At 46.6% G+C, this 120948-nt stretch overlaps 1 protein-coding gene and 1 long non-coding RNA gene across 2 annotated transcripts; both read left to right on the forward strand.

Moving 5' to 3' along the window:
* The first annotated feature begins 19296 nt into the window (after positions 1 to 19296).
* Positions 19297 to 102265, forward strand: LOC140716726 (zinc-binding protein A33-like). The gene is made up of 7 exons (XM_073029537.1): positions 19297 to 19336; positions 90509 to 90663; positions 91354 to 91449; positions 91860 to 92093; positions 93333 to 93355; positions 93443 to 93561; positions 99809 to 102265. The coding sequence occupies exons 1-7, from the start codon at positions 19297 to 19299 to the stop codon at positions 100360 to 100362; spliced, it is 1221 nt and encodes a 406-aa protein (XP_072885638.1). The 3' UTR covers positions 100363 to 102265.
* A 5174-nt stretch (positions 102266 to 107439) lies between these two features.
* Positions 107440 to 114877, forward strand: LOC140716704 (uncharacterized). Its single transcript, XR_012096361.1, has 2 exons — positions 107440 to 107544; positions 114527 to 114877. It is a non-coding gene; the product is annotated as an uncharacterized lncRNA (long non-coding RNA).
* Positions 114878 to 120948: the final 6071 nt, after the last annotated feature.

Below are 120948 nucleotides of genomic sequence, written 5' to 3' on the forward strand. Positions count from 1 at the left end.
AGTATAAATTATATTAATAAATTTTCTAATGTTAAAAGATGAATCACAGTTTTTAATAAATCCGGTCTGATCTTCAGAGATAATTTGAGGTAATACATTTTCTAATCTAGTGGGCAAAATTCTGGTAAAAATCTTAGAATCCACATTCAGCAACGATATTGGCCGATAGGATGCTCATTCAGTGGGGTCTTTATCTTTTTTAAGAATTGGAGAAATGGAGGCATCATAAAAAGATTGTGGTTATTTACCTACGGTTAACGCATCTTTAAAAATTTTACAAAGCCAAGGAGAGAGTATAGAAGAAAAGGATTTAAAAAAATTTATATGCAACCTCTCGGGCAGGGACAGGGAGTGGGTTCCCCTTTCCAGACCCCGCCCGGGGACTTGTGCCACTCCTCAGGGTTATATAGGAAACCTCTCGGGCAGGGACAGGGAGTGGGTTCCCCTTTCCAGACCCTGCCTGGGGACGTGCCACTCCTCAGGGTTATATATGGAACCTCTCAGACAGGGACAGGGAGTGGGTTCCCCTTTCCAGACCCTGCCCGGGGACATGTGCCACTCCCCAGGGTTATATATGGAACCTCTCGGGCACGGACAGGGAGTGGGTTCCCCTTTCCAGACCCTGCCCGGGGACTTGTGCCAGTCCTCAGTGTTATATATGGAACCTCTCGGACAGGGACAGGGAGTGTGTTCCCCTTTCCAGACCCTGCCCGGGGACTTGTGCCACTCCTCAGGGTTATATATGGAACCTCTCGGATCGGGACAGAGAGTGGGTTCCCCTTTCCCAGGCAGACGCCCGAAGGTGATCGGGAGCCACCAGAGGGGCTGATGTAATACAAGCCATGGCACGGTGGGTCGCTGAGGTAAGGTAACCCATTTGAATGACAGCACGACTGCATGCGGATTTTGGTGAATTTACCCGATAACTACAGAAAAAAGCAGAATCCCTTGCGTACTTTATAGCTCCTTTTAAGGATACGTGAGAGTCCAATGCCGGCAAATCCCTGGACAGATCAGTATGTCCAGTTGGCAGTGCAGACTTTTCTAAACTGTCTCAGACACAATCCTGCCCACTCGTTTAAGTTAACTAATCTCAATTCGCTGTGTCAGACCTGGCCCCGGGTGACATAAATTCTGATGAATATGGAGCGCAATTGACTCTTTAAAGGGACTGGGGGTAGTGAGGAGATGGAGTACGGGTCCTGACAAAGAACCCAGATCGGGTGGCAGGATCGTGCGGATGGTGCAGATGAAGAGGACACTTGGCTAAGGACAGAAATGGGGTTTCTGGAAAGAGGGAACATTGGGCCAGAGATTGTCGCATTGCAATCACAGACAAGAATAATAAGAGGCAGGAATAGAGACTGGATGATAGTGATACTCGACAGAGTACCACATTTACTCTCCACAATCCCTTTGGTCCCGGATAGGGCAGGCCAGAGGGGACGGATCACAGTGATACTCGACAGAGTACCACATTTACTCTCCACAATCCCTTTGGTCCCGGATAGGGCAGGCCAGAGGGGACGGATCACAGTGATACTCGACAGAGTACCACATTTACTCTCCAGAATCCATTTGGTCCTGAATAGGGCAGGCCAGAGGGGACGGATCGCAGTGATACTCGACAGAGTACCACATTTACTCTCCACAATCCCTTTGGTTCCGGATAGGGCAGGCCAGAGAGGACGGATCACAGTGATACTCGACAGAGTACCACATTTACTCTCCACAATCCCTTTGGTCCCGGATAGGGCAGGCCAGAGGGGACGGATCACAGTGATATTTGACAGAGTACCACATTTACTCTCCACAATCCCTTTGGTCCCGGATAGGGCAGGCCAGAGGGGACGGATCACAGTGATACTCGATAGAGTACCACATTTACTCTCCACAATCCCTTTGGTTCCGGATAGGGCAGGCCAGAGGGGACGGATCACAGTGATACTCGACAGAGTACCACATTTACTCTCCACAATCCCTTTGGTCCCGGATAGGGCAGGCCAGAGGGGACGGATCACAGTGATATTTGACAGAGAACCACATTTACTCTCCACAATCCCTTTGGTCCCGGATAGGGCAGGCCAGAGGGGACGGATCTCAGTGATACTCGACAGAGTACCACATTTACTCTCCACAATCCCTTTGGTCCCCGATAGGGCAGGCCAGAGGGGACGGTGCCACAGGCGGCTGTGATCAGGCTCACCACACAGGCAGGCTCTTTTCTCACTGCCGTAATCAGGTAGATGGTACACGTGCCTCAGGACTCGCCCCACCAGGGTCAGGAACAGTTACTACCCCTCAGCCATCAGTCTGTGGAACAATACAGGATAACTGCACTCACTTGCTATCCATAGGGATGCTCCCATAACAAATCATCGTACTGGGACTGTCTCAAAATGAGTGAAATAAGAGGTGCTTTGACTGAGACAGATCACATTCCTGTCTCAGAATTAGAGAAATTCAATCTCACAGGATATTTACAGTGGAAGTGCTGGAATGATGTTTCCCAGAAGGTGTGGAACCAGCGCTCACAGACTCAAAATCCGAGGACAACTCAGCATGTCTGAGATGAGGAGAAATTTCTTCACTCAGAGTGCAGTGAATCATTGCAATTATCTCCACAAGGTTTCTAAATTGAATAGACATATCCTGGGGCTCAGCAGTGATGGGAAGTTGCAGGAAAGTGGTGCTGAGGTCAAAAGTCAAGCATGTTCTGAGTGAAGGGCAGAAGAAGCGCAAGGGGCCGAATGGCCACACCTTCTCTATTTCTGATTTTCTGAAACACGAGTTTACCTTTGTGCCTCACTGTTTCTCGTCCTGTCAGATTGAACAGGGGAGCGCTGAGAGCACCGGACATCTATCGGCAGCCGCTGCGGTTATTTCATGTTCTCGTTGTTTATTTGCATTGGCGAAGTTTGTTGTCTTCTGCACTCTGGTTGATCTTTCAGTGATCCAGGTATAGTTACCGTTCTGTAGCTTTGCGCTGTATGTTTGTAGGAGTTGTAAGTGGCGACTTATATGTACTCTGTTAGTTTTTGGAATAGTCGCTTGGGGAATCTGAGGTGGAGCAGTATTTGGGGCTTATTTAAAATTAGACATAGATATTATCCAAACAGTGTTTATTTGACAAGGGTTAATTCTGATATTGAAACTAACTGTTCTTTTTGTGGTTTATATCCAGATAATTTATTTCATCTGTTTTGGGATTGTGAATATGTTGAAACATTTTGGGTTGATGTTGGTCAATTTATAGATCAATATATTAATGTGGATTTTACTTTTTTTTCAAAATGTCTTATTTGGGTTTACTAATAACACCAAATCTCATAGGGATCATCTCTTTATCTTTTGTTAATTTACAGCAAATTTTATATCCATAAATGCAATCACAGCAATAAGAAACCTTCATTTATATTTTGATGTCAGACTTCAAACTATACGTTTATCCTCTGAAAACTTCCCATCGCCAGAAGGCTGTAAAGACTGTACAAATCTGTCAACGTTTTGGGTTATCTCTGTAAATGTTCCTGTTTTGTGACTCCTCTTAGATATAGTTCCTTCTGTCCAACAGTATTTAGAGTGGATTTCCTTGTTTATTTGTATATTTAAAGTTAATAGTTATATATTTGTTGCTGCTTTTGTGTGACTCCCTGGCTTTGTTAGCATATGTTTAGTGTTTCTGTTTTTGATTGTGTTTAATAAAAGTTTAAAAAATTTAAAAATAAATAATAAAATTTACTTTGAACTTTGAGCCTCGGGGAACTTGCTTTGATTCTGAGAACAAACTGTGACTGACATCTCCGTCTCCCGGCAGCAGCCCGCCCTGGGATACACTCACAGCCAATCGGAGAACACCACTGTGAGACTCTTGCCTCCATTGGCTGAGGAGTGTCAGTGGGCGGGACGCTGAGCGGACCGAAGTTTGGAACCGGGAACGAGTGGACCCGGTGAGAGACCCGAGATTGGGAGTAGCTCCCCGGGTAAAGGCTGCAACATCGGCCGGAGTTTTGAATCCTTCCGATGGCGGAGGTGAAGATTCGGGCGGAGATTCCGTGAGATGTTAAAGCCACACAGAGGGTGCCCGGTCTTTCCCCGCCGAGGATCGGGGCCTATTGTCTGGAGTTGTCTCCCAGACCCGTCCCTTCCTGCTGGGAGACGGGAGCTGCCCCGCAGCGGCTGCCGGTGGATCACCGGAGCTCTCACCGGTCCCCTGTGCAATCCGAACGGCTGAAAACCAAGGGAGAACAAGGCGCAAAGGTAAACTCGTGCTTTAGAAAATAAGTAACAGGAGCATGCCTGGCCACTCGGCCCGTTGCGCCTATTCCACCCTTTCCTCAGAATAGTCCTTTTTAAAATCTTTTTATTGATTTTAAACAAACATAAATGAAACATGAATACAAAGAGCTTGAGAGTACATAATTAATAGGTTAAGGTATAAATATAAATAGATGATAATAACCTCCCAAACTCATAGTGGTTACAAAAAAGGGAGAAAATAAGAAACACTCCCCCCCAAAAAAATGAAAAAAATCCTAACCGACATGGGCCATTGCATTATATCAATTATACACAGTAGCGTCAGTAACTCAGCACCTCCATCCAAATAATTAAGGACAATAAAAGTAAGGTTTAGGAAAAGTCAGTTTAGCTTATATGAAAATGTTGAATAAATGGTCTCCAAGTTTCTTCAAATTTAACTGAAGGGTCAAAGACAACACTTGTAATTTTTTCTAAACTCAAATAAGAAATAGTTTGAGAAAACCACTGAAATATAGTTGGAGAATTCTTTCCAATTCAATAGGATAGATCTTCTAGCCATTAATGTAACAAATGCAATCATCCACCGGGCTGAGGGGGGATAAACGACTGTCATCCACCATTGGTAAACCGAAAATTGCAGTAATAGGATGCGGTAGCAATTTGATATTCAGAACTGTTGAAATAATACCAAAAAGATCTTTCCAATAATTTTGCAAACAGGAGCAGGACCAGAACATGTGGGTCAATGAAGCGACTTCAGAATGACATCTGTCACAGGTTGGATTAACATAAGAATAAAATCGAGCGAGTTTATCCTTGGACATGTGAGCCCTATGAACAACCTTAAATTGTATTAGGCATGTTTAGCACAAATAGAAGAAGAATTGACTAATTGTAAAATTTTCTCCCACTGCTCTGTGGGTATAAGACAGTGAAGTTCTTTTTCCCATTCCTTCTTAATTATTTCTGATACTCCTGGCTGTATTTTCATGATCATATGATAAATGATGGCTACTTAACCCTTATGGCAAGGAATCAGAGCTAGAATTTTTTCTGTAATGTCCATTGGACATAATTTCAGAAAATACTAACATTCTAGAAATTTCTAACTTGCAAGTATCTAAAAAAATATGAGTTTTATGTTGGATAGCTGTTCAAAGGACATAAAACTGTTATCTAAAAATAGATGACGAAAACATGTTATACCTTTTGTTTTCCATAACACAAAGGCTTGGTCCATAAAAGAGGGCTGGAAAAAGAAGTTAGATATAATAGGGCTTGATTATTCAAGCCAAATAATTTACGAAATTGAAACCATATTCTTAATGTATGTTTAACTATAGGATTAGTTATTTGTTTATTCGGTTTCGATTAAGCAAAAGGAAGTGAAGATCCTAAAATAGAAAACAATGAGAAGTCTTGCACAGATTTACACTCCAAATTTACCCATTGTGGGCACGGTACTATGACCGATTCTTGTGTCCAAAATATTAAATATTGAATATTAACTGCCCAATAGTAAAATCTCAGGTTTGGCAAAGCAAAACCACCTTCCTTCTTAGGCTTCTGTAAATATTTTTTACTTAATCTAGGATTTTTATTCTGCCACACATACAAGGATATTTTGGAGTCAATAATATCAAAAAAAGATTTAGGAATAAAAATTGGTAATGCTTGGAATAAATATAAAAATTTGGGTAATACTATCATCTTGATAGTATTAATTCGACCAACCGATGACACTGATAATGGGGACCACCTGGTAACAAGTTGCTTGATTTGTTCAATTAAAGGTAAAAAATTAACTTTAAATAAACCCTTATGTTTCTTGGTAATTTTAATACCCAAATAAGTAAAATGATCTGTGACAACTTTAAATGGTAAGTGTTTATAAATAGGAACCTGCATATTTAATGGAAATAATTCACTCTTATTAAAATTCAGCTTGTAGCCAGAAAAGCTACTAAACTGAGCAAGCAAGGATGAAATAGCAGGAATAGATCTCTCAGGGTCAGATATGTATAGTAACAAATCGTCAGCATATAATGATAACTTATAAGTCCCTTACCCACCTAATATATAAATTCTGCAGCGTATTAAATAAATATAGCCATTCAACTCTATCGAACACTTTTTCAGCATCTAAGGAAATGACATTCTGGTATTTTAGATGAAGAATTATAAATTATATTAATTAAGTTTCTAATATTAAAAGATGAATAACAGTTATTAATAAATCCAGTCTGATATTCAGAGATAATTTGAGGTAATACATTTTCTAATCTAGTGGCCAAAATTTTGGTAAAAATCTTAGAATCCGTATTCAGCAAGGATATTGGCCGATAGGATGCACATTCAGTGGGGTCTTTATCTTTTTTAAGAAATGGAGAAATGGAGGCATCATAAAAAGATTGTGCTTATTTACTACAGTTAACGCATCTTTAAAAATTTTACAAAGCTGAGGAGCGAGAATAAAAGAAAAGGATTTAAAATATTCAGCAGTATAACCGTCCAGACCAGGGGCTTTACCTGAATTTATTGAAAAAGGGAGTGGGTTCCCCTTTCCAGACCCTGACCGGGGACTTGTGCCAGTCCTCAGGGTTATATATGGAACCTCTCGGGCAGGGACAGGGAGTGGGTTCCCCTTTCCAGGCCCTGCCCGGGGACTTGTGCCACTCCTCAGGGTTATATATATGGAACCCCTTGGACAGGGACAGGTAGAGGGTTCCCCTTTCCAGACCCTGCCCGGGGACTTGCCTGCACTCCTCAGGGTTATATATGGAACCTCTTGGACTGGGACAGGGAGTGGGTTCCCCTTTCCAGACCCTGCCCGGGGACTTGTGCCACTCCTCAGGGTTATATATGGAACCTCTCGGGCAGGGACAGGGAGTGGGTTCCCCTTTCCAGACCCTGCCCGGGGACTTGTGCCACTCCTCAGGGTTATATATGGAACCTCTCGGACTGGGACAGGGAGTGGGTTCCCCTTTCCAGACCCTGCCCGGGGACTTGTGCCACTCCTCAGGGATATATATGGAACCTCTCGGACAGGGATAGGGAGTGGGTTCCCCTTTCCAGACCCTGCCCGGGGACTTGCCTGCACTCCTCAGGGTTATATATGGCACCGCTCGGACAGGGACAGGGAGTGGGTTCCCCTTTCCAGACCCTGCCCGGGGACTTGCCTGCACTCCTCAGGGTTATATATGGAACCTCTCGGACAGGGACAGGGAGTGGGTTCCCCTTTCCAGACCCTGCCCGGGGACTTGCCTGCACTCCTCAGGGTTATATATGGAACCTCTCGGACAGGGACAGGGAGTGGGTTCCCCTTTCCAGACACTGCCCGGGGACTTGTGCCACTCCTCAGGGATATATATGGAACCTCTCGGACAGGGACAGGGAGTGGGTTCCCCTTTCCAGACCCTGCCCGGGGACTTGTGCCACTCCTCAGGGTTATATATGGAACCTCTCGGACAGGGACAGGGTGTGGGTTCCCCTTTCCAGACACTGCCCGGTGACTTGTGCCACTCCTCAGGGTTATATATGGAACCTCTCGGACAGGGACAGGGAGTGGGTTCCCCTTTCCAGACCCTGCCCGGGGACTTGTGCCAATCCTCAGGGTTAAATGTGGAACCTCTCGGACAGGGACAGGGAGTGGGTTCCCCTTTCCAGACCCTGCCCGGGGACTTGTGCCACTCCTCAGGGTTATATATGGAACCACACGGTCAGGGACAGGGAGTGGGTTCCCCTTTCCAGACCCTGCCCGGGGACTTGTGCCACTCCTCAGGGTTATATATGGAAGCTCTCGGAGAGGGACAGGGAGTGGGTTCCCATTTCCAGACCCTGCCCGGGGACGTGCCACTCCTCAGGGTTATATATGGAACCTCTCGGACAGGGACAAGGAGTGGGTTCCCCTTTCCAGACCCTGCCGGGGACGTGCCACTCCTCAGGGTTATTTATGGAACCTCTCGGACAGGGACAGGGAGTGGGTTCCCCTTTCCAGACCATGCCCGGGGACTTGTGCCACTCCTCAGGGTTATATATGGAACCTCTCGGACAGGTACAGGGAGTGGGTTCCCCTTTCCAGACCCTGCCCGGGGACTTGTGCCACTCCTCAGGGTTATATATGGAACCTCTCGGGCAGGGACAGGGAGTGGGTTCCCCTTTCCAGACCCTGCCCGGGGACTTGTGCCACTCCTCAGGGTTATATATGGAACCTCTCGGGCAGGGACAGGGAGTGGGTTCCCCTTTCCAGACCCTGCCCGGGGACTTGTGCCACTCCTCAGGGTTATATATGGAACCTCTCGGACAGGGACAGGGAGCGGGTTCCCCTTTCCAGACCCTGCCCGGGGACTTGTGCCACTCCTCAGGGTTATATATGGAACCTCTCGGACAGGGACAGGGAGCGGGTTCCCCTTTCCAGACCCTGCCCGGGGACTTGTGCCACTCCTCAGGGTTATATATGGAACCTCTCGGACAGGGACAGGGAGCGGGTTCCCCTTTCCAGACCCTGCCCGGGGACTTCTGCCACTCCTCAGGGTTATATATGGAACCTCTCGGACAGGGACAGGGAGCGGGTTCCCCTTTCCAGACCCTGCCCGGGGACTTCTGCCACTCCTCAGGGTTATATATGGAACCTCTCGGACAGGGACAGGGAGCGGGTTCCCCTTTCCAGACCCTGCCCGGGGACTTCTCCTTCTCCTCAGGGTTATATATGGAACCTCTCGGGCAGGGACAGGGAGTGGGTTCCCCTTTCCAGACCCTGCCCGGGGACTTGTGCCACTCACGGTTATATAAGGAACCTCTCAGACAGGGACAGGGAGTGGGTTCCCCTTTCCAGACCCTGCCTGGGGACTTGTGCCACTCCTCGGGGTTATATATGGAACCTCTCAGACAGGGACAGGGAGTGGGTTCCCCTTTCCCAGGCAGATGCCCGAAGGTGACCGGGAACCACCAGAGGGGCTGATGTAATACAAGCCATGGCACGGTGGGTCACTGAGGTAAGGGAACCCAATTGAATGACAGCCCGACTGCACGCGGATTTTGGTGAATTTACCCGATAAGTACAGAAAAAAGGAGAATCCCTTGCGTACTTTATAGCTCGTTTTAAGGATATGTGAGAGTCCAATGCCGGCAAACCCCTGGACAGATCAATTTGTCCAGCTGGCAGTGCAGACTTTTCTAAACTGTCTCTGACCCAAGCCTGCCCACTCCTTTAAGTTAACTAATCTCAATTCGCTGTGTCAGACCTGGCCCCAGGTGACATACATTCTGATGAATATGGAGCGCAATTAAATCTTTAAAGGGACTGGGGGAAAGCGAGCCTGTGCACATAGAACCGGTAGTGAGGAGATGGAGTTCGGGTCCCGACGAAGAACCCAGAACGGGTGGCAGGATCGTGCGGACGGTGCAGATGAAGAGGATTCTTGGCTAAGGACAGAAACGGGGTTGGTAGAAAGAGGGGACATTGGGCCAGAGATTGTCGCACTGCAATCACAGACAAGAATAATAAGTGGCAGGAAGAGAGCCCAGATCACAGTAATATTCGACAGAGTACCACATTTACTCTCCACACTCCCTTTGGTCCCGGATAGGGCAGGCCAGAGGGGGCGGATTACAGTGATACTCAACAATTTACCACATTTACTCTCCACAATCCCTTTGGTCCCGGATAGGGCAGGCCAGAGTGGACGGATCACAGTGATACTCGACAGAGTACGACATTTACTCTCCACAATCCCTTTGGTCCCGGATAGGGCAGGCCAGAGGGGACGGATAACAGTGATACTCGACAAAGTACCACATTTACCCTCCAGAATCCCTTAGGTCCTGGATAGGGCAGGCCAGAGGGGACGGATCACAGTGATAATGGACAGAGTTCCACATTTACTCTCCACAGTCCCTTTTGTCCCGGATAGGGCAGGCCAGAGGGGACGGATCACAGTGATACTCGACAGAGTACCACATTTACTCTCCACAATCCCTCTGGTCCCAGATAGGGCAGGCCAGAGGGGAAGGATCACAGTGATACTCGACAGAGTACCACATTTACTCTCCACAATTCTTTTGGTCCTGGATAGGGCAGGCCAGAGGGGACGGATCACAGTGATACTCGACAGAGTACCACGTTTAATCTCCACAATCCCTTTGGTCCCGGATAGGAGAGGCCAGAGGGGACGGATCACAGTGATGCTCGAGAGAGTACCACATTTACTCTCCACAATCCCTTTGGTTCCGGATAGGGCAGGCCAGAGGGGACGGATCACAGTGATACTCGACAGTGTACCACATTTACTCTCCACAATCCATTTGGTCCCGGATAGGGCAGGCCAGAGGGGACGGTGATTCAGGCGGCTGTGATCAGGCTCACCACACAGGCAGGCTCTTTTCTCACTGCTGCAATCAGGTAGAAGGTACAAGAGCCTCAGGACTCGCCCCACCAGGGTCAGGAACAGTTACTACCCCTCAACCATCAGGCTGTGGAACAACACAGGATAACTGCACTCACCTGCTGTCCATAGAGTTGCTCCCACAACAAATCATCGTACTGGGACTGTCTCAAAATGAGTGAAATAAGAGGTGGTTTGACTGAGACAGATCACATTCCTCTCTCAAAATCAGAGAAATACAATCTCACAGGATATTTACAGCGGAAGGGCTGGAATAATGTTTCCCAGAAGGTGTGGATACCCCACAAGGTTTCTAAATTGAATAGACATATCCAGGGGCTCAGCGGTGATGGAAGTTGCAGGGAAGTGGTGCTGAGGTCAAAAGTCAAGCATGTTCTGAGTGAAGGGCAGAATATGCACAAGGGGCCGAATGGCCACGCCTTCTCTATTTCTTATTTTCTGAAACACGAGTTTACCTTTGCGCCTCACTGTTTCTTGTCCTGTCAGATTGAACAGGTGAGCGCTGAGTGCACCGGACATCTATCGGCAGCTGCTGCGGTTATTTCATGTTCTCGTTGTTTTTTTGCATTGGCGAAGTTTGTTGTCTTCTGCACTCTGGTTGATCTTTCAGTGATCCAGATATAGTTACCATTCTGTAGCTTTGCTCTGTATGTTTGTAGGAGTTGTATGTGGCGACTTATATGTACTCCGATAATAAAATTTACTTTGAACTTTGAGCCTCGGGGAACTTGCTTTGATTCTGAGAACAAACAGTGACTGACATCTCCAGCTCCCGGCAGCAGCCCGCGCTCGGATACACTCACAGCCAATCAGAGAACACCGCTGGGAGAGTCTTGCCTCCATTGGCTGAGTGGTGTCAGTGGGCGGGACGCTGATCGGACCGAAGTTTGGAATCAGGAACGAGTGGACCAGGTGAGAGACCCGAGAATGTGAGCAGCTCCCCGGGTAAAGGCTGCAACAGCGGCCGGAGTTTTGAACCCTTCCGATGGCAGAGGTGAAGATTCGGGCGGAGATTCCGTGAGATGTTTCAGCCACACAGAGGGAGCCCGGTCTTTCCCCGCCGTGGATCGGGGCCTATTGTCCGGAGTTTCCCCCCAGTCCTGTCTCCTGCTGCTGGGATACGGGAGCTGGCCCGCAGCGGCTGCCGATGGAACTCCGGTGCTGTGAGCGCTCCCCTGTGCAAAAGGACAGGCTGAAGGTCAACGGAGAACCAGGCGCAAAGGTAAACTCAGACTTTAGAAAAAGGAAACAGGAGCAGGTCATTCGGCCCTTTGCGTCTGTTCTGCCTTTCGCTCAGAACATACCTGATCTCTGACCTCAGCGCCACTTTCGCGCGACGTCCCCAGCATCGCAGAGCCCCAAAATTTGTCCTTCGAATTTAGAAGCCTTGTGGAGATAATTCCAAAGGTCCGCTGCCCTCTGGGTGAGGAAATTTCTCCTCATCTCAGTCCTGCTGAGGTGAACTCGGATTTTATGACCCCCATTCCTCACCACAGTCAGACAACCTTTTATTTCTCTAATTTTGAGACAGGCCAGGTCAGTATAATCTCTCCGAGGACACTACCTCACCTCCTAAATCAATCTGGGAAATCTCTTCATTCCCTTCATCCCACAGGCTGACTCCGGGAGGGAGACCAGACCTGTGCACAGTGTTCCATGTACGCTCTCACCAGGACCCCATATACCTTCAGAGGAGATCTTTATTCTTCTATTCAAACCTTCCTTCCCATTCAATGCTCTTCATTTAATATCGAACTCAAACAGTGAACAGACACAACACAGCCTCAGCCATGAATTTAAAGGGCAGGTGTTGCAACAGTTTGAGCTTCATACCGGGGGCCACGGACCTGTACTGGCCCATACCCTTGCTATACATGTAGTCATCCAAACCTCTCATCAATGATGAAATTGATCTTCTGCTGGCAGCACATTCCACACACACCACTCGCACTGAAAAAGTTCCTTTAAATTTTTCACATTTCACCCTTAATCTATCATCTCTAATATTGAATTTTTTGAGGATGTGACAAAGTGTATTGAAGTTAGAGCAGTGGATGGGTGTATTCAGAGAGTCAGGAGGCATGGGATACAGAGAGACAAGGCTGTGTGGATACAGAATTAGCTTGTCTCCCAGAATTAACTTATAGAAGGCAGATGGTAGGTGCATATAGAGGGTATTTTGCCTCGAGGTCAGGGACATGTGGTGTTCTGCAGGGATCTGAGCAGAACAATTGTTCTTTGCGATTTTATAACAGTCAAATGCACACAAAATGCTGAAGGAACTCATCAGATCAGACAGCATCTATGGAGATGAATAATAAATCTACGGTTCAGGTCGAGACCCTTCTTACGGACTGGAAAGGAAGGAGGCAGAAGGGAGAATGAGAATGGTTTGGGAGGGGAAGGAATACAAGCAGACAGGTAATAGATAAGTGGGTGAAGGAAGAGAAATGAAGTAAGAAGATGGGAGGTGATAGGGAGAAGAGATAAACATCTGAAGAAGGAATCTGAGAGGAGAGGAGTGCAGACAATTGCAGAACCGTAAGGAGGAGAGGTATCTGAGGAAGGTGCTGAAGATGTGAGGAGAAGACAGGAGGCGAAAGGAAAGCCAAACTGGAGGAGGGGAGAATTTTCTGTAAGTTGGGGAAATCAATATTCATGCTGTAATGTAGGCAGCCGGAGTATGATGTTGCTCCTCCAACCGGGGAGTAGGGTCATCGTGGCAGAAGGGTCGGCCATGGACAGGCATGTTGGAATGGGAATGGGGTGTGGAATTACAATGGGTAGCCAACAGGAGATGCTGTTCATCAGACCGCATGACATAGGAGCAGCGTTAGGTCATTCAGTCCATCGAGGCTGCTCCGCCAGTCCTTCATGGCTGATCCCAAATCCCAATCAACTAAAATACGCCTGCTTGCTTGTCATATCCTTCGAGGTCCTGACTAGTCTGGAAATATCAATTTCCGCTTGAAATGTACCCATGGACTTGGTCTCCACCACATTCCACAGATTCATTACTTTGACTGAAAAGAAACAAATCTTCCTTCCCTCTGTTCTAAACGGTCTCCCCTCAATTTTGAAGCTCAGCCCTTTAGTTCGGGATACCCCCACCACATGAAACATCTCTCCGCATCCACCACGTTTCAACATTCGGTACGTTTCAGTGAGATACCCTGAATTCTTCTAAATTCCAGTGGACACAAGCCCAAAGCTGCCAAACGCTCCCTCATGCGTATATCCGCTAATCATCTCCGTGAACCCGGAATCATAGGCCATGGTGAATATAGCAAAGTTACTGAACAAAATATTCCCAGTAGGTATCAGGTCTGGTCACTGCAGAGGAGACTGGAAAGAGACCCCGTCCCCAACAATCTCACAGGTGAAGGGTCACCTCTCCTGGGGGATACTGTTTCTGACCTTGAATATTGGTGTGTGAGTAGGTGAATAGGCATTTGTAGCACTTGCTGAGATCTGACGTTGTTTATAAGCAGAGTTTGGCCAAACATGTTGTTTTCTCTGGAGTTGTGGAGGCTGAAGGGAGATTTAACAAATCTTTGTACGATCACAGAGTTATAGAATAGACAACTGGCGTAGTTGTCCCAGGACTGAAATATCACAGACTAGCAGGCATGCATTTACACTGAGGGGAGTTAATCTGAATGGAAATATGCCGGGCAAGTTTTTGTTCACATATTTTGGTGGGTGCATGAAATGCCCTTCCAGGGCTGATACTCGAGGCAAGTATGACAGAGGCGATAAAGTCCCTTTTAAACAGGTGTTTGAATGAGCAGGGAATGGACAAGTGAGGGTATTATATCAGCCGATGGCATTAGTTTAGTGGGGCATTAAATGGTACTTTAATGATATGTTTCTGGACTGCATTGCTCAGTGTTCGATGTTGATCGGAATGTTGTTCCACCCTGGGACTGGATACAGCAAATCCGGCTGATTATATCAGTTCTTGTGAAATCTTCATCACCATCCACACCCTCATAGCAATAAATCAAACCTACATACTTTCTTGACAGTTCCACGCAAATTTATTATCAAAATCCGCATACATTACCACATACCTCATGGGCAGATTCCATTTCTTGCAGCTGCATAGAAGAAAAATAAACACAACAGGATTTAATAAACACTACGCAGGGAGAGTCAAAGATGGGGAAACAACCAACGTACAGGGAAAATAAATTTGCAAATAAAAAAAAAATGATGATGACATTGAGTTGTGAACTCCTTGAATGTGAGTCTGTAGGTTGTGGAACGAGTTGAGATTTGTTGGTGATTTAAGTTAGCCACAGTGGTTCAGGAGCCTGATGGTTGTAGGGGAACAACTGGTCCTGAACCTGGTGGCGTCGGACCATAAGGGTCCAGTATCCCTCTCCCAGATGTAGTGACGAGAAGAGGGCATGTCCTGAATAGTGGGCTTTTGTCAGTGAATGTATACAATGGTGTGGACGGGTTTGTCTGTGATGGACTGGGCTGTATCCACCCCTTTCTCTACACTTTCTCTTCACTAGATCGCTTTAGTAAACATGACAGGAGGTCGTCCAGGAATGTGATACCTCACATCTGCGGTAGTTAGTCATAAATATTCATTCTGACCTGTCGGGGTATTAAAAGCTGCCTTCCACTCATCTCCTTTATGAATGCGAATTCAGTCAGAAGGGTTCCTCTGGTTCAGTTTTGTGACGATAGTTGGAATAGTCCTGGTAAATTTCCCGGGATCATCATAGGTCAAAAACCTGGGAATGTCAGAGGCAGACTCGGAAACAGGGATTACAGTCTCGGGAACTCGGTGAGCTTCTGGGAGTCAGCCCAGGATGCTGCCATTGGACCTAACGGGACCATGCTATGAAAACCACGGATACCGTCAGGTAAGATTGTCCTTAGGGGAAGAGATAAGGAGAGGTCTATCGGTAACCTCAGGGTCCATCAAATATGACACACGTTTCCTGGTTCAAGATGTTGCTTGTCAGGAGCAGAGGCTCTCAAAGGGTAGCCGAACTTAAAGGTTGGTACTCCTACTGGTCGGGTCACCCGCAGATCTAAAAAAATACCTGTGGAAACAAAGTCTATAAACGGCCGGAAGGGCCAGTTCCTTGGTTTCCAAGGCCAGGTTCCCCAAAGACTGTGGGATGAGGAGGTATCTTCGAAACTGTCTCTATACTCCCTTTACCAACCAGTACACCTTTGGACTGTGGGAGGAGATCGGAGCAACTGGAGGAACCCACAGGGACACAGGGAGATTGTACAAACCCATTAAAGGCAGCGTCCTATCTGAAACACTGTACTGTAAAGCATTGTCACCACTACGCTACCGTGCTATCTCGTAAACCGGAGTAGGGTCGAATGACAATTATACTTCAAAATGAACTTGAGGATTATCGACTGCAGCACTATCACTTGGAAGGGGGTGTGCTTCCACTGTGTGATGCACCATCAATAACTCTCCAAGACGTGAGGTGAGATATTGGCTTTTATTGACTGGAAGAAAGAATAAGCAGCAATTAACCACCATACTATATCCAGGAGACTGAGGGCCGGGCTCAGGCCTCAATCGCCTTTATACCGGGGTCTGTGGGAGGAGCCACGGCCAGTTGGAGGAGCCACAGGAGCAGTCAGCAGGGGGGCGTGTCCAGACAGGTATATGTAGTTCACCACACTGTGTCTATTCTGTCCCTGAATCTCTCCGTCTACTCACACACACGTCCCAGTGGGATTTTGACCCGCTCGGTAAAATCAGAAAACATTCTTCTAAACGACCAACGAATCTGGAGCAGATTGTAAAGAATGAATCTCTGTTGGAGCGTGTTTAATGCACTGTTCACTTTCTGACACAGGGGGTCCTGAAACAAAATCAATATTAAGATTCCGCCTCACCAACACCCGATCCAATTGTATTTCTAAACCCGAACCCCTTGCATACATTGAGCGGAATAAACAAACACACAGGCCGGTATCCCAGCAACAGTAAGGACTTGCAGCCGAAGCAGACAAACAGGTTTGGTAAAACAATGCCGAGACCTGAGGGGGGGGGGGTTGGGCAGAATACTCCGGGAGGTGGGGGGAGGCACAGAAGCTCATGTTTACACGGAGTCCACCTGAGGGGGGTTGGGCAGAACACTCCGGGGGGGGGGGGAGGCACAGAAGCTCATGTTTACACGGAGCCCACCTGAGGGGGGGTTGGGCAGAACACTCCGGGGGTGGGGGGAGACACAGAGGCTCATGTTTACACGGAGCCCACCTGAGGGGGGTTGGGCAGAACACTCCGGGAGGTGGGGGGGAGGCACAGAATCACATGTTTACACGGAGCCCACCTGAGGGGGGGTTGGGCAGAACACTCCGGGAGGTGGGGGGAGACAGAGAAGCTCATGTTTACACGGAGCCCACCTGAGGCGGGGTTGGGCAGAACACTCCGGGGTGGGGGGCGGGGAGGCACAGAAGCTCATGTTTACACGGAGCCCGTCTGAGGGGCGAAGAGCAGATTTCCTTGACAGTGTGTAACTGTGGGGGCTCTCCTAGTCCACGAGAAATAACCCCATACTGAGCATACACGTAACTTTAAACATTAAAATGGGTTTAACGAGGTGGAAGATCCCAATAAAAACACGTGGGATGCCTGGATAATGAAGACGTGAGCCAATTCAAAGTGGCAGGGTGAAGGGATACGGTTTATCCACTAGCAGGTCACAAACAAGGGGGATATTTCCCCGCTGCCGCATCGTCACATCCTTACCATGAAGCTGGTGGTGTGTTTCAGAATGCGTATGGTGTGTTGGACATCAGTCGTGGCATTTATCTCAAGAACCATGTTGCAGCTCTCCAAAAGTCTGGTTAGACAACACTGAGAATTTTGTGTCGGGTCTCGTCTCCTCCTGATAAGAAAGACGTGGATGTCTTTCGAGAGGCATAGGAATTTTACCAGGGCATGTTTAGTTTTCGCTGTGTTTTGGTAAACGGCTGAATCACGATAAGCTGGAACTTGAACCTGAAGCGGTCGGGGAAAGGCTGCTGGAATGTAAACATCCCTCACTGTAAACCAGCCAGCTCTACATTAACCCTCCTTCTCCCGCGGCAGATTCCTACACTTCTGAATGTTAAGACATTTGAGGATTCTGTACAAAACCGGGCCCCAATGATTACGCTGTGGATAAAATCTTCTGGAATGATGAGCTGGATTGTTGTTACCTGTGAGACTGGCGTGTGGCCAGTCTGGAAGGCTGATCATCAGCAGACATCCTACCATCGTGATGTAGGAGCCACACAACATGTTTAAATGACAAAAACACAAAGTAAAAAGCAAATTAAAATATATCTGAATCGGTGCTGCATGTCGGTTACTGGTTCATATCCGCTTTACCTTGGGAAAATCACCGTGAGAGGGCAGAAATGCGGGATCCACTGTCAGAGAGCCGCTGCTGACCGTGATGAACATAGAATCATAGAACTGAAACAGAACATTCGGCCCATCCAACTGGTGCCGAACTACCATGCTGCCTAGACCCATCGACCCGGTACCCCTCTTATCCATGTACATATCCAAATTAATCTTAAATGTTGAAATCAAACCCGTTTCCACCACTTGCGCTGGCAGCTCGTTCCACACTCTTACTACCTGAGTGAAGTCTCCCCATCTCACCTTCCCGTTAAACATTTCGACAAAAAATGGCTGAAATCGCTTCTCACCTTTATTCAAAAGCTCTTGCATAAACAGAATTATCTGTCTGTATCCAGTATACAAACGACATGTACACATTTACCCATCCCCATCACCAGAGACAGTAAATATTCCACCGTGTATGTAGGGAAACGCACCACAAAGCCAGCCCGAGCGTTTCCCCTCTGTTTAAAACCCTTTTATGAACACATTGAATTGAGTACATTCAGCCGAACGACAGCAGAACGGCGAGTGTGTAAGGAGTGTGTTTACCGAACGCTCTCTGTCACAAACTAAGTGGCCAAGTCCTGCTCCTATATATTATGGTCTATGGTCAGAGATCCCTCAAAGTAGCTGGTGAAGTTGGTAGACAAAAGATCATGTTACAAAGGATTAGGCCATTCGGCCCATCGAATCTGTCCTATCGTTCTGTCATGATTGATTTCTTCTCCTGTCGGATCTCTCTTCAATTTCTCATCCTACTGTTCTACAGTGAGTCAAACATAACGTGTGACCTTATTTTAAAGATTTTAGCTTGTCTAAGAGAACAAGCACAGAAATAGTAAAGAAACCATATACAGAGCTGAGGAACGATGCTAATGCTAAGAACTGTAAGGCAAAGAAATAAAAGCTGGTGCTTCTTAAGTCTATTATTTTGATAATAAAAGAATATTCACAAGATACCAATTAATTAACTAATAGGCTACTAAACTCTTCCAGGGCTTCCAGCCGGGTGCGGGTATCGATTCTAACGATATTCCGATGACAACCTCTGCCATCTTCATCAGGGATGATGCAGGGACATATCTAGTCCAATGATGCCCAGGCATCATCATCTGGAATCATTTCAACTCGCCTGCAGTGGCTGGCGTCTATCCACATACTTTTAACTTCTACCTGAACTGCTGAATTGGTAATCAACCGTACTTGGTAAGGAGCTTCCCGCCGAGCTTCCAGGGGTTCCTTATGCGGTTACCTGACCAGGACCCAGTCGCCATGGATCAAGGTGTGTCCTCCTCCTATTGGACCACTTCAAGCAGCAGAAACCGGCTGAGAATCAGACTGAACAGATCTGTCAGTTTGGCAAAATTGTCTACTAAACTATCTGACAGAACATGTCTATCAGCCTCTCTGAGATCGACAGCTTCCTGTAGTGACAGAGGTCGTCCCATCACCACTTCTAATTGCCTACATTTCGTTCTCATTGTTGGGGCTGCCCTGATGCTCCATTTCATCAAACGGGGGCCATGGTACATCTTCCTTGTCAGAGTTGGTCAGCCATTGTTTGATGATGCCCATTTATTCCATCAACTTGTCTTGATCACTGTGGTGGATGTGGACAGTGAAAGGCCATTCAATATTCATCATTCAACATAATTATTGAGAAATCTTTCCAGTGAGATGTGCCTCTGGTTTAAAGTCAATGGGCCACCGCCATCCCATCGAGGAATATATTCCTGAATGAGGGTTCTGGCTGTGTGTGTGACAGTTGGTTTTCTTGCTGGGATGGCTTCTACCCATCCTGTAAATGTGTCCACTGCTGATAGATATGAATATCCTTGGCTCGTTGGTGAAGTGACATCATCCACTTGCAGATGTAAAAATGCATCAGGTGGGCAGCTGAGCTTGGTTGAGGTGGCTTCCCCGGTGATCCAGGTCTGTTTACTGTTTCATACATCTCTCGGCTGTCAGTCGGGCTTGCATCATGAACTATGGATTTCACCTCCATTGGAAAAATCTGTCTGTCAATTACCTTCTGCACTCGAGTGTGTCCTCGGGAGTGGATTAGCCGAGCGAGATAAGGAAGCAGTTCAGCTGGCGCTACCAGACTATGAGTATTACCCCAAACTCAAACCCCATCGTCATTTAATAACCCACCTTTTCCCATCCAGTACCGCTGTTTTTGAATATCTCACACAGTCGTCACTTACCGGGTTTTCTTCCATTTCTACGATTTTCTTTAATCCTTCTCTTGCAGCCCTTTTTGCAGTTTTGTCTGCAAATGCATTTCCACAGCTTTCCTCAGTGGTTATTTTAGAGTTACCTTTACTTTTTAACACTCAGACTTCTGACGATAGTTGCATGACTTCGATAAGTTATCGTGTCCGTTCAACACTCTTGATTGGAATTCCTACAGCTCTAAGAAATCCTCTTTATCTCCATGAATTTCCAAAGTCATGAATCACTTGGAAAGCATATCGAGAATCCGTGTAAATATTTGATTATTTCCTTCTGCTAGCTTACAGGCTTCAACTAAAGCTTTCAGCTCTGCCTGTTGTGTCCTGATGGCATTACTTTTCTGTGACAACAGGCCAACCAGCCATTCAAATTCCTCTCTCAATGGTAGAGGCACTATTAGTGTACAGAATCTGATCTGGATTCAACAAAGGCACTTCCTTCTCATAATTAGCACCTTCCTGGCATGTTATTGTTCTTATACAGTCATGATCTTCATATTCTGCAATATTCACTGACAACAGTGTTTATATTCTAAATTCCCTTCAGCCCAAGTCTTTAAGCTTCCTGTTTTACGATGTGGCACTTGCTTGGATCACTTGTCATTTTTCCCAAGGTCTGATGGTTGATGAAAAAAAAAATCTCCTGTTTCCTTTCATAATCTCCATCATCAGTCTTGTGTGTCTTCACTCTACCAGACCAATTACTTCATTACTGTCATCACCGCTTCAGCCACTAGGGGTCTCTGTTCAACCAGTATCACTTCGTGAGGTCCCAAAGGAAGGCGATGGAGTTGTGAAGAGAAGACAGTCGGTGAGACGGGAGCCAAAATGTGTGTGCCAAATTTGCGGAAGATGGGGAAGTCAGTGGTCATGCTGTAAGTTTGGAGGCAAGGCAGCCGGATAATGATGTTACTCCCCAAACCAGGGAGTAGTCTCATCGAAGCAGTAGAAAAGGGCATGGACAGGAATGTTGGAATGGGAATGGGGAGTGGTATTACAATGATAGATAGATAGATAGATTCTTTATTCATCCCCATGGAGAAATTCAACATTTTTTCCAATGTCCCATACACTTGTTGTAGCAAAACTAATTACATACAATACTTAACTCAGTAAAAATATGATATGCATCTAAATCACTCTCTCAAAAAGCATTAATAATAGCTTTTAAAAAGTTCTTAAGTAGTTTACTTAAGTACATTGAGTCCTAACCCCGGCACTTTAACATATCTTACTCCTGGCGGTTGAATTGTAAAGCCGAATGGCATTGGGGAGTATTGATCTCTTCATCCTGTCTGAGGAGCATTGCATCGATAGCAACCTGTCGCTGAAACTGCTTCTCTGTCTCTGGATGGTGCTATGTAAAGGATGTTCAGGGTTTTCCATAATTGACCAACTGGAAATCCTGTCCATAAGACGACAAGCCATTGGAGCAGAATTAGGCCATTCAGCCCATTGAGGCTTCTCTGGGATTCCTGCGTGGTTGATCCCACTCAACTCCGTACACTGCCTTCTCACCATACCCTTTTGATGCCCTGACGAATCAAGAGACTATCAATTTCTGCTTTGAATCTACCCACGGGCTTCCGCAGATTCACTACTCTCGGCTAAAAAAAACCCTCCTTAACTCTGTTCTAAAAGACATCCCCTCAATTTTGAGACTCTGCCCTTTAGTTCTGGATACCACCCACCACAGAAAACAGCCTCTCCACATGAACCTTATTTACTCTTTCAACATTTGGTAGGTTTCAATGAGATCCCCAGCATTCTTCTAAATTCCAGTGAGCGCAGGCTCAAAGCTGCCAAACGTTCCTCTCATGTTAACCCCTTCATTCCCGGAATTACCTGTTGTAGTGGATAGAGCAAGACTACCTAACAAAGCAGCTCCCCAATGGGTATCAGGCCTGGTCACTGCATAGGAGACTGGAAACAGTCGGTGACCCCGAAACACGAACAGGCGAAGTGTCACTTCTCCTGGGGGTGACTGTTCGGGACCTTGAATATTGCTATGTGAGTACATGAATAACCAGGTGTAGCACCTGTTGAGATCAGACGTAGATTGGAAGCAGAGATTGGACAAACCTGTGCTGTTTTCTTTCGAGCTGCGGCACCTGAAGGGAGATCTAACCAATGTTTGCAGGATAGACTGGACACAGGACTGAACAATCACAGACTAGGTGGCATGCGATTACACTGGGTGGGGTGAAGGTGGAAGTAGATGTGTGGGGCAAGTTTTTGTTGGCACTTTGTGGTGGTGCAGGAAATGCCCTTCCAGGGGTGATACTCGAGGTAAATACGACAGAGGGAATCAAAAGTCTCTTAACTAGATACATGAATATGCAAGGAATGGATAAGTGGGGACATTATATTGGCTGATGGCGTTAGTATAGTGGGGCATTAGATGATGAATTAATGGCATGTTTCTGGACAGTTTTTTAAAGAGTTCGATGTTGATAAGAATGTTGTTCCACCCTTGGACTGGATACAGTAAATCCGGCTGATTACATCAGTTCTTCTGCAATCTCCATCACTATTCTCACCCTTATAGCAATAAATCAAACCTACAATCCTTGCTTGACAGTTCCATGTAAATTTATTGTCAATTCCCGCATGTTACCACTCACTTCATGTAGATTAAATTTCTTGTTGCTGCTTAGGTGAAAACAGGCTTTACAGAATTTATTGAAAACTGCTCAGGAAGAGACAAAGACGGAGAAACAACCAATGTGCAGGAAAAATAAAGTTTGAAAAGAAAAAAAAAACGACATCTTTGAGTAGTAGACTCCTTGAAAGTAAGTCTGTAAGTTGTGGAATCAGCTGAGATTTTTTTGGAGATTTAGGTTATCCACACTGGTTCGGTAGCCTGATGGATGGTTGTAGGGTAACAGCCTCTCCCATTAAGATCCCTAAATGTACATAGAATCTTTGGACACTACCTCACTTACTTTAACCCAGGCAATCTGTTCATATTCTATACCTTCACAGTTTGTTCCGGGTCAATTTTGACCCGGCCCGAGAATCCCCTCATAACAAGTGTCTGTAGCAAATTTTGAACCAAAAATCTCTTTAGAATGTATAAATGGCCTGTCTGACAGTAATAAATTGCTGATTAATCCTTAATTAATGTCTCAGAAATCTAAATTCCATTTCAATAGATAATGGTCAAATTTGACCCGGAACAACCTCAGTATAGAAAAAATTGTAACACGTGTACAAAAGTATAACATTTTAAATAGTTCCATTTGGCGCATTTCCGGTCACTTTAGGAAAAGTCATAAAATTTCGGCCGGAAATGGCATTTAGGGAGTTTTTTTTTCCTGTTGTTAAATGTCAAAACGGGTCAAATTTGATCTGAATGGTACGTAAGGGTTAATATACAGTGTTTGTTTTTTTTTAATCTATCCAGTATACGTATACCATAAATTTCTTACTTATTTATTAGTATCATTTCAAATGTTATTTATTATTATTACTATTATTATTCAAATTGTTACAATTATTATTATTATTATTATTATTATTATTATTATTATTATTATTATTATTCCTGTGATTCTGATTCCTGTATCCGCCTCCCAGATTTTGTGGAGAGAAGAGGGCATATCCTGAATGGTGGTTGTTTTGATGAAGTTGCTATTTCTTGTGTCAGTGGTCCATGTGAATGTGCTCAGTGGTGTGGTGATGAAGAGGACATATCGAGAAGAGGGCATATCCTGAATGGTGGTTGTTTTGATGACAGTTGCTATTTCCTGTGGCAGTGGTCCATGTGAATGTGCTCAGTGGTGTGGAGATGAAGAGGACATATCGAGAAGAGGGCATATCCTGAATGGTGGTTGTTTTGTTGACGGTTGCTATTTCCTGCGGCACTGGTCCATGTGAATGTGCTCAGTGGTGTGGTGATGAAGAGGACATATCGAGAAGAGTGCATATCCTGAATGGTGGTTGTTTTGATGATGTTGCTATTTCTTGTGGCAGTGGTCTATGTGAATGTGCTCAGTGGTGTGGAGATGAAGAGGACATATCGAGAAGAGGGCATATCCTGAATGGTGGTTGTTTTGATGACGTTTGCTATTTCCTGTGGCAGTGGTCCATGTGAATGTGCTCAGTGGTGTGGAGATGAAGAGGACATATCGAGAAGAGGGCATATCCTGAATGGTGGTTGTTTTGATGACGGTTGCTGTTTCCTGTGTCAGTGGTCCATGTGAATGTGCTCAGTGGTGTGGAGATGAAGAAGACATATCGAGAAGAGGGCATATCCGGAATGCTGGATGTTTTGCTGACGGTTGCTATTTCTTGTGGCAGTGGTCCATGTGAATGTGCTCACTGGTGTGGAGATGAAGAGGACATATCGAGAAGAGGGCATATCCTGAATGGTGGTTGTTTTGCTGATGTTGCTATTTCTTGTGACAGTGGTCCATGTGAATGTGCTCAGTGGTGTGGAGATGTTTTCTTGTGACGGACTGGGCTGTATCAACCCCTTTCTCTGCACTGCCTCTTCACTCAGTTATTTAAGTAAACATGACAGGACGTTTTCCAGGAATGAATAACGTGGAGCAAATTGAACAATTAGATATGCAAAGGCAGTTGGTGGTAGATTTGTCCGGACATCTCAAATTGCAAATGTCATACACTCTTCCAGAGCTCTGTGGTTGGGAAGATGTCGGAGTCCATTAGTAGGGATGAGGTTTCGGGGTACTCGGAGGAACATGAGAAAATAGGGCAAACTTTCCTTCATGGAAAATCTTGCCTGACAAATCTATTGGAATTTGTTGAGAAAATAAAAATAGCAAGATGGACAATGTAGTATTGGTATATGTTATGTACTTGGATTTTCAGAAGGCCTTTGACAAGGTGAGGTTGCTAAACAAGATAAGAGTGCAGGATATGACAGGAACAATATTAGCATGGATAAAGCATTTGCTGATGGGCAGCAGGCAAAGAGTGGGAGTAACGGAGCCTTTCCTGTCGGTGACTAGTGAGGTTCCACACTGGTCAGTGTTGGGACAGTCTTTTTGATGTTACATGTGTATGATTTCAGTGATGGGTTTAATACTTTAGTGGCCCAGATTGTGGACATCACGAGGTAGGTGGAGGGGCGTGAAGTGCTGTGGAAGCAGGGCATTGGATAGATCAGGAGAACAGCCAAAGCAGTCTCAGATGGAATACAGTGTCGGAAAGTGTATGGTCATGCATTTTGGTAGCAGGAATAATAGTGTACACTATTCTTCTAATCAGTGACAACATTCAGATTTCCATGGTGCGAAAAGACCTGTGTGTCCTTGTGCAAGATTCCCAAAATGTTAATTTGTAGCTTGAGTCATTCGTGAGGAAGTTGTTTGAGGCGTTTTCAGCATTCAATCCGAGAGAACGAGAAGATAAAAGCAAGGATGTAATACTGAGGGTTTATAAGCCGATGGTGAGGCCTCACTTGGAGTATTATATGTAGTTTTGGGTCCGTTATATTGGAAAGGATGTGCTGACATTGGGGATGGTTCATAAAGAAGGTTGACAAAACTGATTCAGGAATGAAAGGCTTATATGAAAAGCGATTGACGGCGCTGGGCCTGGATTCACTGGAATTTAGAAAAAGGAGGGAGTACTAATTGAATCCTACTGAGTATTAAAAGGCCTAAAGTGGATGTAAAGACGATACTTGCAGTGTGGCAGCCTACGACAAGCCTCAGAATACAGGGCCATTCCTTTGGACTGGAAATGAGGAGGAATTTCTTAACCAAGTGTGGTGAATCTATGGAATTCTTTCACACAGTGGTCTTTGGTGGCCTCGTCTTTGGATGTATTTAATGTAAGCAAGTGAAGAAGGAATTTGATAGGAGAGGAGAACGGGAAGGAGAAGGGGTAACATAGAAAGGTGATGGAGATGTGATGATTATTATGGGGATTATTAAATTTGATTTATGAACATATAGGATTGCATCGGCCCTTCAGGCTCTTCCAGCTGCGCTGCCCAGCTAACCCCCAATTTAATCCTAGTGCAATCACCGGACAATTTACAATGACCACTTAACCAACCAACCTGCACAGTCACGGGAAATCAGTGGATATTGCATTTTCCAGGCCTTAGACAAGGTGTCAGGCTGCCTGGCAAGACAACATCCCGTTGTAATTACAGGAAAGATACCTGTCTGGATAGGGCGTCAACAGATCAGTAGGAGGCAAAAAGTGAGAATAAAAGGAATCTTTGCTGATTGGCTGCCGGTGGGTGACCAGTGCTGTTTTCCAGGGGTGAGTGTTGCGACTGGTCTTTTTATATTATTTGTCAATGATTTCGATGCTTGAATTGATGGCTTTGTGACCAGGTTTGCAGATGATATGAAAATGGACGGAAGGGCACACAGAACTGAGGAATCAGGATTCAGCCCCTGTAATAATGATCAGGGAGGCCGAGAGAGAATCTGTAATTACTGACCGGTACCTTTATTGACTCAATGAAAGAACCCGTGAATTTACATAACCAAATAGCTTTGAGCTCACCAACTAAGTTTTCTGCTGTTCCATGAGCAGTTAAAGAGCAGAAAATATAATACCAGTGAAAAATGAGTTTCTGGTGCTGGCTGCATGTTCCCCGTAGTCCCGATTCGAATATCCTCGTGTCCGTCGGGCACCTCGCATTCACCACGGTTGCTCTCCCTGTCTCCACACTTGAAGCGTCTCCTTTTGTATTAATTTCTTACCAATTCAAACATCCCATTAAAGTGACATTGACCGTAGGTCGCGGAGGCCAGTCCCACATGGCACGCAGCTTTTCAGGGTCCATAAGAAGATTTCCAATTGTATTTCTAAACCCGAACCCCTTACAATACATCGGGAGGACTAAACAAACACACAGGCCGGTATCCTAGCAACAGTCAGGACTTGCAGCCGAAGCAGACAAACAGGTTTGGTAAAACAATGCCAAGACCTGTTGGGGGTTGGGCAGAACACTCCGGGAGGGGGAGGCACAGAATCCTAACTTTAAACGGAGCCCGTCTGAGGGGCGAACAGCAGATTCCCTTGAGAAAGCCTCAGGACAGGGCAAAACTGCAGTCTCTCCCAGTCCCTAAGTGATACCCCCACCCACCTGAACAGACAGATAACTTTTAACTTTAAAATGGGTTTAACGAGGAGGCAGGTCCCAATAAAGGCAAGTGGGCGGCCCGGATAATGAGGACGTGTGCCAAATCAAAGTGGCAGGCTGAAGGGATACGGTATATCCACTAGGTGGTCGACAAACCTAGAGGGATATTTTCCTCGCCTCCCGCATCATCACATTCTTACAATGAAGCTGATGGTGTTTAAGAACACTTATGTTGAGTTGCCTCCATTAGCCGGGGTTGTATTTCAAGACCAATATTGCGGGTCTCTGAAAGTCTAATTCGATGGCACTGAGAATGTTGTTCACTTCTGGTCTCCTCCTGATAGGGAAGACGTGAATGTTTTCCGAGAGGGTGCATGGGAAATTTACCCAGGACATTGTTTTATTTTAGCTGTGTGCTGGTGTACGGCTGAATCACGATAAGCTGGAACTTGAACTTGAAGCGGTCGGGGAAAGGCTGTTGGAATGTAAACATCCCTCACCCTAGACAGGCCAGCTCTACATTAACCCTCCCCATCCCTCGGCAGATTCCAGCATTTCTGAATGTGAAGACATTGGAGGATTCTGTACCGTGGCGCCGTGTCCGGATAGTGACGCTGTGGACAAAAGCTTCTGGGATAATGAGCTCGATTGTAGTTACCTGTGAGACTGGCCACACTCAGAAATGTTGGAATCTGCCGAGGGAGAGGAAGGGTTAATGTTGAGCTGGCTCGTCTACAGTGAGGGATGTTTACAGTCCAGCATCCTGTCCGCGCTTCAAGTTCAAGTTCCAGTTTACCAGTATTCAGCCGTACACCAGCAAACAGCTAAAGAAATTTCCTAGTAAATTTCCTATGCATCCCTTCTAAAATTTCTACGACTTTCCAATCAGGAGGAGAACCAGAACTGAACAACATTCCCAGTGTCGTCTAACTGGAATTTCCGAGAGCTGCAACATGGCTCCTGAGATAAATGCCACAACTAATTAAGGCCTACAGACCGTACGTATTCTTAAACACCCTACCTGCTTCATTGTGAAGTGTTATGATGCGGACAGCGGGGAAAATATCCCTCTAAGTCTGCCGACCTACCGGTGGATATAACATATCCCTTCAACCTGCCACTCTCAATTGGCACACATCCTCGTTATCCAGGCCTCCCACTTGTCTTAATTGGGATCTTCCTGCTCGTTAAACCCATTTTAACGTTTAAAGGTACCGCTATGTTCCGGTGGTGGGATTATTACTCATGAACTGGTAGAAACAACACACTTTCGCCCTGTCCTGAAGCTTTCTTAAGGGAATCTGCTTTTAGGTCCTCAGGCGGGCTCCGTTTAAAGTTGGGATTTACAACTGTTACAACGTAACAAATTAGTCAACAACCAAGAACTAGACACACACAACACTAAGCACAGCTATAAGCTAGATCCCAAATGGACAGTACAAGAGTATCTCAACTGGGGACTCACTAACACTTCACTCACACGCCTACAACTCTATCAGAATTATATGGCTCTCAAAGAACACACAGAAGGCACACAGTTAGCACACAACCACAACACATCTCGGAACTCAAGTCCAAGGTCCTGGACTTGACTCACGCTGAAGATTCTGACTCAGACCTCTAATGGAACAGTTACCCCCAGATCCAAAAGATCACATTTCAGCACAAGATGTTGCTGAATCACTACTAGATGACATTGGCATAGGAGGTCTATTCTCCGGCCTCTCTAAAAAGAAAGATGAAGGGCCCCCCATTGATTGGGAGCCATACCCCCACACTAAAATCTTATCAGCAGAAGAAGATGATCAGGGGGTAACTGTCCCAACAACATCAGATTTGGATGCAATCCCTTCACTAAGTTTTAAGTGTGGGGGTCTGACTGGGTAACAGTGTTCCGTTAAGGATTCTGTCCAACCCCTAACAGTCCTCGACCTGTTTGTCTACTTTGGCTGCAAGTCCTGACTGTTGCTAGGATACCGACCTGCTGTACTTATTTAGTCCGCTCGAGGTATGCAAGGGTTTAGGGTATTCAAATCCAATTGGACACGGTGTTAGTGAGCATGAATCTCAATATCAATAATGGTTCAGGACCCCCGTTTAGGAAAGTATACAGTACATTAACATTGAATACGGTCAATGAATACGGACAGGGATTCATTCTTCACAAACAAAAACAACTACAACAGTTAGCTCCATATTCTTTATGTCGTTTAGAAGAATAGTTGCCGATTTTACCGACCCGTACATAGTCCCACTGGGACGTGAGTGTGAGTGGACAGAGAGACATCATATCCCAGCTGCCTACCTACCTTACAGCATGGACATTGATTTCCCAACTTCCAGGAATTGGACAATATGTGAAAATTATGGGGAGAAGGCAGGAGGATGTGGTTCAGAGGGTTAATAAATCAGCCATGATGGAACGGCTGAGCAGAGGTAATGGAGCAAATTACCTAATTCTGCTCCTATGTCTTATGGTCTAGTGCTCTCAGTGATTTTGGAAAACAATTATCTAACCGACTTTACTTGAGACACAGGCACGGGGAACTGGAATTGCAGACACTGTAAGGAATGGTGTTGGTGGAAAACAGGAAGCTTGTGAAGTACTCTGGGAATGGGACAGGTCCCTCATGCAGACCATAGCATAACAGGACAACAGTGAAAACTGATCTACCCGAATATGAAGTTGGTATAGCTTTTACATTCCCATTTGATAAAATTACCAGTAAAGCTCCATTTTGATAAAGTTATCAGGGCCTACACTATTAATTCATGAATTGTTTTGGTTATCAAAATGGAGCTTTGCTGGTAATTTACTGGTAAACCCTCTGAACCACATCCTCCTGCCTTCTCCCCATAATTTTCACAGATTGACAAAACCAGAAACGATCAGCCTTTGCCTTAAATACACCGAGTGATGAGTTCTCCACCGCCGTCTGTGAAGAGAAATTTCATAGATTCACCACACTCTTCATAAATAAATTCCTCCCCATTTCCATTCAAAGGGAATGTCCCTCTATTCTGAACCTGTGTCCTCTGGTCGTAGGCTGCAACACTACAAATGTCCACTCTACATCGACTTTAGGCCTTTTTAATATTCAGTAGGTTTCAATTAGTACCCCTCATTCTTCTACATTCCAGTGAATACAGGCCCAGTGTGCTCAGACACAGTTCATACAAGTTTTTGATTTCTGAATCAGTATTGTGAACCTCCACTGATCTTCTCCATCGTTTCCTATATTATGGACCTAAAACTACTTACAATTGTGTACTGATTCCTCATTTTACTAATCTATCTCATTTCTTGCTTCCTCAAAACGACCTGCACCCCACGCCCACTTCCTGCCCTCATATTGTCTGGAAACTGGGCCACCAATCCATCATTCAAATCATTGAGATGCAATATGAAAATAAACGGCCCCAACACAGACCCATGTGGCAGCGAACCAGGAAGGGCTCCCACTATTCCCACTCTCTGTCTGCTGCCAGTCAGCCAATACTTTATCCATGCTGGTATCGTTCCTGTAATACCCTGCACTCTTACCTTGTTTAGCAGCCTCACCTTGTCAAATCCCTTCTGAGAACTGTTGGGCTTGAAATTCTGCCCTGTGTTCATTTAGGAAGAGAGACAACCAACACCGGAATATTACAAAACTTGAGTTTATTGCAGAATTCGTAACTGGCACAGCGAATCGACGGAGTTGCTGGAGAAGGCGCGTTCTGTTTTCCCCTTACAATCTGCTCTTATTTATACCCCTTTTCCCCCCAGCACACCCCCCGCTACATATTAGGTAATATCGGGCACTTGTGTCCATCTTATTGGCCCGAAGCCATACACTCACGAGTTACCTGTTTCTTTTGTTTACTGAATCGTGTGACACTGGTAGTTTCGGTGTAGCGGGGTCCCCAGTTTTGCTCCCCCCTCCCTCGCATTCCGGTCTCCTAATATTACGTGAGCCACTCCTGACCTGTAATGGCAGTCTCGAATTAACCCTAACATTAACCCCAACACTCCCTCCCTTGGCCTCCCAGAGGCCACACCCCTTACAAGCTTTTCCACGGCTGCCGGGATCAGGCAGGGAGGTGAGCGTCCCCCGGCACTCTTTGGCGTGTCCTCCCTATTTGCTTATCCTAATTTGTCCGACCTAGGGTCACAAAATATGGGTAGGGGTTCCCTAAACATCCGCAATTTTTACAAGTAGCATGCAACATTTCAGAAAACTTATTCAATAACAAATTCACAATCCCCCCCCTTGCCATGGTCCATTTCAGTCCGTGTCCTCCCATAGCGCGTCCGCTTTCCGGGAGGGCCGTGTCCTCCCCTTCCACCGGGAACAAGGGTGCCTGGTACGCCGGTGGAGGTCCATCCTTTCCGGTCAAGGCTCGATCTATAGTACCGCAACAACAACCACACGTAATAAAGATAGCAATTGAAATAGATAGTCCTAGAGCCGACTGTCCCAGAAACGCTCTCCACTTACCAAAGGCCTTATTCAGCCAGTAGAAAATGATGCCAGTTATTGTCCCCCTCCCTTCTTACCTTTTAATGCCCTGTTGGAGACCTTGGTGACAGGGTATGGACCATGCCACCGTTTTCCGTTCCAGGTGAGCTTCCCCGGGCCTCGGAGGAACACTTCCACTCCTACCTTGATGGTGTCCGACCCCTGCGGCTGCTCACTGTTAGATTATTGAGCTCGCACAGTTATCAATTTTACCATATTTCTAAAAACTCTCATATACTCTGTCATTCAACACACAAATGTCTGAGTTTTGGTAACTCGAAATTGAAGTGCTCCATGGCTCCCTAGTACACAGAGAGGATCAAATGTGGGACGGTCGCCTTTCAAAACCTGACCTTCGCGTGGGAGATTTCTCCTCTTAACAACCAGTCTAAGGTAGGCACCGTCAGTATCCCTGTGTACTACGGTGTACCGCGACACTTTTCTCCTCTCCTCCTCACTCTTGAGACTTTTATGCCCTTCGTGGGCGGCGGGTACCCTCACTCAGAAGACTTTTCCACGGGCGGAGGATCTTCCTAAAAACAGATAAGAGTTAGTACTTACCAGTCACGATTCTGCACCGGGAATGATCTCTCCCAGGGTAATTTGGGGTTGGTGAGGATCCGTCAGCAGACAAGATCTAACTCAGTGATTTAACTATCTAGTGGAAGTCTTCGATATAACAGGCACTTCCTGACCTTAGTCGAGCTTGCGGCCGCAAGTTGTCTGTTGTCGGACCCGCCAGCCTGTGTTGTCTCTCCCTCCCCACGTCGGGGTCACCAAATGTTGGGCTTGAAATTCTGCCCTGTGTTCGTTTAGGAAGAGAGACAACCAACACCGGAATATTACAAAACTTGAGTTTATTGCAGAATTTGTAACTGGCACAGCGAATTGACGGAGTCGCTGGAGAAGGCGCGTTCCGTTTTCCCCTTACAATCTGCTCTTATTTATACCCCTTTTCCCCCCCAGCACACCCCCCGCTACATATTAGGTAATATCGGGCACTTGTGTCCATCTTATTGGCCCGAAGCCATACACTCACGAGTTACCTGTTTCTTTTGTTTACTGAATCGCGTGACACTGGTAGTTTCGGTGTAGCGGGGTCCCCAGTTTCGCTCCCCCCTCCCTCGCATTCCGGTCTCCTAATATTACGTGAGCCACTCCTGACCTGTAATGGCAGTCTCGAATTAACCCTAACATTAACCCCAACACTCCCTCCCTTGGCCTCCCAGAGGCCACACCCCTTACAAGCTTTTCCACGGCTGCCGGGATCAGGCAGGGAGGTGAGCGTCCCCCGGCACTCTTTGGCGTGTCCTCCCTATTTGCTTATCCTAATTTGTCCGACCTAGGGTCACAAAATATGGGTAGGGGTTCCCTAAACATCCGCAATTTTTACAAGTAGCATGCAACATTTCAGAAAACTTATTCAATAACAAATTCACAATCCCCCCCCTTGCCATGGTCCATTTCAGTCCGTGTCCTCCCATAGCGCGTCCGCTTTCCGGGAGGGCCGTGTCCTCCCCTTCCACCGGGAACAAGGGTGCCTGGTACGCCGGTGGAGGTCCATCCTTTCCGGTCAAGGCTCGATCTATAGTACCGCAACAACAACCACACGTAATAAAGATAGCAATTGAAATAGATAGTCCTAGAGCCGACTGTCCCAGAAACGCTCTCCACTTACCAAAGGTCTTATTCAGCCAGTAGAAAATGATGCCAGTTATTGTCCCCCTCCCTTCTTACCTTTTAATGCCCTGTTGGAGACCTCGGTGACAGGGTATGGACCATGCCACCGTTTTCCGTTCCAGGTGAGCTTCCCCGGGCCTCGGAGGAACACTTCCACTCCTACCTTGATGGTGTCCGACCCCTGCGGCTGCTCACTGTTAGATTATTGAACTCGCACAGTTATCAATTTTACCATATTTCTAAAAACTCTCATATACTCTGTCATTCAACACACAAATGTCTGAGTTTTGGTAACTCGAAATTGAAGTGCTCCATGGCTCCCTAGTACACAGAGAGGATCAAATGTGGGACGGTCGCCTTTCAAAACCTGACCTTCGCGTGGGAGATTTCTCCTCTTAACAACCAGTCTAAGGTAGGCACCGTCAGTATCCCTGTGTACTACGGTGTACCGCGACACTTTTCTCCTCTCCTCCTCACTCTTGAGACTTTTATGCCCTTCGTGGGCGGCGGGTACCCTCACTCAGAAGACTTTTCCACGGGCGGAGGATCTTCCTAAAAACAGATAAGAGTTAGTACTTACCAGTCACGATTCTGCACCGGGAATGATCTCTCCCAGGGTAATTTGGGGTTGGTGAGGATCCGTCAGCAGACAAGATCTAACTCAGTGATTTAACTATCTAGTGGAAGTCTTCGATATAACAGGCACTTCCTGACCTTAGTCGAGCTTGCGGCCGCAAGTTGTCTGTTGTCGGACCCGCCAGCCTGTGTTGTCTCTCCCTCCCCACGTCGGGGTCACCAAATGTTGGGCTTGAAATTCTGCCCTGTGTTCGTTTAGGAAGAGAGACAACCAACACCGGAATATTACAAAACTTGAGTTTATTGCAGAATTTGTAACTGGCACAGCGAATTGACGGAGTCGCTGGAGAAGGCGCGTTCCGTTTTCCCCTTACAATCTGCTCTTATTTATACCCCTTTTCCCCCCCAGCACACCCCCCGCTACATATTAGGTAATATCGGGCACTTGTGTCCATCTTATTGGCCCGAAGCCATACACTCACGAGTTACCTGTTTCTTTTGTTTACTGAATCGCGTGACACTGGTAGTTTCGGTGTAGCGGGGTCCCCAGTTTCGCTCCCCCCTCCCTCGCATTCCGGTCTCCTAATATTACGTGAGCCACTCCTGACCTGTAATGGCAGTCTCGAATTAACCCTAACATTAACCCCAACACTCCCTCCCTTGGCCTCCCAGAGGCCACACCCCTTACAAGCTTTTCCACGGCTGCCGGGATCAGGCAGGGAGGTGAGCGTCCCCCGGCACTCTTTGGCGTGTCCTCCCTATTTGCTTATCCTAATTTGTCCGACCTAGGGTCACAAAATATGGGTAGGGGTTCCCTAAACATCCGCAATTTTTACAAGTAGCATGCAACATTTCAGAAAACTTATTCAATAACAAATTCACAATCCCCCCCCTTGCCATGGTCCATTTCAGTCCGTGTCCTCCCATAGCGCGTCCGCTTTCCGGGAGGGCCGTGTCCTCCCCTTCCACCGGGAACAAGGGTGCCTGGTACGCCGGTGGAGGTCCATCCTTTCCGGTCAAGGCTCGATCTATAGTACCGCAACAACAACCACACGTAATAAAGATAGCAATTGAAATAGATAGTCCTAGAGCCGACTGTCCCAGAAACGCTCTCCACTTACCAAAGGTCTTATTCAGCCAGTAGAAAATGATGCCAGTTATTGTCCCCCTCCCTTCTTACCTTTTAATGCCCTGTTGGAGACCTCGGTGACAGGGTATGGACCATGCCACCGTTTTCCGTTCCAGGTGAGCTTCCCCGGGCCTCGGAGGAACACTTCCACTCCTACCTTGATGGTGTCCGACCCCTGCGGCTGCTCACTGTTAGATTATTGAACTCGCACAGTTATCAATTTTACCATATTTCTAAAAACTCTCATATACTCTGTCATTCAACACACAAATGTCTGAGTTTTGGTAACTCGAAATTGAAGTGCTCCATGGCTCCCTAGTACACAGAGAGGATCAAATGTGGGACGGTCGCCTTTCAAAACCTGACCTTCGCGTGGGAGATTTCTCCTCTTAACAACCAGTCTAAGGTAGGCACCGTCAGTATCCCTGTGTACTACGGTGTACCGCGACACTTTTCTCCTCTCCTCCTCACTCTTGAGACTTTTATGCCCTTCGTGGGCGGCGGGTACCCTCACTCAGAAGACTTTTCCACGGGCGGAGGATCTTCCTAAAAACAGATAAGAGTTAGTACTTACCAGTCACGATTCTGCACCGGGAATGATCTCTCCCAGGGTAATTTGGGGTTGGTGAGGATCCGTCAGCAGACAAGATCTAACTCAGTGATTTAACTATCTAGTGGAAGTCTTCGATATAACAGGCACTTCCTGACCTTAGTCGAGCTTGCGGCCGCAAGTTGTCTGTTGTCGGACCCGCCAGCCTGTGTTGTCTCTCCCTCCCCACGTCGGGGTCACCAAATGTTGGGCTTGAAATTCTGCCCTGTGTTCGTTTAGGAAGAGAGACAACCAACACCGGAATATTACAAAACTTGAGTTTATTGCAGAATTTGTAACTGGCACAGCGAATTGACGGAGTCGCTGGAGAAGGCGCGTTCCGTTTTCCCCTTACAATCTGCTCTTATTTATACCCCTTTTCCCCCCCAGCACACCCCCCGCTACATATTAGGTAATATCGGGCACTTGTGTCCATCTTATTGGCCCGAAGCCATACACTCACGAGTTACCTGTTTCTTTTGTTTACTGAATCGCGTGACACTGGTAGTTTCGGTGTAGCGGGGTCCCCAGTTTCGCTCCCCCCTCCCTCGCATTCCGGTCTCCTAATATTACGTGAGCCACTCCTGACCTGTAATGGCAGTCTCGAATTAACCCTAACATTAACCCCAACACTCCCTCCCTTGGCCTCCCAGAGGCCACACCCCTTACAAGCTTTTCCACGGCTGCCGGGATCAGGCAGGGAGGTGAGCGTCCCCCGGCACTCTTTGGCGTGTCCTCCCTATTTGCTTATCCTAATTTGTCCGACCTAGGGTCACAAAATATGGGTAGGGGTTCCCTAAACATCCGCAATTTTTACAAGTAGCATGCAACATTTCAGAAAACTTATTCAATAACAAATTCACAATCCCCCCCCTTGCCATGGTCCATTTCAGTCCGTGTCCTCCCATAGCGCGTCCGCTTTCCGGGAGGGCCGTGTCCTCCCCTTCCACCGGGAACAAGGGTGCCTGGTACGCCGGTGGAGGTCCATCCTTTCCGGTCAAGGCTCGATCTATAGTACCGCAACAACAACCACACGTAATAAAGATAGCAATTGAAATAGATAGTCCTAGAGCCGACTGTCCCAGAAACGCTCTCCACTTACCAAAGGTCTTATTCAGCCAGTAGAAAATGATGCCAGTTATTGTCCCCCTCCCTTCTTACCTTTTAATGCCCTGTTGGAGACCTCGGTGACAGGGTATGGACCATGCCACCGTTTTCCGTTCCAGGTGAGCTTCCCCGGGCCTCGGAGGAACACTTCCACTCCTACCTTGATGGTGTCCGACCCCTGCGGCTGCTCACTGTTAGATTATTGAACTCGCACAGTTATCAATTTTACCATATTTCTAAAAACTCTCATATACTCTGTCATTCAACACACAAATGTCTGAGTTTTGGTAACTCGAAATTGAAGTGCTCCATGGCTCCCTAGTACACAGAGAGGATCAAATGTGGGACGGTCGCCTTTCAAAACCTGACCTTCGCGTGGGAGATTTCTCCTCTTAACAACCAGTCTAAGGTAGGCACCGTCAGTATCCCTGTGTACTACGGTGTACCGCGACACTTTTCTCCTCTCCTCCTCACTCTTGAGACTTTTATGCCCTTCGTGGGCGGCGGGTACCCTCACTCAGAAGACTTTTCCACGGGCGGAGGATCTTCCTAAAAACAGATAAGAGTTAGTACTTACCAGTCACGATTCTGCACCGGGAATGATCTCTCCCAGGGTAATTTGGGGTTGGTGAGGATCCGTCAGCAGACAAGATCTAACTCAGTGATTTAACTATCTAGTGGAAGTCTTCGATATAACAGGCACTTCCTGACCTTAGTCGAGCTTGCGGCCGCAAGTTGTCTGTTGTCGGACCCGCCAGCCTGTGTTGTCTCTCCCTCCCCACGTCGGGGTCACCAAATGTTGGGCTTGAAATTCTGCCCTGTGTTCGTTTAGGAAGAGAGACAACCAACACCGGAATATTACAAAACTTGAGTTTATTGCAGAATTTGTAACTGGCACAGCGAATTGACGGAGTCGCTGGAGAAGGCGCGTTCCGTTTTCCCCTTACAATCTGCTCTTATTTATACCCCTTTTCCCCCCCAGCACACCCCCCGCTACATATTAGGTAATATCGGGCACTTGTGTCCATCTTATTGGCCCGAAGCCATACACTCACGAGTTACCTGTTTCTTTTGTTTACTGAATCGCGTGACACTGGTAGTTTCGGTGTAGCGGGGTCCCCAGTTTCGCTCCCCCCTCCCTCGCATTCCGGTCTCCTAATATTACGTGAGCCACTCCTGACCTGTAATGGCAGTCTCGAATTAACCCTAACATTAACCCCAACACTCCCTCCCTTGGCCTCCCAGAGGCCACACCCCTTACAAGCTTTTCCACGGCTGCCGGGATCAGGCAGGGAGGTGAGCGTCCCCCGGCACTCTTTGGCGTGTCCTCCCTATTTGCTTATCCTAATTTGTCCGACCTAGGGTCACAAAATATGGGTAGGGGTTCCCTAAACATCCGCAATTTTTACAAGTAGCATGCAACATTTCAGAAAACTTATTCAATAACAAATTCACAATCCCCCCCCTTGCCATGGTCCATTTCAGTCCGTGTCCTCCCATAGCGCGTCCGCTTTCCGGGAGGGCCGTGTCCTCCCCTTCCACCGGGAACAAGGGTGCCTGGTACGCCGGTGGAGGTCCATCCTTTCCGGTCAAGGCTCGATCTATAGTACCGCAACAACAACCACACGTAATAAAGATAGCAATTGAAATAGATAGTCCTAGAGCCGACTGTCCCAGAAACGCTCTCCACTTACCAAAGGTCTTATTCAGCCAGTAGAAAATGATGCCAGTTATTGTCCCCCTCCCTTCTTACCTTTTAATGCCCTGTTGGAGACCTCGGTGACAGGGTATGGACCATGCCACCGTTTTCCGTTCCAGGTGAGCTTCCCCGGGCCTCGGAGGAACACTTCCACTCCTACCTTGATGGTGTCCGACCCCTGCGGCTGCTCACTGTTAGATTATTGAACTCGCACAGTTATCAATTTTACCATATTTCTAAAAACTCTCATATACTCTGTCATTCAACACACAAATGTCTGAGTTTTGGTAACTCGAAATTGAAGTGCTCCATGGCTCCCTAGTACACAGAGAGGATCAAATGTGGGACGGTCGCCTTTCAAAACCTGACCTTCGCGTGGGAGATTTCTCCTCTTAACAACCAGTCTAAGGTAGGCACCGTCAGTATCCCTGTGTACTACGGTGTACCGCGACACTTTTCTCCTCTCCTCCTCACTCTTGAGACTTTTATGCCCTTCGTGGGCGGCGGGTACCCTCACTCAGAAGACTTTTCCACGGGCGGAGGATCTTCCTAAAAACAGATAAGAGTTAGTACTTACCAGTCACGATTCTGCACCGGGAATGATCTCTCCCAGGGTAATTTGGGGTTGGTGAGGATCCGTCAGCAGACAAGATCTAACTCAGTGATTTAACTATCTAGTGGAAGTCTTCGATATAACAGGCACTTCCTGACCTTAGTCGAGCTTGCGGCCGCAAGTTGTCTGTTGTCGGACCCGCCAGCCTGTGTTGTCTCTCCCTCCCCACGTCGGGGTCACCAAATGTTGGGCTTGAAATTCTGCCCTGTGTTCGTTTAGGAAGAGAGACAACCAACACCGGAATATTACAAAACTTGAGTTTATTGCAGAATTTGTAACTGGCACAGCGAATTGACGGAGTCGCTGGAGAAGGCGCGTTCCGTTTTCCCCTTACAATCTGCTCTTATTTATACCCCTTTTCCCCCCCAGCACACCCCCCGCTACATATTAGGTAATATCGGGCACTTGTGTCCATCTTATTGGCCCGAAGCCATACACTCACGAGTTACCTGTTTCTTTTGTTTACTGAATCGCGTGACACTGGTAGTTTCGGTGTAGCGGGGTCCCCAGTTTCGCTCCCCCCTCCCTCGCATTCCGGTCTCCTAATATTACGTGAGCCACTCCTGACCTGTAATGGCAGTCTCGAATTAACCCTAACATTAACCCCAACACTCCCTCCCTTGGCCTCCCAGAGGCCACACCCCTTACAAGCTTTTCCACGGCTGCCGGGATCAGGCAGGGAGGTGAGCGTCCCCCGGCACTCTTTGGCGTGTCCTCCCTATTTGCTTATCCTAATTTGTCCGACCTAGGGTCACAAAATATGGGTAGGGGTTCCCTAAACATCCGCAATTTTTACAAGTAGCATGCAACATTTCAGAAAACTTATTCAATAACAAATTCACAATCCCCCCCCTTGCCATGGTCCATTTCAGTCCGTGTCCTCCCATAGCGCGTCCGCTTTCCGGGAGGGCCGTGTCCTCCCCTTCCACCGGGAACAAGGGTGCCTGGTACGCCGGTGGAGGTCCATCCTTTCCGGTCAAGGCTCGATCTATAGTACCGCAACAACAACCACACGTAATAAAGATAGCAATTGAAATAGATAGTCCTAGAGCCGACTGTCCCAGAAACGCTCTCCACTTACCAAAGGTCTTATTCAGCCAGTAGAAAATGATGCCAGTTATTGTCCCCCTCCCTTCTTACCTTTTAATGCCCTGTTGGAGACCTCGGTGACAGGGTATGGACCATGCCACCGTTTTCCGTTCCAGGTGAGCTTCCCCGGGCCTCGGAGGAACACTTCCACTCCTACCTTGATGGTGTCCGACCCCTGCGGCTGCTCACTGTTAGATTATTGAACTCGCACAGTTATCAATTTTACCATATTTCTAAAAACTCTCATATACTCTGTCATTCAACACACAAATGTCTGAGTTTTGGTAACTCGAAATTGAAGTGCTCCATGGCTCCCTAGTACACAGAGAGGATCAAATGTGGGACGGTCGCCTTTCAAAACCTGACCTTCGCGTGGGAGATTTCTCCTCTTAACAACCAGTCTAAGGTAGGCACCGTCAGTATCCCTGTGTACTACGGTGTACCGCGACACTTTTCTCCTCTCCTCCTCACTCTTGAGACTTTTATGCCCTTCGTGGGCGGCGGGTACCCTCACTCAGAAGACTTTTCCACGGGCGGAGGATCTTCCTAAAAACAGATAAGAGTTAGTACTTACCAGTCACGATTCTGCACCGGGAATGATCTCTCCCAGGGTAATTTGGGGTTGGTGAGGATCCGTCAGCAGACAAGATCTAACTCAGTGATTTAACTATCTAGTGGAAGTCTTCGATATAACAGGCACTTCCTGACCTTAGTCGAGCTTGCGGCCGCAAGTTGTCTGTTGTCGGACCCGCCAGCCTGTGTTGTCTCTCCCTCCCCACGTCGGGGTCACCAAATGTTGGGCTTGAAATTCTGCCCTGTGTTCGTTTAGGAAGAGAGACAACCAACACCGGAATATTACAAAACTTGAGTTTATTGCAGAATTTGTAACTGGCACAGCGAATTGACGGAGTCGCTGGAGAAGGCGCGTTCCGTTTTCCCCCTTACAATCTGCTCTTATTTATACCCCTTTTCCCCCCCAGCACACCCCCCGCTACATATTAGGTAATATCGGGCACTTGTGTCCATCTTATTGGCCCGAAGCCATACACTCACGAGTTACCTGTTTCTTTTGTTTACTGAATCGCGTGACACTGGTAGTTTCGGTGTAGCGGGGTCCCCAGTTTCGCTCCCCCCTCCCTCGCATTCCGGTCTCCTAATATTACGTGAGCCACTCCTGACCTGTAATGGCAGTCTCGAATTAACCCTAACATTAACCCCAACACTCCCTCCCTTGGCCTCCCAGAGGCCACACCCCTTACAAGCTTTTCCACGGCTGCCGGGATCAGGCAGGGAGGTGAGCGTCCCCCGGCACTCTTTGGCGTGTCCTCCCTATTTGCTTATCCTAATTTGTCCGACCTAGGGTCACAAAATATGGGTAGGGGTTCCCTAAACATCCGCAATTTTTACAAGTAGCATGCAACATTTCAGAAAACTTATTCAATAACAAATTCACAATCCCCCCCCTTGCCATGGTCCATTTCAGTCCGTGTCCTCCCATAGCGCGTCCGCTTTCCGGGAGGGCCGTGTCCTCCCCTTCCACCGGGAACAAGGGTGCCTGGTACGCCGGTGGAGGTCCATCCTTTCCGGTCAAGGCTCGATCTATAGTACCGCAACAACAACCACACGTAATAAAGATAGCAATTGAAATAGATAGTCCTAGAGCCGACTGTCCCAGAAACGCTCTCCACTTACCAAAGGTCTTATTCAGCCAGTAGAAAATGATGCCAGTTATTGTCCCCCTCCCTTCTTACCTTTTAATGCCCTGTTGGAGACCTCGGTGACAGGGTATGGACCATGCCACCGTTTTCCGTTCCAGGTGAGCTTCCCCGGGCCTCGGAGGAACACTTCCACTCCTACCTTGATGGTGTCCGACCCCTGCGGCTGCTCACTGTTAGATTATTGAACTCGCACAGTTATCAATTTTACCATATTTCTAAAAACTCTCATATACTCTGTCATTCAACACACAAATGTCTGAGTTTTGGTAACTCGAAATTGAAGTGCTCCATGGCTCCCTAGTACACAGAGAGGATCAAATGTGGGACGGTCGCCTTTCAAAACCTGACCTTCGCGTGGGAGATTTCTCCTCTTAACAACCAGTCTAAGGTAGGCACCGTCAGTATCCCTGTGTACTACGGTGTACCGCGACACTTTTCTCCTCTCCTCCTCACTCTTGAGACTTTTATGCCCTTCGTGGGCGGCGGGTACCCTCACTCAGAAGACTTTTCCACGGGCGGAGGATCTTCCTAAAAACAGATAAGAGTTAGTACTTACCAGTCACGATTCTGCACCGGGAATGATCTCTCCCAGGGTAATTTGGGGTTGGTGAGGATCCGTCAGCAGACAAGATCTAACTCAGTGATTTAACTATCTAGTGGAAGTCTTCGATATAACAGGCACTTCCTGACCTTAGTCGAGCTTGCGGCCGCAAGTTGTCTGTTGTCGGACCCGCCAGCCTGTGTTGTCTCTCCCTCCCCACGTCGGGGTCACCAAATGTTGGGCTTGAAATTCTGCCCTGTGTTCGTTTAGGAAGAGAGACAACCAACACCGGAATATTACAAAACTTGAGTTTATTGCAGAATTTGTAACTGGCACAGCGAATTGACGGAGTCGCTGGAGAAGGCGCGTTCCGTTTTCCCCTTACAATCTGCTCTTATTTATACCCCTTTTCCCCCCCAGCACACCCCCCGCTACATATTAGGTAATATCGGGCACTTGTGTCCATCTTATTGGCCCGAAGCCATACACTCACGAGTTACCTGTTTCTTTTGTTTACTGAATCGCGTGACACTGGTAGTTTCGGTGTAGCGGGGTCCCCAGTTTCGCTCCCCCCTCCCTCGCATTCCGGTCTCCTAATATTACGTGAGCCACTCCTGACCTGTAATGGCAGTCTCGAATTAACCCTAACATTAACCCCAACACTCCCTCCCTTGGCCTCCCAGAGGCCACACCCCTTACAAGCTTTTCCACGGCTGCCGGGATCAGGCAGGGAGGTGAGCGTCCCCCGGCACTCTTTGGCGTGTCCTCCCTATTTGCTTATCCTAATTTGTCCGACCTAGGGTCACAAAATATGGGTAGGGGTTCCCTAAACATCCGCAATTTTTACAAGTAGCATGCAACATTTCAGAAAACTTATTCAATAACAAATTCACAATCCCCCCCCTTGCCATGGTCCATTTCAGTCCGTGTCCTCCCATAGCGCGTCCGCTTTCCGGGAGGGCCGTGTCCTCCCCTTCCACCGGGAACAAGGGTGCCTGGTACGCCGGTGGAGGTCCATCCTTTCCGGTCAAGGCTCGATCTATAGTACCGCAACAACAACCACACGTAATAAAGATAGCAATTGAAATAGATAGTCCTAGAGCCGACTGTCCCAGAAACGCTCTCCACTTACCAAAGGTCTTATTCAGCCAGTAGAAAATGATGCCAGTTATTGTCCCCCTCCCTTCTTACCTTTTAATGCCCTGTTGGAGACCTCGGTGACAGGGTATGGACCATGCCACCGTTTTCCGTTCCAGGTGAGCTTCCCCGGGCCTCGGAGGAACACTTCCACTCCTACCTTGATGGTGTCCGACCCCTGCGGCTGCTCACTGTTAGATTATTGAACTCGCACAGTTATCAATTTTACCATATTTCTAAAAACTCTCATATACTCTGTCATTCAACACACAAATGTCTGAGTTTTGGTAACTCGAAATTGAAGTGCTCCATGGCTCCCTAGTACACAGAGAGGATCAAATGTGGGACGGTCGCCTTTCAAAACCTGACCTTCGCGTGGGAGATTTCTCCTCTTAACAACCAGTCTAAGGTAGGCACCGTCAGTATCCCTGTGTACTACGGTGTACCGCGACACTTTTCTCCTCTCCTCCTCACTCTTGAGACTTTTATGCCCTTCGTGGGCGGCGGGTACCCTCACTCAGAAGACTTTTCCACGGGCGGAGGATCTTCCTAAAAACAGATAAGAGTTAGTACTTACCAGTCACGATTCTGCACCGGGAATGATCTCTCCCAGGGTAATTTGGGGTTGGTGAGGATCCGTCAGCAGACAAGATCTAACTCAGTGATTTAACTATCTAGTGGAAGTCTTCGATATAACAGGCACTTCCTGACCTTAGTCGAGCTTGCGGCCGCAAGTTGTCTGTTGTCGGACCCGCCAGCCTGTGTTGTCTCTCCCTCCCCACGTCGGGGTCACCAAATGTTGGGCTTGAAATTCTGCCCTGTGTTCGTTTAGGAAGAGAGACAACCAACACCGGAATATTACAAAACTTGAGTTTATTGCAGAATTTGTAACTGGCACAGCGAATTGACGGAGTCGCTGGAGAAGGCGCGTTCCGTTTTCCCCTTACAATCTGCTCTTATTTATACCCCTTTTCCCCCCCAGCACACCCCCCGCTACATATTAGGTAATATCGGGCACTTGTGTCCATCTTATTGGCCCGAAGCCATACACTCACGAGTTACCTGTTTCTTTTGTTTACTGAATCGCGTGACACTGGTAGTTTCGGTGTAGCGGGGTCCCCAGTTTCGCTCCCCCCTCCCTCGCATTCCGGTCTCCTAATATTACGTGAGCCACTCCTGACCTGTAATGGCAGTCTCGAATTAACCCTAACATTAACCCCAACACTCCCTCCCTTGGCCTCCCAGAGGCCACACCCCTTACAAGCTTTTCCACGGCTGCCGGGATCAGGCAGGGAGGTGAGCGTCCCCCGGCACTCTTTGGCGTGTCCTCCCTATTTGCTTATCCTAATTTGTCCGACCTAGGGTCACAAAATATGGGTAGGGGTTCCCTAAACATCCGCAATTTTTACAAGTAGCATGCAACATTTCAGAAAACTTATTCAATAACAAATTCACAATCCCCCCCCTTGCCATGGTCCATTTCAGTCCGTGTCCTCCCATAGCGCGTCCGCTTTCCGGGAGGGCCGTGTCCTCCCCTTCCACCGGGAACAAGGGTGCCTGGTACGCCGGTGGAGGTCCATCCTTTCCGGTCAAGGCTCGATCTATAGTACCGCAACAACAACCACACGTAATAAAGATAGCAATTGAAATAGATAGTCCTAGAGCCGACTGTCCCAGAAACGCTCTCCACTTACCAAAGGTCTTATTCAGCCAGTAGAAAATGATGCCAGTTATTGTCCCCCTCCCTTCTTACCTTTTAATGCCCTGTTGGAGACCTCGGTGACAGGGTATGGACCATGCCACCGTTTTCCGTTCCAGGTGAGCTTCCCCGGGCCTCGGAGGAACACTTCCACTCCTACCTTGATGGTGTCCGACCCCTGCGGCTGCTCACTGTTAGATTATTGAACTCGCACAGTTATCAATTTTACCATATTTCTAAAAACTCTCATATACTCTGTCATTCAACACACAAATGTCTGAGTTTTGGTAACTCGAAATTGAAGTGCTCCATGGCTCCCTAGTACACAGAGAGGATCAAATGTGGGACGGTCGCCTTTCAAAACCTGACCTTCGCGTGGGAGATTTCTCCTCTTAACAACCAGTCTAAGGTAGGCACCGTCAGTATCCCTGTGTACTACGGTGTACCGCGACACTTTTCTCCTCTCCTCCTCACTCTTGAGACTTTTATGCCCTTCGTGGGCGGCGGGTACCCTCACTCAGAAGACTTTTCCACGGGCGGAGGATCTTCCTAAAAACAGATAAGAGTTAGTACTTACCAGTCACGATTCTGCACCGGGAATGATCTCTCCCAGGGTAATTTGGGGTTGGTGAGGATCCGTCAGCAGACAAGATCTAACTCAGTGATTTAACTATCTAGTGGAAGTCTTCGATATAACAGGCACTTCCTGACCTTAGTCGAGCTTGCGGCCGCAAGTTGTCTGTTGTCGGACCCGCCAGCCTGTGTTGTCTCTCCCTCCCCACGTCGGGGTCACCAAATGTTGGGCTTGAAATTCTGCCCTGTGTTCGTTTAGGAAGAGAGACAACCAACACCGGAATATTACAAAACTTGAGTTTATTGCAGAATTTGTAACTGGCACAGCGAATTGACGGAGTCGCTGGAGAAGGCGCGTTCCGTTTTCCCCTTACAATCTGCTCTTATTTATACCCCTTTTCCCCCCCAGCACACCCCCCCGCTACATATTAGGTAATATCGGGCACTTGTGTCCATCTTATTGGCCCGAAGCCATACACTCACGAGTTACCTGTTTCTTTTGTTTACTGAATCGCGTGACACTGGTAGTTTCGGTGTAGCGGGGTCCCCAGTTTCGCTCCCCCCTCCCTCGCATTCCGGTCTCCTAATATTACGTGAGCCACTCCTGACCTGTAATGGCAGTCTCGAATTAACCCTAACATTAACCCCAACACTCCCTCCCTTGGCCTCCCAGAGGCCACACCCCTTACAAGCTTTTCCACGGCTGCCGGGATCAGGCAGGGAGGTGAGCGTCCCCCGGCACTCTTTGGCGTGTCCTCCCTATTTGCTTATCCTAATTTGTCCGACCTAGGGTCACAAAATATGGGTAGGGGTTCCCTAAACATCCGCAATTTTTACAAGTAGCATGCAACATTTCAGAAAACTTATTCAATAACAAATTCACAATCCCCCCCCTTGCCATGGTCCATTTCAGTCCGTGTCCTCCCATAGCGCGTCCGCTTTCCGGGAGGGCCGTGTCCTCCCCTTCCACCGGGAACAAGGGTGCCTGGTACGCCGGTGGAGGTCCATCCTTTCCGGTCAAGGCTCGATCTATAGTACCGCAACAACAACCACACGTAATAAAGATAGCAATTGAAATAGATAGTCCTAGAGCCGACTGTCCCAGAAACGCTCTCCACTTACCAAAGGTCTTATTCAGCCAGTAGAAAATGATGCCAGTTATTGTCCCCCTCCCTTCTTACCTTTTAATGCCCTGTTGGAGACCTCGGTGACAGGGTATGGACCATGCCACCGTTTTCCGTTCCAGGTGAGCTTCCCCGGGCCTCGGAGGAACACTTCCACTCCTACCTTGATGGTGTCCGACCCCTGCGGCTGCTCACTGTTAGATTATTGAACTCGCACAGTTATCAATTTTACCATATTTCTAAAAACTCTCATATACTCTGTCATTCAACACACAAATGTCTGAGTTTTGGTAACTCGAAATTGAAGTGCTCCATGGCTCCCTAGTACACAGAGAGGATCAAATGTGGGACGGTCGCCTTTCAAAACCTGACCTTCGCGTGGGAGATTTCTCCTCTTAACAACCAGTCTAAGGTAGGCACCGTCAGTATCCCTGTGTACTACGGTGTACCGCGACACTTTTCTCCTCTCCTCCTCACTCTTGAGACTTTTATGCCCTTCGTGGGCGGCGGGTACCCTCACTCAGAAGACTTTTCCACGGGCGGAGGATCTTCCTAAAAACAGATAAGAGTTAGTACTTACCAGTCACGATTCTGCACCGGGAATGATCTCTCCCAGGGTAATTTGGGGTTGGTGAGGATCCGTCAGCAGACAAGATCTAACTCAGTGATTTAACTATCTAGTGGAAGTCTTCGATATAACAGGCACTTCCTGACCTTAGTCGAGCTTGCGGCCGCAAGTTGTCTGTTGTCGGACCCGCCAGCCTGTGTTGTCTCTCCCTCCCCACGTCGGGGTCACCAAATGTTGGGCTTGAAATTCTGCCCTGTGTTCGTTTAGGAAGAGAGACAACCAACACCGGAATATTACAAAACTTGAGTTTATTGCAGAATTTGTAACTGGCACAGCGAATTGACGGAGTCGCTGGAGAAGGCGCGTTCCGTTTTCCCCTTACAATCTGCTCTTATTTATACCCCTTTTCCCCCCCAGCACACCCCCCGCTACATATTAGGTAATATCGGGCACTTGTGTCCATCTTATTGGCCCGAAGCCATACACTCACGAGTTACCTGTTTCTTTTGTTTACTGAATCGCGTGACACTGGTAGTTTCGGTGTAGCGGGGTCCCCAGTTTCGCTCCCCCCTCCCTCGCATTCCGGTCTCCTAATATTACGTGAGCCACTCCTGACCTGTAATGGCAGTCTCGAATTAACCCTAACATTAACCCCAACACTCCCTCCCTTGGCCTCCCAGAGGCCACACCCCTTACAAGCTTTTCCACGGCTGCCGGGATCAGGCAGGGAGGTGAGCGTCCCCCGGCACTCTTTGGCGTGTCCTCCCTATTTGCTTATCCTAATTTGTCCGACCTAGGGTCACAAAATATGGGTAGGGGTTCCCTAAACATCCGCAATTTTTACAAGTAGCATGCAACATTTCAGAAAACTTATTCAATAACAAATTCACAATCCCCCCCCTTGCCATGGTCCATTTCAGTCCGTGTCCTCCCATAGCGCGTCCGCTTTCCGGGAGGGCCGTGTCCTCCCCTTCCACCGGGAACAAGGGTGCCTGGTACGCCGGTGGAGGTCCATCCTTTCCGGTCAAGGCTCGATCTATAGTACCGCAACAACAACCACACGTAATAAAGATAGCAATTGAAATAGATAGTCCTAGAGCCGACTGTCCCAGAAACGCTCTCCACTTACCAAAGGTCTTATTCAGCCAGTAGAAAATGATGCCAGTTATTGTCCCCCTCCCTTCTTACCTTTTAATGCCCTGTTGGAGACCTCGGTGACAGGGTATGGACCATGCCACCGTTTTCCGTTCCAGGTGAGCTTCCCCGGGCCTCGGAGGAACACTTCCACTCCTACCTTGATGGTGTCCGACCCCTGCGGCTGCTCACTGTTAGATTATTGAACTCGCACAGTTATCAATTTTACCATATTTCTAAAAACTCTCATATACTCTGTCATTCAACACACAAATGTCTGAGTTTTGGTAACTCGAAATTGAAGTGCTCCATGGCTCCCTAGTACACAGAGAGGATCAAATGTGGGACGGTCGCCTTTCAAAACCTGACCTTCGCGTGGGAGATTTCTCCTCTTAACAACCAGTCTAAGGTAGGCACCGTCAGTATCCCTGTGTACTACGGTGTACCGCGACACTTTTCTCCTCTCCTCCTCACTCTTGAGACTTTTATGCCCTTCGTGGGCGGCGGGTACCCTCACTCAGAAGACTTTTCCACGGGCGGAGGATCTTCCTAAAAACAGATAAGAGTTAGTACTTACCAGTCACGATTCTGCACCGGGAATGATCTCTCCCAGGGTAATTTGGGGTTGGTGAGGATCCGTCAGCAGACAAGATCTAACTCAGTGATTTAACTATCTAGTGGAAGTCTTCGATATAACAGGCACTTCCTGACCTTAGTCGAGCTTGCGGCCGCAAGTTGTCTGTTGTCGGACCCGCCAGCCTGTGTTGTCTCTCCCTCCCCACGTCGGGGTCACCAAATGTTGGGCTTGAAATTCTGCCCTGTGTTCGTTTAGGAAGAGAGACAACCAACACCGGAATATTACAAAACTTGAGTTTATTGCAGAATTTGTAACTGGCACAGCGAATTGACGGAGTCGCTGGAGAAGGCGCGTTCCGTTTTCCCCTTACAATCTGCTCTTATTTATACCCCTTTTCCCCCCCAGCACACCCCCCGCTACATATTAGGTAATATCGGGCACTTGTGTCCATCTTATTGGCCCGAAGCCATACACTCACGAGTTACCTGTTTCTTTTGTTTACTGAATCGCGTGACACTGGTAGTTTCGGTGTAGCGGGGTCCCCAGTTTCGCTCCCCCCTCCCTCGCATTCCGGTCTCCTAATATTACGTGAGCCACTCCTGACCTGTAATGGCAGTCTCGAATTAACCCTAACATTAACCCCAACACTCCCTCCCTTGGCCTCCCAGAGGCCACACCCCTTACAAGCTTTTCCACGGCTGCCGGGATCAGGCAGGGAGGTGAGCGTCCCCCGGCACTCTTTGGCGTGTCCTCCCTATTTGCTTATCCTAATTTGTCCGACCTAGGGTCACAAAATATGGGTAGGGGTTCCCTAAACATCCGCAATTTTTACAAGTAGCATGCAACATTTCAGAAAACTTATTCAATAACAAATTCACAATCCCCCCCATTGCCATGGTCCATTTCAGTCCGTGTCCTCCCATAGCGCGTCCGCTTTCCGGGAGGGCCGTGTCCTCCCCTTCCACCGGGAACAAGGGTGCCTGGTACGCCGGTGGAGGTCCATCCTTTCCGGTCAAGGCTCGATCTATAGTACCGCAACAACAACCACACGTAATAAAGATAGCAATTGAAATAGATAGTCCTAGAGCCGACTGTCCCAGAAACGCTCTCCACTTACCAAAGGTCTTATTCAGCCAGTAGAAAATGATGCCAGTTATTGTCCCCCTCCCTTCTTACCTTTTAATGCCCTGTTGGAGACCTCGGTGACAGGGTATGGACCATGCCACCGTTTTCCGTTCCAGGTGAGCTTCCCCGGGCCTCGGAGGAACACTTCCACTCCTACCTTGATGGTGTCCGACCCCTGCGGCTGCTCACTGTTAGATTATTGAACTCGCACAGTTATCAATTTTACCATATTTCTAAAAACTCTCATATACTCTGTCATTCAACACACAAATGTCTGAGTTTTGGTAACTCGAAATTGAAGTGCTCCATGGCTCCCTAGTACACAGAGAGGATCAAATGTGGGACGGTCGCCTTTCAAAACCTGACCTTCGCGTGGGAGATTTCTCCTCTTAACAACCAGTCTAAGGTAGGCACCGTCAGTATCCCTGTGTACTACGGTGTACCGCGACACTTTTCTCCTCTCCTCCTCACTCTTGAGACTTTTATGCCCTTCGTGGGCGGCGGGTACCCTCACTCAGAAGACTTTTCCACGGGCGGAGGATCTTCCTAAAAACAGATAAGAGTTAGTACTTACCAGTCACGATTCTGCACCGGGAATGATCTCTCCCAGGGTAATTTGGGGTTGGTGAGGATCCGTCAGCAGACAAGATCTAACTCAGTGATTTAACTATCTAGTGGAAGTCTTCGATATAACAGGCACTTCCTGACCTTAGTCGAGCTTGCGGCCGCAAGTTGTCTGTTGTCGGACCCGCCAGCCTGTGTTGTCTCTCCCTCCCCACGTCGGGGTCACCAAATGTTGGGCTTGAAATTCTGCCCTGTGTTCGTTTAGGAAGAGAGACAACCAACACCGGAATATTACAAAACTTGAGTTTATTGCAGAATTTGTAACTGGCACAGCGAATTGACGGAGTCGCTGGAGAAGGCGCGTTCCGTTTTCCCCTTACAATCTGCTCTTATTTATACCCCTTTTCCCCCCCAGCACACCCCCCGCTACATATTAGGTAATATCGGGCACTTGTGTCCATCTTATTGGCCCGAAGCCATACACTCACGAGTTACCTGTTTCTTTTGTTTACTGAATCGCGTGACACTGGTAGTTTCGGTGTAGCGGGGTCCCCAGTTTCGCTCCCCCCTCCCTCGCATTCCGGTCTCCTAATATTACGTGAGCCACTCCTGACCTGTAATGGCAGTCTCGAATTAACCCTAACATTAACCCCAACACTCCCTCCCTTGGCCTCCCAGAGGCCACACCCCTTACAAGCTTTTCCACGGCTGCCGGGATCAGGCAGGGAGGTGAGCGTCCCCCGGCACTCTTTGGCGTGTCCTCCCTATTTGCTTATCCTAATTTGTCCGACCTAGGGTCACAAAATATGGGTAGGGGTTCCCTAAACATCCGCAATTTTTACAAGTAGCATGCAACATTTCAGAAAACTTATTCAATAACAAATTCACAATCCCCCCCCTTGCCATGGTCCATTTCAGTCCGTGTCCTCCCATAGCGCGTCCGCTTTCCGGGAGGGCCGTGTCCTCCCCTTCCACCGGGAACAAGGGTGCCTGGTACGCCGGTGGAGGTCCATCCTTTCCGGTCAAGGCTCGATCTATAGTACCGCAACAACAACCACACGTAATAAAGATAGCAATTGAAATAGATAGTCCTAGAGCCGACTGTCCCAGAAACGCTCTCCACTTACCAAAGGTCTTATTCAGCCAGTAGAAAATGATGCCAGTTATTGTCCCCCTCCCTTCTTACCTTTTAATGCCCTGTTGGAGACCTCGGTGACAGGGTATGGACCATGCCACCGTTTTCCGTTCCAGGTGAGCTTCCCCGGGCCTCGGAGGAACACTTCCACTCCTACCTTGATGGTGTCCGACCCCTGCGGCTGCTCACTGTTAGATTATTGAACTCGCACAGTTATCAATTTTACCATATTTCTAAAAACTCTCATATACTCTGTCATTCAACACACAAATGTCTGAGTTTTGGTAACTCGAAATTGAAGTGCTCCATGGCTCCCTAGTACACAGAGAGGATCAAATGTGGGACGGTCGCCTTTCAAAACCTGACCTTCGCGTGGGAGATTTCTCCTCTTAACAACCAGTCTAAGGTAGGCACCGTCAGTATCCCTGTGTACTACGGTGTACCGCGACACTTTTCTCCTCTCCTCCTCACTCTTGAGACTTTTATGCCCTTCGTGGGCGGCGGGTACCCTCACTCAGAAGACTTTTCCACGGGCGGAGGATCTTCCTAAAAACAGATAAGAGTTAGTACTTACCAGTCACGATTCTGCACCGGGAATGATCTCTCCCAGAACCCAAATACACAACATCCACAGATACTACTTTGCCCACCTTGCTTGTTGTTGGCTCAACGAATTCCGATAGATAACCAGGCAGGAATGTCCCTTACTCAAACTGTGCAGCTATTGACCTATTTTATAATGGGGCTCCATGTACCCCGAAACCTTTTCGTTATTAATCGACTCCAACACCTTCCCAACCACTGAGCTCAGTGTATTGGCTCCATTGCTTTTTGAAGAGTGGAGTAACATTTGCAATTTCACACTTTCAGACTTTTGATCAACTCCCAACTAACTTTGCACATCTGATTCATCAATTTGTTCCACATTCTGATATTCAGGGACAGCCTACAGTCATGTTTACTTCAGGAACCTGGTGAAGACAGAGGCCAGTCCAAAGCAGCATCCATCATCAAGGACGCCCAGCATTCAGGATATGCCCTCTTATCACCACTACATATGGAGACCTTTCGGTCTGACACCACCAGGTTCAGGAACAGTCGTTATCTTACAGCAATCAGGCTCCTGAAGCAGTGTGGATAATATAAATCACCAACAAATCTCAACTGATTCCACAACCTACAGACTCACTTTCACAGAGTCTACAACTGATTCCACAACCGACAGACTCACTTTCACAGAGTCTACAACTGATTCCACAACCGACAGACTCACTTTCACAGAGTCTACAACTGATTCCACAACCTACAGACTCACTTTCACAGAGTCTACAACTGATTCCACAACCGACAGACTCACTTTCACACAGTCTACAACTGATTCCACAACCGACAGACTCACTTTCACAGAGTCTACAACTGATTCCACAACCGACAGACTCACTTTCACAGAGTCTACAACTGATTCCACAACCGACAGACTCACTTTCACACAGTCTACAACTGATTCCACAACCGACAGACTCACTTTCACAGAGTCTACAACTGATTCCACAACCTACAGACTCACTTTCACAGAGTCTACAACTGATTCCACAACCGACAGACTCACTTTCACACAGTCTACAACTGATTCCACAACCTACAGACTCACTTTCACCGAGTCTACAACTGATTCCACAACCTACAGACTCACTTTCACAGAGTCTACAACTGATTCCACAACCTACAGACTCACTTTCACAGTCTAAAACTGATTCCACAACCGACAGATTCACATTCACAGAGTCTACAACTGATTCCACAACCGACAGACTCACTTTCACAGAGTCTACAACTGATTCCACAACCGACAGACTCACTTTCACACAGTCTACAACTGATTCCACAACCTACAGACTCACTTTCACCGAGTCTACAACTGATTCCACAACCGACAGACTCACTTTCACAGAGTCTACAACTGATTCCACAACCGACAGACTCACTTTCACAGAGTCTACAACTGATTCCACAACCGACAGACTCACTTTCACAGAGTCTACAACTGATTCCACAACCGACAGACTCACTTTCACACAGTCTACAACTGATTCCACAACCTACAGACTCACTTTCACAGAGACTACAACTGATTCCACAACCGACAGACTCACTTTCACAGAGTCTACAACTGATTCCACAACCGACAGACTCACTTTCACAGTCTACAACTGATTCCACAACCTACAGACTCACTTTCACAGAGTCTACAACTGATTCCACAACCGACAGACTCACTTTCACACAGTCTACAACTGATTCCACAACCGACAGACTCACTTTCACAGAGCCTACAACTCGATGTATTTTTACAAATAAAAATATAGATTATTTTTAGTTGCATCTTTTATTTTCCCTGCACATTGATTGTTTTGTCCGTCTCTGTCTCTTCCTGCATCGTTTTTCATACATTCCGTTATGCTTTGATTTGTTTTGTGCAGAATCCTCCAGTATCTTCACATTCAGAAGTGTAGGAATCTGTCGAGGGAGATGGAGGGTTAATGTAGAGCTGGCTCGTCTACAGTGAGGGATGTTTACATTCCAGCAGCCTTTCCCCGACCGCTTCAAGTGATTCAGCACGCAGCTAAAACTAAAGAATAATTTTATATGCACCCACTCGAAAAACTGCCACGTCTGTCCATTCAGGATGAGGCCCGGACTGACACAAAATTCTCAGTGTTCCCTACCTAGACTTTTAGAGACCTGCAACGTAGTTCAGCCCCGACTAATGAAGGTCAGAATACCATCCGCTTTCTTCAACCCCCTATTCTTCGTTATAAGAATGTGATGATGCGTGCAGGGGGAAAATACCACTCTAGGTTTACCGATCTCCTAGTGGACATACCGCCTCCCTTGATCCTGCCACTTTGATTTGGACACCTCTTTATTGTCCCGATCCGCCCGCCACTTGTCTTTATTGGGATCTTCCTCCTCGTTAAATCCATTTTAAAGTTTAAAATTGTCAGTGGTGGGGTTATTAGTTATGGACTGGGAGAGACAGCACTGTTTCGCTCTGTCCTGTCGCTTTCTCAAGGGAATCTGCTGTTCGCCCCTCAGACGGGCTCCGTTTAAAGTTGGGATTCTGTGCCTCCCCCTCCCGGAGTGTTCTGCCCAACCCCCAACAGTCCTCGGCATTGTTTTACCAAACCTGTTTGTCTGCCTCGGCTGCAAATCCTTACTGTTGCTGGGATACCGGCCTGTGTCCTTGACAAGAGACCACTTGTGTCAGGACACGTTTGTCACGTCTCTGAGGTCCTTTATCTATTTCACTTTATCTATTCCCTTAGGGTCCGCTTCTTCTGAGGGTTTCTGTGGTTTTCGTAGCATGGCCCTGTTATGGTCCTGGGAAACTTCCTGGGATCATCATAGGTCAGAAACATGGGAAAGGCTCTATCCTGGGCCGATTCCCAGAAGCTCACGGAGTTCCCGAGGCTGTAACCCCGGTTTCCGTTGACGATCCCAAGAGGTTTCCCAGGAGTATTCCGACCTCCTCGGGGTTTTCAGTAAACAGATTGCAAACGCACACACCGCCCCATCGGCGCTATGTTTGTGTCATGAAGTTATTTTAGGGACCCGCCCAGCGCATGGAAGACTCCTTCTCTCCCTCAGGACCCGAAATGCCGGTCAAGGACAAGTATATTCAAGAGGCTCTTTCCGGAGGGTTTTTCAGATCCTGCACTTCCCTAGCGGGAGCAGGGTTCTTTGTGTGATCAGACAGATGGGCGTCTGACACCTTGCATCGATTATAGTGGCTTTAACAAAAATACCAGTGTGAATCACTCCCACTTGTCAATAATTACCACAGTGTTTGAATCACTGCAAGGGACAACTATTCTCGTAAAACTGAACCTGAGGAATGCCTCTAACTGATAGCGTTTTACAAGATAATGAGAATCATTGATCGTGGGGTTCGTCAGAGGCTTTTTCCGCAGGGCTGAAATGGCTAGCACGAGAGGGCACAGTTTTAAGCTGCTTGGAAGTTGGTACAGAGGAGATGTCAGGGGTTAAGTTTGTTTACGCAGATTGTGGTGAGTGCTTGGAATGGGCTGCCGGCGGCAGTGGTGGAGGCGGAAACAATAGGGTATTTTAAGAGACTCCTGGATGTGTATATGGAACTTAGAAAAATACAGCACTACGGGTAAGTCTAGGTTGTTCTATGGTAGGGACTTACTCGGTACAGCTTTGTGGGGTGAAGGGCTTGTATTGAGCTGTAGTTTTTCTGTGTTTCTCTGTTACATACCGAGGTAACACACAGGCCGGTATCCTAGCAACAGTCAGGACTTGCAGCCGAAGCAGACAAACAGGTTTGGTAAAACAGTGCCGAGGACTGTTGGGGGTTGGGCAGAACACTCCTGGAGGGTGAGGCACAGAATGCCAACTTTAAACGGAGCCCGGCTGAGGGCCAAAAAGCAGATTCCCTTGAGAAAGCTTCAAAACAGGGAAGCTGTTGTCTCTCCCAGTCCATCAGTAATAACTCCACCAGCTGAACATACAGGTAACTTAAAACTTTAAAATGGGGTTAACGAGGAGAAAGATCCCAATAAAGACACTTGGGGGACCTGGATAATGAAGACGTGGGCCATCTCAAAGTTGGGATAGTGAAGGGATACGGTGTATCCACGAGGAGGTTGACAAACCTAGAGGGATATTCTCCCCGCTGCCCACATCATCACATCCTTACAATGAAGCCGGTCGGGTGTTTAAGAATGCGTATGGAGTGCTGGACTTCATTAGTCGGGACATTAATCTCAAGGGCCATGTTGAGGTCTCTAAAAGTCTAGTTAGACGACACTGAGAGTTTTGTGTCAGTTCTGGTCTCCTCCTGATAGGAAAGTCGTGGAGGTTTTAGAGAGGGAGAGTAGGAAATTTACCCAGGGCATTGTTTTGTTTCAGCCAGTATGCGGGTGTACGGCTGAATCACGGCAAACTGGAACTTGAACTTGAAATGGTTGGGGAAAGGCTGTAAACATCCCTCACCGTAGAGGAGCCAGTTCTACATTAACCCTCCATCTCCCTCGGCAGAGTCCAACACTTCTGAATGTGAGGACGTTGGAGGATTCCCTCAAAGCAGCTGCACAAGTTGATGGAGCGAAAGGCCATGATAGAAAGGATCACAATGGGAACATTAGGCCCATCGAGTCTGCCTGCCATCCCACCATGACTGATTTCTTCTTCTGTGCAAATTCTGTTTGATTTCTGATCCTCAGGGTTCTTCCGGGCCCGTGTCCGTATAGTGACGCAGTGGACAGAAGCTTCTGGAATGATGAGCTCGATTGTTGTTACCCGTGAGACTGGCCACACTCAGGGTGGAGGACTGATCATCAGCAGACATCCTCACATCGTGATGTAGGAACCACGAGCCATATTTGAATGACAGAAACACAAATTTCGAAAAAGCAAATAAAAATAGCTGAATCACACCGAATCGTTGGTCACTGATTCCTACCCGCTTTACCCTGGGCAAAGCAGCGTGAGGGAGAGAAATGCGGGACGCACCGTTAAAGAGTCGCTTCTGACCGTGAACATAGAATTATAGAACCAAAACCAGGCCATTCATCCCACCTATCAGACGCCAAACTACCGTGCAGCCTCGACCCATCGACCGGATGCGTCGCTCCCCAAATCCCAGCCCTCATTACCTGTGCAGATCACTCTGAAATGTGGAAACCGAAGCCGCATCCACCACTTGCGCTGGCAGCCCGTTCCACACTCTCACCCCCTGAGTGAATGTCCCCACCTCACCTTCCCCTTCGGCACTTCAATGAAAAAACGTCTGAAATAGCCTCTCACATTTTTGCAAAAGCGACCAGGCCCATTTATTGGGCACCAGGTCACACCATCTTTAATTACCCAGGAAGTTTATTGAAGACTGCACCTAAGTTAGACAATGATGCACTCCACAATGTAGTTACAATCCTGTTACAAAATAAACATAATTATCTATCTGTATCCAGTATACAAACAACATATACACATTTACACATCCCCATCACCAGTGACATTGAATATTCCACCGTGTATGTTCGGAAAGGCACCACAAAGCCAACCCGGGCGTATCAACCCGGTTTAAAGCATTTTATTAAATATAATGGGGAAGACATTGAAGTGCGTACAGTCAGCTGAATGACAACAGAACGAAAAGACAATGTTTGTGTGTGTAACGAGTGTGTTGATCGAGCGCTGCCCGTCACAAGCCGAATGGCCGAATCCTGCTCCTGTATCTTATGGTCTCCCATCGTCGTGGAGCCTCAAATGCGGCTGCACGTGTTGATAGACCGAAGGGCCATGAGATAAAGGAGCAAAATTAGAAAATTCGGCCCTTACAGTCTGCCTGCCATCCCATCATGACTGATTTATTCTCCTGTGGAAACTCTGTTTAATTTCTGATCCTTACAGTTCTTACAGGAGTGAAAAATAACTAGTGACCTTAATTTCAAAATATCAGTTTCGGTTTATCTTAGAGTCCAAACAAACATACAAATTCTCAGCAAACTAAACCAACAGCTGAGAACGATGGCAAGAAGTGTAAGGCAAAAAGTCAGCATTCTGAAAAATCTATCACTTCCCTAATAAGATACAGGAAATTACTTCGATGATGATGAATTAATTAACAGGCTAATAAATTCTTCTCCTGCTTCCAGCCGGGTACAGGTGTCAACATTAACCAATGTTTCCATTACAAACTCTGCCATCTTCATCGGGGATGATGCCTGGGCATGTCTATTCCAGTGGTATATATATTTCCGTCAGCCGCCCTGATTAGACATGCCCAGGCGTCATCCCTGACGAAGATGCAGAGTTTGGTATTGACATGTTGATTAAAATAGACACCTGTACCCGGTTGGAAGCCCGAAAAGAGTTTAAAGGTCATCTACGCCAGGAAAGCACGAGATCCTTTATTTTTAATTGATACGCTGCATAATTTTCGTAAATGCAGCTCCTTTTTGCAGCTCATCGTGTAATGTTCTCATCCTTAAGCAATGAAAAGTGAGAAAGGTGTTACATTGGTATGGACTGGCCACTGCATACGATCCCCTTCTGCAACTGGATCCCCACCAGGAGACCCCGGTCTGTGTGGATCAGAAATAACATCTCCTCCTTGCTGACAATCAACACTGGCACACCTCAATGATGCGTGCTCAGCCTACTGCTCTACTCTCTCTACACCACGTCTGTGTGTCTGGGCTCATCTATAAACTTGCCGACGACACAACTATTGTTGCTGGAATTTCAGACAGTGACGAGGAGGAGTACAGGAGTGAGATAGATCAGCAAGTTGAGTGGTGTCACAGCAACTTCATTAAGACAAAGGAATTGATTGTGGATTCAGGAAGGGGAAGTCGAGGGAACACACACCAGAACTCATCGTGGGATCAGAAGAGAAAAGGGTGAGCAGTTTCCATTTCCTGCCTGTCAACATCTCTGAGGAACTATCCTGGGCCCAACATATTGATGCAGTTACAATGAAGGCACAACATCGGCTATATTTCATTCGGAGATTGAGGGGAATCGGTCTGTCACTAAAGACACTTGCAAATTTCTACAGATGTACTGTGGAGAGCATTCTAACTGGTTGCATCACTGCCTGGTGTGGAAAGGCCACTGCACAGGATTGGAAAATGCTGCAGAAAGTTGTAAAATCAGCCAGCTCCGTCATGGGCACTGGACTCCCACAAAAAGGTGGCATCACCCAGGGTATACCTTCTTCCCATTGCTACCATCAAGAGGGATGTACAGGGGCCGGGAGACACGCTCACCAGTGCAGGAACAGCTTCTTTCCCACTATCAGATTTCTGAATGGACAATGAAGTCAAGAACACCCCCTCAGTATTTTCCTTAACCTTTTGCACTACATTTTAAATATAATTTTACACATACTAATTGTAACCTGTAGTTTTTTTTACTATGTGTTGCAATGTACTGCAGACACAAAGGAACAACTTTCATGACATATGCGATTGATATTAAACCTGATTCTGATACACAAACACACACAGCTGGGCTCAGACATACAACACTCCCTTTGTGACACCCTGCTTGCTCCGTGGCCCCCGGTATGAAGCTCAAACTGTTGCAACACCTGCCCTTTAAATTCATGTCTGAGGCAGTGTTGTGTCTGTTCACTGTTTGAGTTCGATATTAAATGAAGAGCATTGAATGGGAAGGAAGGTTTGAATTCAAGAATAAAGATCTCCTCTGAAGGTATATGGGGTCCTGGTGAGAGCGTACATGGAACACTGTGCACAGGTCTGTTCTCCCTCCCGGAGTCAGCCTGTGGGATGAAGGAATGAAGAGATTTCCCAGATTGATTTAGGAGGTGAGGTAGTGTCCTCGGAGAGATTATACTGACCGGGCCTGTCTCAAAATTAGAGAAATAAAAGGTCGTCTGACTGTGGTGAGGAATGGGGGTCACAAAATCCGAGTTCACCTCAGCACGACTGACATGAGGAGAAATTTCCTCACCCAGAGGGCAGCGAATCTTTGGAATTTTCTCCACAAGGTTTCTAAATTCGAACGACAAATTTTGGGGCTCTGCGATGCTGGGAACGTCGCGCGAAAGTGCGGCTGAGGTCAAAGATCAGGCATGTTCTGAGTGAAAGGCGGAACAGAGGCAAAGGGCCGAATGGCCTGCTGCAGTTTCTTATTTTCTAAAGTCCGAGTTTACCTTTGAGCCTGGTTCTCCCTTGACCTTCAGCCTGTCCTTTTGCACAGGGGAGCGCTCACAGCACCGGAGTTCCATCGGCAGCCGCTGCGGGTCAGCTCCCGTATCCCAGCAGCAGGAGACAGGTCTGGGAGGAAACTCTGGACAATAGGCCCCGATCCACGGCGGGGAAAGACCGGGCACCCTCTGTGTGTCTGAAACATCTGACGGAATCTCCGCCCGAATCTTCACCTCCGCCATCGGAAGGGTTCAAAACACCGGCCGTTGTTGCAGCCTTTACCCGGGGAGCTGCTCCCAATCTCGGGTCTCTCACCGGGTCCACTCGTTCCCGATTCTAAACTTCGGTCCGCCCACTGACACTCCTCAGCCAATGGAGACAAGAGACTCCCAGTGGTGTTCTCTGATTGACTGTGAGTGTGTCCGAGGGCGGACTGCTGCCGGGAGCTGGAGAAGTCAGTCACAGTTCTCAGAATCAAAGCAAGTTCCCCGAAGCTCAAAGTTCAAAGTAAATTTTATTATTTTTTAAAATTTTTTATTGAACACAAACAAAAATAGAAACACTAAACATATGCTAACAAAGCCAGGGAATCACACAAAAGCAGCAACAAATATATAACTATTAACTTTAAATATACAAATAAACAAGGAAATCCGCTCTAAATATTGTTCGACAGAATGAACTGTATCTAAGAGGAGTCACAAAACAGGAACATTTACAAAACGTTGACAGATTTGTACAGTCTTCACAGCTTTCTGGTTATGGGAAGTTTTCAGAGTATAAACGTATAGTTTGAAGTCTGACTTAAAAATCTAAATGAAGGTTTCTTATTGCTGTGTTTGCATTTATGGATATAAAATTTGCTGTAAATTAACAAAAGATTTATGATAAAGAAATGATCCCTATGAGATTTGGTGTTATTAGTAAACCCAAGTAAGACATTTTGAATACAAAAAGTAAAATCCACATTAATATATTGATCTATAAATTGACAAACATCAACACAAAATGTTTTAACACATTCACAATCTCAAAATAGATGAAATAAATCCTCTGGATATAAACCGCAAAAAGAACAGTTATTTTCAATATCAGAATTAACCCTTGTCAAAAAAACATTGTTTGGATAATATCTATGTATAATTTTAAATAAGCCCCAGATACTCCTCCACGTCAGATTCCCCAAGCGACTATTCCAAAAACTAACAGGGTACATGTAAGTCGCCAAATACAACTCCTACAAGCACACAGAGCAAAGCTACAGAATGGTAACTATATCTGGATCACTGAAAGATCAACCAGAGTGCAGAAGACAACAAACTTCGCCAATGCAAATAAACAACGAGAACATGAAATATCCGCAGCGGCTGCCGATAGATGTCCGGTGCTCTCAGCTCTCCCCTGTTCAATCTGACAGGACAAGAAACAGTAAGAAACAGCAACTTTCCATCACCGCTGAGCCCCAGGATATGTCTATTCAATTTAGAAACCTTGTAGACATAATTGCAATGATTCACGGCACTCTGGGTGAGGAAATTTCTCCTCATCTCAGTCTTGCTGAGTTGACCTCGGATTTTGAGTCTGTGAGCGCTGGTTCCATACCTTATGGGAAATATCATTCCAGCCCTTTCGCTGTAAATATCCTGTGAGATTGTGTTTCTCTAATTCTGCTACAGGAATGTGAACTGTCTCAGTCAAACCACCTCTTATTTCACTCATTTTGAGACAGTCCCAGTACAATGGTTTGTTGTGGGAGCATCTCTATGGACAACAGGTGAGTGCAGTTATCCTGTGTTGTTCCACAGCCTGATGGTTGAGGGGTAGTAAATGTTCCTGACTCTGTTGAGGCGAGTCCTAAGGATCTTGTACCTTCTACCTGATTACAGCAGTGGGAAAAGAGCCTGCCTGTGTGGTGAGCCTGATCACAGCCGCCAGTATCACCGTCCCCTCTGGCCTGCCCTATCCGGGACCAAAGGGATTGTGGAGAGTAAATGTGGTAATACGTCGATTATTACTGTGATCTGTCCCCTCTGGCCTGCCCTGTTCGGGACCAAAGGGATTGTGGAGAGTAAATGTGGTACTCTGTCGCATATTACTGTGATCCTGGCTCTCTTCCTGCCCCTTATTATTCTTGTCTGTGATTGCAGTGCGACAATCTCTGGCCCAATGTCCCCTCTTTCTACAAACCCCATTTCTGTCCTTAGCCAAGTGTCCTCTTCATCTGCACCGTCTGCACGATCCTGCCACCCGTTCTGGGTTCTTCGTCAGGACCCGAACCTCACTACCGGTTCTCTGTGCACACTCTCGCTTTTCCCCAGTCCCTTTAAAGAGTCAATTGTGCTCCATATTCATCAGAATTTATGTCACCCGGGGCCAGGTCTGACACAACGAATTGAGATTAGTTAACTTAAAGGAGTGGGCAGATTTGGGCCTGAGACAGTTTAGAAAAGTCTGCACTGCCAGCTGGACATACTGATCTATCCAGGGGTTTGCCGGCATTTGACTCTCACGTATCCTTAAAACGAGCTATAAAGTACGCAAGGGATTCTCGTTTTTTCTGTAGTTATCGGGTAAATTCACCAAAATCCGCATGCAGTCGGGCTGTCATTCAAATGGGTTCCCTTACCTCAGTGACCCACCGTGCCATGGCTTGTATTACATCAGCCCCTCTGGTGGCTCCTGGTCACCTTCGGGCGTCTGCCTGGGAAAGGGGAACCCACTCCCTGTCCCTGTCCGAGAGGTTCCATATATAACCCTGAGGAGTGGCACGTCCCCGGGCAGGGTCTGGAAAGGGGAACCCACTCCCTGTCCCTGCCCGAGAGATTCCATATATAACCCTGAGGAGTGGGACAAGTCCCCGGGCAGCGTCTGGAAAGGGGAACCCACTCCCTGTCCCTGTCCGAGAGGTTCCATATATAACCCTGAGGAGTGGCACAAGTCCCCAGGCAAGGTCTGGAAAGGGGAACCCACTCCCTGTCCCTGCCCGAGAGGTTCCATATATAACCCTGAGGAGTGGCACAAGTCCCCGGGCAGGGTCTGGAAAGGGGAACCCAGTCCCTGTCCCTGCCCGAGAGGTTCCATATATAACCCTGAGGAGTGGCACAAGTCCCCGGGCAAGGTCTGGAAAGGGGAACCCAGTCCCTGTCCCTGCCCGAGAGGTTCCATATATAACGCTGAGGAGTGGCACAAGTCCCCGGGCATGGTCTGGAAAGGGGAACCCACTCCCTGTCCCTGTCCTAGAGGTTCCATATATAACCCTGAGGAGTGGCACAAGTCCCCGGGCAAGGTCTGGAAAGGGGAACCCACTCCCTGTCCCTGCCCGAGAGGTTCCATATATAACCCTGAGGATTGGCACAAGTCCCCGGGCAGGGTCTGGAAAGGGGAACCCACTCCCTGTCCCTGTCCTAGAGGTTCCATATATAACCCTGAGGAGTGGCACAAGTCCCCGGGCAAGGTCTGGAAAGGGGAACCCACTCCCTGTCCCTGCCCGAGAGGTTCCATATATATCCCTGAGGAATGGCACAAGACCCCGGGCAGGGTATGGAAAGGGGAACCCACTCCCTGTCCCTGCCCAAGAGGTTCCATATATAACCCTGAGATGTGGCACAAGTCCCCGGGCAGGGTCTGGAAAGGGGAACCCACTCCCTGTCCCTGTCCGAGAGGTTCCATATATAACACTGAGACGTGGCACGTCCACGGGCAGGGTCTGGAAAGGGGAACCCACTCCCTGTCCCTGTCTGAGAGGTTCCATATATAACCCTGAGGAGTGGCACAAGTCCCCGGGCAGGGTCTGGAAAGGGGAACCCACTCCCTGTCCCTGCCCAAGAGGTTCCATATATAACCCTGAGGAGTGGCACAAGTCCCCGGGCAGGGTCTGGAAAGGGGAACCCACTCCCTGTCCCAGTCCGAGAGGTTCTATATATAACCCTGTGGAGTGCAGGCAAGACTCCAGGCAGGGTCCGGAGAGTTTGGCAAGTCTGTGTGAGCCAATTATGGAATGCCATTGATTTTTCTAGCAGGTCAGGAAGCCTCACTAAACATACTCCACATCTCACTGGCGTCCAGGGCTTTGAAATTGGAATATCTCCCACAATTATTCCGGGAAACATTCTGAAATTTCCCCGATAGATATATCTGCTGCCTCAGATCTTATTTCCTTTGATTTTGTTATCTGCCGTGTCTGTCCCCGGCTAACAGGTGTTAACTCGGGGAGCCGTTCCGTCCCGGCTCCTCCGGGCGTGGATACAACAGCCGATGCAGAGGGAGCATCGGTAGGTGGTTATCGAGGCCGCTGTTGGACGTCTGCAGCTACTTCAATGACCTCTGAGAGGTCTCCAATTGATCACACAGGGGAGGGGAGCAGAAGGAGCCGGCAACTGTGGCCACCAGAATTATTGGTGCATATTGGACCAGTAGCATAGGTAGGAAAGGTGTGGTCCTCAATAGATATGTTAGGGACTGAAGTAGAACAGTAAAACGCAGGACCTCAAGCGTAGTGATCCCTCGATTCTGCCTGAGCCACGTGCCAATGAAGGTCAAATCAGGATGATTGACAGATGACAGTGTGGCTGTGAAACTGGTGCGGAGGGGCAGGGTCCGGGATCATTAGTGAACATAGGACCTGTACAACAGGGACTGTTTACACCTGAACTTGGGGGTGGGGGGTAATTACGAAGAAAGCATGGCAGTGCCTCTACCTCCTTTGAAGTTTGCAAAGCTGCAGCATGACATCGAATACTTTGACAAACATCTACAGATGTGCGGTGGAGAGTGGGTTGTGAGCTCTAAATGTTCACCAACTGCTGGGTAAATTGTTTTGTTCTGATCTGAATGGTCGTCCCATGACTGTGACCCCAGTTACTGGAAACATTCCTGAATCGAACTGGGAAGCCTCAGATTCTCTGTTTCACTGTTTGAAACATTTGGACGGACGGACGGACGAACGGACGGACGGACGCACGCACGCACGCACGCACACGCACACGCACACGCACACGCACACGCACACGCACACGCACACACACACACCTGGGTGAACTGCCTCAATGACTATCCCCCAGTGGTGCTCACATCTACTGTGATGAAGAGCTTTGATGGGTTGGTCATGACTAGAATCTACTCCTGTCGGTGCATGGAACTGGACCCACTGTAATTTGCTGATCGCCACAATATATCTACAGCAGATGCAATCTCACTGGCTCTCCACTCAGCCTTAGATCACCTGGACAATAGCAATACACAAGTCAGGCTGCTGATTACAGCTCAGCGTTCAACACAATCAGACCCTCAATTGTAATCAACAAGCTCCAAAACCTGGGCCTCTGTACCTCCTTCTGCAACTGGATCCTCACCAGGAGACCACAGTCTGTGTGAATCAGAAATAACATCTCCTCCTTGCTGACAATCAACACTACACACCTCAAAGATGCGTGCTCAGCCCACTGCTCTACTCTCTCTACACCCATGTCTGTGTGGCTAGGCTCATCTATAAACTTGCTGATGACACAACTATTGTTGCTGGAATTTCAGACGGTGACGAGGAGGAGTACAGGAGTGAGATAGATCAGCAAGTTGAGTGGTGTCGCAGCAACAACCTTGCACTCAACATCATGAAGACAAAGGAATTGATTGTGGATTCAGGAAGGGGAAGTTGAGGGAACACACACCAATCCTCATCGTGGGATCAGAAGTGAAAAGGGTGAGCAGTTTCCATTTCCTGCCTGTCAACATCTCTGAGGAACTATCCTGGGCCCAACATATTGATGCAGTTACAATGAAGGCACAACATCGGCTATATTTCATTCGGAGATTGAGGGGAATCGGTCTGTCACTGAAGACACTTGCAAATTTCTACAGATGTACTGTGGAGAGCATTCGAACTGGTTGCATCACTGCCTGGTGTGGAGAGGCCACTGCACAGGATCAGAAAATGCTGCAGAAAGTTGTAAACTCAGCCAGCTCCTTCATGGGCACTGGACTCCACAGCATCCAGGACACATTCAAAAGATGATGCCACAAAAAGGTTACATCCATCATTAAGGACCCCCATCACCCAGGACATGTCTTCTTCTCATTGCTACCATCAAGGAGGATGTACAGGACACTGAAGACACACTCACTGGTTCAGGAACAGCTTCTTCCCCACTGTCAGATTTCTGAATGGACAAAGAACCCATGAACACCCCCTCAGTATTTTCCTTCTCTTTTTGCACTACATTCTAAATATAATTTTACACATTTTAATTGTAGTCTGTAGTGTTTATTACTAAATATTGCAATGCACTGCAGACACAAAGGAACAAATTTCACCACATTTCTGCTGATAAACACTTCCTCAGGATTTGCCTTCTCTTTTTGCAATACATTTTAAGTATAATTTTATAAATACTTACTGTAATTTGTGGTTTTTATTCCTAGATATTGCAATGTACTGCTGACAAATTTCACTACACATGCCGGTGATATTAAACCTGATTCTGATACACAAACACACACAGCTGGGCTCAGACATACAACACTCCCACATTCCGCCCTTTGTGACACCCGGCTTGCTCTGTGGCCCCCGGTATGAAGCTCAAACTGTTGCAACACCTGCCCTTTAAATTCATGGCTGAGGCTGTGTTGTGTCTGTTCACTGTTTGAGTTCGATATTAAATGAAGAGCATTGAATGGGAAGGAAGGTTTGAATACAAGAATAAAGATCTCCTCTGAAGGTATATGGGTCCTGGTGAGAGCGTACATGGAACACTGTGCACAGGTCTGTTCTCCCTCCCGGAGTCAGCCTGTGGGATGAAGGAATGAAGAGATTTCCCAGATTGATTTAGGAGGTGAGGTAGTGTCCTCGGAGAGATTACACTGACCGGGCCTGTCTCAAAATTAGAGAAATAAAAGGTCGTCTGACTGTGGTGAGGAATGGGGGTCACAAAATCCGAGTTCACCTCAGCACGACTGACATGAGGAGAAATTTCCTCACCCAGAGGGCAGCGAATCTTTGGAATTTTCTCCACAAGGTTTCTAAATTCGAACGACAAATTTTGGGGCTCTGCGATGCTGGGAACGTCGCGCGAAAGTGCAGCTGAGGTCAAAGATCAGGCATGTTCTGAGTGAAAGGCGGAACAGAGGCAAAGGGCCGAATGGCCTGCTGCAGTTTCTTATTTTCTAAAGTCCGAGTTTACCTTTGAGCCTGGTTCTCCCTTGACCTTCAGCCTGTCCTTTTGCACAGGGGAGCGCTCACAGCACCGGAGTTCCATCGGCAGCCGCTGCGGGTCAGCTCCCGTATCCCAGCAGCAGGAGACAGGTCTGGGAGGAAACTCTGGACAATAGGCCCCGATCCACGGCGGGGAAAGACCGGGCACCCTCTGTGTGTCTGAAACATCTGACGGAATCTCCGCCCGAATCTTCACCTCCGCCATCGGAAGGTTTCAAAACACCGGCCGTTGTTGCAGCCTTTACCCGGGGAGCTGCTCCCAATCTCGGGTCTCTCACCGGGTCCACTCGTTCCCGATTCTAAACTTCGGTCCGCCCACTGACACTCCTCAGCCAATGGAGACAAGAGACTCCCAGTGGTGTTCTCTGATTGACTGTGAGTGTGTCCGAGGGCGGACTGCTGCCGGAAGCTGGAGAAGTCAGTCACAGTTCTCAGAATCAAAGCAAGTTCCCCGAAGCTCAAAGTTCAAAGTAAATTTTATTATTTTTTAAAAATTTTTATTGAACACAAACAAAAATAGAAACACTAAACATATGCTAACAAAGCCAGGGAATCACACAAAAGCAGCAACAAATATATAACTATTAACTTTAAATATACAAATAAACAAGGAAATCCGCTCTAAATATTGTTCGACAGAATGAACTGTATCTAAGAGGAGTCACAAAACAGGAACATTTACAAAACGTTGACAGATTTGTACAGTCTTCACAGCTTTCTGGTTATGGGAAGTTTTCAGAGTATAAACGTATAGTTTGAAGTCTGACATAAAAATCTAAATGAAGGTTTCTTATTGCTGTGTTTGCATTTATGGATATAAAATTTGCTGTAAATTAACAAAAGATTTATAATAAAGAAATGATCCCTATGAGATTTGGTGTTATTAGTAAACCCAAATAAGACATTTTGAATACAAAAAGTAAAATCCACATTAATATATTGATCTATAAATTGACAAACATCAACACAAAATGTTTTAACACATTCACAATCTCAAAATAGATGAAATAAATCCTCTGGATATAAACCGCAAAAAGAACAGTTATTTTCAATATCAGAATTAACCCTTGTCAAAAAAACATTGTTTGGATAATATCTATGTATAATTTTCAATAAGCCCCAGATACTCCTCCACGTCAGATTCCCCAAGCGACTATTCCAAAATCTAACAGGGTACATGTAAGTCGCCAAATACAACTCCTACAAGCACACAGAGCAAAGCTACAGAATGGTAACTATATCTGGATCACTGAAAGATCAACCAGAGTGCAGAAGACAACAAACTTCGCCAATGCAAATAAACAACGAGAACATGAAATATCCGCAGCGGCTGCCGATAGATGTCCGGTGCTCTCAGCTCTCCCCTGTTCAATCTGACAGGACAAGAAACAGTAAGAAACAGCAACTTTCCATCACCGCTGAGCCCCAGGATATGTCTATTCAATTTAGAAACCTTGTAGACATAATTGCAATGATTCACGGCACTCTGGGTGAGGAAATTTCTCCTCATCTCAGTCTTGCTGAGTTGACCTCGGATTTTGAGTCTGTGAGCGCTGGTTCCATACCTTATGGGAAATATCATTCCAGCCCTTTCGCTGTAAATATCCTGTGAGATTGTGTTTCTCTAATTCTGCTACAGGAATGTGAACTGTCTCAGTCAAACCACCTCTTATTTCACTCATTTTGAGACAGTCCCAGTACAATGGTTTGTTGTGGGAGCATCTCTATGGACAACAGGTGAGTGCAGTTATCCTGTGTTGTTCCACAGCCTGATGGTTGAGGGGTAGTAAATGTTCCTGACTCTGTTGAGGCGAGTCCTAAGGATCTTGTACCTTCTACCTGATTACAGCAGTGGGAAAAGAGCCTGCCTGTGTGGTGAGCCTGATCACAGCCGCCAGTATCACCGTCCCCTCTGGCCTGCCCTATCCGGGACCAAAGGGATTGTGGAGAGTAAATGTGGTACTCTGTCGAGTATCACTGTGATCCGTCCCCTCTGGCCTGCCCTGTTCGGGACCAAAGGGATTGTGGAGAGTAAATGTGGTACTCTGTCGCATATTACTGTGATCCTGGCTCTCTTCCTGCCCCTTATTATTCTTGTCTGTGATTGCAGTGCGACAATCTCTGGCCCAATGTCCCCTCTTTCTACAAACCCCGTTTCTGTCCTTAGCCAAGTGTCCTCTTCATCTGCACCGTCCGCACGATCCTGCCACCCGTTCTGGGTTCTTCGTCAGGACCCGAACCTCACTACCGGTTCTCTGTGCACACTCTCGCTTTTCCCCAGTCCCTTTAAAGAGTCAATTGTGCTCCACATTCATCAGAATTTATGTCACCCGGGGCCAGGTCTGACACAACGAATTGAGATTAGTTAACTTAAAGGAGTGGGCAGATTTGGGCCTGAGACAGTTTAGAAAAGTCTGCACTGCCAGCTGGACATACTGATCTATCCAGGGGTTTGCCGGCATTTGACTCTCACGTATCCTTAAAACGAGCTATAAAGTACGCAAGGGATTCTCGTTTTTTCTGTAGTTATCGGGTAAATTCACCAAAATCCGCATGCAGTCGGACTGTCATTCAAATGGGTTCCCTTACCTCAGTGACCCACCGTGCCATGGCTTGTATTACATCAGCCCCTCTGGTGGCTCCTGGTCACCTTCGGGCGTCTGCCTGGGAAAGGGGAACCCACTCCCTGTCCCTGTCCGAGAGGTTCCATATATAACCCTGAGGAGTGGCACGTCCCCGGGCAGGGTCTGGAAAGGGGAACCCACTCCCTGTCCCTGCCCGAGAGATTCCATATATAACCCTGAGGAGTGGCACAAGTCCCCGGGCAAGGTCTGGAAAGGGGAACCCACTCCCTGTCCCTGTCCGATAGGTTCCATATATAACCATGAGGAGTGGGACAAGTCCCCGGGCAGCGTCTGGAAAGGGGAACCCACTCCCTGTCCCTGCCCGAGAGATTCCATATATAACCCTGAGGAGTGGCACAAGTCCCCGGGCAAGGTCTGGAAAGGGGAACCCACTCCCTGTCCCTGTCCGATAGGTTCCATATATAACCATGAGGAGTGGGACAAGTCCCCGGGCAGGGTCTGGAAAGGGAAATCCACTCCCTGTCCCTGTCCGAGAGGTTCCATATAAAACCCTGAGGAGTGGCACAAGTCCCCAGGCAAGGTCTGGAAAGGGGAACCCAGTCCCTGTCCCTGCCCGAGAGGTTCCATATATAACCCTGAGGAGTGGCACAAGTCCCCGGGCAAGGTCTGGAAAGGGGAACCCACTCCCTGTCCCTGCCCGAGAGGTTCCATATATATCCCTGAGGAATGGCACAAGACCCCGGGCAGGGTATGGAAAGGGGAACCCACTCCCTGTCCCTGCCCAAGAGGTTCCATATATAACCCTGAGATGTGGCACAAGTCCCCGGGCAGGGTCTGGAGAGGGGAACCCACTCCCTGTCCCTGTCCGAGAGGTTCCATATATAACACTGAGACGTGGCACGTCCACGGGCAGGGTCTGGAAAGGGGAACCCACTCCCTGTCCCTGTCTGAGAGGTTCCATATATAACCCTGAGGAGTGGCACAAGTCCCCGGGCAGGGTCTGGAAAGGGGAACCCACTCCCTGTACCTGTCTGAGAGGTTCCATATATAACCCTGAGGAGTGGCACCAGTCCCCGGGCAGGGTCTGGAAAGGGGAACCCACTCCCTGTCCCTGCCCGAGAGGTTCCATATATAACCCTGAGGAGTGGCACAAGTCCCCGGGCAGGGTCTGGAAAGGGGAACCCACTCCCTGTCCCAGTCCGAGAGGTTCTATATATAACCCTGTGGAGTGCAGGCAAGACTCCAGGCAGGGTCCGGAGAGTTTGGCAAGTCTGTGTGAGCCAATTATGGAATGCCATTGATTTTTCTAGCAGGTCAGAAGCCTCACTAAACATACTCCACATCTCACTGGGGTCCAGGGCTTTGAAATTGTAATATCTCCCACAATTATTCCGGGAAACATTCTGAAATTTCCCCGATAGATATATCTGCTGCCTCAGATCTTATTTCCTTTGATTTTGTTATCTGCCGTGTCTGTCCCCGGCTAACAGGTGTTAATTCGGGGAGCCGTTCCGTCCCGGCCCCTCCGGGCGTGGATACAACAGCCGATGCAGAGGGAGCATCGGTAGGTGGTTATCGAGGCCGCTGTTGGACGTCTGCAGCTACTTCAATGACCTCTGAGAGGTCTCCAATTGATCACACAGGGGAGGGGAGCAGAAGTAGCCGGCAACTGTGGCCACCAGAAATATTGGTGCTTATTGGACCAATAGCATAGGTAGGAAAGGTGCCGTCCTCAATAGATATACAAACGTATTAGGGAGTGACGTAGTGCACTGAAAAGAGACCTTAAGCGTAGTGATGCCTCGATTCTGCCTGAGCCACGTGCCAATGAAGGTAAGAACAGGATGATTTGACAGATGACAATGTGGCTGTGAAACTGGTGCGGAGGGGCAGGGCTTCTGATTCCGGGATCATTAGTGAACATAGGACCTGTACAACAGGAACTGTTTACACCTGAACTTGGGGGGGGGGGGGGGGGTAATTACGAAGAAAGCTCGGCAGTGCCTCTCCTTCCTTTGAAGTTTGCAAAGCTGCAGCATGACATCGAATACTTTGACAAACATCTACAGATGTGCGGTGGAGAGTGGGTTGTGAGCTCTAAATGTTCACCACCTGCTGGGTAAATTGTTTTGTTCTGATCTGAATGGTCGTCCCATGACTGTGACCCCAGTTACTGGAAACATTCCTGAATCGAACTGGGAAGCCTCAGATTCTCTGTTTCACTGTTTGAAACATTTGGACGGACGGACGGACGCACGCACGCACGCACGCACACACACACACACACACACACACACACACACACACACACACACACACACACACACACACACACACACACACACACACACACACACACACACCTGGGTGAACTGCCTCAATGACTATCCCCCAGTGGTGCTCACATCTACTGTGATGAAGAGCTTTGATGGGTTGGTCATGACTAGAATCTACTCCTGTCGGTGCATGGAACTGGACCCACTGTAATTTGCTGATTGCCACAATATATCTACAGCAGATGCAATCTCACTGGCTCTCCACTCAGCCTTAGATCACCTGGACAATAGCAATACACAAGTCAGGCTGCTGATTACAGCTCAGCGTTCAACACAATCAGACCCTCAATTGTAATCAACAAGCTCCAAAACCTGGGCCTCTGTACCTCCTTCTGCAACTGGATCCTCACCAGGAGACCACAGTCTGTGTGAATCAGAAATAACATCTCCTCCTTGCTGACAATCAACACTACACACCTCAAAGATGCGTGCTCAGCCCACTGCTCTACTCTCTCTACACCCATGTCTGTGTGGCTAGGCTCATCTATAAACTTGCTGATGACACAACTATTGTTGCTGGAATTTCAGACGGTGACGAGGAGGAGTACAGGAGTGAGATAGATCAGCAAGTTGAGTGGTGTCGCAGCAACAACCTTGCACTCAGCATCATGAAGACAAAGGAATTGATTGTGGATTCAGGAAGGGGAAGTTGAGGGAACACACACCAATCCTCATCGTGGGATCAGAAGTGAAAAGGGTGAGCAGTTTCCATTTCCTGCCTGTCAACATCTCTGAGGAACTATCCTGGGCCCAACATATTGATGCAGGTACAATGAAGGCACAACATCGGCTATATTTCATTCGGAGATTGAGGGGAATCGGTCTGTCACTAAAGACACTTGCAAATTTCTACAGATGTACTGTGGAGAGCATTCGAACTGGTTGCATCACTGCCTGGTGTGGAGAGGCCACTGCACAGGATCAGAAAATGCTGCAGAAAGTTGTAAACTCAGCCAGCTCCTTCATGGGCACTGGACTCCACAGCATCCAGGACACATTCAAAAGATGATGCCACAAAAAGGTTACATCCATCATTAAGGATCCCCATCACCCAGGACATGTCTTCTTCTCATTGCTACCATCAAGGAGGATGTACAGGACACTGAAGACACACTCACTGGTTCAGGAACAGCTTCTTCCCCACTGTCAGATTTCTGAATAGACAAAGAACCCATGAACACCCCCTCAGTATTTTCCTTCTCTTTTTGCACTACATTCTAAATATAATTTTACACATACTAACTGTAGTCTGTAGTGTTTATGACTAAATATTGCAATGTACTGCAGACAGAAAGGAACAAATTTCACCACATTTCAGCCGATAAACACTTCCTCAGGATTTGCCTTCTCTTTTTGCAATACATTTTAAGTATAATTTTATAAATACTTACTGTAATTTGTGGTTTTTATTCCTAGATATTGCAATGTACTGCTGACAAATTTCACTACACATGCCGGTGATATTAAACCTGATTCTGATACACAAACACACACAGCTGGGCTCAGACATACAACACTCCCACATTCCGCCCTTTGTGACACCCGGCTTGCTCTGTGGCCCCCGGTATGAAGCTCAAACTGTTGCAACACCTGCCCTTTAAATTCATGGCTGAGGCTGTGTTGTGTCTGTTCACTGTTTGAGTTTGATATTAAATGAAGAGCATTGAATGGGAAGGAAGGTTTGAATACAAGAATAAAGATCTCCTCTGAAGGTATATGGGGTCCTGGTGAGAGCGTACATGGAACACTGTGCACAGGTCTGGTCTCCGTCCTGGAGTCAGCCTGTGGGATGAAGGGAATGAAGAGATTTCCCGGATTGATTTAGGAGGTGAGATAGTGTCCTCGGAGAGATTATACTGACCGGGCCTGTCTCAAAATTAGAGAAATAAAAGGCCGTCTGACTGAGACAGACACAGTCTCACAGGGTATTGACAGGGTAGAGGCAGGAATGATGTTTCCTTTGGCTGTGGTGAGGAACCGGGGTCACAGAATCCGAGTTCACCTCAGCACGACTGAGATGAGGAGAAATTTCCTCATCCAGAGGGCAGCGAATCTTTGGAATTTACTCTACAAGGTTTCTGAATTCGAAGGACAAATTTTGGGGCTCTGCGATGCTGGGAACGTTGCGCGAAAGTGGCGCTGAGGTCAAAGATCAGGCATGTTCTGAGAGAAAGGCGGAACAGAGGCAAAGGGCCGAATGGCCTGCTCCAGTTTCCTTTTTCTAAAGTCCGAGTTTACCTTTGCGCCTGGTTCTCCCTTGATCTTCAGCCTGTCCTTTTGCACAGGGGAGCGCTCACTGCGCCGGAGTTCCGTCGGCAGCCGCTGCGGGCCAGCTCCCGTATCCCAGCAGCAGGAGACAGGTCTAGGAGTAAACTCCAGACAACAGGCCCCGATCCACGGCGGGGAAAGACCGGGCACCCTCTGTGTGGCTGAAACATCTCACGGAATCTCCGCCCGAATCTTCACCTCCGCCCTCGGAAGGGTTCAAAACTCTGGCCGCTGTTGCAGCCTTTACCCGGGGAGCTGCTCCCAATCTCGGGTCTCTCACCGGGTCCACTCGTTCCCGATTCGCAACTTCGGTCCGCCCAGCGTCCCGCCCACTGACACCCCTCAGCCAATGGAGGCAAGAATCTCCCAGTGGTATTTTCTGATTGGCTTTGAGTGTATCCGAGGGCGGGCTGCTGCCGGGAGCTGGAGATGTCAGTCACTGTTTGCTCTCAGAATCAAAGCAAGTTCCCCGATGCTCAAAGTTCAAAGTAAATTTTATTTTTATTTTTTAATATTTTTTTAATTTTTATTGAACACAAACAAAAACAGACACACTAAACATATGCTAACAAAGCCAGGGAATCACACAAAAGCAGCAACAGATATATAACTATTAACTTTAAATATACTGTTACGAATGTGCCACAGGTCTGAGGGGCCGAAGGGTATGGGGTAACCCCCTCCTTTGTGAGAATCGCAAGATCACTATTAAGTCAGTTCAGGGGACACAGGAAATGAGAGAAAGACATGCAGAATCCACAAAAGGGTTGAAATGTGTCCTGGCCTCCGAAAGGCGGACCCATTGATACCGGCTATTGTCTCTTGGAGACGGACTTGTGTATTGCATCCTGCACGATGCATCGAAGCCCCCCCCCCCCCCCCCCAGGCAATGAACCGAGGGGGAGGTTGGTGGAGGGATGGCATCATCCCAACCTGATCGACATCTGCGACCCTGTGAGTCAGGATAAAAAGAGGGTCTGGGGGAACAGCCCCTCAGACGCACCAGAAGAAACGCTAGCGATCCCGTAATAGCGAAAGCCGGTGGAAGGCCACGTGCGTCCGTATCCATTTGCCCCGGAATCGGTGGCCTTTGCCACGGAAAAACGGTTTTTAGCTAACAACGGGGAACTCAACTCCCAACGACTCTCGAAGGATTGATATCATAAAAGGAATCGGCAAGTTTTTCTCTAAATCTCTCTCTCCCCAACGGCTGCAGCCTGTATGAACTGAACGAACTATATATTTCCATCGGACAATTCATTATCCCCTAGACAACGATACAGCTTATTTCTTATTGATTATTATTATACCCGCACCTTTAGATTTAGTATTGACGACGTATAGTATCTGTATATTTGCATTGATATTATTTTTGCGTCTTTTTACTAATAAATACTGTTTAAAAATAGTATCATCAGACTTCAACGGACCTCTCTATCTTTGCTGGTAAGTGACCCAGTTACGGGGTACGAAACAATACAAACAGAGATAACCCAAAACGTTGACAGATTTGTACAGTCTTTACAGCTTTCTGTTTATGGGATATTTTCAGAGTATAAACATATAGTTTGAAGTCTGATGTAAAAAATATAAATGAAGGTTTCTTATTGCTGTGATTGCATTTATGGATATAAAATTTGCTGTAAATTAACAAAATATTTATGATAAAGAAATGATCCCGATGAGATTTGGTATTATTAGAAAACCAAATAAGACATTTTCAAAACAAAAAGTTAAATCCACGTTAATATATTGATTTATAAATTGACAAACAACAACCCAAAATGTTTTAACACATTCACAATCCCAAAACAGATGAAATAAATTCTCTGGATATAAACCACAAAAAGAACAGTTAGTTTCAATATCAGAATTAACCCTTGTCAAATAAACACTGTTTGGATAAAATCTATGTATAATTTTAAATAAGCCCCAAATACTCCTCCACCTCAGATTCCCCAAGCGACTATTCCAAAAACTAACAGAATACATATAAGTCGCCACATACAACTCCTACAAACATACAGAGCAAAGCTACAGAACGGTAACTATGTCTGGATCACTGAAAAATCAACCAGAGTGCAGAAGTCAACAACCTTCGCCAATGCAAATAAACAACGAGAACATGAAATAACCGCAGCGGCTGCCGATAGATGTCCGGTGCTCTCAGCGCTCCCTGTTCAATCTGACAGGACAAGAAACAGTGAGGCGCAAAGGTAAACTCGTGTTTCAGAAAATAAGAAATAGAGAAGGTGTGGCCATTCGACCCCTTGCACCTCTTCTGCCCTTCACTCAGAACATGCTTGACTTTTGACCTCAGCACCACTTCCCTGCAACTTCCCATCACCGCTGAGCCCCAGGATATGTCCATTCAATTTAGAAATCTTGCGGAGTTAATTGCAATGATTCACTGCACTCTGGGTGAGGAAATTTCTCCTGATCTCAGCACCTGCTGAGTTGTCCACGGATTCTGAGTCTGTGACCGCTGGTTCCACACCTTATGGGAAACATCATTCCAGCCCTTCCGCTGTAAATATCCTGTGAGATTGTATTTCTCTAATTCTGAGACAGGAATATGATCTGTCTCAGTCAAACCACCTCTTATTTCACTCATTTTGTGACAGTCCCAGTACGACGATTTGTTGTGGGAGCATCTCTATGGACAGCAGATGTGTGAGTTATCCTGTGTTGTTCCACAGCCTGATGGTTGAGGTGTAGTAACTGTTCCTGACCCTGGTGGGGCGAGTCCTGAGGCTCTTGTACCTTCTACCTGATTGCAGCAGTGAGAAAAGAGACTGCCTGTGTGGTGAGCCTGATCACAGCCGCCTGTATCACCGTCCCCTCTGGCCTGCCCTATCCGAGACCAAAGGGTATTGTGGAGAGTAAATGTGGTACTCTGTCAAGTATCACTGTGATCCGTCCCCTCTGGCCTGCCCTATCCGGGACCAAAGGGATTGTGGAGAGTAAATGTGGTACTCTGTCGAGTATCACTGTGATCTGTCCCCTCTGGCCTGCCCTCTCTGGGACCAAAGGGATTGTGGAGAGTAAATGTGGTACTCTGTCAATTATTACTGTGATCCGTCCCCTCTGGCCTGCCCTATCTGGGACCAAAGGGATTGTGGAGAGTAAATGTGCTACTCTGTCGAGTATTACTGTGATCCGTCCCCTCTGGCCTGCCCTCTCTGGGACCAAAGAGATTGTGGAGAGTAAATGTGTTACTCTGTCGAGTATTACTGTGATCCGTCCCCTCTGGCCTGCCCTATTCGGGACCAAACGGATTGTGGAGAGTACATATGTTACTCTGTCGAGAATTACTGTGATCCGGGGTCTCTTCCTGCCCCTTATTATTCTTGTCTGTGATTGCAGTGCGACAATCTCTGGCCCAATGTCCCCTCTTTCTACAAACCCCGTCTCTGTCCTTAGCCAAGTGTCCTCTTCATCTGCACCGTCCGCACGATCCTGCCACCCGTTCTGGGTTCTTCGTCAGGACCTAAACTCCATCTCCTCACTACCGGTTCTCTGTGCACACTCTCGCTTTTCCCCAGTCCCTTTAAAGAGTCATTTGTTCTCCATATTCATCAGAATTTATGTCACCCGGGGCCAGGTCTGACACAGCGAATTGAGATTAGTTAACTTAAAGGAGTGGGCAGGCTTGTGTCTGAGACAGTTTAGAAAAGTCTGCACTGCCAGCTGGACACACTGATCTGTCCAGGGGTTTGCCAGCATTGGACTCTCACGTATCCTTAAAACGAGCTATAAAGTACGCAGGGGCTTCTCCTTTTTTCTGGAGTTATCGGGTAAATTCACCAAAATCCGCGTGCAGTCGGGCTGTCATTCAAATGGGTTCCCTTTCCTCAGTGACATCAGCCCCTCTGGTGGCTCCCGGTCACCTTCGGGCGTCTGCCTGGGAAAGGGGAACCCACTCCCGGTCCCTGCCCGAGATGTTCCATATATAACCCTGAGGAGTAGCACAAGTCCCCGGGCAGGGTCTGGAAAGGGGAACCCACTCCCTGTCCCTGTCCGAGAGGTTCCATATATAACCCTGAGGAGTAGCACAAGTCCCCGGGCAGGGTCTGGAAAGGGGAACCCACTCCCTGTCCCTGTCCGAGAGGTTCCATATATAATCCTGAGGTGTGCAGGCAAGTACCCGGTCAGGGTCTGGAAAGGGGAACCCACTCCCTGTCCCTGCCCGAGAGGTTCTATATATAACCCTGAGGAGTGGCATGTCCCCGGGCAGGGTCTGGAAAGGAGAACCCACTCCCTTTTTCAATGAATTCAGGTAAAGCCCCTGGTCCGGACGGTTATACTGCTGAATTTTTAAAATCGTTTTCTTCTATACTCGCTCCTTGGCTTTGTAAACTTTTTAAAGATGCGTTAACTGTAGTTAAATAACCACAATCTTTTTATGATGCCTCCATTTCTTCAATTCTTAAAAAAGATAAAGACCCCTCTGAATGTGCATCCTATCGGCCAATATCCTTGCTGAATACGGATTCTAAGATTTTTACCAAAATTTTGGCCACTAGATTAGAAAATGTATACCTCAAATTATCTCTGATGATCAGAACGGATTTATTAAAAACTGTTATTCATCTTTTAACATTAGAAAATTACTTAATACAATTTATACTTCTTCATCTGAAATACCAGAATGTCATTTCCTTAGATGCTGAAAAAGCGTTCGATAGAGTTGAATGGCTATATTTATTTAATACGTTGCAGAATTTTAATTTTAGCTTGAAATTTTTATCATGGATTAAATTAATGTATTATAAACCTTTGCCTTCGGTTCTGACCAATAATCAAAGATCTCCTTTTTTTCAGTTGTCCCGTGGTACGAGGCAAGGCTGCCCTTTAAGTCCTCTATTATTTGACATTGCTTTGGAACCTTTAGCCGTTGCCATTCGTGAATCACCTAATATTTTTGGTATTACCCGTGGGTAAGGGACTTACATGTTATCATTATATGCTGATAATTTGTTACTATACATGTCTGACCCTGAGAGATCTATTCCTGCTATTTCATCCTTGCTTGCTCAGTTTAGTAGCTTTCCTGGCTACAAACTGAATTTTAATAAGAGTGAATTATTTCCATTAAATATGCAAGTTCCTATTTATAAACACTTACCATTTAAAGTTGTCACAGATCATTTTACTTATTTCGGTATTAAAATTACCAAGAAACATAAGGGTTTATTTAAAGTTAGTTTTTTACCTTTAATTGAACGAATCAAGCAACTTGTTAGCAGGTGGTCCCCATTATCTCTGTCATTGGTTGGTCGAATTAATACTACCAAGATGATAGTATTACCCAATTTTTTATATTTATTCCAAGCATTACCAATTTTTATAACTAAATCTTTTATTGATATTATTGACTCCAAAATATCTTTGTATGTGTGGCAGAATAAAAATCCTAGATTGAGTAGAAAATATTTACAGAAGCCTAAGAAGGAAGGTGGTTTCGCTTTGCCAAACCTGAGATTTTACTATTGGGCAGTTAATATTCAATATTTAATATTTTGGACACAAGAATCGGTCATAGTACCTTGTCCACAATGGGGAAATTTGGAGTGTAAATCTGTACAAGACTTCTCATTGTTTTCTATTTTAGGATCTTCACTTCCTTTTGCTTTATCTAAACTGAATAAACAAATAACTGATCCTATAGTTAATCATACATAAAGAATATGGTTTCAATTTCGTAAATTCTTTGGCTTGAATAATCAAGCCCTATTATATCTAACTTCTTTTTCCAGCCCTCTTTTATGGACCAAGCCTTTGTGTTATGGAAAACAAAAGGTATAACATGTTTTCGTCATCTATTTTTAGATAACAGTTTTATGTCCTTTGAACAGCTATCCAGCCTAAAACTCATTTTTTTAGATACTTGCAAGTTAGAAATTTCTTGAATGTTAGTATTTTCTGACATTATGTCCAATGAACATTACAGAAAAAAATCTAGCTCTGAATCCTTGCCAGAAGGGTTAAATAGCTATCATTTATCATATGATCAGGAAAATACAGCCAGGAGAATCAGAAATAATTCAGAAGGAATGGGAAAAAGAACTTCACTGTCTTATACCCACAGAGCAGTGGGAGAAAATTTTACAATTAGTCAATTCTTCTTCTATTTGTGCTAAACATGCCTAATACAATTTAAGGTTGTTCATAGGGCTCACATGCCCAAGGATAAACTCGCTCGATTTTATTCTTATGTTAATCCAACCAGTGACAGATGTCATTCTGAAGTCGCTTCATTGACCCACATGTTCTGGTCTTGCCCCCGTTTGCAAAATTATTTGAAAAATATTTTTGGTATTATTTCAACAGTTCTGAATATCAAATTGCAACCGCATCCTATTACTGCAATTTTCGGTTTACCAATGGTGGATAATAGTCATTTATCCCCCCTCAGCCAAGCGGATGATTGCATTTGTTACATTAATGGCTAGAAGATCTATCCTATTGAACTGGAAAGAAATTAATCCTCCAACTATATTTCAGTGGTTTTCTCAAACTATTTCTTGTTCGAGTTTAGAAAAAATTACAGGTGTTGTCTTTGACCCTTCAGTTAAATATGAAGAAACTTGGAGACCATTTATTCAACATTTTCATATAAGCTAAACTGACTTTTCCTGAACCTTACTTTTATTGTCCTTCATTATTTGGATGGAGGTGCGGAGTTATTGACGCTACTGTGTATAATTGATATAATGCAATGGCCCATGTCAGTTAGGATTTTTTTCATTTTTTTGGGGAGGAGGGTTTCTTATTTTCTCCATTTTTTGTAACCACTATGAGTTTGGGAGGTTATTATCATCCATTTGTATTTATACCTTAACCTATTAATTATGTACTCTCAAGCTCTTTGTATTCATGTTTCATTTATGTTTGTTTAATATCAATAAAAAGATTTAAAAAGAAAGGACTATTCTGAGGAAAGGGTAGAACAGGCGCAACGGGCCGAGTGGCCAGACATGCTCCTGTTACTTATTTTCTAAAGCACGAGTTTACCTTTGCGCCTTGTTCTCCCTTGGTTTTCAGCTGTTCGGATTGCACAGGGGAGCGGTGAGAGCTCCGGAGATCCATTGGCAGCCGCTGCGGGGCAGCTCCCGTCTCCCAGCAGGAAGGGACGGGTCTGGGAGACAACTCCAGACAACAGGCCCCGATCCTCGGCGGGGAAAGGCCGGGCGCCCTCCGTGTAGCTGAAACATCTCACGGAATCTCCGCCGGTCTCTTCAGCTCTGCCTTCGAAAGGATTCACGACCCGCCGGTGGTGCAGCCGGAACCCGAGGCGCAGCTCCCGGTCTCCGGCCTCACTCGGTCCCGGTTCCAAACCCCGGCCCGGCCGAGCGCTCAGCGTCCCGCCCACTGACACCCCTCAGCCAATGGGAGCACCCATCTCCCAACGGTGATCGCAGATTGGCTGTGCGTGTGTGAGGACGGGCTGCTGCTGGGAGCTGGAGATGTCAGTCTCAGAATTAAAGCAAGTTTCCCGAAACTCAAATTGCAAAAAAATTTTTATTATCAGAGTCCAGATAAGTCACCACATACAACCCCGAGAAGCATTTTCCTGCGGACACACTTAGAAAAAGTATAGAATAGTTACCATAACAGAAGCAGGCAGTGAAAGATCAGCCAGACAGCTGAAGGTAACAAACTGTGCAAATGCAAAAAAGCGATAAATAACAAGAACATGAAATAACCGCAGCGGCTGCTGATGGATCTCCGGAGCTCTCACCGCTCCCCTGTGCAATCCGACAGGCTGAAGGCCAAGGGAGAACAAGGCGCAAAGGTCAACTCGTGATTTAGAAAATAAGAAACAGGAGCAGGCGTTGTCATTCGGCCCGTTGCGCTGTTCTGCCCCTCACTCAGAACATGGCTGATCTTTGACCTCAGCGCCACTTCCCTGCAACGTTCCGAACATCGCCGAGCCCCTAAATATGTCGTCTGTGATCCCTGGCGGCGAGAGGAGCCGTCCCAGTCTGATCCTTGCTGCATGCTCGGAGATCACTCCCACAGCGCGCTGCCCCGAGATTACTGCAGTGGAGACGAGACGGTCCCTCCCAGTCTGATCATTGCTGCATGCCCGGAGATCACTCCCACAGCGCGCTGCCCCGAGATTACTGCCGTGGAGACGAGAGGGGCCCTCCCAGTCTGATCCTTGCTGCATGCCCGGAGATCACTCCCACAGCGCGCTGCCCCGAGATTACTGCAGTGGAGATGAGAGGGGCCCTCCCAATCTGATCCTTGCTGCATGCCCGGAGATCACTCCCACAGCGCGCTGCCCCGAGATTACTGCACTGGAGACGAGAGGCTCCCTCCCAGTCTGATCCTTGCTGCATGCCCGGAGATCACTCCCACAGCGCGCTGCCCCGAGATTACTGCCGTGGAGACGAGAGGGACCCTCCCAGTCTGATCCTTGCAGCATGCCCGGAGATCACTCCCACAGCGCGCTGCCCCGAGATTACTGCAGTGGAGACGAGAGGGCCCCTCCCAGTCTGATCCTTGCTTCATGCCCGGAGATCACTCCCACAGCTCGCTGCCCAGAGATTACTGCAGTGGAGACGAGAGGGCCCCTCCCAGTCTGATCATTGCTTCATGCCCGGAGATCACTCCGACAGCGCGCTGCCCCGAGATTACTGCAGTGGAGACGAGAGGGCCCCTCCCAGTCTGATCCTTGCTGCATGCCCAGAGATCACACCCACAGCGCGCTGCCCCGAGATTACTGCAGTGGAGACGAGAGGACCCCTCCCAGTCTGATCCTTGCTGCATGCCCGGAGATCACTCCAACAGCGCGCTGCCCCGAGATTACTGCAGTGGAGACGAGAGGACCCCTCCCAGTCTGATCCTTGCTGCATGCCCGGAGATCACTCCAACAGCGCGCTGCCCCGAGATTACTGCCGTGGAGACGAGAGGGCCCCTCCCAGTCTGATCCTTGCTGCATGCCCGGAGATCACTCCCACAGCGCGCTGCCCCGAGATTACTGCAGTGGAGACGAGACGGTCACTCGCCTCTTTGCGGACTGTGGGCTGGCGAAGATCTGTGGAGAAAGATGCAAGGGCCTGTGCCACAGCAGCTGCGTGACAGAAGGCTCACTGATCCTCGGGCTGTTCCCAGGACGCGCAGGAAAACGGACAGCGAGTGCTGCTGGAAGATCATCAACTCAGGGGAAGACGCTCGAAACTTGTTGGCCTGCCATCACATCGAGATGTCCGGAGAGCAGCGGTTCCCAACCTGGGGTCCACGGTTACTGGTATTGGTCTTTGTCATAAAAAAATGTTTGGGATCCCCAGTCGTACAGGAATGCTGCCGACTGACACATTCCAGACTACAAGGACACCATTGGGACTACAGGGATCCTCTACACTGGACAGGGAGTGGCCGGGTTGGCTGAGGAAGCCTCACAGTTATTGTAGTAGTGAACCACCCCAGGAAGGACATGGCTTCTCCTTTCAGCGCAGGACTTCAATCGTCTTCCAGGGGAAGGTCCTTCCATCCGCAGGGATGAGGCCTTTGAAGATTCCGCTGACGTTTTTGTCGCACTGGGTTTTTAAGAGATGGGGTTGCTGGCCATACGGCCAACCCTCCTCCGCTCGTAGCCGGGCTTAGACAGACCATGGCCGCGTTTTGTTATCTGTTGTCTGTTTAATGTGTTTTTGATCCCACACTACACATAGAAAGGGCCAGAATTTCCACTGAACACATTCAGCAAAACCATGGGCGTTAAAAAGCTTTAAAAAGACCCACTTTCAGGAGCGGGCAGCGGAGTGCGCAGGAGCAGAGTGCTGGGCTTTGGCTCAGCGGGCTTCGACACAAGAGGACTTCGGCAAGAAGCCTGCTTTTCATTTATTCTGACTAATCTGGGATCAGGTAATGGGGGAGACGGTTAGAGCAGTGGTGTGCTCCGTATGCAGTATGTGGGAGGTCAGGGTCAACACAGTTGTCCCTGATGGCCACACCTGCAATAGGTGCATCCAGCTGCAGCTCCTATCAGACCGAGTTAGGGAATTGGAGCAGGAGCTGGATGAACTACGGATCATTCGGGAGGCAGAGGCAGAGATAGATAAGAGTTATCGAGAGGTAGTCACACCGAAAAGACAGGAGGTAGGCAAATGGGTGACAGTCAAGAGAGGCAGGGGGAGCAGACAGAGAGAGAAGAGCACCCCTGTGGTCGTTCCCATCAAAAATAAGTATACCGTTTTGGATACTGTTGGTGGGGATGACCTACCAGGAACAAGTTGCAGTGGTCCTGTCTCTGGCACTGAGGTTGGACCCGCGACTAGGCGGGGGAGGAGGGAAGAGAAGAGAGCGGTAGTGATAGGGGATTCTATAGTCAGGGGGGCGGATAGGAGATTTTGTGGGGAAATCGGGAGTCTCGGATGGTATGTTGCTTCCCTGGTGCCGGGGTACGAGACATCTCAGATCGGGTGCAGGTTATTCTCGAGAGGGAGGGCAAGGATCCAGATGTTGTGGTCCATGTAGGGACCAACGACGTGGGTAGGATGAGTGAGGGGGTCCTGCGTAGGGAGTTCAGGGAGTTAGGTGCGAAGCTGCAGAGCAGGACCCCCAGGGTAACAATCTCAGGAGTGAGTGAGATTGCGAGTGAGGCAAGGAACAGAAAGATTATACAGATTAATACGTGGCTGAGAGGATGGTGCAGGAGGGAGGACTTCAGGTTTTTAGATAATTGGGCTTTGTTCCAGGGAAGGTGGGATCTGTTCCGAAGGGACGGTTTACACCTGAACTGGAGCGGTACTAACAATCTTGCAGGGAAGTTTGCTAGTGCTTCTTGGGGGGGTGGGTTAAACTAAATTTGCAGGGGGCGGGGATCCAGAATGTGAGAGAGGATAGCGAGAGGAAGAATAAAGGACAGGTGGGGACTACACGGTTCCAGAATATTAAGTGTGTAGTGGAGAAAGGTGAGGCGGAACAAGTGATAAGGAGGACACATGTACAGAGGGATGGTCTGACGGAACATGGAGTTAAATGTGTTGAAAGAATAAGTAAATTTAGGAAGGTAGCCCGATGGGAGTTCGGGGAGCTGGGTTAAGCAGAAAAGGCAGTGATTCAAACAGAGAGAGGAGACATTGGCGAAAAATTCTATATCTGAATGCACGAAGTGTCAGAAATAAGGCGGATGAGCTTGAAGCCCAGGTGCGAATGGGTAACTATGATGTTGTTGGGATAACGGAGACATGGCTGCAGAGAGATCAGACCTGGGAAATGAATGTACAAGGGTATACGTGCTATCATAGGGACAGAAATGTGGGCAGAGGGGGTGGGGTGGCCCTGTTGGTGAGGAATGAGATTCAGTCCTTTGCAAGGGGGGACATAGGGTCAGGAGAAGTAGAGTCTGTGTGGATAGAATTGAGGAACAGTAAGTGCAAAAGGACCCAAATGGGTGTTGTCTACAGGCCACCAAACAGTAGCATGGATATTGGGTGCAAGATGAATAGGGAGTTAACATTGCCATGTGGCAAAGGTAATGTCGCAGTAGTTATGGGGGATTTCAACATGCAGGTGAACTGGGAGAATCAGGTTGGTGCTGGACCACAGGATAGGGAGTTTGTAGAGTGACTACGGGATGCATTCTTGGAACAGCTTGTACGAGAGCCGACCAGGGACAAGACTATTCTGGATTTAGTGTCATGTAATGAACAGGATTTGATAATCGATCTTGCAGTGAGGGAGCCATTAGGAGGTAGTGATCATAATATGATGTTTTTATCTGCAATTTGAGAAGGATAAGGGCAGATAGGAGGTGTCAGTGTTGCAGTTGAACTGGGGAAACTATGGAGCCATGACGGAGGAGCTGGCCAAAGTTGACTGGATAGATAGCCTAGCAGAAAAGACAGTAGAACAGCAATGGCAGCTATTCTTGGGAATAATGCACAAGGTACAAAATCAGTTCATCCCCCAGAGAAGGAAGAATTCAAAGGGGGGAAAGGGGCCACAGTTGTTGATAAAGGAAGTCAGAGATTGCATAGCATTAAAAAAAAAGGAAGTATGACACAGCTAAGATGAGTGGGAGGACAGATGATTGGGAAGTTTTTAAGGAACAACAGAACTTAACTAAAAAGACAATACGGGGAGAAAAAATGAGGTACGAACGCAAGCTAGCCAGGAATATAAAGGAAGATAGCAAAAGCTTTTTTAGGTATGTGAAGAGAAAGAAGATAGTTAAAAACAATGTTGGGCCCTTGAAGAATGAATTGGGTGAAATTGTTATGGGAAACAGAGAAATGGCAGAAGAATTTAATGAGTAATTTAGATCTGTTTTCACTAAGGAAGACACAAGCAATCTCCCAGATGTTTGGATGGGCCAAGGACATAGGGTGACAGAGGAAATGAAACAGATTGACATTAGGAAGGAAACGGTGATGAGACTGATGGGACTGAAGGCTGACAAATCCCCAGGTCCAGATGTTCTGCACCCTAGGGTACTAAAGGAGGTGGCCCTGGAAATTGCGGATGCATTGGTAATCATTTTCCAATGTTCCTTACATTCAGGATCAGTTCCTGAGGATTGGAGAATGGCTAATGTTATCCCACTTTTTAAGAAAGGAGGGAGGGAGAAAACAGAGAACTATCGACCTGTCAGCCTGACATCCGTGGTGGGAAAGAAGCTAGAGTCCATTAGTAAGGATGAAATAGTGGCATATCTAGATAGCAGTGATAGGATTGGGCCGAGCCAGCATGGATTTACCAAGGGTAAATCATGCTTGACTAATCTGTTGGAGTTTTTCGAGGATGTAACCAGGAAGTTAGACGGGGGAGATCCAGTGGATGTAGTGTACCTCGATTTTCAGAAGGCATTTGATAAGGTCCCACATAGGAGATTGGTGGGTAAAATCAAAGCTCAGGGCATCGGGGGGAAGACATTGACATGGATAGAAAACTGGTTGGCAGATAGAAAGCAAAGGGTAGCGGTGAATGGGTGTTTCTCGGAATGGCAGGTGGTGACTAGTGGGGTGCCACAGGGCTCGGTATTGGGAGCACATGTGTTTATAATTTACGTCAACGATTTGGATGAAGGCATTGAAAATAACATCAGCAAATTTGCTGATGATACTAAGCTGGGTGGCAGTGTGACATGTGATGAGGATGTTAGGAGAATTCAGGGTGACTTGGATAGGCTGTGTGAGTGGGCAGATACTCGGCAGATGACGTTTAATGTGAATAAGTGTGAGGTTATCCACTTTGGGAGTAAGAACAGGAAGGCAGATTATTATCTGAACGGTGTAGAGTTAGGTAAGGGAGAAATACCAAGAGTTCTAGGAGTCCTTGTTCATCAGTCACTGAAGGTGAATGAGCAAATGCAGCAGGCAGTGAAGAAGGCTAATGGAATGTTGGCCTTTATTACAAAGGGAATGGAGTACAAGAGCAAGGAAATCCTCTTGCATTTGTACAGAGCCCTGGTAAGACCACACCTGGAGTACTGTGTACAGTTTTGGTCTCCAGGGTTAAGGAAGGACATCCTGGCTGTAGAGGAAGTGCAGTGTAGATTCACGCGGTTAATTCCTGGGATGTCTGGACTGTCTTACGCAGAGAGGTTAGAGAGACTGGGCTTGTACACGCTGGAATTAAGGAGATTGAGAGGGGATCTGATTGAAACAAATAAGATTATTAAGGGATTGGACAAGATAGAGGCAGGAAATATGTTCCAGATGCTGGGAGAGTCCAGTAGCAGAGGGCATGGTTTGAGAATAAGGGGAAGGTCATTTAGGACAGAGTTAAGGAAAAACTTCTTCTCCCAGAGAGTTGTGGGGGTTTGGAATGCACTGCCTCGGAAGGTAGTGGAGGCCAATTCTCTGGATGCTTTCAAGAAGGAGCTAGATAGGTATCTTATGGATAGGGGAATCAAGAGATATGGGGACAAGGCAGGAATCGGGTATTGATAGTAGTTGATCAGCCATGATCTCAAAATGGCGGTGCAGGCTCGAAGGGCCGAATGGTCTACTTCTGCACCTATTGTCTATTGTCTATTGATTCCCTGAGCAAACACAAGGAAATCTGCAGATGCTGGAAATTCAAGCAACACACACAAAATGCTGGTGGAACACAGCAGGCCAGGCAGCATCTATAGGGAGAAGCACTGTCGATGTTTCGGGCCGAGACCCTTCATCAGGACTAACTGAAAGGAGAGATAGTAAGAGATTTGAAAGTAGGAGGGGGAGGGGGAAATGCGAAATGATAGGAGAAGACCGGAGGAGGTGGGGTGAAGCTAAGAGCTGGAAAGGTGATTGGCAAAAGGGATACAGAGCTGGAGAAGGGAAAGGATCATGGGACGGGAGGCCTAGGCAGAAAGAAAGGGGGTGGGGGAGAGCACCAGAGGGAGGTGGAGAACAGGCAGAGTGATGGTCAGAGAGAGATAAAAAACAAACAAACAACTAAATATGCCAGGGATGGGGTAAGAAGGGGAGGAGGGGCATTAACGGAAGTGAGAGAAGTCAATGTTCATGCCATCAGGTTGGAGGCTACCCAGGTGTTGTTCCTCCAACCTGACAGCTTCATCTTGACAGTAGAGGAGTCCATGGATAGACATATCAGAATGGGAATGGGACGTGAAATTAAAATGTGTGGCCACTGGGAGATCCTGCTTTCTCTGGCGGACAGAGCGTAGGTGTTCAGCGAAACGGTCTCCCAGTCTGCGTCGGGTCTCACCAATATACAAAAGGCCACACCGGGAGGACCACACCAGCTGTCCTGACGAAGGGTCTCGGCCCGAAAGGTCGACAGTGCTTCTCCCTACAGATGCTGCCTGGCCTGCTGTGTTCCACCAGCATTGTGTGTGTGTTGTTTGATTCCCCGAGTCTGCAGCGCGTGTAGTGGACAATCGCGGTACTGCAGGGGATCAGCAGCTCCCGGAACACGAAAGCATTCTGAATCCGGAAGTGCTGGGAGTTAACATGGCTTCGAAAGGACAGGCCGAGAGTTTGAGCGAGGAGGCAATTTGTCCCATCTGCCTGGATTTCTTCACCGATCCGGTGTCACTGGAGTGTGGACACAACTTCTGTCGCTCTTGTATCACACGGTATTGGGAAAGGGAGGAGAGAAACTCCTGCCCGGAATGTAGAGCGGTGTTTGCTGACCGCACCCTCAGGGCCAGTCGGGCCTTAGCAAATCTGGCTGAAAAAGCTCGAAATCTAAACCTGAATCCCAAAGGGAAGGGAAGTAAACGTCACTGCGAGGAACATGAGGAAGAACTGAAGCTGTTTTGTGAAACGGACAAGACACTGATCTGTCTGATCTGTAGAGATGCGCAGGAACACAGAGAGCATCGATTTGTGCTGATTAAAGAAGCTGTAAAACTCTACAAGGTAAAAACTAACGTTAATTAAATACTTAACACATTTCCTTTGTCCTACATACCATTACACGAGACCCATAACCAACACATCACTCTCTGCAACTTCCGCCATCTCCAACGGGATTCTAGCATCTCTCCGTCCCAGAGCCCACCTCCGCACCCCGCAACTCTCCGCTCTCTATACGGATCGCGCTCCACGTACTGTATCGCCCTGATCCACTCGCTCCTCCCCACTGATCTCCCTCCCGGCACCGACACCAGCAAGCGGGACAAGTGCTACACCTGACTTCTAACTCCTCCCTCGTCACCATTCAGGGCCGCAAACAGCCCAGTTCCTCCCGTTTCTTCCATGGTCGATTGTCCTCTCGTATTAGATTCCTTCTTCTCCAGCCCTTTACCTCTTCCACCTGTCCCCTCTCAGCTTCTCACTTCATCACCCTTCCCCACGTCCCCCCTCACGTTGACTCACCCGTCACCTGTCAGCTGGTTCTCGTCCCCAACCTTTTTATTCTGGCTTCTGTCCCATTCCTTCCCAGTCCTAATGAAGGGTCTCATCCCGAAACACCGACTGTTTATTTCCCCTGAATAGATGCTGCCTGACTCACTGAGTTCCTCCGGCATTTTGTGTGATAATTGGGTTTGATTACCTGTTTCTTTTGATGCATCTTTGTTTCTATTTCCTTCACTCTCGGACTTCCAGGATCAGCTAAAATCTTCCTTAGACTCTCTCACAAAAAAGAAATCAGACTTCCAGGAAAAGGAGCAACAACTGAAAAAGAAGATTTCCGGAGTTCAGGTGAGGCTTCCTGAGCGGAATTTCTGATATTACTGTCGAGTTTTGCTCTATTGAATGCAGAATAGCAGAGTGTCGCAGCTCCAGTGACCTGGGTTCGATCCTGACCTCTGTTCCTGTCTGTGTGGAGTTTGCATGCTCCCCCTGTGACCACGAGAGATTCCGACACATCCCAAGGACATGCCAGATGAATGGCTAATTACCGTTAACCCTGTAAAGGTGGGGAGGGTGTGTGTGAATCAGATGGGAGTTTATGGGTCAATAAGTGAGAATCGGTTTCAGGAAAACGTGAGGGAATCGTGTTGACGGGAATGCTCTCAGAAGTAGCATGGACTCTAATAGACCGAACTTAACGACAAAAGGAAACAGAGCACAACAATGCATTATATTAATCTTCACCTTTCATTCGACAGAAACAGTCACACAGCCTTCAGTCCCACATCACATCCCAGTTTGCTGAACTGCGCCAGATTATCACTGAGAAAGAGCAGAGCTTCCTCAGGGATCTCAGGGAAGAAGAGAAGAGGATTCTCAACCCAATGGAGAAAAATCTTCTAGCTCTTCAAGAGAATATAAGGATTATTCAGGAGGAAATCCCTAAATTAAAGGAACAGATGGATCAAAAAGACAGTGTGATGTTTCTCAAGGTGAGGAATTATAATTCAATTTTTTTTCTTTCAAAGGACACTAAATGAACAGTGGTATATTTGAAATAAACACAGCACAGCGGCCAATTCTAACAAATCAATTGTCGCTCTGGCGACCTCACACGGAAGGCAGTGAAGGCCAAGTCTCTGGATGCTATCAAGAGAGAGTTAGATAGAGCTCTTATAGATAGCGGGGTCAAGGGATATGGGGAGAGGGCAGGAACGGGGTACTGATTGTGTATGATCAGCCATGATCACAATGAATGGCAGTGCTGGCTAGAAGGGCCAAATGGCCTACTCCTGCACCTATTGTCTATTGCCTATTGTCCCAAAACTGGGCTTCCACAACTTCTGTACATTCCAGGACAGAGTGCAAATCTCTCTGAAATTATTTACTCTGATCATAACACAGAGCTGCTGACTGTTTCCTTAATTACTGCATTAAATATCCTCTAAAACTCCCATTAACACCCAGTTCCAGTCACAGGCTGTGAGTGTGTCTGGTGCGGTGGGTGTGAGGGTCTCTTTGTCAATCAGTGAGAACAAAGAATTTGACCCACACATCAGACTCATCTTCTGTATCCGGTTTCCATCAGATTAGGGAAACTATTATTGTCTCTTTACTTTTACAGATAACATTCAAATGAACGTTCAGTCGTTCAAAACATAACCAGGCCATTCGGCCCATCTTCTCCTCTCAATTTCCCTGCTTCACAATCCTCCTGCCACCTACTCACCACAACCAGCAACAGTGCCCCGAACTCCCTGGTCCCTCACGTGTTTATCCAGCCTCCTCATTACATTCAATCTCTGCTGTTCCATTTCAGCCACTCCTGTGGCAGCGAGTTCCACATCCTCTTCACTAAATTTCTAGTGGAATTTATTAAAATCCATCTGGAATTACATCTCCCCACAAGTCTCCCCATAAATAGAGGTACTTTCGCCTCCCGCACACAATCACATACATCACTGATCTTAAATTCCTCCATCCTATCACACTGACATCATATCCAGATGAAAATGCACAGCCTGTCCCGACTTCTCTGTAAGTTTCATGCTCTCAGTAATGGTCTGACATTCAGAAACTTTCCCTGTATTTTACCCCATGGTTCTGTATTGTCCGTGTGTGTGAGTGACTGTGGGAGTGGGAATTTTCAACACCTTGTAATGATTTGGATGAAATTCAGGATATGGGCAGTAAGTCCAAGTCTAATCAGATTTGTATTTTATTTATTTCAGGAGGAAGCTCGTCGGAACAGAAGGTAGGACAGGCTCTTTACTGAAACCCTGAATGGATTTGTAAAATAGTTCAGAATAGCAATTTATAACCAGCAGTTTAATATTTACAGGATTAATGACGATGTCCAGGAATTGACAGTGACAGATGAGACCTTCCCAGTTGAAAAATTTGATCACCTCTATTTGTTGAACATAGTGCTGAGAGAAACGCTTGGTGCTATTAATCGAGGTAAAACTTACAAAGATTCATTACTCCTTGTTTCTGAAGCTCAGTTTAGTTTCAATTTGAGGCAAAGATTGTCTGTAATACTGGGCTGAAGGGGAACTGAAGTTTATTTCACATCAACCCCACTGACTGGGAGGCATCACTGTCACATGGTCAGCTGGAGATGTCAGACCCCTGGACACACCAGCACAGGGTCACAATACAACCAATACACGGGACTGGCAGATGAACCACTGTGTTCCAATCCCAGGCAAATGCACTAACACACCAGGACATGAGTTTGGATCTACCAGATGAACTGGGAATTTAATACTGATGATAATATTGTAGGGAATAAAAGCAGGTATCAGTGTGGTGACAGGGATTGTCAGGAAAATACACAAGTCCTTCATGTGCCCTGTGAGTGCAGACTCTGACTGACATAGGTCTTCCCCCTTCCGGATCAGCATCTCTCACTGTTGTTAGAGGCAGAAGAAGGGAGTGGTCGTGATCGGGGACTGAATCATCAGGGGAACAGACAGGAGAATCTATTGATGTGAACGGGACACCCGAATGGTATGTTGCCTCCTGGGTGCCAGGGTCAGGGATGCCTCGAATCGTGTCCGCAGCATTTTAGAGAGGGAGGGAAAAGAGCCAGATATTTTGGTAAATTTGTGACAATGACATTGGAAGTAAAAGCAAAGAGGTCCTGAAAAGAATCTGGCTAGCTTGGTCGAAAGTTCAGAAGCAGCACCCCCAGGGTTGTAATTTCTGGATTGCTGCCTGTGCCACGTGCTGGTGAGGGTAGAAACAGGATAATTTGACAGATAAACCATGGCTGAGAAGATGGTGCTGGGGACAGGGCTTCAGGTTCTTGGATCATTGGGATCTCATTTGGTGGAGGAATGACCTGCTCAAAAGGGATGGGTCGCACCTCAACCCGAGGGAGAACAATATTCTCACAGAAAGGTTTGATAGAGCTGTCGGGGAGGGTCTGAGCTAATTTGGTGGCGGGGGGTCGGGAACTGGAGTGAAGGGAGAGGACTGATGTTAAAATGCAAAGATAGCGTGCAGTCAGACTGTCAGATAGGGTGGACAGATGCGAGGACAAAAGCAAATTGGAAGGAGATGCTGGCAGGGATGAGAGCAGAGCAGAAATGGTGTCAGTTTCTGGGAAAATGAGGAAGGTGAAGGATAGATGTATTCCAAAAATATATAAATACTCAAATGGCAAAATAGTAAAACCGTGGCTGACAAGGGAAGACAAGTTAATGTAAAGTCAAAAGAGAGGGAATACAACTAAACAAAAATTAGTAGGAAGACAGAGGATTGGGAAGCTTTTAAATATCTACAGAGAGGAACTGAAAGAATGATTGGGATGAAAAAAATAAACAAGAAATTGATTTGAATTGAATTGACTATATTACATCCTTCATGTGCATGAGGATTAAAAATCTTTACGTTACATCTCCGTCTGAATGTGCAATGTGCAATTTATTATAACATATGATGAATAATATGTACAACAGGCTGGTCAATATAACATAGAAATACAGTTGTCTCAGCACGAGTTAATCAGTCTGATGGCCTGGTTGAAGAAGCTGTCTCGGAACCTGTTGCTCCTGGCTTTTAATCTGTGGTTTAGATAGCATTCAATTCAAGAGCAGGGATGTGATGCTGAGGCTTCATAAGGCACTGGTGAAGCCTCACCTTGAGTATTGTGAACAGTTTTGGGCTCCTCATCTAAGAAAAGGTGTGCTGGCATTGCAGAAGGTTCATTTCATAAGGATGATTCCAGGAATGAAAGGGTTATCATAACGAGGAACGTTTGATAGCTCTGTGTCTCTACTCGCTGGAAGTTAGAAAGATGAGGGGGGATCTCATTGAAACCTTTCGAATGTTGAAAGTCCTAGACAGAGTAGATGTGGAAAGGATGTTTCCCATGGTGGTGGAGTTTAGGACAAGAGGGCACAGCCTCAAGATAGAGGGGCATCAATTTAAAACAGATGCGGAGAAATTTGAGCCAGCGGCTGGTGAATTTGTGGAACTTGTGTGTATTTAAGGCAGAGCTTGATAGGTTCTAGGTTGGACACAACATCAAAGGTTACGGGGAGAAGACCAGGGAGTGGGGCTGAGGAGGGAAAATAAGGATCAGCCATGATTGAATGGCGGAGCAGACTCGATAGGCAAATGGCCTAATTCTGCTCCTATGTCTTATGGTGATCAGACCAACTACATTGAAGCATTGTGAGAATGAGCTCGGACACACCAACAAGCATTGACATGGGTCAAGATTTCATCTCGGGAGAAGCACACACAGCATAACCGGCCTGGTAAAGCTCCCTCACACACATACACAGGAAGGACTGGCAGATTGTAGTCAGAGCCTCAGCAATGTACATTGTTATTTCCCTCAGTAACCTGGAAACCGATCTCTTCAGAGACAGTCATTTATTCATTTAAACAACGTGTGACACATTGTCAACACACACCAAACATGTGATGACAGACTGTAACATACAAATTCTTCAATGTGCACACTCTGCTTCAATGTGTATACACACTACACGGATATTTACCACAATCAACACACACACACACACACACACACACACACACACACACACACACACACACACACACACACACACACACACACACACACACACACACACACACACACACACACACACACACACACACACACACACACACACGGCCACAGAAATAGGCACAAATTCCCATTTAGGATTGAAATCTGCCGTCCTTACCCAGTCTGTCTGTTCTGTGGCACTGAGCTGCCCTCTGACGTGACGTCACATCAACACTTCACAGATAGACTCCGGGGTCAGATTCCTCAGGAGGATGATCTGGGAGGGTTTGACGGGCGTTGAACCCACGGACCACTTCATCAATCTGCAAGACTAAGATGTCTTCTTGAGCATGGCCCATTGGCGTCTGTTTGCCCCCCCCCCCATCCCTCTAACCATTTCCCATCTGTGTACCTGCCCAAATTTATTTTAAAATATTTTATTTTTACCTGTTTCTACAGCGTCTGAGGGCAAATTCCATTTACCAACCTCCCTCTCTCTGAGAATGTTACCCGATAGACCACTCAGAAAAATTTCCTGTCTCACTTTCAATCTGAGGCCTCTGGTTCTGTACTCCCATTTCTTGGAAAAAGAAACGTTATTTATGCTCCTTATGAATAATTTACCTTGATAAGGGGTCATACCTGAACATCCTACACTACAGCTGAATAGCCCAAGCTTATCCACTCTCTGCTTTTAACCCAAGCCCCCAGTCCTGGTAACATCCTCCTGAAGCCTCCTGTCCAGTGTAACGACATCCTCCCCATATTCGGGAACCAGAAATGCAGACAATGCTCCAAGTGTGGTCTATCATCGACATCAAAGGCCTTGCTGAATTTCATGTGGACAGTCTGGAATAGGCTGATGAATACAGGACTGAATGTGTTTTATTAGATTGGGACAAGAAGGGCGGCGTGGGAGCTAAATTCTGAAGGAAAGCAGTTTTTTTAAAAAACTTCGGGCACAAGAACGGCGAGACTGCGCAGGACAGCGCAGAGAGTTTAAAAAGATGACCACCCTATACAGCGGGCAGCGGAGTGGGTGGCAGCAGAGTGTAGGGCTTTGGCTCAACGGGCTCAGGCGGTAACGGGAAGAGGCGAGAGCGAGGAACCGACTCTTTTTCTCCCCTTGGCAAATCGGCCCGGACGGACGGGGGAACAGCAGGGCACATTAGCTAACGGTTTAAAAAGTCCGTGTGCTTGGCGAAGTAAGTGGGTGAGTAGACCTATCTTTCTTTGTTTCATTCCTGTAGAATTAGGTAGCATGTCTGCAGGGTTAGTGCTTTGTTCAGGGTGTCAGATGTGGGAATCCTGGGAGACCTCCAGCCTCCCTGATAGCCACATCTGCACCAGGTGAACCGAGATTCAGCTCCTCGGAGACCGTGTTAGGGATCTGGAGCTGCAGCTTGATGACCGACTGCTTATTAGAGAAAATGAAGAGGTGATAGACAGGAGCTACAGGGAGGTAGTCATCCCTAGGCTACAGGGGTCAGAAAACTGGGTACTGTCAGGAGGGGGAAGGGAAATGCCTGGATAGTGGAGAGCACCCCTGTGGCTGCCCCCCTCAGCAACAAGTATATCGTTTCGGATGCTGTTGAGGGGGATGACCTGACAGGGGACGGCCACGGTGACCAGGTCTCTGGCACTGAGCCTGGCGCTGTTGTGCAGGAGGGAAGGAGGGAGAAGAGGAATGCGGTAGTCATAGGGGATTCCATAGTCAGGGGAACAGACAGGAGATGCTGTGAGCCTGGTAGAGATACCCGCATGGTGTGTTGCCTCCCAGGTACCAGGGTACGGGATGTCTTGGATCGGGTCTAGGATATTCTGAAGGGAGAGGGCGAGCAGCCAGCTGTCTTCGTACATGTTGGTACCAATGACATAGAGAGGGAAAGGGAGAAGGTCCTGAAGCGAGATTTCCAGCAGTTAGGAATGAAGCTGAGAAGCAGGACCTCCAGGGTAGTAATCTCAGGATTGCTACCTGTGCCACGTGCTAGCGAGGGCAAGAATAGTAGGATCAGGCAGATGAATGCGTGGCTGAGAGACTGGTGCAGGGGGCATGGCTTCAGATTCTTGGATCATTGGTATCTCTTCTGGGGGAAGTATTACCTGTTCAAAAAGGACGGGTTACACCTGAACCATAGTGGGAATGTTTAATAGAGCTGTTAGGGAGGGTTTAAACTAATTTGGCAGGGGGATGGGAAACCGGAATGATAGATTGGAGGAGGGAGAAAACAGAAATAAATCTAAGATAGTGAGCAGTAAAGATGTCAGGAAGGACAGGCAGGTGATGGAGCAAATTTGCAGCCACTGGGATGAGTTGCAGTGCAATCAATGCAAAAAGTACCAAATACTGGACTTAAGGTGTTATACTTAAATACACACAGCATAAGGAATAAGGTGGATGATCTTGTCGTACAGCTACAGATTGGCAGGTGTAATTTTGTGGCCATCACTGAGACGTGGCTAAAGGATGAATGTCTCTGAGAGCTGAACGTCCAAGGATACACGGTTTATCGGAAGGATAGGCAGGTAGGCAGAGGGGTTGGCATGGCTTTATTGGTAATAAATGATATTACATCATTAGAAAGAGGTGACATAGGATCGGAAGGTGCAGAATCTTTCTGGGTTGAGCTAAGAAATAGCAGGGGTAAAAGGACCCTGATGGCAGTTATTAACTTCTGCTTTAAAAATCAAACAGGAGGAAATCTGCAGATGCTGGTAATCCAAGCTACACAGGTCCTGATGAAGGGTCTCGCCAGATCTCTCTGACACCTGTCTGGAGAGAGTTGATGTTGGGAGGATGTGGGTGGGTCGAGAACGGTAAGCACAGCCTCCGACTATAGGGATGTCCATTTAGGACAGAGATGAGGAGGAATTCCTTTATCCACAGGATAGTGAATCTGCCACAGGCAGCTGTGGAGGCCAAATAATTGAGTATATTTAAAGCAGAGTAACACACACAAATTGTTGGGGGAACAGCAGGCCGGGAAGTTTCTATGGAAAAGAGTAAACAGTCGACGGTTCAGACTGAAACACTTCATCAGGACCTGTGTTGCTTAAGGGTTCCTGCAAATTCATCCCCTGTCCTAATGAGGGGCTGCGGGGGATGGGGTTGTGGGAAAGGGGACAAAGTCATCCTCATCTGCCATCTTTGCCCCCTCTAGCTTCTCATTACGTCTACACACTCAGTTCACCCAGGGGCTTTCCACCCCTCCCTCACCTGGTTCTGGTTCAATCTGCCATTCATCTGTCCCCTACTGGTTCCCATTATCAGCTCCTTTACTGTCTCAAACCATCACACTCCCCCACTTCACACTCACAAATGAATGTGAACATTGAATGAAGGGCCTGTTCCTGTGCTGTACTGTTCTATGTTCTCTGTTCCCAGTTTCGAAGAATGGGAGCAGATCTCATGGAAAGACAAAATTCTTTCAGGGGTCAACAGGCAGGAGTGAGGGAGGATGTTTCCCCTGACTGAGGAATCAAGGGCCAGGGGTCTCTCTGCTCTCCGTCCAGCGGAAAACCCTTGGGGAGAGATTAGTTGTCACACTGCCCGAGTCTCCCCCCTTCCCCGATCCCCGGGGCCTCGCTGCTCGAGTCACCCCCCGATTCCCAGGGCCGCGCTGCCCGAGTCTCCCCCCGATCCCCGGGGACTCTCTAATTCTCTGCTTCTCCCCCCAGTCTCTGTCACCCTGAATGTGGAAACGGCGAATCCGTGTCTCAAGGTGTCTGAGGATCGGAAGAGTGTGAGATGTACCGGGACCTGGAGGCATCTCCCTGACACAGGGAAGATATTCGCAGGCTGGCCTTGTGTGCTGGGATCGGAGGGATACACATCGGGGAGACATTACTGGGAGGTGGAGGTGACGGGGATTCAGGACTGGTGGCTGGGAGTCACCGCAGAGTCTGTGGAGAGGAAGGGAGGGTTCAGTCTGAGTCAGGAGACTGGATTCTGGGTCATCGGGCGGTGTTATGACATGTTATATCAGGATTATGACGTGTTCCGTGGTCCCACCTCCCACATGTCCTGTCTCCCTGCCGGTCCCATCCCGGGGAGGGTGGGAGTTTATCTCAGTTACGAGTCCAGGACAGTTTCATTTTACAACGCGGAGACCAAGTCCCATCTCCACACCCTCACTGGGAATAAATTCACGGGGAAACTTTATCCTTTCTTCGCGACAGGGGATCAAAACCACTGGCTGAGAATCTGCTCCGGATCCGCTCCGGGTCTGTAAACGGGTCGGGTCCTGGGACCGGCGTCAGGAGTAAAGTCCCTGTAAATATAAATGTGCGGAGAGTGCAGCTAAATACGTGGCTAAGGAGATGGTGCAGGAGGGAGGGCTTCATGTTTCTGGACAATTGGGCTTTGTTCCCGGGAAGGTGGGGCCTGTTCCGACAGGACGGTTTGCCCCTGAACTGGAGGGGGACTAACATCCTTGCGGGTAGATTTGCCAGTGCTGCTCGGGGGTGGGGGGGTGTTAAAAAGATTTGCAGAGGGAGGGGAACCAGAGTGTTAGAGCAGATAGTGAGGTGGAGGAGGATAAAGGTCATGCGAGGACTGCATGTATAGACAGAAATCAAAGGTTTGTACATTAGGTTGTAAATTAATTTTCAGAGCTTTAGAAATTGTAGAAAATAAAGATTTCCAAAAAGATTTGGATGAAGAACATGACCAGAACATATGTGAAAAAGTGGCTACTTCAGTTTTACACCTATCGCAATAATTGTCTATGTTTGGAAATATTTTGGATAGTCTCTCCTTTGTTAAATAGTAACAGTGAACAATTTTAAATTGAATTAAACACTGATTGGCACATATTAAAGAAGAATGGACCATCTTCATTAACAAAGGTCATATTAAGTTCTCTCTCCCAAACTTGTTTAATCTTTAGTGATTAAGGGATCTGTACTTTTGTATTTATTTATTTTTATTTTCATTTATTTTGTGATGGTCGATTGATGACTTTTGAAGAGTAATTAGCAAATATTCTCTCTCTCATACACACTTACTGCAATATCTTCAGGTTAGATATTTTTTACAAAAATAATTATCGAAGTTCCCATATATGCAAGAATCTGATTTGTTGGATAGTATTTTGAATATGAATCCTTTAGTAAGAGGTTCCATTGGTAGAATGCATAATTTATTTTTAATACATTAATGCAAAAAGAAAACCTCCAACCTAAGGTTTATACATGATAGAATTATTTGTTGTTTCAGACGTGATAGAGGGGGAGGGATGAAAGAGGGAGGAGTGGCATTACTAGTCAGGGAAAATATCACAGGTGTGCGTAGACAGGACAGCCCGGAGGGCTTGTCTACAGAGGCCATATGGGTGTAGCTGAGGAACGGGAAAGGTGTGACCACACTAATAGGGGTGTATTATAGACCGCCCAATAGTCAGAGAGAATTGGAGGAGCAAATCTGTATAAAGATAGTAGACCGATGTAAGAAACAGGAAGTTGTAATAGGGGATTTTAACATTCCACATATTGACTGGGACTCCCAAACTGTAATAGGGCTAGATGACTTGGAGTTTGTGAGTTTAAGAGTAAAAGGACAGTAAAGGACAAAATTGGTCCCCTAGAAGATCAGAGTGGTCGTCTATGTGTGGAGTCTCACGAGATGGGGGAGATCTTAAACAGTTTTTTTGCATCAGTATTTACTCAGGAAACTGGCATAGTGTATATGGAAGGAAGGGAAACAAGCAGTAGTGTCATGGAACATTTGTAGATTGAAGAGGAGGAGGTGCTTGCTGCCTTACAGCGAATAAAGGTAGATAAATCCCCCAGGCCTGACTTGACAGTTACCCGGACCTTGAGAGAGACGAGTGTAGAAGTTGCAGGGGCCCTGACAGAAATATTTAAAATGTCCTCAGCCACGGATGCAGTGCCGGAGGATTGGAGGGTAGCTCATGTTGTTCCGTTGTTTAAAAAAGGCTCCAATAGTAAACCAGGTAATTACAGGCCAGTGTGCCTGACAACAGTAGTATGTAAATTATTGTAAGATGTTCAGAGAGATCGGATTTACAAGTATTTGGACAGCCAAAGGTGATTAAGGATAGTTAGTATGGCTTTGTGCGTGGTAGATCGTGTTTAACAACTATTGTAGAATTTTTTGAGGAGGTTACCAAGAAAGTAGATGAAGGAAATGCTGTGGATGTTGCCTACATGAACTTTAGTAAGGCCTTTGACAAGGTCCCACATGGGAGGTTAATTCAGAAGGTTCAGACACTAGGTATCCATGGAGAGGTTGTAAACTGGATTCGAAATTGGCTGTGTGGGAGAAGACAGAGAGTGGTAGTGGATGATTGCTTTTCAGACTGGAGGCCTGTGACTAGTGGTGTGCCTCAGGGATCTGTGCTGGGACCATTGTTGTTTGTTGTCCATATCAATGATATAGATGTGGTCAATTGGATCAGAAATTTTGCTGTTGACACCAAGATTGGAGGCGTTGTGGACAGCGAGGAAGGCATTCAAAGCTTGCACAGGGATCTGGACCAACTGGAAAAATGGGCCAGAAAATGACAGATGGAATTTAATGCAGACAAGCGTGAGGTGTTGCATTTTGGAAGGACAAACCAAGGTAGGACATACACAGTAAATGGTAGGGAACTGAAGAGTGCGGAGAAACAAAGGGATCTGGGAGTTCAGGTACACAATTCCCTGAAAGTGGCGTCACAGGTTAACAGGGTTGTAAGGAAGGCTTTTGGCATCCAGGCATTCATAAATCAAAGTACTGAGTACAGGAGTTGGGATGTTATTGCGAGATTGTATAAGACATTGGTGAGGACAAATTTGGAGTATTATTTGCAGTTCTGCTCACCTAACTATAGGAAGGATATCAGTAAGATTGAAAGACTGCAGAGAAGATTTACTAGGATGTTGCCAGGTCTTCAGGAGTTGAGTTACAGGGAAAGATTGAACAGGTTAGGACTTTATTCTTTGGAGCATAGAAGAATGAGGGGGGATTTGATAGAGGTATATAAAATTATGAGGGGTATAGACAGTAAATGTGAGTAGGTTCTTTCCACGTAGATTAGGAAAGATAAAAACGGGAGGACATGGCTTTAGGGAGAATGGGGAAAGGTTTAGGGGGAACATGAGGAGGAACTTCTTCACTCAGAGAGTGGTGGGAGTGTGGAACGAGCTGCCATCTGACGTGGTAAATGCAGGCTCACTCTTAAGTTTTAAGAATAAATTGGATAGATACCTGGATGGGAGAGGTCTGGAGGGTTACGGACTGGGTGCAGGTCAATGGGACGAGCGGAATAAAGTTTCCGCACAGACTAGAAGCGCCAAATGGCCTGTTTTCTGTGCTGTAGTGTTCTATGGTTCTATGGAGTGAAATAAACACGAGATGAGAATTGTCGATCGATTAATTTTAACTCGTTCACCGCATCCGTCAACCGAACAGAAACACCGGGGATTCAGCAGCAGCTGCAGGCGGCGGGTCCTGAACTCCCCCGGGTCCTAAAGTCCACCCGTAATGAGACAGGTTAAATGGGACAAGTGGGGGCGGTGCTGACCGGAAAAGACAGTGAAGATTGTTCCTTAAGTTCATCTGCCATTTCTTTGTCCCCCATTACTACTTCACCAGCATCATTTTCCAGTGGTCCAGTTCAACTCTCATCTCCCTTTCACTCTTCATGTAACTGAAAACTAAACTTTTAGTATCCTGATTTATATTATTGGCCAGTTTGCCCTCATATTTCGGCTTGACCATTCTTATGGCTTTTTTCGTTGCCTTTTGTTGGATTTTAAGAGCATCCCAATAATCCAACATCCCACTCACCTTTGCTACCCTATATGTCATTTCCTTAGGTTTAACACAATTCTTACATGCCTTTTCCAGCTCAAACTATGAATTAAATTAAAGTCAGTCCCATAATTTAATTAAGTTTTTATCTGAAAACTATCTACCCTCGCAAAGATTGTACTGAAGACTGCATTTGATTTTTCTTCAGCCTTATACGCTTCACATTGAAATTGTATGTGTTTCGACAGTTTCATAATGACAAAATGTACACGACACAGAATGAAGTTTTCCAATTAGATACAAGGCATAATTAAGCATAGTGTGGATATTTCTATGTCATGTCAATATCATTCCTTCCCTTGTTTTAAGCCCTTCTTCTATAAACCCAACAGGTTTATGTATTCTGTAAAGGTGTCTGTCCTTATGTCCATTATCCTACGTCTTGCCATAAGCCCCTAATTCTTAACACTACCAACTCTTTATAGCTTCTAATTTGCTAAGTGGAAGGTCTATATCCACAGCTTAACATTTAACAGCTTTTGGTGTTAAACAGTCAACCCCATCATTTCCCTCAACAGTGTGATGTGCAGGGCCCATGATGTGCAGACATATAAATCAAACTTTATATATGAAATACCGTTTGACAAGTTTCCAACAGTCAATCTGACCTACTGCCAGAATGACCTGTTTAAGACTCATCAAAACCGAAATGTATTCTGAGCAAATTATAAGGACCAATTTCCTCCACCCACTGCAAGCCTATACTGTTGGCAAAGAATTCTTCTTTCTATGCTGATAAATGACATGAGTCATTTCTTTATCATTACCTGCAATTCAGGCACACAAATACAGCCACACCAACATCCCCGGTTAACTTATCTTTGGATTTATCTGTAAAAATGGTTACTGTATGATAATAACTCATTAATATACTGATGAACCAACAGACTCTCAGGCAGAAATGAATCCGATCGTGTAACCTAAAATCAACTGAAGTCATTGGAAAAAACAAGGTGGGGTTACAAAGAAAGCTACAGTGGGACATATTGTATCATCAAATACACCCATACTCCCAGCGTGATAAGAACCCAGCCACCCAAAACAAAAAACACTCTTCTTGTGATGTCCCCAACCGTTCGCCAGCACACAGGATGATCATTTCCTTGCCCTCTGAAATTAATCCAGAATGTTGACATCAACTTGAACCTCTAGCAACACACACAAAATGCTGGTGGAACACAGCAGGCCAGGCAGCATCTGTAGGGAGAAGCACTGTCGACGTTTCGGGCCGAGACATCAACTTGAACCTCTGTTACTTTGAGGGCAATTGTCCCATTGCAATCAGTAAAGCCAGAACAGGAGACAACATTACTGCACCAGAAAACAATCTTAAAGCCTGTAATTGTACCACATACAAACATTTTTAATTTGAAGATGAAGCTGATCCATAAGCCACACAGACATAATCAAGAACAGAGCAAATTAAACAAATATAATTGGTCAACAAAGATTTTCATGTTGCACCCAAGAATACCCACATAGATGTCAGAGGAGATTTAAAGCTCCTTTACATTTATCAATTATTTTACTGATAGGTGCTTCCACATCAGCTTATTATCCATCCACATACTGAGAAATCTTACCACTGACACTTCCTCAAGATATTAATCATATAATTTAAAATCAAGTGCAAGTCTATTAATGCGGTTTGTAAACCATGTAATGTGTTTTAACGACTGAAAGCTTAAAATCCTCATCAATCTGCCCACTGTTTGACTTATTAATTGTAAATTGCAATTGATACCTCTAATCTATAAAGTTATGTCATCTGTATATTGTGATTTACCCAGGGTATCCCATCTCAGAGAAATTATCATTAATCATAACATTAAATAATGAAGGGCTACAAATACTGCCCTGTGGGATCCCATTCTCTATCTCATAGAAACACAAACATAACATGCCGACCGGTATTTGGACAGTCCATCCAAAAAAAAACTCAGAAAAATTATACAATCTCCCCTCACTCCAAATTTCCATAATTTAATCAAAACTCCTTCCTGCCATATCATTTCAATTTTCAGTATGAAGAAATACTGCTATTACAACATCTTTATTTAATTGTGCTTTCCGAATATCATCTTCCAAACCTAAAACTGAATTTAATGTCATTTCACCCTTCCAAAATCCACTCTAATAAAACACTTTATCACCACTCTTTCCAAAATATAACTCAAGCGCTTGATTACCATACATTCCATAAGTTTACATAAATGAGACATTCACGATATAGGCCCTTAACGAGAAGGATCAAATGGGGATCTGCCAGGTTTTAGAATTGGCACTACTATTTCCAATTTCCATGAGGACCGTAGATGCACATTTCAAACATTTAATATTTTCACAGAAGAGAATTATATACAATTACAATTTCAAATATTACTCTTTCCCGGGGACACCTGTCCTGCATTATTAATAGACTTCTTAAATTCATACAAATAAATCTCTCCATCAGTGATACTATCATTGCTACAGCTGACTTCCAGCACATCAGGGTATTCACTGAAAGATATATCCCTACATTGTTTACCTTCTTCACTTAAATTATCCTGATTTTGAATCTCAGCAAATGACCCAGCCAGTAACACAACCTTCCCTGTTTCAGTAACAATCATTTTTCCCTCATTAATCAATACTGGAATATTATGATCCGCACAAATCCCCTCATTTTCTAAATCATATCCCAAACAATTCCAAGTTTGATATCCCTTCCAATATTATCTCCATATAACCTCCAGTAAATCACCTACTTCCTCACCACGGCCTTTGCCCTTTTATTGTTAATAATGTTACTCGGAGACTGATGCACCATCACATAAAAACTCACATTTCTCCCAATTTGCTTCCTGTCCCGTTTTCAATCCAAATCCAAACTCATGAAGACAGAAAGGCTGACTGACGTTCACATAAACTAATCACTCTCCGAGTTCCCATTTGAGCGACATGCACTACAGCCAATGACAGCAGGGGTCAGTGTAAGGTCCGAGCTACGATAGGCTGGAAGAAATCGGCCCATGCACAGCCACTCCTCTTCCAGTCCATCGCCATGGCGGAGTTCAGCGATTCGCTTCTGTCGGTGTCGCCGGCCTCGGCGCCCACAAGGACGGGTGTGATTCCCCTTCGCGCCTCGGTGGGTCTGTTTCGGTGACGTCTGTGGTGGCTGACGAAACATGCTTTGACAGGGAGCGAGCGAGGAACAATGACTACAGCTCCCAGAAGGCCCCACTGATGACGTTGTGGTGTTGTTTCGGGGTAAGGTATAAAAGCAAAATGGAGGAAAATGCAATGCATTACTTTTTATGTACTGTGTCGTGCCTTCAATAAAAAATTAAATTAAAAGAGAGATGTAAGGCTCAATGGTCTATAATTATCCAAACTATCCCTACTACCCTTTTTGAACAAGGGAACAACATTCACCTCCCTCCAATGCTCCGGTACCATTCCCGTGGACAATGAGGACGTAATGATCCTAGCCAGAGGCTCAGCAATCTATTTCCTCGCCTCGGATGCAGAACTGGGAAGTGGCAGATGGAGTTCAACACAGATGAAGAGATTCATTTCTGCAGGTCAAATTTGAACACAGAATATAATATTAATGGTAAGACTCTTGGCAGTGTGGAGGGTCAGAGAGATCTTGGGGTCCATGTCCATACGACATTCAAAGCTGCTGTGGAGATTGGCAGTGTTGTTAGGAAGGCGTCTGGTGTGATGGCCTTCATCAACCGTGGGTTTGAGTTCAAGAGCTGTGAGGAGATGTTGAAGCTATATTTCTCCTAACCTGTACATAAGTAATTGTAATAAGATGATGAGAGGCTTTGACCATGTGGATAACCAGAGGCATTTTCCCAGGCTTGAAGTGACTAACACGAGGGGACGTAGTTTTAAGCTGCTTGGAAGTCGGTACTGAGGGAATGTCAGGGGGAAGTTTCTTGAGTGGTGGGGCATGGAATGCACTGCCTGCAGCGATGGTGGAGGTGGATACAATAGGATATTTTAAGAGAATCTCAGATAGGTTCATGGAGCTTAGAAACATAGAGGGATATACGATCAGGAAATCCTAGGCAGTCTCTAGAGTAGGTTACATGGTCGGTGCAACATTGTGGGCTGAAGAGCCTGTAATGTGCTGTAGATTTCTGTGTTCTGTGTCAAAGACAGGCAGAGGAATTAGTTTAAATGGACGGGAGGACAGCATGGAAAGGTTGGGCCGAAGGGCCTGTTAGTACCGTAAGGGAGGGGTTCTGTCCCAACCATCGACTCTATTCCCCTGAACAGATGCTGCCTGACTTGACAACGTTCTTGAAAAGTTACATTCAGTTCCGCTTAGCATTCTGTACAAAGAATGTTTTGTGCTGGAAGAGTGCAGAGGAGATTCATCATGATTGAGGGGGCTTGTGTTCATAAGTCCATAAGGCATAGGAACAGAATTAGGCCTTTCATCCCATTGAGTCAGCCACCTTTCCATCATGGCTGATCCCAGATCGCACTCAATTCCAGATATCTGACCTCCCGCCATATCCTTTGATGCCCTGACCGATCAGGAAACGATCAACTGCCGCCTTGAATAGACCCAGACACTCGGCCTCCACCGCAGTCTGTGGCAGAGCATTCCACAGATCCAATACACCTTGGCTAATAAAACAAATAAGCTGCTTACCTCTGTTTGAAAAGGTGGCCCCTCAACTTTGTGGCTGTGCCCCACCACAGGAAATACCTTCTCCACATCCACCTTATCCAGTCCTTTCAACATTCGGTAGGTTTCAATGAGATGCCCCCGCATTTTTCTGAGTTCCAGTGAGCACAGGGTCAAAGCTGCCAAGTGCTCCTCATATTTTAACCCCTTCATTCCCGAAATCACCTTTCTGAACCTCCTCTGGACTCTCTGCAATGACAACACATACTGCCTGAGATATGGGGTCTAACGCGGCCTGACTATTGTCTTATAAAGCCTCAGCATTATCTCGTTGCTGTTGTATTCATGGGGCGAGATTGGACTGTGTTGATCTACAGGGGGATCTTGGAATCCGAGTTCATAACTCCCAGATAGTGGTTCCATTGTCAGGCAGTTATGTTGCAGTTGTATAAATCTCTAGTTTAACCACATCTGGAGAACTGCATTCGAATGCAGGAATAATGCTGAGGTTTTGGGTGGTGAGTGGAAGAGGCTTAACAGGATGCTGCCTGGATAAAGTGAGACCGGACAATCTCGGGGAATTTTCTCCTGAGTGGCAGAGGCTGAGGGAGGTCTGACAGACGTTTACAGGAATGTGAGAGACACAGACAGAGTGGACAGCCGGGATTTTTTCTCTAAGGAGGAAATGTCCAATGCCAGTGGGCATGCACTTCAGGAGAAAGGGGGAACACACCCTCATTGGACCTTTTTGCACTATTGAAGTATTTTGTAATTTAGTGTAATTTAGTATCTTTTCTCTGCATAGCTGCTGTAAAAAAAAACAATTAGAAAAGACAATGATGCTAAAAACCTGACTCAGGATGTTTAAAGGAGATTTGCGTTTCAAGTTTTGTTTTTCATTCCCATAGTGGTGGGTGTCTGGAGTGAATATCGGGTGGTGGTGGAGGCAGATGTGAAAGAGGCTATTAGATACCACGTGAATGTGTGGAGAATGGAGGGATGTGTTCCTTGTGTAGGCAGAAGGGATTGGTTTAGTAAGGCATGAAGTGACCAGTTCAATGGGTTCAGAACAACACAGTGAGCAGAAGGGCCTGTTCAAGGACAAGTACAGCAAGCAGAGCAGGTAAACTGGATAAAGCGATCCCACTCAGAGAACAGACTGTGACGTCAGTGGATATATGCCGGCATCACAGTTCTCTCACCAAAGATACTTCACTGCTGGATAAAATGAAGTTTGTGATGTTTATAACCGATGTGGTGAATTGTACTGATCAGACATCTCATTCTGCTGAGGAAATTAAAATTATTGTGAAAGCTGCAGAAAGGTATCTAGGTGTAACTGGTGTTATGTGGTAAGCTGTAAATGAAGCTCTGATTTGTGGGGGTTTCTGCATCCCAGTCTACTTGTGAAGATATGGAATGGGATTGAAATATTGAAGTGAAATGCAAGAAGCCTGATTTTACATGGTCAACACTTTTAGCAGTTTATTTCTGATTTGTCAGTTTCTTCCGATGTTATATCTGTTCAGGAAACCTGCATATTTTAAGTTTTATTCCTGTGCAGGATTATATTGTCGTTTGGCTTGACAGGTTAGTTGGTAGAGGGGTGGTGTTGTCAGTTTTATAAGGAAAGGGGCAGAGTATAGTGTTGTGAATGGGAATAAAATGTATCATGAACTTGCAGAAGATCTTGATTCAACAGGTATGTGTGTAATTTTCTTTTGTGAAAATATTAACTTCCTGAATCGTATTTGGAGGTTTGGCCATCTACTCTTCTCATGGAACATGGTTGTAGTAGTTCCCATTCTAAAACGTGGATCTCCCCGTCTGATCCTCCTTCTTGTAGGCCAATATCATTAAAGTCTCATTTATGTAAACTTGTGGAATGTATGGTAATCGAGTGTTTGAATTATATTTTCGATAAAAGAGGTAATTTCACGTTTTATCAGAGGGGAATTTGGAACGGTAGAATAAGACCATCAGACAAAGGAGCAGAAGTCGGTCATTCGGCCCATCGAGTCTGCTCTGCCATTTTATCATGAGCTGATCCATTCTCCCATTTAGTCCCACTCCCCCGCCTTCTCAGCATAACCTTTGATAGCCTGGCTACTCAGATACTTAGCAATCTCTGCCTTAAATAACATTGGAATCAGTTTGGGTTTGGAAGATCATATTAGGAACGTACAGTTAAATAAAGATATTGTAATAGCAATATTTTTGATATTGAAAAGGCAAATAATATTTATTGAAGGATTGACTTTTGATTAATATTTGTAAATGCAATTGAAAGGGCTATTGTACAATTTTTTCTGATTGTTTCTATTTGTACGTCTTGTAAAGGTATGGATGGGCAAGTATGACATTGAATTCATTTTTATATTTGGAAGATGGTATTAGTAAAGCCAGTTAAATATAGATGTTGTAACAGCAGTATTTTTACTATTCAAAAGGCAGATGGTATTTATGGAAGGAAAGAAATTTTATGAAATTGTGGAAATGTGGATGGAGGGGCTATTATCTAACTTTGAATTGTTTTAATTGAATGTTTTGTGTCAGGTATGGATGGAAAAGATATATTCAGGTTGTTATGAGATAGAGATTGGGATCCCACAGGCAGTATTTATTATTTTATAATTCATAATATTTTTCTCTGAGACAGGTTTTGGAGTGTGTAAATCACTGTATGCAGATGATGGAGGTTTATGGATTAGAGGTAGAAATTTCAATTTTACTGTATATAGGATGCATTCGCAATTAATAAGGTCGAAAAGTCGGCAAATAGATGGGACAAGTTATGTGTTTTACAGACAGGATTAATGAACCTGCACTTGATTGGAAATGATAGGAACTGATATGGTCAAACTCCTTAAAAGGTGTCAGTGGTAAGATTTCCAGGCATGTGCACGGATAATAAGCTGACATGGAAGCACCGGATAAGAAAATAATTGATGAATATAAAGAAACATTAAAAATGCTCAGTTATCCCTGCGGGTATTCTAGGGTGTTATATGAAAGTATATGTTGACCAATCTCATTTGTTTAATTAGATCTGTTCTTGATTATGGTTGTGGTTTATAGATCAGCTTTATCTTCAGCTTTATTATGTTTGGGTGTGATACAAGCACAGGCTTTGAGATTGTGTTGTGGTGCAGTAAAGTTATCCACTGTTTCGGCTTTACTGCATTGGTCAGGCCTATTCTGGAGTATTGTGTGTAGTTTTTGTTACTGGCCTGAAGGAAAGTTATCAACAACATTGAAAGAGTGCAGAGAAAATTTACAATACGTTTGCTGGGACTTGAGGACTTGAGCTTTAGGAAAAGCTGACGACTTTATTCCCTTTAGTGTTGGAAAATGAAGGGGGATTTCGCAGATTTATACAAAATTATGAGTGTTGTTGACAGGGTAAATGCAGGCAGGATTTTTCCTCTGAGTTTGGGTGAGATGGGAACTGGAGGTCGCAGTTTAAGGGTGAAAGGTGAAATATTTAAGAGGAACCTCAGTGGGAATTCCTTCACTCAGAGGGTGGTGAGGGTGGGGGAAGAGCTGTCAGTGGAAGTTATGGATTTCATTGCAGAGAAGTTTGGATCGGTACATGGACGGAAGGGGTATTGAGGGCCATGGTCCAGCTGCGGTTATGGGAATCGGCAGAATAACAATTCGGTACGGATTAAATGGGAAAAAGGGTTTGCTTGTTTGTTATAGTGCTCTCTGACTCCAAATAAAGTGTCGATGAAGGGCAATTGGTTGGGGCTGTTGTCGGGAAGCAAGCGATGTGCTTTCCGTATTTCCTGCTGGGGACAGAAGTGAATTGATACTGGATATCCATGGTCAGAGTGTGGCGATCAGAGCCAGGGATTGTAAAGTTGTTGAAAACAAACAAACACAGACACCCACTTGCAAACAGGTAGGTACGTACACACACACACACACACACACGCACGCACGCACGCACGCACGCACGCACGCACGCACGCACGCACGCACACACACACACACACACACACACACACACACACACACACACTCCCTTCAACTTCACATTGGCGTTCACCCCACTTCCCAAAAGTATCTCTTTCCTCCTCTTTGGCTCAAACTCTCCCCACTCTCCTGCCCCCATTTTCACATCTTCCCACTTTTGCCACTTCTGCTTCCCCGTTCCCTCACCATCTCTTTCTCTCCATCTCTTGTCTCCCACTTCCTCATCCTTTCTCTTCCTCCCCTCACCTGTTTTCCTCTCTTCCACACACTTTCTCCTCTCTTCATCCGTTTCCTTCCCCACTGACACACCGTTGTCGTCAGCACATTCCTCACTACCCTACACACTCCCTCCTCCTTTCCCTTGTTGTCTCTTTCTCCCTTTCTACCCAACGCTTCGCCTGCCTCTCGCCTTCTCCCCAATTCCTCCTTTACTGCAGCTCGTTTTCCCGGCCACCCCCCCCACCCGTCCCCACATCCGCCACCCCGCACTGTGATGACGGTTGACTCGCACAGTGAATTGTCTGATGTTGTACAACTCTTCGTTGTTTGGACAGTGACAATGTTTTCTTGGAAGGTGTAGGCTTGTGGTTTCCGGGAGAGGCCAGTTTGTTCCCTTTCTGTGTGCTACAGAAGAGGCGGGGGAGGGGATGTGGAGTAGACGGGATAGGCGTGTGTTCTCAGTAGCTACGCCGTCACGACAAAGACCGAGAGCCGTCTGCGAGCTGGTCTCTGACACAAACACACACAGACACATGAAAAGACGGACAGACACATATGAAGAAGCATATAAACACACAGACATACAGAAATACTTTAAAAAAATGACTGCAGTTTACATTTTGAACGTTTTAAGAAGGAGGCAGCTATTTTGTGAACTGTTTGAAATAGTTCTTGCTCTGGGATAATCTAGTGTGCTTGTGGGGATGTCAGCGGGTTTGGGGGTTCACATGGAAATGGGTCTGTACATTGATTTGCGGATGTGCGAAGGTTTCAGGGTATATTGGTGAATATGGATTTTGGGGTTTCTGTGAATTTGGGGGTCACACTGCTTTGGGCATTTGAGGGTGCACGGGGATTTGGGAGTATTTAGGGCTGCGCACAGATTTGGGTGTCTCAGCGGATTTGGGGAGTCCTTCGATTTAGGGTGTAATGAATCTCAAGGCTGTTTCATTTATAGATACTTCAAGAACAAATGCACTATGAAATTTGAACTTGGAGGCAGCTATTCTGTGAAGTGTTTGTAATCATTCTTGCTCTGTCATAATCTATTGTGCATGTGGGATGTCAGCGGGTTTGGGGTGCGCACAGATCTGGGTATGTCGGTGGATTTCGGGGTGCCGGTATGTTTGGGTGCGCATGGATTTGTCGATGCACACTGATTTGGGGGTGCACACTGATTTAGGGTTTGCGGAAGTGCACAGATTTGGGAGTGCACACAGATTTGCAGATATGGGAATCCCGGTGGATTTTTAAGTGTTTTTTATCTCGAGGTTGTTTCATTGGTATATTGTTTAATAATAAATGCAACCTGAACTTCGCCCTCTGTTCTTGCTATATTTTGAAATTGGAGGCAGATATTTTGAGATCTGGTTGAAATGATTCTTGCTTTGGGATAATCTAATGTAGATGTGGTGGAGCCAGCGGGTTTGGAGTGCGCACAAGTCGGGCTACGTTGGTAGATTTGTGCCTGTTGGCAGGTTCGGGCTGAGTACGGATTTAGGGGTGCACACAGATTTGAGGATTGCGCTGACTTAGAAATGTTTTGGCGAATATGTGGTGTACAGGGATTTGCGCAGACATAGGGGTTTGTCAGTGAATATGGGGGTGTTGGTGGATTTGCGGGCACCCACTGACACCGGAGTGAGGATGGTTTGGGAAGGAGCGTAGATTTAAGGGGATGTCAACTGGAATATGGGGACTATGCATGTGGACGTGTGTTTGAAATTTAAACTTTGTTCTTGCTACTTTTCAGGAGGAGGCAGCTGTTTTGTGAACACAGTTCTTAAATATTCTCTCTCTCTTCGGCTGTCACTCAGAAACCAGCTCCAGCCTCTGAAAGTGACACTCAGAGTTAAGGAAACAGGAGCTGGTAACAGGTGTGTCGGTTGCTTTGGGGTGCACACTGACTGGAGGGTTGAATGTGGGTTTTTCGGTGAGCACAGATTTGTGGGTGCACACCGATTTGCAGATATGTGAAGAGTGGGTGTGTTGGCGGATTCGGGGCTGAACACTGACTTGGGGGAACCGGTGGATTTCGAGGTGTTACAAATCTCATGGTTTTTCCCTTTATACAGACTTCAATAATAAATGCAATATGAACTTTGACCTCTGTTTTTGATTTTTATTAATGGAGACAGCCATTTCCTGAAATGATTCTTGCACTTAATGTATATGTGGGGCTGTGTGCTGATTTGGAGCTGTGACGAGTCTCAAGGCAAATTTACACTGGCAGCATATTCAATTGATCCCAACCTTTGTTGAAACAACTGACTCCCACATATGGTCTAAATATTAACTCATTAATGTAATCACAATCTGTCTCCGTGGGGATTGCGCCGGTCAGACGTTATCAGGTGATGAGCCGGTGAAATATCCGGTCACCTCGGGGCTTCAGGTCATTAATAAAGCCGCGTCCTGAGCACACGGCAGAGGCGGCCGCAGTGTCTCCGGTCCGGGCTCCAGCTCCTCACATTCACCGCCTCATCTCCCAGGTGTTATTCCCGGGCGGATTGTCCCTTTGACCAGCAGTGGCGGGACATTAGGATAGTGTGGGTGGAGGGGGTGGGGAGTGTAAATGGATTGTCCTGGAGTGTCGAAACCTCACTGGGTCCGTCAGATGTCAGTCAAACAACTACTCTGGATTCCCCTCGCTCATTAGTCTGTACATATGTCCATCTATTCCATTTCCCGCCCACCGAACTAACTGCCTGACGCCACAAAATGGCGACGGTCTATTCGGATGCTGGTTGGCTAATCCACTGTCAATCACAACAGTCTCCGCCTTCCCCTTGAATGATTGGCTAACGTGAAGAACGAGGGCCGGGGTTTGTATAAATGACGGTGGACACTCCACTAACTGTACTGGAGTGTGCTGTAGAGAATTGGGACATAAATCCCTCACTGCTTCCTTTTTCAAATGAAACCTAAATAACCCCTCAAAAGTCCTATAGATTGTACGTAACGAGACACAACACCGTGAATTAAATTAAAATTACTGCCATTACTTAAGAAAGCTTTTAAATGAAAACTAAACGACAGAGAGTAATGTTTTCCAACACGAACGAAGGAATAATGATGCATAATATGCCAAATTCTAAGTCTTGTCAACGTGATTACTTGCCTTCTTGTTTTACCCCCGATCTGCCATAAACCCAACAGGTATGTATTCTGTAAAGGTGTCTCATTTGATGTCCTTTATCCCACCAGTCTCGATATAATTATTAACCCACCAACCGCTTAGCTTCTGATGTGCTAGTTGAGATTTTAACAGCTTTTGTAACTGAACCGCTGTGTGCAGGGACCCATAAGAAGTGGAAATATAAACAAATAATCTGCGTATGAAATAATGTTTGATGAGTTTCCAACAATAAATCTATCCTACTGCAAGAATTACCTGTTTTAAGACTCATCAAAACCGAACAGGCATCTGAACAAATTACAACTTAACTGGGATTGTTTTTGTGCATGAATTACAGGTAATAATGAAGAAACAACTTACCAAACATTTATCAGTATATATAGTAGAATCTGTTTCCCTCAATTTAGGCTTACAGTGGGTGGTGGAAATCTGTTGATGTAAAGTTGTAATTTGTTCAGATGCCTGTTCGGTTTTGATTTCATCATAATTTTCCACAATATATTGACGAATCAAGATTCTCAACCAGTACAGAATCCTTAGACTTCATTGAATTGTGTATCCTTAAATCAACTAAAGGCATTGAGAAAAACAATGTGGGATTACCAAGAACGCGACAGTGGGACATATTGCATAATCCAACGAACCCATATTCCCAGCGTGATTAGAACCCAGTCCCTGGACAACAAGCTGTGTGAAACACAGTACAATAAATCACAATACAATAAATGTTGTGTAATTGAGGGAATTATACAACATTGCATTGTTTGTAAGGGATACACAATATCATGGGATTTATTCTGAAGAGGGGAGATCTCGGAGAGTCTCTGCTGTTACCAACCCGCAGGTTCCGTTTACTGTGGACTGTCGCTTTAAGCGCCTGAGTGAGGCGGGACTATGACGTCAGTGACAGGCTGTCGCGGTGTGTGCAGATTAAAATCATCAAGTATTGCATCCTCTCTCGTAGGTACCTCTATATATTGATTTAGAAAACTTTCCTGAAAACATTTGACAAACTCCAAGCCATCTAGCCCTTTTAATTTTTAGTGATTAAGGGGATCTTTATTTTTGCATTTATTTATTTTTATTTTCATTTATTTTGTGATGGTCGTTTGAAGACTATTTTAGAGTTAATTAGCAAATATTCTCTCTCTCATACACACATACTGCAATATCTTCAGGTCAGACATTTTTTACAAAAATAATTATCTAAGTTTCCATATATGCAAGAATCTGATTTTTTTGGATACTATTTTGAATATGAATCTTTTACCGTTTGGGAGTCCCAGTCAATATGTGGAAAGTTAAAATCCCCTACTATTACAACTTCCTGTTTCTTACATCGGTCTACTATCTTTATACAGATTTGCTCCTCCAATTCTCTCTGACTATTGGGCGGTCTATAATACACCCCTATTAGTGTGGTCACGCCTTTCCCGTTCCTCTGCTCCACCCATATGGCCTCTGTAGACAAGCCCTCCGGGCTGTCCTGTCTACGCACAGCTGTGATATTTTCCCTGACTAGTAATGCCACTCCACCCGTTTTATCCCTCCCCCTCTATCACGTCTGAAACAGCGAATATTTCTATTATAAACCTATAAAACTATATAAACCTATAAACTATATAAACCTTAGGTGGGAGGTTAACTTTTTGCATTAATGTATTAAAAATAAATTATAAATTCTACCAATGGAACCTCTTACTAAAAGATTCATATTCAAAATAGTATCCAACAAATCAGATTCTTGCATATATGGAAACTTAGATAATTATTTTTGTAAAAAATGTCTGACCTGAAGATATTGCAGTATGTGTGTATGAGAGAGAGAATATTTGCTAATTAACTCTAAAAAAGTCTTCAATCGACCATCACAAAATAAATGAAAATAAAAATAAATAAATGCAAAAATACAGATCCCCTTAATCACTAAAAATTAAACAACATTGGGAGAGAGAACTTAATATGACCTTTGTTAATGAAGATGGTCAATTCTTCTTTAATATGTGCCAATCAGCGTTTAATTCAATTTAAAATTGGTCACTGTTACTATTTAACAAAGGAGAGACTATCCAAAATATTTCCTGATATAGACAATGTCAGAAACGAGCCACGCTCCCGAATAATGGCTTCAAGACAAATTCAAGGAAACAAAGTTTATTAACAGTTCTGCAGAGCTGGGCCCCCTCAGAGAAGGGAACCCTGAACCTTACAGGGCAGCAGGTTTTATCCTTCTTCCTTACCACCCCTCCTCCCTGACCCGGGAGGTACACAGTGTTTTCCCATTCCATATTTGGAGTTGTTTTTTTACACGTTTCTGTAAAACAATAGTCCATATCTCAGGACTTCAATGATTCCACAAACAGTTAATTTTGTCAGTTAATTCTGCTAGTACTTGCTCCAAGACCTGCCCAAATAGGTTAGGTGATTCGGTGAACCCCTGTGGCAGGACCGTCCACCGGAGTTGTCTTTTTCGCCCCGTCGTAGGATTTTCCCATTCGAACGCAAACATGTCACGACTGCTCTCTTCTAGCGGGCAACTCCAGAAGGCATCTTTTAGATCTATTACACTGAACCATTCATGGTCAGGGGAGATCTTACTCATCAGTGTGTAAGGGTTGGGCACTACCGGGTATCGGGTTTGGACTACTGCATTTAGGCCCCGCAGGTCTTGTACCATCCGATAAGTCCCATCTGGCTTGCGCACCGGGAGTATTGGGGTATTATACGGTGACATACATTCCTCCAGTAGTCCATCAGCGATCAGTCCTTCAATCACCGGCTGCAGCCCTTTTCTTCCTTCCATTGAAATAGGGTACTGTTTTCTCCGTACTGGCGAACTGTTAGGTAATAGTGAGATTTGCAAGGGGGGACGTTCAAACCCCCCCGGTTCCCTTCCTGGTACCATACCTCCGGGCTTATTTTCCTATCGTCTTCTTCCCTGAGGGCAAACAGCTGTACCATTATCTTCCCGTTCCTGGGCACAGTCCCGATGCCTAGCCTGACTTGCAGATCCCGCCCGAGCAGGTTGAATCTCGCAGAGGGTAACAAAAGTAGGTTCTGTCCCGTTACCCTATCCTCATGTTCAATTTTCACGTTTTCTATAACAGGTACTTGTATTACTTTGCCTCCAATACCGGATACTCCCATTACCTTTGTTCCGGTTCGGGCGCCGGGAGGTATCTGGATTACGCTAGATCTTTCGGCACCCGAATCTACCACAAAGGTTGTATCTGACCCTTGGGGACCTACTTTTAAATTTACCTGGGGTTCCTGCCGATAATTCATCCCCAAGGGGTGGAACCCCCGACCTCCCTAGTCTTCATCTTCCATCATAGCGTACGAGCGCACTTCCCGTCGGTATCTGGGGCACTCGCGCCTGAAGTGTCCCTCTTCGTTGCAGTGAAAACATCTTAAAGCCTTCCTTAGCCCCCCTCCTTGCTCCTGGCTACTACCTCGATCCAACTATGGTCCCTGTCTCTCTCTCTCTACTATCTGCGGTTACTTGTCGCACTGTCTGGACCATTATCCTTGCCGTCTTCTTTTGTTTCTCTTCATCCCTTCTTACAAACACTTTCTGTGCCTCCCTAAGTAGTTCACTTAAGGGTTTAGTATTCCAATCTTCTAGTTTTTCCAGTTTTTTCTTATATCTGGCCATGCTTTCGATACAAATTCAACACGAATCAGCTGTTGGCCAACCTCCGTCTCAGGGTCTTTGATTTGTGAAGCGATAGGGGGCACATATGGGGCGGCAGGTGGTCGAGCACCTCCCATGTATTCTTTTTCTGTCCCCCTTCATTTATCATTTTCAATTTATAACTATTTGTCGTTGGTAACCAGCATAGGGCATAATCACTTTCTTCGGGTTTAACGTTAGGTTTTGAATTCACGTACAGATTAAGGGCTTGTTGTACCCAATCCTCGCTAGACCCGAACTTAGGCCATCACACAGCCGACCCTTGGATCGGCTGGCGGGACCAGAATTCACAGTACTGTATCATTTTTCCTTTGACTTCCCTTTTCGCCTCCCGTAATCCCAATTTTCTAGCATCCGTCCCAACGGATTATCAGGGGGTACCCCGGGGTATTTTTCATCATTGGCGCCTGGATTTCCTTTACCCTTTTCTCTCTTAGACCCCTTATTCCCCATCTCGAGGACTTGCTCGGTTCCAATCCACCTGCAGGCACCCCGTAATTCCACAATTCTCGTGCACTACGTCTCTGCAGGAATTTAATTTGAATGTGACCCACCTAGCTCGGTCACTCCTGTCCAATTCCGGAACCTGTATTACCGCGATCGCCCAGGAATTCACCTGCAGGCACCCCGCAGTTCCACGATTCTCGTGTACTACGTCTCTACAGGAGAAATCACCTGCAGGAACCCCGCAGTTCCACGATTCTCGTGCACTACGTCTCTACAGGAATTTAATTTCTTACCTGGGTCCTGTGCACAGAAATTACTCGATCGCTCACTGTCTCAACTGCCTCGACAACCCCTCTTTGTTTCCTTGAGTCCGCCGGATATCACTCGGTCAAGCCGCGCGGGGCGACGAGCAAGGAATCAGGGACTGCCGAACTCGGCAGGGTGCACCTTCTCCGATGTCCTTCCTTGCCCCCCTCACGGCTGGAGTGTGGATCCCGGACGAGCCCCCAAGTTGTCAGAAACGAGCCACGCTCCCGAATAATGGCTTCAAGACAAATTCAAGGAAACAAAGTTTATTAACAGTTCTGCAGAGCTGGGCCCCTTCAGAGAAGGGAGCCCTGAACCTTACAGGGCAGCAGGTTTTATCCTTCTTCCTTACCCCTCCCCTCCCTGACCCGGGAGGTACACAGTGTTTTCCCATTCCATATTTGGAGTTGTTTTTTTACACGTTTCTGTAAAACAATAGTCCATATCTCAGGACTTCAATGATTCCACAAACAGTTAATTTTGTCAAGGCTTCTGCATTCATAATTAGATCACACTTGTTTACAGACTTTAACCCAGACATAATTAAATCACATTTGTCCTTTGACTTTAACCCGGACCTGGCAGAAAC

This window comes from Hemitrygon akajei, chromosome 26 (assembly GCF_048418815.1).
Source record: "Hemitrygon akajei chromosome 26, sHemAka1.3, whole genome shotgun sequence".
In the NCBI taxonomy this organism is placed as follows: Eukaryota; Metazoa; Chordata; class Chondrichthyes; order Myliobatiformes; family Dasyatidae; genus Hemitrygon; species Hemitrygon akajei.

Bases quoted from the DNA above. Each gene is read 5' to 3' on its own strand.
- LOC140716726 (XM_073029537.1), top strand. From the start codon at position 19,297: ATGCGGTTACCTGACCAGGACCCAGTCGCCATGGATCAAG. The intron at 90,664-91,353 runs GTAAAAACTAAC...TCGGACTTCCAG, and splicing joins AAGCTGTAAAACTCTACAAG to GATCAGCTAAAATCTTCCTT. The intron at 93,356-93,442 runs GTAGGACAGGCT...TAATATTTACAG, and splicing joins GAAGCTCGTCGGAACAGAAG to GATTAATGACGATGTCCAGG.